At 38.2% G+C, this 101,642-nt stretch overlaps 1 protein-coding gene across 1 annotated transcript; it reads right to left on the bottom strand.

Moving 5' to 3' along the window:
* Positions 1 to 10,815: 10,815 nt before the first annotated feature.
* Positions 10,816 to 97,551, bottom strand: LOC139738958 (uncharacterized). Its single transcript, XM_071649576.1, has 4 exons — positions 97,467 to 97,551; positions 53,135 to 53,303; positions 17,498 to 17,807; positions 10,816 to 14,149 (listed from the first exon to the last, which is right to left on the bottom strand). The coding sequence occupies exons 2-4, from the start codon at positions 53,242 to 53,244 to the stop codon at positions 11,666 to 11,668; spliced, it is 2,904 nt and encodes a 967-aa protein (XP_071505677.1). The 5' UTR covers positions 53,245 to 53,303; positions 97,467 to 97,551; the 3' UTR covers positions 10,816 to 11,665.
* Between the last annotated feature and the right edge of the window lie 4,091 nt (positions 97,552 to 101,642).

Raw genomic sequence — 101,642 nt, 5'->3', positions numbered from 1 at the left:
TGACTAATATTTCTGTTGCCACTTCCGGGTTTCATTTAATTTTTTTTTCTTGTTATTTCTTTTGTTTTTAACGATAAATACAGGGGGGCGTGCACCTCTTGCGCCCCCCTCTGGATCCGCCACTGACTGGTTCACATTAATCTCCTTCGTAAAAGAAGAACAGAATGCATTAGCTTCACTCAACTGCAAAACTTAACTTGTGCGTAGAAGTTGGGAAAATAGTGCAATAGTGGATTGATAGCGCCCTCTTTTGTCGTAAGTTACCAAGCCACGAAGTTAAAATGTCCTTTCTCAATCACAGAGACAAGTGTTAAAAAATCTTAAAAAGAAGAAAAGGAAAAATATATATATATAAAAAATGATCGAGAGACAACGTCTTTGCCGTCTCATATTTCAGCAAACTTGTTTTATCATCGGTTCTGAAATGTATCACGGAGGTCTTTCAGCTCAAAAATTCCATGTGTTTTCTACATCTATACACGGTACACCGAAGCAAAAATGCAGTCCTCCAAAATGTAAAGTAAGTGCTCCTCGCCTTAAATTATATTGTATTCGTATTTTGGAAAAGGGTTCACCCTAATAAACACCTTTAAATAGTTCTTTCCTTGCTGGAATGGCTAACATTCTTTCATATAATTATTTCTCCGATTCATTTACGTATAAAATTATTGTGTGGTATGACAAAAACAATCATTTTATGATGCTCGACGGGCTAGTCCATCCATTTCAGAGGTATAAGGTCTGTAAGTACTTCCATCTGAGCCAAACGTATAAACTGGCGTTAAATAGAAGAAATAGTTCAAGGTGTGAAGTGTCGATCATGCTGTTGGATCAATTTTGTGAAAAAAAAAATTGTTTACACAGTTATGCATCCCAACATAATTTGGTTGCCCACAAGTTCGGGAAACACCTGCCGTAGAACCCCGAATAGCTGTATTTGTAAATTCCACCCCACGAATATCGTAGCATTTTACCTCTATAATTTCATACGACACTACGCGAGAGTAGGGGCCCGATTCTTGTAGAGTTATACGATTGACCTTAAGCTCGATTTATTGAGCGTAACTCAGCGAATCGAGCGTAAGATCAATACTGATTGTAAGTCTGTTTCATAGAGACACTTACACTTGATTTAAAGCATAGATTCAAAAGAAGATCGAGTGCAATCGTAAGATCATTTTCAAGATCAAGCTTTATGAAAAGACCCAAGTAACATCCTTAACTTCGGAAACCCCGACTTCCAATGGAATTTTCGACAGTACACAATGTCCTTTAGAAAGAAAAGTAAAGACCATAAGTATTTTGAGTATTGGCCTATTATGACGCTTGTTTTTGTACTACTGAACACGATCAGGGTTATTATGTAACCAATAATCAATCATTCTAAATAAAAGTGAACCACTTCCCCCCCCCCCCCCCCCCCATACATATACACAGATAGGTATATAAGCAGAGAGAGAGAGAGGGGGGGGGAGGGAAAGAGATGATTGATCAATGAACTCATAAATTCATTTATATACCTATATATTTTCATCCATTACAGTTGTATTGATTTACGACGGTATATAATTACACACAAAACATTTTTTTTTCTTCAAGAGAACAATTCTATGTCTCTTTTATTAGTAACAATCATAGATCTTTAAAGGCAAGATGGCAAAAGTGAACAGAAGACAAAGTTACTCAGTTTTTACCATCATGAATATTTGTACTCCTCCTCTCCACTTCTTCGACGAAGAGAGGAAAGAAGTTCTTGCTTTTAGAGCACCTTTTCAATTCCTGTAATTTCTGTTTGTTTGTCTGTTTGTTTGTTTTTTCATCTGATTCATCTACACCACACAGGCGAAAGTCAATGCTAAAATGTACAAAGAAAATTACACAGAGGAGACAAAAGAAAAAAAACAACATGAATTTTGATCTGTACAAACCTGTGGCTATTTGGTCTTGAAGTAAATCATTCACGTGAATGGATTAACATATCTACATGTTCACCTTCTTTCACCCACACTATCTCACGGATATACATGTCCAATAATTTCGTATGAGTGATGTGCCTGAACTACAAACATCATGATCCAACCCACTGCACAAAGTGCATTAAGACGCCACACGTACGCGCCATTATAGAAGTGCTCATACAGCGTACATATCTGTCACAAACCTCGCGAGTAGTAACAGACTTTCCTAAACGTGCACCACAGTAAAGACAATGTATCAATACTTTAATCCGTTAAACACGCACAAATAATGACAATCCATGTAATATGACGTCACAAAAATGTTTGTAAGCGAGGCTGATGAAAGCGACACAAACAGGGAGGACATTGGCATATCCCTCTATGGGCGACAAAACTTAAATAGTCAATAAATAGAGCAAGCATTTCCTTTTCTGTAATATTTCAGTGTACAGAACACATTTCTCTCCACGATAAATAAACTTATGCATTTATTCTTATTCTTTTTTTTTACTGCGTCACTCTCCTTTTCTCCTTAATACAAAGGTCAATGTCATTTTTTTCATTAGTAACAGCACATACTGGATTCCACACTACAAGTCGGAATAGTTTACTGTGCGTGAGTACGCATAAGGACAAGTTATCTACGTTAGTATTCGTGCTGGAAACTAATTCAGTCCATCTCCAATTATATAATTGTCCACACTTTATCAGTACGCCTCCAATAGCACGATACAGAGGTGAGAAAGAAAATGAATATAACATGAATAAAGATGTCTTGGTGAATGAGAGAGGGCAACAACGGACTGTGATGCTAAGTTGTGTGAGCCTGCAATTAAAAAAAAAGCTAGAAAACACATAACTTAAAAAGAAACAAATCCCTTATCCAGTTTTAGCCGAGAATTACTTGTTGAATCAAAGAATATGGAACTATACTTGGAATTTATTTCCTTCGAATGTCGATAGACATACACGAGTAGTTTATCGTAACACATGCACGTCATTGTGAAGTTGTTAAACAATATAATCTAATTTTATAGACCTGAGATGAGATGGCAGTGTCGATTAAAATATTGAGCACTTTCAGTCTGCATATCTTGGAGGCCGAGCAAAGAAATTTGGAAAGATGTAATATCATTATTCATTCTTATAAACACAGTGACAAAATTCTGGATGCTTTTAACAGTTTGTAAACTAGGAAAATATGGTTCAACGATTTTCATTAATACTGCAATCAAAAGATAGTAAATTCAAACACCACAGTCGCTGAAGTTTTCCTCTTAACTATGAAGTAATATGTAATGACTGATTTTAGAGGCAGAAGCAAGCACCTGTGAGGAGAGGTTTAAACGCATGCTTGACCAAAATAAGTGTAACTGAATAAAATTCTGGTTAAAACAAATGGGGGGAGGGGCACTAAAATAAATGTCAATATGAGGGTCACAAGAACCTGCAACTGATCACTACTTCCTAAATCTGGCTATTGATTGACTAATTCATTTTTTGAGTTTCAGAAACTGCTCATGAAGGATGACAACTTTCACATTCGAGTAGATCACAAGAGAAATAATCTGAAGATCACTGAATATCATTCCTGACACACAAACAGGATTTTAACAATTACATCATGAAAAGATTGCCCAGAAGTAACACAAAATCACCACATGGGGGGGGGGGGGGGGAGGATTTATTTCCAAATAAAAGTAGTGATTATAGTATAAGTTTGCATTTTGCCAGTGACACAACTCACAAATGCTCCTTGTCCGAACTAAAGTCTGAAATATGACACCGACTTCTTCATTTCAATGGGAAGGGTTCATCTGTGTAAGGACAGTGCTGAAAATAACTGGATTTGACAAAAACATTCATCATAACACAAGAATAAAAATTGTGTGACTATTCACTCATCAATGTTGGCAATTGATCCCCCCCCCCCTTTGTTGTTGTTGTTGTTGGGGGGGGGGGGGGGGGGGTGTAGCCCAACTGGCAGTTCCCACAGCTTGTAGTTCACAATAGCAACAACACCAAAATGACAATAAACTAAGTCTTGGGAGTTTGTCGTTTTTCTGTCAAATCTTAGACTGGTTGTTGAATATCATGCCCCATGAGGTTCCTGTAGTTGTGTCTGCTGCCATCTACAGGTGAAAGTGTGACAATTTCATGAGAGTGTGGTGCAGACCAGACATTTTGGGGTACCCACTGCCTGGGGGGAAAACAATATTTCTCCATAAGTCGGGATTATTCTTTCCTCAACTCTCTCTGGTATCCTAGATAAAGCTGAGATACTGGAAATGCAGTTGGTCTCAATGGATATCATGAGATGAAATAATTCAAGCAAGAATATAATTTGCAAGATTCATCATTCCTATGGTACATGGTTTATTTATGTTCAATCCTTTAAGCAAAGAAAGACAATACAAAAGATATGTCTATTCCTAACTTATTTCAAAGGAAGAAAAAAAAACTTAAAGATTGAGCATAGAATTAACAAGGAATTCATCAGGATGGCCTAAATCTTTACAGGCGAGAAGACATGCCATTAAGACTCTTTTAAAAAATCCTAAAAATCAACAACTGGATATGCACAGGGAACATTTGCAGTTAAACAATGAATACACAATAATCCCTCATTGGAACTCTTATACATTCTTTTTCTTCTGTTTGGAAAATGTTGACTTAAGTCTTACACATGTACATGTGTCAACTGCTAACCCCATAGCCTGCAGATACAGCAACATTATTCCTCCAGCCACTGAAAAAAAAGTCCACATATTTACATCTACAGCCTGAATTTCAAACTAATAAAATAATAACATCTATTATCACTGCTTTCCAAGATACATGAACATTCTTCCATATTATGATAGCACTATGGTATATGAAGATAGCACTGTTGTACATTTCAGAAGCAAATAAAAAAAAAAAAAAATTTCCCCCCACTGCATTGAAATGATCGCCATGGTAACCTATCTTCAACTCACATTAAAATGGTTTAGATGTCTATATCTGTCTGTTTCTATATAGCACCAATCATAAATGTTAAATCTGTGACTGGCCAGAAGTTAACTAAATGCCTCAATCAGGGATAAATCCTTTCACATCAAAATTCGGCTTTCGGAGGAGAAATTCACAACCAAACTGCCAGGACATATCATGATTAATAAAGGGGTTATCTCACTGAGCAACTAATGTTTGGGAACGTAGCGAATTCTAGCGAATTCTAGGTTTCATCAGCATTCATAGAAAGTTGAAATCAAATTCGTTAACAGTTGCAATCACATCTTCAAACAGTTTTTCTTGTCATAAAGAAATTTTGAACATGTTAAAAATTTCTTCACGACAAATTGCGACATGGAAAACTGCGACACTGAAAACTGTATGCGAATTTGATTGCAACTCTTTATAAACCCTGACGAAATCTAAAACTCGCTACATTCACAAACATTCATCGCTCAGTGAGATACCCTCTTAAAGTAAACATGGTGTATGAGGTAGCAATGGATGTTAGTTGATGAAAGGGTGTAACACCTTTCAGAGAATTAAATCAACTGTGCTTGCTAATACCGTCTTTCCCATACAATGCCTGCCTAAAGTTAACACAAAAATAAAACTATTATCGAGAACCCAAACCAGTACGTCCCTTTCCCCCAGCAACAACCCCCGCCCCCCACCAGTCCTTCACATTAACATTGGCGTAATCTCAAGTATACACTGATTCTTGCACCCCAAGATCTTTCCTATCCCTTTCTTTTTTTTTTTATATCATGGAGTTTGTTATATCAGTAGCCAAAAAATAGAATATAAAGTATAAAAATGTGTTTTTTTTCTATGCAATAAGATCAAAGAATAAAAAGTAAAGTACATATTTCATCTCAGGCATATCAAGTATTTCATTGCATACAATTTTCCAATACTCGGGTTCCACTTTATCAATTGTCAAAATTCAATTTTCAAGCATCTCCTTAGTGCGTTCTTGTCTTGGCACCCACATGACAGACTAGGAAATTTTAACCCCCCCCCCCCCAATCTTTTCAGAGTTAAAATCTTAAAAAAAAAATGTTTTTTTAATCCATATAAGACAGTTTTGTTATCATATATATATATATTTTAACTCTGGCAAAGGCTTTTCTTGCTTTACTAAATCTTGCAATGTCCCCAAATTCTTCCTTGAAAAATCAGTTTTTTATCTTTTTTTTTGTGCCTTACCCATCTGACCATGTGTGCTATGAATTATTATGACTATAATTACTACTATCACATCCATACATTATCTCTGAGAAAGGGTAATGATAGAAGTGTATTTCATGAATTTTATTCCAGTCAACAAGAAAAAAATACAGCAATATCTTCACGTTTACATTTACATTTAATGCATTACACTGGTTGGGAACTTGCATTTTGTGCTGACAATATTATGATTCAATTCATGCCTAGAACTTTGATTTTGCTCCTGTTCAATGATGCAAATGAAGTAAGAGTGGGAATGACTTCATAACTATTGCGAATTACTTCCAAACAAACAGAATGATTTGAAGCATAATGACAATAAAATTGATTATGCTGATTTCAGACTAAATTTTTGTTTGCATGATCACTCAGCACGGCATATGAAAAATATATCATCATCTGCAATTAGCCTGAACACTCTAAACCTAATCACTTCGTTCAATTTCACCCAATCAAATTTCAACTGCATGCTAAACTTCGTAATCATAAGCGGAAGCTCATATTGAATGCAGTTCTGAAAATGGGCCCCTTTAATAATATGGAACTGGTGGACAGGCCTTAGGATGAGAATAAAACTATGCTAATCACTTAGAGGTCATTGCCCTCTTTGGCAAGCCCTACCAATTTCCTGCGAAAATTTAATGATACCATGCGCAGTCTAAACACCAGAAGTGACATTCCAGCCCTATATAACTTTGCCCATGGCATGAAGAAATGAAGGATTTCATGGAATTTCCCTTAGCTTCTATAAATACACATGAAAGGACTTTTTTTTTCAGTTACACAGCGACAGAGGCATTATCATTTCAAGGTTACACCATGACCTCAGAAAGCAAATGCTGCAATACATCTACTAAAAAAAAAACACACACAAAATTGAAATGGTAAAAAAACCCAAATAAGACGGACACATGCCTTCCAAAACCTTCAGTATAGTTTTGCTTGTGTTTTATTTTCAAATGAGAGTTCCTAATGTACCTTAAAACAAAAAACATAAGTTACTTGAAATCAAGTTAAAGGGACCTAGCACTTTATAACTCTGATACATTCATAGACTTTACAGCCCAGAATTTGCAGAATAAAATGATTTGGTTGCAAAATGAGAAATTTTGTATTTGTTCAGAAATAATAATGATAACAAAAAATTATACTTCGGGGATATTCTGCTTGAAATGTGAAGTGTATGAATGTTTTTGCAATTAAAAATTTAGTAGTGATCATGAAATACATCAAATCAGCAATACAAACTGACTAATAGTGACTACATGCCCTGTGTACGCAACTGCATCAGAACTTAAGGCCCAGTTTCTCGAAAGTGTTGGTCTGGTACAGTACCCGGATTTCTCATGACTTTGGTGGTACATTTTTGGAAAAGAACATGAGACAAAATATTCATAACTACAAGTCAAGAGTCTGGAGAATTTGAGAATGCTACAATAAGTAAGATAAGATATATTTTTTGTCTTGACCTCACCAGGTTTTGTGATAATGCGTTTAAGATTTTGTAAACTGGAGTGTCTGCCTAGCAACATTTGACCCGTAACCGGGTTAGCTAGGATCTTTGTGATGATGTAAAAGTAGGATGCCCACGTGTACATCCCTTGTCACAGAGCCAAAGTGCAATGTGGGTCCAAGAAAAAAAAAAGAAGAAGAAAGATTTAAGATATATCAACATGCATGAAAAATAAATACAATATTTTTTTACAAAGTTATTACATCTCTCTTGTCATAAAACAATTTTGAATTACCCACACAATACAGATAACCTGCATTCTTTACAAGAACATAGAGCCTGAAGGATATCTTTGTTTTCTCTTTTCTTCTGAGGACACGGAAAGCACCTTTTGAAAGTCCAAATCACAAATAATGTACTACATAATACTGCTGTGCAACGTTAAACACACTTATGGTTCATGCTTGACAGGCAACTGCATGGCTTGTAATGAAGGAAATGTGACTGAATATGCTGGAAATGCAACAAACTAACTGTACCCAAATGTGCCAAAACAAGGAATTCTCAACGATTTTCAGTGGACATGGTGGAGGCATCCTCAAATATTTTGCTGCATTCCAGTATCTTGCATACATTGAAACGTTGCGACACCATCGAGCGTTGTCAGGCGTGGATAGGCCTTTCTCACTCTTAACTCAACAGAAGAATAAATATTTCAAGAGAACGAATTCCAGACAGACTACGTGACGTAGTGCACGTGGCAGTTTCCATAAACGACAGTTGGCAACGCGACGATTGCCTCGCCGCGTTGTCCGTGGTTTCTGCCACTAGTAAAGCACCCATGCACTGGCGAGAATGATCGGCGTGAACATCTTATCTTACTACATTTCTGTCCAATTATCTTCAGGTAGTGATGAGCCAACGTCTCAATATAGGCTCAAGAGCACTGTCACTCCTTGTAGTCCTCATTCATTTTTCTTGCAAAGATTGATACAGTAGGTGTTCAGCACCATGTGCCATTAATGCGTACAATGTCCTTCCTTCCACAACTGGCTGGCAAATGCCATTGCGAATAATACTGATGCACTACTATCAAAAACAAAAACAAAAAGAAAAGGATTACCGACATACAAAGCATTAACTCTTGACTAACAAGCAATCCGTGGACAAGATTGAACTCCATTCTCATGGACAACATCAACACTTCTTGATCGCACAACGAAGAAAAGTGACAATACTTAAATCACATGACACTTGCATACAGAATTCTTTGGTATTTCGTAGTGATCCTACAGATACAATCTGTACAACATCTTATTTACATAACAAAAGAGTGACCAAGTCTGATGATGTTTCATCTACTTCTTTAAGGCATTTTTTCCCCCGCTATCTTCAAGCTATTTCTCATTTTACCATAACATGTACATCATAAAGACCATATTTTACAGATGGTCAAGCGATCTGCTTTAAAGTGTATGGCAAGGGGCCAGATTGGGGTTTGCCCTCCAATAATATTATATCGATCAAGTTGCGCAAGTATGACACTGCAATACACATCAATAACCTCATAGGCTATCCAGTTAACGCAAATTCATAGGCAAAGGATACCCAGAACCAATGTACGATTCTAGCGACCAATTTTCTGCAGATGTTGAGGTACTAACTTGCCAGATTACTTGCTGCATGATTGAATACACTAGTAGTGTCATGTGGACAGGCAAAAAGAATTAAACAGAAAATGTGACAAAAATACAACAGTATTGCAAAAATAAGTGCTAGTGACCTTGTGGGGGGGGGGGGGGGGGGGCAAATTATCCCAGCATAAATCATCACATGTGGGACTGCATGATTATCATCATTATTTGTGTGTATTGGATATAACAGGAGGGTCCATGATTGTCAAAGTTATATTCCCGAACTGACAAACCTTATTTGCACTCATGAACACAGTAATACATTTTATTTTCCTATACTCAGGAAAGTAAGGTATTGGGAATACACTGTACCTTACCCTTGATGGTCCAAATGACTACACAATGGCTTAAATTGCCCACACCTTCATCAAAAGATGCCCTAGTATTACCCTTTAAAATATTCATCATTTCTCAGACATCCTCTTATCAAAAGACTGTGACAGAGTGGTAGATGATAAGAAATAAATAATCATGTGGCAGTCATGCATAGTTGTATACCTCTCTCTATCTCTTTCTCTGATGAAATGTGTACAGTGTTCCTGAAGAGTATACAGTGCCAGTTATATAATGTATATCTCATTCATATTGAGTCATATGCTACATATGTTTCATATTGTCACAGAGACAGTATTTCAGATATGTTCAAGTCATGAATATTTCTTCTTAAGAGAACAAAAAGATATACTATGCAGCCATCAATTTCATTGTAAACCAAAAAGTCTTGGTTGTTTGTTTCTTCTTTATATTCATTGCTTGTTTTGGTTGACAGATAAATCAACCAAAAGGTTGTTTTACAATTACATTGCTGTTGTTTTGTTTTGTTTTGTTTTTTCATTTTAAGTGTTCCAAAACTGAGGAGTATTACAACAAAGCTATGAACAGGAATGTAAGAACTCCAGCAGGTGTGAAGAAGTGATGGAGTTCTGGGCACCGTATCATAAAAGTTGTCAGCCCCGACAAGTTGTCAGTCTCTGACAATCACTACAGTAACATCGCAGTTAGTGGCCAGAGCATTTCAACCAATCAAAACCAAGGATTTCATTGAAATTGTCAGAGACTGACAACTTGTCAGGGCTGACAGCTTTCATGAAACGGTGCCCTAGATCCATCTAAGCGACAGAATAGATTATATACGATGTATCATCTGTCATAAGATCGTCATCACAGTCGCTACTGACATCACTGCAGGCTATTGTCATGAAAATCATTACAGATAACACCGTTACTGCGACAGTGTAGTAGTATAAACCCATTGAGGATGAGTCCCGAGTATAATCGGGCAGGTGTCTATGGGAAATGCATGTTGTAGCAAAATCAGTCCGTCCTCAACGGGTTAACTACACCATCTTTGTCTTCCCTATAGATAATGATATGTCAAAAAAATACTTGTTGTGCTGTTGTGCCCCAAATCACCTTTTATTCAGAGCCTAATAAGCAACCACATTATATTTTGCTTTGTACCGTTTTTTTTTTTTTTTTCATCCTATGTCACTGCACAGAGAGCATGCAGAAAATGTATGTTCTAGAAATTGTTTAATATGCACTTTAACTTTCACTCCAACAGGAGGTAAATGTAGAGGATGGATTTTAAATAGGCAAATTTCAGTAACAACATATTTCACTTCCAACCTATACTTTCTGGAGCAAGTTATGTCTGAACATTGCATTCCCATATCTATACATGATCTCTGCTTCAAGTTATTTGTAAAATATATCAGTATTTTATTTGGTGGATTTACGGTTTACAAAATAATGCCCTAAATAGATATCTTAAAATCCCTGGTACTTTGCGGACACAGAATTATATTACACATGATTTCAAATTAAGAAAAAACATACCAAAGACTATGATTACACTCAGTAAACATGATTCATAATTCAGTGTTTTTGCTTTCCCAGGCCACTAGGAAATGGATGAAGTTTGAATCAGACAAACTCATCAGAACAGAATCACTTGAGGAACATACATTGTATGACAGCATGATCTGTTATATCCCATATCACTTGGGTGGATGATACCATAAATATGCTTGAACCTTTTCAACATTATTTCATGATCACTTATCATCAATGATTTCACTTTAACAATTCATTTCATTCTGCTACACACAAAAAAAAAATATTTACATAATACTCAAGCTGGCAGACTCCTGTAGCACATATTGTCGAATTTCCTTGTCTTTTTTTTTTTGTCCATGAGGCGAGGAACGCTTTTCAAAGCCAAAGTATTTTGTCATGTGAGAATGAAGTCATGACAAAGAAAAAAAAATTGTCACATGTCACACAGTACATAAACGCTTGCATGGCCACTAGGGGGCCACTCGATAGCATTCACATCACTGACTTTGAACAGCGCCCTCGCGGCCCCCATCATTTTGCATTAAGGCAAACCTGATGAGAAAGTCTGTTGCCGTGCTGATGGACTTGACGTCCTTTCCTCCTGCTCCCTCCTGCCCTTCTGTCTCCCTGCCACAGGGACCGTTGGAGGGCGGAAGGCTGGCTATTGACCTGCTGACGCCCGGCAATGGGGTGACGATGCGGTGCGGGGCGGATGGATATTTATCACTGCTTGCTGTGCTGTACACTGTGTTGGCTTCGTGCAGAACCATGGGGTGGGCGAGAGGGCGGTTGATCTTGGCGCTACTACAACTGCTGGACCTCATTCGAGATTCTACCGAACTGGCCTCGCTCTTCTGCTCCAGAATCTGCGAGATACTGTGCGAGATGACACTGCACTTAGGGTCTCTGGTTGGTGCGGGGGCAGGTTCCGCCCTATCTCTCTCTGGGCTGCTCCTGTGATCGTCTGGTGGTGTCTGACGCAGGAGTGGTGTTTCTTCGGTTTCCTCGACGACATCCACCTCCACGTCCTCCTCCTCCTCCTCCTCGTCCTCACGGATCTGCTCCACCAGTGATCGCATGGTTCCCATGCCCGTCTTCTCCAGGGACTGGGAGATACTGTGAGCTACGGAGCCTTTCGTCTGCAAGGCCTCGGCGGGCCATTGCGGCGGGTTCTCTTCGCGAGATTCCGGAGACGGGGGTGTTGCCGGCGGCACCGCACATTTTGGCGATTCTTGAGTCTCAAAAACATTATCCTCTTCTTCAACAATGTCTTTCGCACACTCGCTCTTTTCATGATCGCCTCTGGGAAAGTTAGACCTCTCTGGTCCATTGAGCTTGTTGGCCTTGGCAAACATCTTGGCCCATCTCCGCTTTTTCTTCCGACTTCTCCTCTTGGCCTTCTTCTTCTGATCGCTGTCCTTGGTCTCACCATCTTCCGAGTCATAATCAGCGATATCTCTTTCTCTGCCCTGCTTTTCACTCGTGCTCACTTTGTCACTGGATCTCCTGCTAGGTGCGTCGCGACTCCTTGTTGGGCTGGCTGTGTGATCGCTAGAGGTCTTGCTCCCTTCCTCTGGGTCGTCGTCACTCTCCCTCCGTTCGTTGATCTTAGCCATCTTTCGCAGAGTCTCTGCTGCAGATAGGGTAAGGTCGCTATCATCTCCTTTCTCATCTTTGTCCCCGTCATCCGATACCACCATCAGTTCTTCCTCATCCTCGTCATTTGATGAGTGCTTCGTGCTCCTCTCAAACTCCTGGACCACATTGTCACTCCTACTACTCAGTATGTCTTTGATAGTCATTGGCCCTTTTCTCTTTGACTGTCCATTGTTTCTTCTCGGGTCATCCAGATCACCTTCCTGCCCAGCAAGTCTTCTGGCAACCATTTCTTTGATTACTTGCCCGATAGGCTTCGGATTTTCCTTGTGCCAGACGCTTCGGACAAGAGTTGCAATGGCCTCGGAGGCAGCAGCGTTTCTCACATGCTGACTCCCATCAGTACTACAGTTTACAGTCAGTTTAAACTTGTCTCTCTTGCTTTTGCTGACTCTTTCCAGCAGTTTCTTTGCTGCTGTAATCTCCTCTCTCCTTGCCGCACTAAGCTCCGAGGACGTTTTAGGGACCCGCTTCCTCTTGCCTCGCTGCTTCGTCTTGTCGTAGCGGTCACAGCGAGAGATGGTTCGGGCGATGAGATCCTGAAAGGTGACTGCATAGTAGCCACTCTCATCCTCACTGTCCGACCTCGAGGGCGTCTCTGACTTCACTTGGTGAAGTCTTTGAACGATGGACTCTATGCCACCCATGTGCGATGCCGACCGCGGTGGATTCAGGGCAGCCTCTGAGTCATCCTTTCCAACTTCATCCTGCCTGGGGGACTCCTCAGAAGACCTGGCACAGCAGTCAAAGTCGGACCCAGACTCGTCGGAGGACCCCTTCAGGCTGCTAAACTTTCGAGGAGGAGATGTGCATCGTTGACTCCCATCCGATTGATCAGAGCTGTCGTACACATTTCCTGCAAAGCTTGAATTGTGGACAGTCTTTATGGTGGACTGATACTGTTGCTGCTTCTCTCGCTGGCCCACGGCGGTGGTCTTGTTCTGACCGGCAGGGTCCTTCCTCCAGCTGTCCACTTGGCTGAAGGAGTCCTTTGTTGGCCGCACCGACAGATCCATCGCCTCTTCTCCAAAGGCGACGTGGCCGGTCTCCGCAGAGCGGAGGGACAGGCTCTGGGGGGTCACGATGACATCCTGCCGCCTGCCGTTGGATGACTGGGTGTTTGCTCTGTCCAGTGTAGCAGAGGGATTGTTCGCTTCAGGGAGGCTCGTCCCCTGGCCATTGCTTGGTGAGCTTGCTCGTGAGGCGATGGTCGGATTCCGTGGGGATTCCTGTCTGGGTTCTCCTGCACTCTGTCTGACGACGCTGCTTGCTGGCAACTCTTGGTCAGTCTTTGCGATCTTCAGAGATGACTCAGAATTCTCACTCTGCAAAAGAAAGAGGTCATTGCAGAACAGGTGTTAATTTCATCTGACAGTTTCTCCAAAGGTTTCATTAGAAAAATTCTGCGATTTGATAGTTTCCTGCACTACAATACAAGAAAACAAACTGTCACCCATTGACTCAAGTACCTGATATGTCATGTCATGTCAAGGGCAGTAGGTTATATAAGGTGAAACATCAAGAGACACTGTCACTCCTGAAATGACAGGGAAAACTGGGAGTGTGACAGGATTAAAGACGCAGTAACATTGGTATACCATGGAGTGGAAAGGCTGGCCCAGCTCGGATATACTGCAAAACCAGAAATGATCACATGAATTATAATTTTGCGAATTTTGCAAGAACCAAGATTCGAGAAATTAAAATGCGCACAAAAGTTCCAGTCTACGCTATATGCACTGCATGCCAGTGGCAATTTGCGAAAATTTCATGCCGCGAAAAAGGCTGTCGGCTCCAATTCGTGAAAATTTCATGCCTAGAAAATATCTAGCTTTACAGTATTTAGGAATCCCCAAAAACAAATCGTGTACAGCTTTATCACTGATCTCCATGTAAGCACACACACAGCTGAAAATTTTCAACTGGAGTCAACCATTAGCAATGAGGATAAGCTTCAATGCACATATTTGCTGACCGTTTTTGTGGTTTTCGAAGGCATCCCAGGTATGCAGCCCATGAATTGGGCCGCCCATGAATCCTAACACATCTGGGTCCTTAACCCGTTGAGGATGGGCTTATTTTGCTACAGCATGCATTTCTCACAGACCTCTGCCTGAGTATACTCTGTGGACTTGTCCTCAATGGGTTAAAGGGCATGGATGCACAATGATTATGTTCCATAATCACACACTACAGGTACACAAGAAAAAATATATTTATTTAAACTCTGTACTTTTTTACTGTAATTTTTCATCTATTAAAATTATTGTTTGGGGGAGGGAGTTCCATATGACATTACAATTTTGTTTTGCATGAGTTCATTCATTTTCTCGCAAAAAATCACATCCTTATACTCCAGAAGGGGAAGTATTTTGTTAGGGTTGGGTTTGTTTTTGACTAAGCATAGACCTGTCAGTGATGTTCAAAGGCTAGACAGGAAATGAGATTTAGCGCATGAATGTTTGGGTGAGAACAGCTCTGCCTCCGCTACAAGTCACCGAGAGAGCAAACTGCTACTAGCAGTCAGCCACGACGAAGAGGTCAAAAATCCCATTATCTCATTTGCAGTTTAAGTCAGCAATCTGTTAACAAAGCCTATCTAAACCACACCATGCCTTGGTAAAATAATTAGTCAGTAGCAAACAGGTGCGTCAGTGTTGCTTGTTTCCTCTTCCATCTTCCAACCCCCCCCCCCCCCTTCTACTCTTTCAGCTTAATTGGACACGATTCACCATTCTGTCTGTACATCATTGGCTTAAAGATAATAAAAAGTTTTGGTACCTCAAAAGTTTCCCTGAATTGACGTGTTTCAGGTTAAAGTACCTTTCATATAACTAACACTGTGAGACTTACTCGCCCCAAAGTGCTCTCATTTCTTAGTAATCATGCAATCAACTGCGACCAGCAGCCCCATACGCATAGCGTAATGGGGCTTCACATTGTAGCATTCAGGATCATGACAGATTTAGTATCGTGGGTAAATATCAACTTGAAATTTTTGGATTTTAGATTGATATTTACCTGCGATACTAAATCTGTCATGATCCTGTATTAAAGCTACAATGCGAAGCCCCATTTAGCTATGCTTATGGGGCTGCACGCTGCTGGTCGCAGTTATCATGCAATAATGGTTTCGTACAATACGTGTACTACCTCGCCGCTGTACAGCGGCGGCTCTGGTACGAAACCATTATTGCATGATTACTGAGACATGAGAGCACTTTGGGGCGAGTAAGTCTCACAGTGTTAGTTATATGAAAGGTACTCTAACCTTAAACACAAACTAAGACAAGGAAATTCTGGGAAACTTTTGGGGTACCAAAACTTTATATTATCTTTAAAACATCAATACATATAACTTATCAAGCACAGCAAGTATGTTTAATACTTCAAAAGAATCCAGAACAAATCTATGCAAACGCTGCACACTGGCACTGGTCCGATATGGTCCCTGACCTGTAAAAAATTGCTGTCGGACCAGTAACTTTTTCAGGAATGGACCGGTAAAACGTGGAAAAACTGGGTACCTACTGGTTCCACCTGTCTGTCGGACCAGTAGAAAAAATGGGTTAGTGTGCAGCCCTGTCTATGCCTAGAAAGAAACTGAATGAGTCCTCATACATGCACCTGAATCTCAATATCTTTCAGAAAGTAAAATGATATCTTCAGTTCTTGTGTCAAGTTGTTTTCATTGCAACTGATTGTCAATCAGTTGCAAATGATGTCTTGTTGTGATCATATTTACGAAATCAACATGGCTTTTTTTTTTTACAGTAAAGGACTTTTTTGGCATTCCTTGCTGATGGCAAACCATGAAAGACATGTCGTGTAATGGCCAAGTTGAAAATTCCTGACCTATCAATCAACTGTACAGCTCCTGATACTAACATAAAAATTCTATGACACATTGTAGTCTTCTTTTATCAACATTGACGGCAAATGGATTCAAAAGGGTAAACTATGAAACCCAAATGATAAACACGTAGATTGAGTGAATGCAGCCAACATTATTAGTGGACCACACCAGCGAAAGTTTGAGGAAAAATGGAAGAATACGTTCAAAAGTTACAGATTTTTAAAGTCTTGGTGCAGCCATTGCTTGATGAGAAGACTACTAAAGTTTGTCATGTCATCTACGAAGAAACATTCAAAGAAAATACTCTTAAAAATTGAACATATTTTCATTTTTCTAGCATAATGAAAGAGCACTTGACTTACCTCTCTCAGAAAGCAGGGGTATAATCTTATTCTTTTTATGTCAATAACAAGTTGGGGGAATGTGTACTTCTCATCAAATATCACATTTTATTGAGTTTTCTTTATATTTTCTTTATATCATTCTTCACACACGATCTGACAAAGCTGTAGTACAGTACTTAGTCTTCTCATCAAGCAATGGTTGCACCAAGACTTTAAAAAATCATAACTTTTGAATGGGCCGTCTGATTTTTCTCATATTTTCACTGATTTGTTCTACTAACACAGCTGCGTTCACTGAATCCACATGCATACACATATTTGACGTAAGTTCTCCTTTAACCTGCTGTACTTGTGTTTGTGGATATATTCACACAGAATCTGTTGGAAGACACAGAAAGTCCAATCCTAAACAGATGACTGGGCGTACATGCAATCTAGCTGTTGAATCAAATGTCGCAAAGTCAGAAACCTACCGCGGGTTTGCGCTTTCTCCTCTCGAGTTTGTGCTTGTAGTCCACAAAGTCTGGAAACTTGGGAGAGTGTTGCCGTGGCTGCACCGCGGCCGAGTCCTGCTTCTCCATGGCGACGTGTCCCGGGTTGTCACGGGGCGTCGCGGGCAGCGGCTCGCTTTTGGCTCTGCTAGAAGGAGGGCTGGGTATCTGACTACCGGTGGGCGGAGAGGCAGGCTCCGTTCGAGATGATGCTGAGGTGGAGTGAGGAGGCAACTTCTCGTCCGCTGGAGAATCCTTGTGGCCAAACTCCCTCAGCTTGTCGGCGAGGAGCCTAAGGTGACGAAAGAGACAGGGAGAAGTACATCCAAAGGTCAAGCAGGGACAGTGATATCACCAGCAACAAATGTTTTCTCAGTTGGCCTGTCAGTCAGTTCGCGAGTCAAGTACAGTCGTAACTTCATCCCCAAACTACAACACTGGTTCAGGTTCAACAATTACTCCATACATACTACTGACACATAATATAAGAGGAGAAAATTATCACATGCATACATAACATTCACTCATATTGGTACTAGATACTAAGTCAAATCCAGGGTCTATCATTTTGAATTCGAATTGATGACAGCAATGGCATACATACATTTGGTATACTATAGTATACACACCAAGAAAATACTGCACATTGGTATGACGTCTCCAGGCAAAGCTCATTGACTTTTGAACTTACATACTTTACCCCTCCCCACCCCCCCCCAAAAAAAGAGACTAGAGAATGCAAATAAATTAAATAAAATTGGTCAATCCACACCCAAGTGTCACACATGTGAGTATCATGTACATTGTATGACTGAAATTCACTTCCAGACAATACCGCCTTTCAGACCAAAGTTTATCGACCTTTTGTGTGTTTGCTCAAACTGTAATCACATCAGCAGCTTCGGCACACCAGTGTGTCCTCATCCGAGCCAAGTACCATCGTAATGTGTTTAGAAGTCTACAAGATATGGCAAGGCATAAACAATCATAAACTTTTGGAGGCAAAGTTTATTGACCTCCGACTCGCAGCCATATTTTCTTGCATTATAAACCCCAGTCCATAGGCCCGCATGCAGCTCATGGCGTGCACATGGTTGTAGCATGAGTGCAATGTGTAATGCTGGCTTCGGTTCTGCAAGCATCCCCGAAACAAGTTCCTAAGTGTAGGGGCAGATGTGTGAATGCACTGACAGACACCATACTGTAGCACCTCCTATATCACCACTAGGTTGAAATATGGAAAAAGATCTTTTGAGATGCATAATGTCTTCTTGATTTTGATTTGGGATATGTAAAACAGGCAAATACTGCGAAACATTGTCAAATACCTTTACAGTACATTCTCAACTTCACAATGGATTTTTCTACAAAGTTGTAAAATATATGGGACAATCTATAATATTCATAAGAAAGAAACACATTCATAGATTGGGTATAGACATACGGGAATCTCGCACATACACACATACCCATATATAATCATATGCTGCCTTTTCATGCGTATACAGTATACTTGAAATTCACAATGCATATTGTCGCACATCTTAAGGCACAAAAATCCCCAGGAAAAAATACAAAATGCTGAAAGCTATGTGCATTATTACAAAAAAGAAAACAGCACTTTGATATCAGCCAGTTGATGCTTATTCCTCTCTTGTCCTAGTGGCATCTTCAGATTTCTGGTATCAGAGTTTAAAGGGATAGTACAGTATTGGTTGAGGTGGGGATTCATGTTTTTAACATTCCTAAGTGAAATAATGAGAAACCTCTTACAAAATAACGAAGAGCATGTAATTTTAAGAAGGATTCAACGTTTATTTGATGAAAATTGGTTTTCAAATGGCTGAGATATCCAAAAAGTAATAATAATAAAAGGCGACAGGACACACCTTTCATTAGGATCTCTTTATTTCACGTTGTTTTTGGATATCTCAGCCATTTCAAAACCGATTTTCATCAAATAAACTTTTGATACCCCTCAGAATTGCATGCTCTTTGACATCTCATAGAGTGGTTTCTGAATATCTTGCAAAATGTTAAAAGCTAAATCCTCACCTCGACCAGAACTGTACACACCCTTTAACAGTTGTAGTCTAAGCCATGCTTGGAAACTTGTCGCATGGTGTCTGGTTTCCAGTGTGATTGTAAAAAAAAGACCAGGGGAAGATGTTTTCCACAACTCTGGCGATTTCCCCGAAACCTCATCTTCGATCCACTAGGGGGGGGGGGGGGGGGGGGGGGGTGAGAAACTTGATGACCGCAGTCCATCAAAGCCCCTCAGCGAAGAAGGAAGGGGATTGCACAGCGGGGTCTGCGAATTTATACTAGGAGCTAAAGTAGGGCAGAGCCGGGACACCCAGTGCTAATTAGTATACAATGAATGCCAGTAATGAGACATAGAGACTTTGAGCCTTGCTTTATTCTTCTTGTTGATTTTTTCTTTGCCTCCACTGCTGACGCACGCTCCTCTGATTGTGGCCGCAACAAAATCAAACAAATGCGGAATATTTTTCCCTCATTTTTATCGCTGCCATATATCCCTCCCTGCTCCTCCCCCTCTGCGATACGATGGTATCACCCCCGTGCACATGCCCACCAAAGTATGCCTTATCGGGCCATCGCTCGTGGCTGAGACGATGGCACCGATGATTGTGATTTCGTTTTTTTCTCAGTCCGCAAACAAGACACGCAGAAAAGAAGCCTCTCGTATCTCACATCTGCTCTCATTTTTGTGACTAATGCGTGCGCATTCTGGCGTTCCAAGAGTCGTGACCTTCTTTCGTAATGACGACCTGAATGGGAGTGCTAATATTTTGATTTCAAAGGTGACTGCCACTGCCGGCATTCAACCTTAAAAGGAGTATCCTTCGTTATGCGAATGTACAGCACTGCGCTCACTGAACCTTTCAGAAACATCTGGTGTGAAAGACTTATCACTTCATTTTATGTTATCAGTGTGACATTTACTTGATAAAACATACTTTATTTTCAACTGGGGGGGGGGTGTACTGGGACAGTTGATACAAAACAAAAACAAAAACAAAAATAACTAAAGCTTTCAAATTTTGTGATGGGCTACTCTCATGTCAAAGCCAAAATGAAGTTCATGCACCTTCATTTTATTTTGGTTCTCCTGCAATGATCTCAAATGCACTAATTCTTCAGGGGATTATGAAAGTGACCAGTTAAATGATATTTCCTACCAAACCAGGAACTTTCTTGACAGGGAAAACAAATAATGCTTCTTCTATAACCATCACTACTGGACTTTTGTAGCTTCAGTCCAAAGCGTTAACCATACTTTATGAATCAGCACAGGTACAGCAGGGTCACTGTACAGCCCTAGCAGAGAAATCATTAAGAAAAATTGGAAATTGGAGCATTTATACTCATTTCTCCACATTCTAACTTCTCCATATATCAGCACAAAGGCATCTAACATTAATAAGAAATCCTAATTGAGACCAAATGTTTGACAATTGAATACATAAATAGACCCAAGTCCATGACAGAAAATTCAGACGGAAAAAAGTAACATCCTAAATAGTTTTCATATTTCAATTATTGGAATGTTATGTATAATACACAAATTGAAATGAAAAAGGATGGCTCTAAATGCCTATCATTTTTGTTGTTGTTGATAGTTGTTGTGGGGTTTTTTTTTTCATAGTGTTCAAATGTATGATTTGAAGACTTTTCTTTTTCTTTTCTTTTCTTTTTTTCTTTTTTTTTTTTGGTGAGACAGTATCTTCTCACAATGTCAGGTCCAAACAGAAAAAACAAAAACAAAAGAAAGAGGTAAAGAGACAGAGATACACACAGACAGAAAGACAGACAGAGAAATTTAAACAAAATCAAATCAGGGCATATTACACATACACAAGATACAAATAGTCACATGATTATGAGTGTGTCAAATGCTTTTTCCAATGAATTACGAGTGGGGTTTCAGTATTACATGCTTAGTGGCCATGCACTGTTACTTTCAAGTTTCAACATCAAAACGAAAAAGATTCAGTATAAAGACAGAGGACCCAAACACATCTATTGCTATCACGCCAAAACAGAAAGAGAAAAAAAATACATTAGAATTCCTCTTTGGTACCCTAGAGATGAAAAAGACAGTAAAACTCATCATGATATATCTGAGGAATTATTCCAAGGGTAAAATGATTCAATGCCAACACGCAATTTCTGGAAGTCTAATTTTTGGTCTTAGGCATTCTTCTGTATCAAATATATATCTTCAAATTGACAATGATACAATTAACATGGAAAGTTTTCATGAGCTTCTGCTGCATTTGATGGTTTTGACTGCAATCTTACAACTGAGATACCAGACCTCCTCTTCCGATCAAAGAGTTCTCATTTGACTTTATGCCAGAAGGCTAAACTAAATGTGACTACATGATGCTATCACATACAAATGAAAATGGAAATTACTAAAAGAAATTCACTAAAAGTTGCATAGTTAAACAATGTTTACAGCAATGTTTCACACCACAAATAACAGTCAAAATTTAGCCTTTTTTTGTCTTTTAACATTTTCATTTACTCAAAACAATGTATAAGCAACGGGACTTGAAAATAATCTTTAGCACACACCACATTGCTGCCCCTCTCTTTATTTCCAAAACTGGTGTTGAAGTGCTGATGTCATCTTCACAACGCGCAAGAGCTCCCTCAGCAGTCCATTCTGCGCATACAGTGAGACTAGTAACATACAAGGAGCACCTAGTGTATCATGAACGAGCTTCCACTGCAACACAATTATCACAAACCAGTGCTTCTAGTCTGAAAGCTCTCGTACTGAGACGTCCCTATAACATGTGACTTATGCCAACACACAGCACATCTGAAAGCACCAAGGCACTGAAGCCAAGGTACAAGATATATGTGGTAGTATACTGCACGGCTCGATATCTCCACAGATGCATGCATCCGAAATAATATTCAGAGTTTACAGCGATAATTCTCTCATCTGCTATATGAGTAAAATTTCAGAAAAGACACAAACTCCATGAATCACACCAAGTATCACAAATGAAATCTTACTGATCTTTTCAGGATTGGGAATGCATATTTTTCATACAAGTCAATATTTACCTCCACTACTTTTTTTTTTTAAATTACTCGACAGCAGAAATCACCTCATCCCTAGTTTCTTGGTCCCATTATATGCAAACAATTCAATTTCACGGCAAGTACTTCACTGTTAAAAAAGCCACACTGTCTGTCTGAAGACGAGATGACTGAATGCACATGACTGGTGCACATTACCAATAATGTAATAATCTTTTATTGCCATGATCGGGGCTTTGGTGAGGATGGGGGGGGGGGGGAGGGGATAGCGCCAATTTCTTGGAACAATAAACAACATGATCATAAAGGGAATGTTGCAGCCTTACCTAAACAAGAAATCCTGGTAGACTAAACACACATTATGTTTTCTTATTTCAGCCCTGATCACAAGACTATTGTGCATGACTGTGTGGGTAGCCTGTAGGGCAATAACCAACCTTAAATCCTAGGAAGTCAACGTCCTCTACTGAGGCCCCCCACACCCAAGAAACCACCGCAGCCTGTTTTGTGGTTGGCGGAATAGACAGTAGAGAAATGAAGGTACTGGGGCACATAGCCCTCCTTCGCCCCCTCCCCCTCCCCACCAAAGGGAGGGGGTATGGGTGAGGGTCCCCAGCAAGCCAAAGGGGAAGGGGAAGCAGATAGCCCATGGCCAGATGCAATGGGGTGGGGAATGATTGAATGGGGGTGGGGGGGGGGGGGTCAAGGGAAGTGGAGGGGGTAGGACTAGGAGTTGTCAGAGATGGTAGGAGCGTGGGGTATGAAAGTACAATGTACAACATTGTATGTTTAGAAGGCTGTTTGCAGCAGTCATCAAAGGACAAAAATAGAGAAATGAACAGTTTTTTTTTTTTGGTTTTTTTTTTTTTTTTTTTTTTTTTTTTTTTTTTTGTTTGTTTGTTTGTTTTTTTTTTTGGGGGGGGGGCATGCAATGGCTGGCAGAATGAGACAGTTTTGGGACCCCAGAAGCACTTGGGGACACCAAAGAGGGTGATGAAAACACCTCCTTGGTGACATACGTATACTAATAATACATATCCACACCCAAAAAATGGAGTCATGACACAGATAAACATAGGGTCCTAAATGTAAAAGGGTCCTAAATGTAAAAGTTTCCTAATACACGTGTACATATCTACCCCTCATTTCTACCCTCATCCTCCCAAATATACATCCTACTTCACCCACCCCTTGTCTGTTTGTCTGTATAAGTATGTCTGTTCTCTCTCTGTCTCTATGTATGTCCGTCTGTCTCTCTACCTCTCTTTCTGTCTGTCTGTCTATCTCTCTTTCTGTCTATCAGCCTCTCTCTTTCTCTATATGTCTGTCTGTCTGTCTGTCTGTCTGTCTGTCTGTCTGTCTCTTTTTTCTCATTCTTTTCTTTTTATTTCCTGCTGAGCAATTAAGCCTGTTCACAGGAGAACTAATCCAGGGGAGATTAGCTGGCTAGGCAGGCTGTGTGAAACGGCCAGTTAGTCAGCCACAGATCTCATTCGGGTGTGACGTTTTTTTGACATGGGAGTTGTTGTTGTTGTTGTCGTTGTCGTCAGCATCATCGGTGATGGTGGGGGGGGGGGGAGGGATCTTTTTGTTTTGTTTTGTTTCCAGTGCCCTACAGTATAACTTTTCTCCCCGAACACTACACTTTATACATGTTGTTTCCTACAGTAGATTCTCAACCAGGAATTCCCCTTGTATAACATTACCTTTCCCCCTGTCTCTAATCTCGGTGGTTGGATGAAATCACATGACATTCAAACGCGTGCAGGGAGAAAATGCGATGTAAACAGAAATTCTCTTTTCATTTAATAACAGATGATTACTGAAGACATTATACTTAAAGGACAAGTTCACCTTCATAGACATGTGGGTTGAGTGAATGCAGCAATATTGGTGGAACACATCAATGAGAGTTTGAGGAAAATCGGACAATCCGTTCAAAAGTTATGAATTTTTGAAGTTTCTGCTCAGTCATGGCTGGATGAGAAGACTACTATAGTTTGTGATGTCATTTGAGTACAACTATATAAAGAGAATATAAAGAAAATTCAAGATATTCTCACTTTTCTCACATGATAAAAGAACACTCGACTTCTCTCTTTCAGAAGTCAGGGGGAATAATATTACCCCTAACATAAGTCAGTAACAAGTCGAGGAAATGTGCACTTTATTCAAAAAGTCAAGTTTTGTAAAATTCTCTTTTTATTTTCCTTATATCATTGTATGCATGTGACATCATACACTGTAGTAGTCTTCTCCCCCAGCAGTGATTGCACAGATATTTTAAGAATTCATAACTTTTGAACGGATTGTCCAATTTTCCTCAAACTTTCACTGATGTGTTCTGCTAATATTGCTGCATTCTCTCAATCCTTATGTATATGAAGGTGGACTTGTCCTTTAACTATGACTTATTTTATTAATGAAGGACAAACTGTTGCAGAACATGGCACAGGACATATGGGGGGGGGGGGGGGTAGGGGGAGGGGCATTTCATGAAGGGTTTTGTCAGATTTTTTTCTGAGAAACTGTTATAAGCTACCAAAATCTTTGCATCTGATTGGCTGAGAGCAAATTGGTCTGACAAATTTGTCAGACAAAACGCTTCATGAAATATCCCCCTGATGTATAATTTGTTTGTTTCAGAACTACATTGAATTCCTGCTGTCACATGCAGTATGCACTTAATCCCCATGCATACAGCCTATAGGATTACCTTTTTTTCTTCTCGTTTTTTCCCTCTTCTAAATCTAGTATAGTACTTAGTACATACAAGTCACCTCTTCTTCACAGGAGATCTTCCTACATTGTACCTGCTTTTATAGCACTGTGTTACTTTGTCGCAACATTCTTGTATCAATGAATTTCATTACAGTAGGAATGTATTATGTGCATTAACACGTTCCATACTGAAATTTGACATTCCCATAGACTTGATACACAGGCCACCAAGTTCCCATACGGAATGGGTTAATCTGCGTGCAAGCCCAATTCTAACCTATTAAAACCTGTTGAAGACTAGTCCCGTCTATGCTCGGGCAGGTGTCCATGGGAATGCGTGATAGCAATATCAGCTCATCCTCAACAGGTTAATGAAAGTCATAACCATTCATCCTCAGGTAGATATCATAAATGTGTTTCTCCTGTCTCAATCTAACGAGTTCAGCTTCATCTGAGGAAATGCCTTGAAGAAGTCCCCCAAAGGAGAGGGGTAAGGTGGGGAGGGGATGGGGGATGATAGGGGTGAGGAAGTTGGCAATAGATGGGGGAGGGGGAGAGAGTTGATAGGGTGGGGGCAGCAACCACTAGCCAGCCAGCCAGCCAGCTAGCTAGTCATTGTGCAGCGCTGTAGTCTGATGGGGGACTGAAAGGGTGTCGACAGGGCAAGGCAGACCCCCTTAATCAATGATAATTCCATATTGTGGTGACTGACGCGTACCCACTCCACCACACTTCAAACCTAATCCCGGTGCTTTGTGAAATCAGGCACGCACAAAAGGGACCAGGGAGCCGGGGGAAGGAGGAGAACCCTCGCATCTCGCTGAACTTTGCCACACGAAAAACCGAAGATCCCACCAATACCGCAGCAGTTCAGACTCATTAGTGTGTTTTGATAGCTCTTCAATAGAGTGATGTTATTCCAAACAATAAGGATATATGGAATATCCTCTTTTGTTTAAATTCTTCTCTTCTTCATCTTGTTCTTGTTTTTCTTTTCTATGGGGGGGGGGGGGGCAGCAAGTAGATGAGGAGAGGAAGAAGTTACTTTAACCATACTCAAACTTAACTCAGCCAAGAAACTTGAACTGATTTGTTGTGATCCTTACCATCTTGGCTCTGGACAGGGAGCTTAATGTTTGATGACACAAGTCATCAGCATCAACAGCAATTTAGGGAATCTCAACTCTTTGAACTAATGTGACCTTTTTTTTTTAGAACATGCTAGACATGAATTAACATGAATTCATGGAAGACTGTCATATTTCTCTAATTCCATATCAAACTTCTTAAATACCACTGTCATCGACACTGACAAGATTTTTAACCACAAGAGCAATGCTGATCAACACAGAGAAACTGATGCAGGAATAGCTGTAGGTATTGAACACTGCATAAATATGATGTATGCCACAAATCCAAACAAATATTTAAAACCACATTCTTCAATAAATGCCATGTGGTTATAATGCAAAAATCATTTTCAAAGAATTGTTATGACATTTTGTAAAGTATCAAAAGTACATTTTCTTTACCCTATATTGTCCACTCACAGCATGTGAAATGTGTGGATATAAACCTTACTGGAGAAATAAAGCTTGTGATGAAATACTCACTCAGATCTGAGTTCAAACACAAAGAAAATGTAACATCCACAAACACGTAAACCCCCCCCCCCCCCCCCCCCGATACACACACACACACACATACATGTAGGCCTACTTTTTTAGGTAGAAAAGCTAGTCTTCTTTGATTTGTCTTTGCGTTTGTTTCAGAACAAAGCCAGAACTGGATGATCCAAATCAATAACTTCTTGAGGCATTTCCGTCCGATCTTCTTTGTCCCAGGGATATGCCTTGTTATCAAGAATGGGGCAGTGGGGGGGGGGGGGGGGGGGGGGAGAGGTGGGAGGCGATGTCAAATTTGGAGACTAACTGTACAATCACCACAATTACACTTAAATGCTTGCCCTGTTGCCACTACAACTCTCTGGCCAATATTATGATGGAGATAATCGTAATCTTCCTTGAATTCTGCTTTCTGTGATACCACACAAAGGATATGTTGTACAAACCTGTCCTACCATTTATTAGTCCTTACACTCTAAATAAACAATGGTTGCTGAATATAAACACTGCTCTTTGTACAATACCAGGTAGCCACAAGAACAGGGTTGCAGATTTGGAAACTGAAGTAATCCTGAATGGGTTAACAGGTTGGTAGCAATAGACGGGCTTCACATTCCACAAAATGTGAGTAATGCCCTAAACTAGGGAAGACAAAGGGAACGTCATCCCCAAGCAGACACACACACACACACACACACACACACACACACACACAAACACACACATGGAGGGGGGGGGGAGATTTATTATAGAGAGACATTGCTCCTAATTCCTGGAACTATTGATATAACATTCTCCCCCAACGGTCCCTGCCGACACTCACTCACGGCTTTGGGAGAAGGGAAGGAATCCGTCAACCGCAAACTGGTGGCAGTGCGGACACCACTCTGTCCACAGTCAGACAATAATAGGTACATTCATCATGTACATCAATGGCGACTGGATAAGAAGCCAGAATTTGGTGGTTTTCTTTCCGTCTTTCTTTCTTCTATTTTTCAGGGTTTTTTTTTCTTTCCCCTTTCTCTCTTACCCCTTAAGACTTCCTGTCTGGTTCTATGGAGAGCAGCTTAGCAGTGGGGCCCCTTATAAATAGCCTCTCATAATAGCTGACTGCTTTTGATGTGTGCTGGTGACTACGGGGTGGTTCATGGGGGTTAAATGATTTATTATTGACCCAACTCCAGCTTGTTTATGGAAGCCATTCTCTGACCAACTACACTCTTTTTCTTCCCTCTCTCTTTCGCTCTCTTCTCCGCGCGCGGCTCTATTTTGTTACAGTATCACTACAAAATGTGCATATCATTTTCGTCTGCACTCAAATCAGGGGAACATGAAAAAATATCATACAGTCACAAGAGGCGGGGGGGGGGGGGGGAGGGGGAGCCAAAGACTTCACCAACTATGCCAGATTTAACAATTAAGCTTATCACCCCATCTCTAGCAGAAAACAAACACAGAAGAAATTATACATAATGCATTCTTTGTATGTACATAAAAATGTACATGTATAAATGTGTAGGCCTACACTGTATGTATGCAAACAAAACACATTTCCAGATATAACCAAAACAAAATCAAATCGAACTATAAAAATTGAAATATGGGGCCTAATTGTTCATTCTTCTCTTGTGAAAATTGATGTTGTGCTGTACATTATACCGTATCCATATCATAATAACAAAAAATTATTTCAAAATGGCCTACGGGGGAGGGGATAATCTCTTCACTCCAGGCATCTCCTTAAAACATGGACAAACTATTTGCATAGAAAGTATAAACTGTCAGCCACACAAGGTGGTGCCGAGACTGTTTAGACCTGATATAAAAGTAGCTAGACATTTTCCATGGTTCCCTGGACACAAAAGTTATTTGCATGACATGGCTGGTCACAAGGGAGCCATTCATATGTGAACCGGCCACACAGCATCAGCTACATGTATACATACTGTACACTTCGTATGACACAAGCTGTTTTCAGCGTGGGGCAGCCAAGCTAAGCACATCTCCTCGAAAAAAAGAGAGTCTCCATAAGTCTTGATGCATCATACTGGGGCTCGCAAATTTTCGACACGTGCGGAAATTCTGTCCGCTTCCTTCTCGAACCCTGCTAACCCCCATCTCATATCCTTCCAGGGAAAACGATACCTATAGGCTAACCTCAAGTTTATGTGACCACAATGTGGCAAAAGGCAAATGTCTCGTTGAATTTCTCGTCCCCTAGTCATCAATAATAAACTCCTAGGGAAAAAAAGAGAGCTCGCCTTCCCTTTTAATCACCTATCATGTGAGTTCAGAGTCATCAGTTCCAGGGCTGTAACATTGCCTATGAACTCAAAATAAGTTCAAAGCAGAAGCATACACCTGATATAGCTGTATGAATTCAGATGCATTAGATAACAAAAAATAAATAAAGTCCAAAAACACCAGAAGAAGTTAAGAACAAAATAAAAAACTAACCCAAAACCAACAAAGTAAAAGAAAACAAAGCAAAAAAACCCCAACAAAATAAAAGACAGTATAAACAATGATCATGACATAAAATACGATGAAATAATCAACTCCATTTATACAAGTACACAAAACTAAAGACACAATATCTGCACAAACTGTGCATGGTGATAGAAAAACTACAAAAGCAGCTGTCTAAATAAATCAGTCCATGATAAAAGTGTTAAATAAACTCCGTTTTCTTGCTGACTTCAAAGTGACACTTCAACCGGAAACAGAACAGGGAAGTTATCAAATTTGAAGTTTCAAATGTTTCCCAGAGTTTTGATATCGGTCACAAGCCATGAGCATGCGACAAAGCAATGATGAATATTGGTGTCATGACCTCTTGTGTACTTGCACACAAAAATTCGGGAAATTTCTTTTTTTCTTTTTTACATAAATCAAACAACAACAATACATGTCTAGCAACAAAATGACATCCTTCACACAAGATTGATCTAGAGTGGTGACGATTAATAGTAAGGACGATTTTCAAATGGGAAGGGGACTATAATCACAGAATAACAGTAGAAATAATCTTTTGAAATTTCAAGCTCACTCATATGAATTATATGCTATATATTATTTGATTTTCTCTTGTAAAAACGAAAACATTGCACAGTACCTACACAGTTTGATATCCATCATAGAAAATGAAAGTGACTTGTAAAATGGTGATCACGCCCTTAAACGTCTCCCGAGAACGTTCTCCCATCCTACTCAGTACTTGTGTTTGATGTAATATATTCATTTACCAGTTCTGCCACAAGAAGACAGAATGAAAACAAAGTTTTCATTCCAATGAATATCATCATAGAAGAAAACTACAGAGGCATAAAAAAAGAAGAGAGAAACAAATCAGACAGCAGGTAATAAACAAGCATCATGGTAGAGATCGTTGTATTTCACTTTGTGGAGAACTCCTTGAACTTCCTGTTTCCCTCAATGCCTCGTAAATGGGGGCTTCTTTCATATGACGGCAAAATTGTATGGGGGGGGGGGGTGGGGTAGAGGAGGAAAACAGCCAGTCTAGCGGTCTCACCTGACTATCAGTGCCCAGGTAACAGACCCCAATGCCCTGTGGTTTTCTAATTTCATGCATGACTTGATTTCATTGATTGCTGACATAACATCTGAATGCATTTTCTGCTAAATCCTGGAATTGGTGCGTCTGTGCATGCACACGCATTTTACACGTCAGGCCAAACACTACTCTAGAATGTGACTTCAAAGGGGCACATTCACACTGTCCGTGTTGCCGAGTGCGATTGTCAGAGATGATATGTGTATAATTGTATCGGCAGATGAGGAAAGCAGGCGAGACTGGCGTGACGATTAATCAAAGTCGGAGTGGAGGCAGTTACATCGGCCCTGCAGAGTTTGCCCCGAGATGCCGGGCAAACGCTGCATTCGAAAATGATTCGGGGTGAAACCGTGCACTTTGACGGATAATGCTGCCATAATTTCACACCATTTCAGAAATTTACCCACAAGGCTCAACAAACCCAATCACCAGCTTGCTTGGGGGCAAAAGGGCAGAAACAAAAAAGAAAAACCTCACACACAAAACACAAGCAGAGACACTTAAATGTTCTCTTTTTTATTTTGCCCACACAAGCCAGTGGGATGTACCACATTTGTTTTTGTTTTTGTGGGTTTTTCTTTTTTAAGGAACTGGAAAAGGGCACATGAGGTATGTAGATTAATCATCCCATGGCAAAATGGGTCACTTTGCTGATTCAGGCAAGGGAAAAAAAAACGCCAGTACCGTGTGTGTGAAGCAAACATATAAAATGACTCTAAAATAGAGATTACTGTAGGCCTACATGTATATATGCCATACATATTAAGCGAGTCTAATTTTTCACGAATTGGAATTTCCCAATGATTTCGCAAGTGGTCAAATTCATGATCGTAGGGTACAGTATAGTTGCACCTGACTCGCAAATTTCGCAAAAAAAAAATAAAAAACCCTTCCAAAATATTTGGTGTACAAAGTTTTACATTTTTTTTGAGGCACAACCAAAGACATGCACACAAAAGTGAGAACAGAAATGAAAGAGATGAGATAATACTGTACCAAGCACTGTGATCTGTTGTGATTAAACAGGGCGCTACATAAATTGCCTTTACCACTTGCCCAGTCAGGCAAGCAGATTTTTTCAATTGTTGCATTACACTTGCCCAAACATGAATTTTACTTGCCCAAAAAGAAAGTCCAACTTTAGATATATTTGAAAATGATAGAGAAAAATCACTGGTACATATGTAAGTCAAGGGCTTAATGAAATACAAAAAAAATAACCACAAACACAGGGGCTGATAGGGTAGTAAAATGGTACATATGTAGGCCTATATTCATAAAATCAGTGGCTATGATGACATCGTCTCGATGTCATTCGGTAACATGAGCCAACTGCAGGGAATCTACAAACCAAAGAGTCAAGGACTGGTCACTGTCCTGATGATAACATTTGTCTACCTCCTTTTTTTTTCCCTCTCTCTCTCTCTCTCTCTCTCTCTCTCTCTCTCTCTCTCTGACATGATCATCGTACTTCAGATGCTGAGCAGGTGCTGGTACGATATTCAACCAACTCTTCACCTACTAATGCACTATGTAAGACTAGAGGACAGGCAGAGGAATAGAATAAAACGTTGATGATGAATTGCCTGAAATTAAAGGCGTTATTTACCATTTGCAGATGAAATATAAACCCAGCTTTAATACTCCAAAATAGTTCTAAAATGTGAGACTTCACAGATAGAAGCAACTACTGAAAAAAATTTAATCAGTATAATCAATGTATTGCTAAATATATGAAACAAAATGTGAACAAAAGCTATGATAAAATTGTTTCTACAATAAACCGTCTACATTTATGGTGTGTTGAGAAAAATAGTGATATCATATATCTCCTTATACAGTTGTATTAGGCTTTACTGCAAAATTTCCAAATGGTAGGATGTTTCGTGATACAACTGACTTGATATGCATCAAATGTGATAACTCAAACATTTTTTTTTTCAATTACAGCTCCCAACGGTAAATAATACCTTTAACATCCATTGAAACACAATGAAAAAAAAAGTTCACATTTCTTTTAAAAACCTGTAACTAACCTTCTAATGGAAACTGTGAGAAAATGACAGAAAAATCATAAACACTCAATCTCTACAAAATCATGCTCTATGCATATTACTGTATGGTAGAGTGCAAACAGGATGGACATTAATGGGCAAGCGTGGACTGAAAAATGCAGAGTATCCAGAGCTTAAGACCATCACATGGATCATTTAATGCAGAGTTTTCTGCGAGAGAGGGAACGGGAGCGTGGAAAAGTGTGACGAGAACTCTGGAAATTGGGGTGGAAGGTCCCATGTAATGTTCGCTTTCCTCTCTGCGCCTACAGTACAGCCCCATCTATTGACAAAACAACCATGGCGGCGAGCCTCGCGGCGAGCCTCGCGGCCAACACGTGAACATGTCGAAAACCAGATCCTGCAGAAGCATCACCCGCAACTCGAGAGCACTGCAGTTTGTCTGTTGTTGTTTACACTGTGTATAATTCATGAACTGCAGCCACCGCAAATGTGCTATATTCATTAACACAGGATGCACTGGGACTCCATGGTCAGAACTTGTTTTATGTATCTCTTATTTCTATGACTTTCTGTGTTTAATGCATTGCGAGGTGTCGCAAAGGGAAGTGGGTTCATATCCAGGAAAAAAATGATGACTCATTTCACACATAATGCAACAATATTCATAATTGTAATTACAGGGAAAAAAAAGTTCTCAATAAAATGTTGGAGGTTCATGGGAGGGGAAATTGATTTCAAGAAAGTTGACATTTCTCAGTGTTGAAATAAACGTCAGCTTTATGAAGAGCAAATGTCAATTTTTTTGTTTTAATCACAAGCTATCAAAAACCCCTTTTACCAACTTATGGCTACGGGCTTACAAATAAAAATTCTTTTCAGCGAGCAATATAAAAAAAAAAAAAAATCATGACTTGTCACAACTGGGTGCAAGTTGTGTGCACGCAGTATGCTAGTGAACATTATTCATTGTTTGGGCAAGTCAAGTTAAGGACAGTGCATCGATTACACAACAGAATCACTTGACAGCTATTTAAAGGCAGGCACTGTAACATACTTTTCTGCAGAGAGCTGAAATACATTACAGACTGCATTCTCAGTCACTCTATCGCACAGTCACATCAAAAGAAATGGTGCACTGAACTTTTATATCTCGCTCATATCAATCTACTGGAATATTAAACACAGTACATGTAATCCCTTGTTGTTGTAATGTGTTCATTTGTTCATTTGTTTTAAGGTGAGTTAGAGGAGGGAAGAATTAGTTTAAGCATTAAGAATTAAGTTTATTGGGGAAAAAAAGAATGAACTGAATGAAATTGAATTGAATTAACTGTCTATACAAAAGTGTAGTTTTATTGTCCACAAAGACAAAAAAGGAAAAAGGAATAGCTGAATTCTGCAGCACATATGTATATCCACCAGTATGCTATGCAAGGCAATACAAATTGTTTTGTTCACTGAAATGTTTAAATACAATTTGTGCATAATTGATGTATACAACGTGTACTGTATGGTGCTGTATCAAGTGATTTGACACAACATGTTATATTCAGATAGAATATAATTATTTTCACAGCATGTCGAAAAAATCAAATTAATGGTGCAATCGTAGTTCAGTAGCTTGCAATATCGAAATGATTGGCTTCATTACAAAAGTGGAAAATCAAAACATATACAGTACCTTGTCTTACATATTAATATTTACATTCAGTACATGAAAATTTTAAAAAGTTCAATAGAGTACCTCTCATTAAACAAGTGAAAAATTAATCTCAATGGTATTACTTTCTCCCTCATATTCATATTTATGTTAGCTGCTTTAAGCATTGTATATACACAGTCTTTCAATAAGCAACACTCTTTTAGCTTTCACTTCTGGGTGGTCCACAAAGATCCCATGATATAACACGGGATTTCATATTTCCCGTGCAGTTAATCATTGGAAGCAAAAATACATACAGCATTACCAAAACTGCTGAGGCCTTTTCCACGGAAAGTGTCCTGGGGTTGTATAGAAACAGACAAGCGAGGATCACTGAGAGGCCTTTCAGTAATGACTCAAGGATCAAACTCACCAAAACATTTGGCAACGTTTGGTATCATCATGTCCCTAAACCCCTGGATAAAAAATAAAAAATAATAAAAAAAAAAACTTTCACAAAGAACATGAAGGGAATTTGGTGTGCAGAGAATTACATGTATATTTAAAGGAAATTTATGGGCTATATTCATGAATAATTTCGTCAAGTAGCTTATTAGACGTCATTCCACCTGATTGTAAAGAAAGGCAACCCTGACAATGATCAATATGTAACAGCTGGATTTCTGCAGACCCATTCACTTGCAAAGCTTAATTTGGCATCAGGATTGCATTTTTTTTTTTGGTTGTTGTTGTTTTGTTTACTGGCAGGCAAGGTTCCTGTCAGCCATGTAGCATAAGGTCTACAATTTTATGTTTCTTCAAACTGGCAGATACAGAGTTCATCAAGACTACTTTAAGGACAATTTTGCAATACACACATGTTCATTCCAAACCAATGAATGTGAAAGTTCCAGAAGTACACCTGTACCATAAACAAGAAATGGAAGAAAATAACACGAGAATTTTAAAAAGTGTCACTGAATTTTATCCAATATTTTCTGCTAGAAATCATTCATCTATAATTTGTGAGAATTACAAGTGTCTGTACAGAAATTTCTAATTTTTAGAGTAGTTTGTGGTAAAAAGTTCTTAATACTCAAAAGATAACACAAAAGGAAAGAAAAACTGTTCAAAAATATCAAAAACAGCTATTAAACTTTATGAGCAACTGTGAGCAACACTTTGAAAAAAAAAACCTTTCTTCATTTTGGCACATTCAAAGCATTTAGAAGGTGATCTATGGATCATGTGGTAGAAAACTTCATCAAAACTAGTACGGAAGATCTCTTTATAATTATCATAATATTACTATTAAAGAATAATAATGATTGCTCTAATTTATTACAGATGCACTGTGATATTTCCCTACTTTCAGAGCCCACAGCCATTAGAATACAATCCAACATTGAAGAAATAACCAAAGAAACACATCACTCATCTTTTAGTCGATCATTACACTCAGAGCTGAATATAAAAGTATCGTCATTATCACAGTTCAATCAAGACTTTTTAAACAGATCATACTGAAGGTGTCAATAAATATGTCAGCGTTATTAATGAGTCAGCACCAACCAATCAGTCACATTTAGGAAGAGTGGTGGGAATGTGTATGAGAAGACTTGAAAATCATCAACTGAGAGCTTGTTTTGTAGGTAAAAACGACTCGAAATTCAAGACGTCCCAGCCCCTGCAGTAATACAGCCTTCTGCCTGAGAACTCACTTCCCTGGATGATGCTCTTTGTTCTTCCTTGTGCCATCTACTGAGAACCCTCGTCTTTGTTTTATTCTGCTGTTTTAATCCAAAACAATTGTCCTCTTGGGTAATCATCTCTTTTCCAGAGTCTACCACATCAACAGGGGTTCGGTTCATGTTGACTACAGAGACTGAACTTGAACTTTCCAATATCTCTAGGACTTATCAAAGTCGAAAGCAACACATGTGGAAATGTCTGTCCGGTCGTCTGTTCATCTAGGCAACTTGATACCTGATTGAAATGTGATATAGAACAGGCTTTAAAGGTACAGTATGGCCTGCAATACATTAAAGACAGTAGGGCTATTCGCAACGACGGCAAATGATCACGGAATAAGAAAAATTGTGGCATTTTGGTGAAAGTTTCTAGCAGCTGGAGACAAACATCATCAGAAACAAGCTCGATACAAACTCAAGGCTGTGTTTGTCACCTTTCCCATGTTTTAAACATGTTTTAATACCCAAAATCAAAACGTACTCATTTTGAAGGCCTTTCAAATCTTTGAAGGCCTTTCAAATCTAGTTTCTCAAATCTAGTTTCTCAAGTTGTTGCATTTATTCCTTGTCACTGTGCAGCTCCGTTGCGCAGTTTGACCCAAGGAGTGGAGATGTGTAGTTGGCAGTGGTTCGCGTGGGCAGGTCTCAGCTATGGACGCATTTCAGAACGACTTTGCATTTATTATCTCTATGGACATGAGTTTCTGGCTCAAACATGTTTGCAATCACACTTCTTTTTGTGTTTCAGAAAGGCGTTTCTATCCCCATATTTGAAACAGCTTTGTGTTTATCAACTGCTCAAATCTCCCTCAGAGTCGTTTGGAAACATTGATTTTGCGCCAGAAATTAGTTGATAAAACGCACCCAAATTCGCGGAAGTCCGCTTGAAGTTTGCTGTGACAAATTGAAACCAAAAATATTCGCTGCACAAAAAACTTTTTGTGACTTTGTTTGACTTGTCTGGACTTCGCCCAGAGGCCCACACAGCAGACATACAGCTCGCTTGTCAGTCCATTGTTTTAATAGCACAACCAGAGTTGCAGCGGCCCATAGTCCCGTTCACACACACCAAAAAATTAATTGTTTTAATCAATTTTTTAACATGATGTGAGAACCATGAAATCATGTGTGAACACAAAACATTGTTGTGTTGACTCTCACAATACCCATTGTGATGTGAAAATCAGTCTAGCTTGATTTTTGTCTTTTTTACAATTCTCGCGATAATTTGCCCTGCACGGCAAGAATGGCACATGAAGAAACCATCAAATACCAATCCGTATTTCAAGTGATAGTTCGTAATGTGAATGCACATACACCTCAAAATACATCAAAAAATGTCATGGTATGTACGGTGGTAACTCAAACTTTACAGGAAACACACACACAAGATTTGAATGTGAATCATGTCATGAAATACCACTTGTCATATGCTGACCTATGTACATTTCTTACGTGACCTGACGCATTTCCTGTCTTCACCCCATAGGAGATGTGCGCTTGCGCAGTGCTTAAATACCAAAAATAACCCTGGTATTTCTTAAATGAGAATGATACCACATGAATCACCCACAGCATTTATTACAATATTTTGCCAATGAGAATGGTGGAAACAAATTACCCAAAGAAAGTGATATATAATGTCTATCACGGTAAATCAAATGTACAGATGTAAATTTACACCTTGTAATCATCACTTCATTGTATTCCAATCAGTAATTGCCGCAATGTCTCTGATTGGTAAAAAAGCACTCTAAACTTGGATATATATCCCATTTCGATATTTCATATTTCAGGCTCAATTCTGATTGACCAGCTACTATTCTGTCAACTATTTTTGCTCTACTTTGTCAAAACTAACACAAATATGATGAAGAATTACACTTTAAATAGCGCATGACAACAAGGAAAGTGACATTTCTTCTTGGGAAAAAAAAGAAGAGGATATTAAAGTACAAAAAACATGATGGCATTTTGTCAGAGAGAGAGCGAGGGAAGAGTTTTATGCAGGCTCAAAGTCACATGCTCAAGATCTATGGGACATTTGTAACTGTTTTTAAATTCCCACAGGATACTGTGATAAATGACGTATTGACATTCATGTGGTTCTCATTCTCCAGTTTCTGCCATTTTGTGCCAAATTTTTATTGGCCTGCTGCTTTTTCTGAACTATTTCCCCATGACAATTACTGTAATTATATAAGATGGCATTCGAATAAAACAAAAAGCAGTACATTTCTGTAGTCTTCATATTGGAAACATCACAAGGGTTGGGAAACAAAAATCATTCATTGTAATATAGGCCTGTACTTAATAAGCAATCCACACCAAAAATATGAACATTTTAATAAAATGTTCACACATAAGAAACAATGTATTTGCTTTGACTATTAATGAAGCACTCTGATCACAAGACTGTGATGAAAAAAAAGGGGGATTACTACATATAAAGAGTTTGATGGCAAAATAATTAAATCTGTGTGCCGCTTGTGCATCATTGTATCATTGGTACAGAAAGGGTTATTAATGGTATGGTACAGTTTTGGTTGAGATGGGGGATTCAGATGCTAATTTTTTTGCGAGATAATTAAAATGTACTTACGAAACATTAAAGAACATGAATTCTAAGAGGAATTCACAGTTTATTTGATGAAAAATATATTGTTTTTAAATGGCTGAGATATCCCCCCCCCCCAAAAAAAAAAAGTAAAACAAAGTGGTCCTAATATATGGTGGGTCCCATCTTAATATTGGACCTTCTTTTGGGGGGGATATCTCAGCCATTTCAAAACTAATTTTCATCAAATAAACTTATAATTCCCTTAAGAATTGTATGCTCTCTCATATTTCATAAAAGGTTTCTTATTATCTCTCAAAAAAGTTGGAAAAGTGAAGTCCCATCTCAACTAACACTGAACCATTCCTTTAAGTCCCATTTTAAAACAATTTAAAGTAAGGCTTTCATCAGATAAAACAAAATAAAATGTATCTAGTGATACCTCACTTGCTACATACCAAGGAATATTCTTGAGGTTATAGATTTAAATAAAAGCCTCATATCTCTTAATTTCCATTTTCTTCTTAATGGCAAAGATCTCAAATTAACAATATGGAGTTAACTCCTTTTGCAATCAAACTCTCCAAAATATTGATCCCAATTCCTCCTTTATAGACTAGGAGTGAGTCTGATTCAAAATTTATATTTAGATATTGAAATGCACAGATGAATAAAACTTAGTTTCATTCCAGCAGAGCGAAGAGGTTTCATACACACTGTACTTCTGTATTACCATCTCTGCTCAAAGGCTGTCGGTTTCAAAAGAGTGACATGAATGAATATGAAGCCTGAACATTTCAGTTTTCAAACTTGTCCCACTGATGCATACGTAGTGTAGCTAACACTTTAAAGGTATTGTTTACCAATGGGAGCAGTGATTTAAAAAACATTTGAGTTATCACATTTGTATGTATGTGTGGATCCAAAACATCCTACCAAATACAAATTTTGCGATAAAGCCTAAAATATACGGAGTTGGCACTATTTTTCTCAATTCATAGCGGTATAGATTGTTTATTCTAGGAACAATTTTATTATAACTAATGTTCACATTTTATATATTTAACAATGCTTAACATCGATTATACTGATTAACATTTTTTCATTGGCTGTTTCTATTCCTAACTCACATTTTAGAACTATTTTGAAGCACTTCAGCTGGGTTTTTGTTTCATCTGGATGTGGTAAAGAACTTGGGTCGACATGAGTTCACTCCCTTGGAAAAAAAAAAATGTTGTGTGGGGTATGAATGTTGGGAGACTAGAGAGGTATGGTAGTGTCTTATCTGCCGGGGCTCGACACACATGTGAACAAACAGGATCACTTTCTCCAGTGCCAGCAAGGCATGCCGACAGAGCCCGGTGGGAGGTTTGTAGCTGCGGGTACTTTGGCCCTATCGTGTGGCTCTCTGGCGGCCCGCACCGCGGTCTTCAGCCCTGTTTTCCCCTATCCACACGATCTCTACTGTTTTCCTTTCCCTCCCAACTCAAACATATTTCATATTATTCTTCTTCTACTTCTTCGTCTCGTCCCCCCCCCCCCCCCCCTCCTCACAATTTAACACCAACAGACATTAGATAGGAATCAATGAATTATTGGGATCCAAAAAATAACAGTATGATTTTGCCCCAACATCACGTTTTCAATTTTGGGGGGCATGGGCTCGCCGGTTTTGTTTTTTTCCAAAGGCCCCCATGACACGCCCTGCCTTGCCTGGAAGTATGATCGAATTCCTGCGGCACCCAGCACCACGTCAGCTTCCTTCTCGTAGAAAAAAAAAATTTGTAGGGTTTGTCGACTTCCAATGATTCTATGAAACTCTTAAATACAAAAAATCACAAAGACCATGCCAGACGCAATTTCGAATGAAATTTCATTAGACCGCAATGAAAGCAAACATAAAATAATACACAACTTCAGGGAAACAAGAAATTGATTGTGAACGATAACTGAACAGATATTACATTTCCATCATATTATATTTCCTGGCCTGCTCCCATCAAGACAATTATAGGTTTTTATTGGAACCCCGTGATAATCATGATCATATCATGACTTGAAACCGTAATAATTGTTGGTTTTCATGTGAAAAAAAAAATTGAAAGAAAATGAATTAAATGAAATGGATCATCAATCTTTGTATGGAAAAGTTTTATGAAAAATCTAGTAGCCTGAACCAAGCACTTACGATATTGCTTATATTTCTATGTTGTTCTCCTACCTTCTGAACAAAGTCAAAACTACATGTAGAAAAGCACTCTGAGAGCGCAGACATCCGCCAAGCACCTACTTTCCAACGATGATCTTGCTATTCCATAGAGATCAGTGATTTCCACCTATATATATGCGTGCTGAAAAATTGTCCAATTTCCCAATATAGAAGCCTTTGTTCATCATAAACTCTCAGCTGTACGGTGCACCTCGCCCTAGCAGAAACTAGAGCACGCACTTTAGTGCGCGTATTAAAACCTCCAAAATGCGCAGCTTGAACTGCCAAGTCTACTGACCCTTCCTGCCAAAATATCGAAAATCCTTCTTAAAATTCATAAAAATTTCCGGATCACTACCAAAATTTAATCATTTGTTCCTTGTGTCATTTTCAACCTTTCCTGCAAGTTTCATCCAATTCCGTGCACAACTTTTTGAGTTATTTTGCACACGGACAAACGAACAAACTAACAAACTAACAAACTAACAAACTAACAAACTAACTAAAAAACAAACCAACGGTAACGAAAACATAACCTCCTCCCATGGCGGAGGTAATAAAAAATAAAAAATCATTCCTAATATTACAGGCATAATTTACCATTTGCAGAGGAAACAAAAACCCAGCATTTATAGTGCTTCAAAATAGTGCTAAAATGTGAGTAAGAGATAGAAACAACCAATGTAAAAATTTGAACCAGCATAATCGATGTTAAGTATTGTTAAATATACAAAATGTGAACAATACTAAATAGTAAAATGGTTTACAAAAGCTTTAATGTGAATTCAACATCAAGCGAAATTGGAGGAGAACTCTCTGAACCAAAACTGGCCAAACATGATATTTAAAATTTTTTTTTTTTTAAGTTCTTCTGAGGGACATTATCAAAGATCACTTTCAGGGCTCCGTTTCATAAAACTTGTTATCAATAACAAGTTACAATAATTGTTTATACAAGCTATTGAAATCCTTGCATCTGATTGGCTGAGAGCAAATTTGTCACAGAAAGTTGGCAGTTGTAACTGATAACAAGTTTTATGAACTGGGACCCAGATTAAAAGAAAAAACAAAAACAAACCTATACTAGAATCTTGTCTAGCTGTCAAGTTCTTCTTCTATACTATTTCAGTCTGAAGTCACTCCTGGATTACTCCAGGCATACAAGTAGCAAATCAAGATTTATAGAAGCTTCCATACTCCAGAGGTTCAAATCTATTCATTAACCGTCCAGGAATCCAACGTGATGAGGCAGCACTCCAGTGGACAAATTTATGGCATTGGGCAGGAAACGAAATTCCCAGGAAATTTTGAGTTTCCTCAAGAGTTGAGAGGTCTTGTACAGCACTGTCAGACAGACCTAGGGAAAAGGTATTGAATGCCCAAACGTACAATGTGCAAATGTGTCCTTTGAATGAAGGAATGGAAAAAGGTTGATGTATGTGCCAGCAGTTCAGTGATCTTACTTGGTGTTTTCTTGTTTTATTTGTCAGTATATAGTTATCCATGACCACACACCCTTTACAGACATATGTTCAAAACCACAACAGCTTATTAAAGAAAAAATTAAACCCATTCCTCAAATAGCCTCAGTGAAGTCTGATTCAGGATATTAAAGATAAACTATCTGGATTAAACAACAATAACAACAACAGCAAAGTCTTTATTAGCTGATGTTACTAAAAATTTTGATTATGACTGGAAGTCTCAAATAGCAAATAAAGTTTGCAGAGAAAAAAAAAATGCAAAATAGGCCTATTATATCCCTCCCCTCTCCCCAGCATTAGGGGCTCACTTTTATTATTAAATAGTAAAGATGCTTGCTGTCTTACAAATCAAAACTGCTTTCTGTAAACCACACCGATAAACTTCTAAATTATATTCAAGTTTGTTTGTTTTTTTTATTAAAAACTGTGCATATACCAACTGGCATTAAATAATAATTGCCTAGCCTATCTGGAAAATACAATGTATCTTGTCATCAACAGTTTGGCCCGAATTCACGAAGGTGGTAAAAAGGAAACCATGGTTTATTAAAAGCATGGACAAAAACCATGGAGCGCCAAGTGTCCCATGAAATATTTTGTTACTACATTGGTCATTTCGTCGACGAAATGACCGTTTCGTTAACGAAATTATCATTTCGTGGACGAATTGTTCATTTAGTTACAAAATGTTGTCATTTCGTTACAAAACAATCATTTCATCGACGAAATGACTGATTTCGTAATGAAATATTCCATGTGACACTTGGCGCTCCATGTTTTTTAGTCCATGGTTTAAACCATGGTTTCATTTGTACCACCTTCATGAATTCGGGCCTTTGTGTCTTGTGAAGCTCCTTTTGTTGGCACACTCTGTCAATTATTCCTCCATCATCTTCCACAAGTAGATTTCACACACATTAGTACATGTCATAGGTGTGTTTACAGCATACTACTTTATCAAAGTTGATAGATATTTCAATGACTTCCTTAATGGATTGAAAGATATGACAATGCACACTCAGTAGTCTTTTTTTTTTCTGCCTGAAATAATGTGTGGTACAGATTTAACATACCTTAAAAAAAAAAAAAAAAATTATTAATTCTTTCAAAATGTCTCTATCTTTTCTTTTCAAAATGATACAGAAAATATATAAAGATAATTCAGCACACATTATTTTCATTTTTCTGGCATAATGAAAGAGCATTCGGCTTCCTTCTTTCAGGCAGCTTGGGGAATTACATTGTATACTACCCCCAACATACAGTGTATGTCAGTACCAGGTGGAAGGAATGCATATTTTTCATTAAAAATTTTGAATTCTTTTCATATTTTCTTTCAATGCATCATTGTCCTAATGTGACTTCACAAACTGTTGTTGTCCTCTCATTCAGTGATGGTGGCGGCAAAGCTTTATAACCTTCATGTTTGAATGGAATGTCTGATTATCCTGAAACTCCCCTGATGCATCAAATATGTCTGCATTCCCTCAATCCACATTCATATTTGAGTTTCTTTCCAACTAACACATCCCAACTAAGTTTATCTGACCACATATTTCGTCGTCTTCTGGTTTGACCCTTACAGGTCACGAAGACTATTGGCTTTCAAGATGCTGCCTTGAGGCTGTCATATCATTTCTACTAAATGCATTTCCACACTAAAATCATGAATTAAAAGATAAAAACCCTTTCCCCCCCCCCCCCCCCGAATCCCCCTTCCTCCCCCCCCCAAAAAAAAAATAAAATAAAAAATCATCCTGACATATTAAACTCAATTAGCTCTTCATCAGGAAAACAATATTTGAAGCTCTAGCTGATGTTTATTTTTGTTATTGTTGTTGTTGTTTGGAGTATCTAGTATTATGTGAAAATTTAAGACTTCATTATAAAAAGATTGAGTTAAGATCAGGAAGAGAATTTCACTGAAAGCATTGCGGCTTCTCACACTTCAAGGTCACATTTCTGTAATATTTTGGTCAAGATTCAAAAGATGCTTTACCATGTGATGCTCTGACCTTTAGCAAGAAGTTATATCAAATTCCGAGTCTCTTTCCATACAATCCCCTCCCAATTCCCCCTCCCCCCCCCCCAGCTGAAAGTTGCCACCAAACCGTGGCCCATGGCCTTTTCTCGAGGCAGTTGCCCGTGACTAGTCGGCGCGCTTCGTGAAGCCAACTGTGTGTGAGTCAGCCTCCCCGAACTGGGTACATGGAGGCGAGAGATGCGAGAACATGTCAGCAAATGCACCACCAACCAATGAATCACCGCAAGGCTAGAGGGAGGAGGAGGAGGAGGATGAAGAGGGGGGGGGGGGAGATGGGAGATGGGGGGGGGGGGGCAGAGATAGGCTCCCGCTCAGATGATGCACGTTCTTAAATGGATGAAGTCCACAATCATACATCTCCCTATCCACGACGTCCCTCCCCCATTTATATTGGGGGGGGGGGGGGGCAAAAGAACAAAACCAGGTCTGTTGTTTGAAAGGTTATGCAATATCTCAAAAACATACACTGCACGTACAAATAAACAAGCTCCTGTAATATCAGATTCTCATTGTTAAAAGAAAATAGAACCACATGAGCACTACGGTTTGTACGTTGCTCATAATGGTCTCTAACTTCGGTACAAAATATGAGATATTTTAGAATGCAAGCATAAATGTACAATAATTTCATACTTTTGAATTCAGTCAAGTAGTCAGTTGATTTCTTTTTTCAATCGCCAAGTGATATGCTACTAAAATTTGACAGAAGTGAAGAGTATATTGTTTACAGCAATTTCCTAGTCTTTACTCTGAGAAGAATGCACCCATTCTAAAAGAGTAATTTTCAAAACAGTGCTAATAGAAAAGTTGAAAATTGCATTAAAAAATTGAAATGGATTGACTACATACAAACAACACTGGATTGAAGTGGATAATGCGATCGGTGAGTTTTATAAAGTTCATTGACATTGCAAAAACTGAATTTCAACAGAAGCAAACAGTTGTACAATACGATGACCAAAAAGTTAAAAAAATAAAATGAAAAAAAAAATTGGCGAAAGACTATGTTTTTTAAAGGCACTTAGCAGATGATTTTTTCTATTTTTGTTTTGTTTTGGGTTCTTTCATATCTGTGTGGGGTTTTTTTTTCTGTGTTTTGAGGAAGCAAGGAGTTTCAATATCACAGCTCTATGATAACTCCTCACAGATCCATGATAACTTCTTGGCAGAAGGAGCCACCCAGACAACTTCAACTGATACACGTGTATGTCTGGAATGTGAGAAAAGCCTGAATTCTGGCTAACAACAAGTTGTATACAATGTTACCCCCCCCCCCCCCCCCAAGATGACACAGTCTCAGTAATTAAGGAACACACAAGACATGTCTTCACCAGACCGAAGTTCAAACTGCTGGGTTATTTTGCGGTTTAAGAAAACAGCCCGATATTACAAATGTGCGTCTTTATCAGCTCCAAAAACAGCCAGCTTAATAGGAAATTAGCTGTAAAGTTGATGCATGTGTACTTTGCATTTTCGGCTCGCGCAGAAAAAACAACTCCATGGCCACAGAACTCTGCATAGAATTATGTGATCTGAGCGCACGGTACAAATGATAGGATCAAGAAAATGTTGAGATGACGGAGATGCAACCCAAATAGCGCATTTTAAACTTAAAATGGGTGCGCTATACTTTGCGAACTAGACCAAGATTATGGAGGAAATTTTCCTAATCAAATAGCGCGCTACCTGCATCTTCATTGCACAAGTAGCGGTTTAATTTGACACTGGGCTAATTTCCTAACGGCAAAATAGCACGCTATTTTGAAACTTTGGTCCGATGAAGACAGGCCTACAGACACTTTCTCATTTGTGATACCAACAACATTCATGACAAAGAACGCAAACCAATGATGCAGTACAAAAAAATCTAATAAAAACAAATCAGATACTTCCTGTTTTTATCTTTCTAATGTCTTCATACAAATGCTCATTGGAGACGCTCAGTCTCTAAAATTTCAAGAACAACTGAAGTTTATCAACAACAACAAAAAACAGTTCTTTACTAGATTTGTGCTCTACTATCAAAACTGTAAAAGTTTTGTGTGGTAGCATGAAAAAAACGTAACAGTCATCAACTTTAAAGCACAAATATGATATTCCACAGAATTCATAATAAAAATTATTAATCAAATATATTCATTACTAATTAGAAAAAAAGAAGAATCAATTTTCAAATTCTTTGGCCGACACATATACACTATCCAAACAACTTTGTCATTAACATAAAAAAGATACTACTTCTATTTCCCAATGTTTACTCCAGTTTCTTCTCATCCTAAACATGCTTCCCCCCCCCCCCCCCCCCACAGTAACACCCCATTTGGAGGAGCTCTCGTACTTTTCTCGAAATTGCATCAGCGGCAGACGACAAATGGCTTGAGACATGCCTTGAACTTTCTGTACGGTAGCTGAGAACTAGTTTATCTAACCAGTAATAATGTCTTCTGTGGAATATCCCCTCATTCTCTTACAGTGCTAAAGAGTAATCATAGCCTCTTTCTTTAACAGTCACCTTCAAAGGAAGATATAAGATATTCTCCTCAACTCTGCCCCATGACACAGAAAACCTAAACGATGAATGAGTCAGTGATCTTTTATTGTCTCCATAATCAATCTGGATTCCCATTCAGAATGGTACTACAACTTCTATCATGAGAGAAACAGGACACAACGATCAAGTTTTTTAACACCAATATAAAGGAAGAGACACAAAAACACTGCACAGTTTTTGAAAAAAGTACCACGTAATTTTTAGTGCCACAAGTATAAAGTGTTCAAACAAGCATCCCTAATACCACCTGTTGACAATGTATCACACATAGCCAACACACCTGGGGATGACTGACCTGAAAACGCAACACGCGCTAAAAAAGGCGCATTGCGGATTTGTTGTGACGAGCAAAGTCACGGGTGGAATTCGCCCGTGCGAAAAATCAACGTGAGGACATGATAAGCAGGTAGTGCAAAGTCACGGCAACCCAAGTGCAAAAAAAAAAATAAATACATAAAAATTAAAAGGAGGAAAAAAAAAAGGGGGAAAAAGTGAGGTGGAAGCCCTAAAATATATTCCTCGAGTGGCAATGCGAAATTTTGCGAACATAGAAGATAATATTCCTGGACAGGTGTACAGTGGGTGGTCTCCACACGTTGTCGGAAGAAAGGGGAACCCTGGGAGCAGTCCTAATCTGTTTCCACCAATTTTACTCACAAGACCTGATTTTTGGATTTTCTCTTTTAATCTAATCTCCTTTCTTTCTCTTCTAATTTTTTTTTTTGGGGAATATATATGTAATTGTTTTGCCAACAATTACTTTCAACATTTTAATTTGTGTCTTGCCGTTAACACATTTTGAGGAAGTGAGCACTGGAGACTGAGCGTCATGACTAGGGCGGGTACATGATTTTGTGCTTAAATTTCGGTGGCACACTTGATCTAGCCGGAGTGCATGGAAATAACTTTATTGGCCCACTGCACTGGCTTTTACAGAGGTACATGCCCCAAACCTGACAAATGCTGCAATAATATTGCTAGACAAGATAATTTTATTGTCTAAAATTATTTCTAAAGCATTATTACGCTGCAGTTTTGTGTGCAGATTTGCCGTTCTAGTGATGAGTTGCCCCACATGTGACTACAAATATATCTATATATGCTTCAATGGATTTTTACAAAAACCTGATGTTCTGTGTAGGAATGACATTTAATTTTCAAGCAGTAATAATTCCTAACTTCAAATGAAAATTTCTTGCTGCTTCTTAAAGAAGAATTCCACAAAAATTCTTTTTTTTATTGAAAATTACACATTCCCTCAACTTGTTACTAACTTTATATTAAGGGTACTATCACTGATTCCCCCTGCTTTCTGACAGAGGAAAGTCAAGTGCTCTTTCATTAAGGTAGAAAAGTTAAATTATATTGAATTTTCTTTATATTTTCTTTATATTGTTGTCCACACATGATGTCATAAACTGAAGTACTCTCCCTATCCAGTCATTACAACACCAAAAATTTCAAAAACCATAAATTTTGTATTAAATAGTCCGATTTTCCTCAAAAACTTTCAATGATGTGTTCTAATAATGTTGTTACTTTCACTCAATCCACATTGCTCTTTGGGTTTTGGTTTCCTTTAACCTTTTCTCCTCTAGCTCTTGCTTCATCCAGGTTCTACCAAACGTACAGGGTATGCAAGGTGCTACATAGGCACTTGCCGGATTGCCTGGCGCAAGTGAAAATCAAAGTCAGGCAAGTATTTTGGAACAATGAGAAAAAAAATGCTTGCCCGAATTGGGCAAGCAAAAAGTTTTGAAGCCAACATGTTCTCACCTCCCCCCCCCCCCCCCCCACACACAAAACACAAAGTCGACCATACAGAAGCCCAAAGATAATGACTGTTTAGCGCTGGTTAATGCAACACACTTCAGCAACTCTCCAACGCTTTAAAAGTACTTGAAGAAGCCCTAATGCAATGCAACACTAACACTTGATAGAACCAAGTTTGTTACTCCAATGTGTTTATTCAAGCATGGGAATGAACACGTGCTGTAAATTCAAATGAATGTATTTCATTATGCACTGACTTTACAAGCTATTTTCTAAATCAGTTTCCCATATTTTTGGACTTTCTTCTTGGGCAAGTAAAATTAATGTTCGGGCAAGTGTTTTCCAACAAATTGAAAATCTGCTTGTCCGACCAGAATTCTGAAATGCCCACAGACTTAATACGCAGGCCACCAGGTTCCCGTAAGGTACGGGATAAAAAAAGTTATGTAGCACCCTGTATACGTTATTTATAGACAGATTGGTCTCTCCTAATCTCGCACCCTCCCTTTTACTCTCTGTCGCCCTACCTTAATCAAGGAGGTACTAGGCGAGTACCTCCTTGCCTTAATACTGCTCACACCCAAACTGTTTCCAGCCCCAGTAACTTGCCCTGTACTCTTTCCTCCGTATAATTGTCCCTGTCCCTTCTCAGTCTGGCAGTATGTACCCCCCAACTCATGACTCAATTCTGGAAAAGAAACACACTTCCCATTCATGTCTTTTCACCCACCGCCATTGGACAGGAAAACGAAGAAGGAAGAAGAAGAAGAAGGAAAAAAAAGAAGAAAGAGTTGGATTGCCAATATCTCAGGATTTGGCTACCAGGCATGGCTCGATATTGCTTCCCCCATCTCCGCCACACTTCGGTCAGAACTCTACCGTAATGAGAAGTGTCTGAGACCTCCGGCTAAAGAAAATTCTTCCTGCAAAAAAAGGAGAGTTCAGGAAAAATATCGGTAATAACAACAACACTCGCCATCTCTGTATGTTCCTCTCTCTCTTTCTCTCTCTCTCCCCCCCCCCCCCCCCCCATCTCTCTTTGCTCTCTTTCTGGACCTTTGATAAATGCATGTCAATTTAGTCCTCATTCCCACTTCAATATCATCATCCCCTAAAGTTCTCAGGACCACCACGTGGTATAACCTGGCAAATCAAAAACACGCACAGACGCAAGCATTCTACGAGAGAACCTTTAGTACATAAAAATGCATAAGACTTGTCTGACAAAACCAGATGCACAATGCATTGTGTATGATAAAAAGAACATGTGACCACTGAGCTCAAAACCCAGAAAAAGCAGGCCGAAATGAATTTCCACTTTTCAACATATTTTGTAGTTTTAAATTTTAAAAAGTAAACACTAAGCTTTAAAAATGCTAACTTGTTAAAATTTGACCATCCAGTTACACCAATTCAAAAAGTGATTAAAATAAGAAAGAGTTAAAAGGGAAGTGTGCTTTCAAAGAAGAGGAAGAAAAGAGGATTTAGAGATTGGGGTCACTAAGGCATGCTGTGCAGAAGTATCAATGAAAACATGTTATATTTCCCAGTGAAAGCAGTTCCTGTCCGAAAAAATATGGTGCAGAAAAATTGCTATAATATCTCAATTTTGGTTTTGTTTTAAGCTGCCAAATTTTGACAGTTGATCGAGAAAATATCAATATTACTCTCCCTAAGGTATAAGGCAAACTTTAAAAATTTGAGTCAGTCGACCCAAATGGCACATTTTGGTCCATTAGAGAGAATTCATAATCTGCGACATATTGTAGGTTTTGAGCTGGATGGTCACATATATGTCCACTAGACTTAGGGGGGAGGGGGAGGGGGGATGGCAAATGTTGTACTGCTGTACATGCCATGCGTTGCCGGGCCCCACAGCGACGTGCGCTATTTTCTTTGGCTACAATCTATTCACACAGGAGTCATGGTCTGGCTCTAGCTCTAGTGTCACTGACGACACCGGAGTCCATTCATAGAAAACAGTGCACCTACATGTATGGCTGCCGCATTACACTGATCAACTCGCTATTAAACCCTACAAGCTGCACACTCATCCTACAGCGTTATACGACCCATGCGACTCTGTGCTGGCACACAGTTTGGATCTCACTGATAACTGTATCCAAGAGCCACAGTATAATTCAGACTATTATTAAAAGGGTGGTACAGTATTGGTGGAGATGAGAATTAGGCTTTAACTTTTTGCGAAATACCAAGAAAACACTCATGATATAGTACAGAGCAATACCATTTTAAGAGGAATTCAAAGTCTATTTGATGAAAATCGGGTTTGGAATGACTCAAACATCCAAAAACAAAGTAAAACAAAGTGATCGTAATAAAGTGTGGGTCCCACACTTTATTAGAATCGCTCTTTTTTGGATATCTCAGCCATTTCAAAAACAATTTTCATCAAATAAACGTTGAATTCCTCATAGAATTACATGCTCTTTCATATTTCATAAGAGGTTTATCATTATTTCACAAAAAAATGTTAGAAACCTGAAATTAGGTCTCAACCAAAACTGTACGATCCCTTTAACTTTTTGGGTAGTGGGGTAGTTTGCTGCAGCATTGTCATTATGTCCTTTAACCAAATTGGCAACAGGGAACATTACTGCATATCATGCAATGTATAGGAGAAAGATTAGATAGCAGTGTGACTAAAAGTCATTAAATATGCACAGATTCAGGAAAAACAACACAATTTGCAAATTTGTGACAAAAACGTTGACTCTATTCATCTTTAATATGCTTGATATTTAATATTTTGAGACAAAAGTACACACTGTACTTGTGGAGCCATTATATCGTATATATCCAATAATGTTTGATTTGTCTAAGATTTATTATGTTCTGATTTAATATCACTATTGTCTGGAGCAAATCATGTTTAATACTGTCTCATTTTTAGCTCAGTCTTTCTCTTTTTATTTAAAACAACATCATCAAATAGAGCTAACGATGTGCACCAGCACCGCGTTGTGGACTCATTATCACGGAAATTAAATAGCACTGCTACCATCTGAATTTTTATAGTTATATGGGTAATTCCGTGAAGTTGGGGCACAAAGTGTTACATTTTAGCATAACTCAATACTAATTATGCTATACAACTGTACATATAGGCTTTACATTTGTATTGAGACCATACATTTTCCTGGAAATTTTGTGCCATTCAGACTCAATTTTGATGAAGTTATTTTTAAAAAATGTAACGGTGTCCTGTAGCATCGTGACGTGTCCATGTAGCATCGTGATAGTTAAAATCTGGTCCTAAAAGACAAATTAATGCAATTAGCTTGACCAAAATTTGATATATAATATGCATAATTACTAGATTAGTCAGATAGCTAAATATCTTAACTCTATTTTCCACAGTTTTACTTTTACAAGAAGATTACACAATGTGTCACTATGCTACGCGGTGTCCACCAAATGTAACAAAAAAGGACACCGCGTAGCATCGTGATACATTTTGTAATTTTCTTTTAAAATTAAAACTGTGTACAGGAAATTTGAGATATTTAGCTATCTGACTAATCTAGTAAATATGCATATTGCATCAAATTTTGGTCAAGCTAATTACCATAATTTGTCTCTTAGGACCAAATGTTAAAATTTCACGATGCTACATGGACACGTCACGATGCTACAGGACATCGTTACGTATTGTTTAATAACTTCATCAAGATTGAGTCTGAATGGCACAAAATTTCCAGGAAAATGTGTGGCCTCAATGCAAATGTAAAGCCTACAAACAATAAATGTATAGCATAATCAATATCGAGTTATGCTGAAATGTATTTTTTAAATATCACGATGCTACATGGACACTGCCCCAACTTCATGGAATTACCCATATGTGATCGCAAGAATTCCTACTTTCATTTATCTTGTACTGTAAATGTGGACATTTTCACGCGACTAATTTTTCACACTTGGCCGGGTAAGAAGGGTTTCTCGGGTTTATAATTCCGCGGAATCAATACATCACGCACAGGAACATAAGGCAAGCAAAAACATTCGCGAGCTTTTATTTTCGCGGTACTTTCTGGTTGCGCGAAATGCGCGAAAATTTCAACACCGCGAAAATGTCCACTTTTACAGTAGTAGACAGTGTTGATCTCATTTAATAGCACTGTGACTGACTTGGCAAATTTTTTGACAGTTTTCAAATCTGACACAGCATCCATGGCCATCACAGCCGATCACATTTGCCCATCCTGTGCCAACGCGTTGTCTCATGTCCATCCCATTTTCGTCCACGATGGCCTGAAACGTGATTGCTGTGGCTGCCGGGAACATACATGTAGTGTAAAAATATGTAGCATTTTTAACTACTGACTGAGCTAGCCCCTTGCTGGGACTTCTTACAACCACTGGCAGGCCGGATTGATGTCAACCATCTGAAGACTAGTCCAGAGTATATTCCGGCAGGAGTCTATTTGAAATGCATGTTAACGCAAAATCAGCTCATCCGCAATGGGTTAAACAGGCCCCCTCCCTCCACGCACCTGCTGCATGCCCAACTTGTGCAGCTCATTCCCGTTCCCGTTCCCGTTCCCGTTCCCGTTCCCCTTCTTACCTGTTCAGGAGAAAGTCGGCCATATCAGAGTCGGACGACATGGCGAGTGCAGACATGCAGTTCTTCCATCGTGTGTAGACGTCTTCGGCAAGCTGAATGTACTTCCCCATTGGTACTTGGGTTTTGGCTGTCAACGTCACTCCCAGGTTTACGAGACAGGACCCTGACCCTGAGAGCATGACCAAAGAGAGAAAGTAAAGAAATAAAACAAACGGCTGATTAGTATACCAAAGAACGGTTGCCAAAAACACTCCAATGGTTACAAATCGCGGAAATGCAAATATTGTACACTTCATATCACAATGCAAAGTCATTAATGCATCAATGGCTTGTTACACAGTCACATTGTCACAGTGCTGCAGATAAACAGAAATTCCAACTAAAAATTAAAACAAAACTACCCCAAAGCAGACATGAAAAAACAGCATTGTCATACAGAAAAACCAACATAAATTTGTGAAGCGCAAGGAACAATCGGTGCTGGAAGAATCCTTAGAATCATTACGGGAGGAAGAATGGTGGCACAAGTCAAAATTCACAGTATTAGAAGGAAAAATATAAAGTCATTGCACACATAATATCCAATTCTAGCCATTCCATGCTAAGTAGCAATCTTCTGATTGGGCAGAATTCAAGCACTCACTTCCTTGCAGAGCCAACAAAAGGAGTAGGAGGTAACATTCTACAAGTAGGCCTACATAATCAGTCTTTAAAGAGGGGGAGGGAAGATACAAACTAATAATAACCACAAATAAAATCATGTGACAATTAAAAAGAGTACTAGTATTACTAGTATATTGCCACATTATGCACTGTAGCTTCAGATACAATAGGCTGTAGGATTCAGTATTGATTGCAACGGTGCAGTGTATTTTATGGCAAAACCCATATGGTACGTGCTCATCACGCACAGAAATAAAAAGGGAACCAAAGTGATTTGAGAACACAGACCACGAGGGAATGTGAGAAGATTTTCAAATCATCTCCATCCCTTGAATAGGAAATCCACCTCAAAAATGAATAAACTTCAAAAGAAAGAGAAAAATATTCCCTACGGTATGACACAAAAAATGACAAAAAATCTGATAAGAAATAAGGAAGAAATGACATTTTGAAATGTCACAATTTTTCCGGAAAACATTTCTTGACCAGTCCTTATGAATATTCAAATGAGTGAGTTGATGATGTCATACCCTCACAATTTTTCATGCATGAAATTTGAACAAATGTCTTGTTATTTTTGGCCAATAAACAAGTAAAAGCATGTTCCCACAACAAGATATCAGAGTTAATATCTGTTCTTTTTATTTTGGGTGATTTTAAGACAAGTTTTATATCTATATAGCTGAAATATAAGGTGTTTATCATTTCTGCATACGAAATGAATATGAAATTGTGAGAGCATGACATTGACAACTTGCTGACTTGAATATTCATGAGGACTGGTCAAGAAATGTTTTCTGAAAAAAAAAGTGAAATTTTGAAATAATATATCTTCCTTATTTCTTAACCGATTTTGAGCATTTTTGTTTTGTTCTGTAGGGAAGATTTTTCTCTTTCTTTTGAAGTTTATTCATTTTGGGGGTGGATTTCCTCTTTAAATCCAAAGTTACCACTAAAACAGTGTACTAGGGTACTGAACATTGTACCACTGTCAAGAATAAATCTAACTGTAAATTCGTTGTTTTTTTTCTGACAGTAGTTTCACACATTTGCAAATTTCACAAGTTGATTGAAATTCACGAATCAACAAGGCACAGGGTATTGCCCCTGGAATTACCAGGAGAAATGCAATGTTATATCATCAAAGCAATTAAATGATTAATAGACAGAGCCTCATTCATGAATGCCAATTGCTGTGGTTCTCACTTGCAAAATCACTTTGTCTGTACAGTTCTTATTCACACAGACACATGCACACACACAAGATTTCAAAATATATGATGAATATGCCCACAAAGTATGGACTGCATACAATTATACAAAAAGGAAAGAGGTTTTTAATAATACCTTAAAAATAGAATTGACAAAGAAAATAAAAAAACTAACAACTGACCCTCCTAAAAGCAAATTTATGCATCCATTATTTAAAGCAAATTTGCAGAACATATTGCATCAGTCATAGGACAATGCAGAGGGGTTTGGATAAATTTCTGATAAGTAATAAACATTTATATGGTGCATTTTACAATCTATCAACCTTAAATAAATGTTGCAGATCTATTTCAAGTGGCAACAGAAAGAGAGAGAAAGATACATTATATATTAATGGCTTTGTCCCTCATGATACATCAAAGGGGTGTGAGCAACCTCTGTAGCTAGCTGCAGGCACAGAGCTCACCAAATGAGTTAAAACACAGTGAAAGAGAATGCCACCATCGCATGCCAATGCCGATTACCAAGTTCTGCACATGTATCCAAAGACAAAATACTCCTCACAGAATAGTATTAGAACAATGCTGATGAAAATGATGATAATGATGATGATGATGTGAATTTATACCACATTATGGATACAGTATTAATGGTAATAACAATCTAGACAATAATGACTGTGGGCAAATATGACATTTCAATTCAAAAAGTACAAAATTATTGCAAATATTGAACATGCTAGTAAAATCACATTAAAAAACTGTAAGAGGATTCTTTTTTTTTTTTTTGAAATACATAGTTTTTGTATCAGATGACTAAAACCACAATATATACATTGTACTATTTGACAGCTCCGCTGTAAGGCAAAGTTCACTGAAAGAAGACTTGTGATAGCCATTAGTTTAATAGCTATAATGTCATCACCCCTACAATTCTTTCTTGATTTGTCGAACACTGGCATATATACACAGCTACATCAAGAAAGTAAACACAGAGACAGCAGATTATTAGTAAAACATCAGTGGGAAAAAAAAATAGAATAAAAACCAAATACATGAAAAAGACTTGTATTTCTTTTAATGAAAGCAACCTCACTCTGCTCAGGCACTGCAGGATTTTCTTTTTCCCATTTTCATTTCAAACACGAACCAGTTATACCTATGATCGACTTTGATTGGGAAATTTAATGCTGTAACAACTGCCATCCATCTCATATAGCCATAGAAGTTTGCACAAACATACCAACATGCAACAGGGATGAGAGATTCTGTCGTAAAGAGTTAAACAACAAGCAGCAGAAAGTCAAATCATTTGAGAGATCTATCTATCCCAGCGTCCTGGGTGACAAGGCAAAGGAGAAGAGCACACTGCTGTGTCGGATCGATTACGATGCAGATTTTATGCAGGGTGCCCATAGATATAGGCTGATTGCCAGTCAGGTCACAGGGCTACTGTAACACAGGTTTCTGACCTCATACGAGGTCAGACTTCAAACAGCAAATTCAGGATAGCCATCATCTATGGTTTCGGATGTGTTCACACTGTACATAGACTGCATGCATAGATTTGTGAATTTTTAGAGATCTATCTTGAATATATCTATATTATATTGGATGGCTATGAATGGGAAACCAGGGAATATTGCACGAGCTAGGGCCAATATTGCACGAATCGAAGATGAGTGTAATATTGACGCTAACGAGTGCAATATTCCCTGGTATTCCATGAATGAATGCCATCCAATATGATTATCATCATCTACAATCAAGTAGAGCAAGTATAAACTGCACAAAAATACCGGGTTTCTACTCGTCTTTGAAGTTGACTCGGCGGTCATATCCCAGTGCTGAAAAGGGGAAACCCAGGCTACAAAACTGCATATGAAACAAACAACTAGCAAGATGTTTGCACGCTTGTGAATTGTATAAAAATGACGCAGCAAGCGTTTGCGCACTCAGCAAGCGCTCGCACAGCAGACGAGACAGAACACGGTGTGATCTTGAACGGCCAGTAACAACGGTCGCCTATTGGGATGTAATACGTTGGTCTACAGCTTGTATGTGTTTCGTTCAATATGTTCTGATATTGAAGGTTAAAAATTGAGTGGGCAACAATACGCGTTTTTGATGCGCCGCTAAAATGTCCTATATAGATGATAATTCAATATATTTGATGTATACTATCTGTCCATAAAATGCTTCTTTTTTTTTTTTTTTCTTTGATGCTCTTCAGCCCACTAGCTGAACTGGCTCTACTCTGCAAAACCAATATGTCACAAATTTTGACCACACATCCAAATCAGATAATAGACTCTTTACTGTATTACTAGTTTGGGTTGCAACCTGTAAAACCTACTCTACGAGGCTCACAAATAGTCTCATTACAGGGGCAGATTCAGGAATTCTGTAAAGAAGGGGCACCTTTACAAAATGAAAGGGGGTGCACGCACCCCTCCCCATTTTTTTCTTTTTATTCCTTGTGTTTTAACAAAAAATAAAAGGGGGGATGGCACGCCTGGTGCGCTCCCCCCTGGATCCGCCACTGCATTATTTTCCTGCTCAACGAACTCTCAATCTAGATAATGGCGCTAATGTTCATGAGCGTGAACTCACTGCCCTGTATGACTTTTTATTCATGCTCGACTATGTGACTGGAACATACAAGTTGTAGTCTATTGAGACAACATAATGTCAATACAGGTGGGGGGGGGGGGGGGGGGAGCTGCCAAAATATCTTGATACAAATTGATTGATGATGTCTGATCATGGCATAATACATGTATGCCATTGAAGGTTATTTCCTCCAGCTCTTTACACTACCAGGACAAATAATTTGTACTACTCTGCTTTACAGATAAGAACACATCAATCTCCTCCATCAGTAAAACATGATACCTTATCACTGTATTAAATACCCTGACATAAATTTTGTGTCAATCACTGTCAGGTACAATGGTTGACTTCTAGACAGGAAGAGGGTGCAAGAAAGAGAAAGGGAGAGGGAGAATAAAAAAGACTGTTGATAAACAGGCATACAGCAGGGAGGTGGAAAGGCACCACGATTCTCTTTCTACCTCCCTGCATACCGCGTAAAAAGACTTGTACAATGTAATAAAAACAGTTTCCACTAAATAGCTAGATGAATAAAAACAAAAACTGAGAACCATGAAGTGATAAACTGCACATTAATTTCCCTCGCATTATTATTCCCACTCAATATCGCAAAGAAAAAAGAGATACCAACAACTTTAACAGTGAGCTGATGAATGGTGCCAGACAAAGGTATTTTTGTCAGCAGCCAATAAAATGGCATATGGCCATCCATTGATAATAACTTGTTAGCTGAGATAAGGGGGAGAGCACAAAAATGCTGTTCCCTGCTGCATAAAACTAAAAAAAAGGTTTTCACCCAGTTTTAAGTCTCAAATAAAACGCCTTCCTGCTGAACAGCAATGTATGGTGTGTGGTGAAGAAATTCATGTTCTCAAACACCAACCCTTCAGCGTGCTTGCATTACTGCCCTTCTGCCTCTCAAAGTATCAGTGAGCATTATTTCTGTCATTGACCATTTCATCAAAACCTGGGGAAATCTAGCGGCAGAAATGATCATCTTTAAATCCTACATACAAAATTGGCAACTCTAAATTTCACTGCATAACATATAGTGGAATAAAATCAGATGGAACTGATTAAATTCATTGAAACTGAACAAAACCAGTACAAAATCTATGAACATTAACCAATTCAATTTGAAAAAGGGTCACAGATTTTGATCTTCTAAAATTTGTTGTCAAGTCATTCAAATCAGTTTATTACAATATTGAAATTTAAAGCCACATTAGAAAATTTGGCAACCAAAACAAACTATTTTACACAACAATGGCTCAAATGAAAATATTTTTTTTTACCCTACCTTATCACTATTTTAAACACAGAATGGCACCAAAAAAAAAAATTATGATAACCCTGAAATGCAGTTTCTACGGTTATAAATAGAATACAATGCCTCCTAAAGTTTAATGGTATCACAGTACAATGTGACTCCATGATAATCAGTGTCTTTTATACATTCTGCATAGAGTCAAATAAAAACATAATGGTTGAAGTTAATAAATTTGGACATAAAATGATAAAGTTACACGAATGTTAACTTTCACAGGTTTTCATAAAAATTATTTTGCCGGCAACCATAAATGTCATCATAAATCTCTTCCACTGGTTTGAACAGAACTGAGGCTTAGCCTACTTGCTTTCAAGCAGCAAATATATGATGCTCGAAGTCACATTTCTGCCCTTACTGTGCTTGACCGCTCATGTGGGGGGGGGGGGGGGGGAGGGCTTTGTGGCCACTATGTCCTACACAAGACCACACACAGAGGTCTTGCTGAACACATGATTAATCAAATCACTCATTCACAGCCTATCCAGTTTCTATTCTTGAAGTACCAAAATGGTTTTGGCTGAAACTTGTACATATTGTATGTCCATGCAGAAATGTTGCCATGACAGCAAATATCAGAAGACATGTTTTCTTTTATTTTTTCGTTTTTTTTTTCTCACTATAATACACACATTCCACATCCAAGACCTCATCCACAGCTTGACGATGATAAACATTCCATATTACAAATGTGTGATGTAGGCCCTATATTATATGAACTCTACTCTATGAATAAACCTTATATAGATAGTACCCAATACAAGAAGTACCACATCACGGTCATCTTGTTGGTACCTGATAAATGCTTTAATTCAAGTCAGTCACGTGCAGTTAAAATGCTTTTTACTTGCACCAGGTAGGTAGGACCCCTCCCTACTTGTACTCTACAATCTTGATGGATGGTTTGTCTACAATATTTTTTTTAATGTGCAAAGTACAGGCAAGGTAATTATGCTTGACCCCACACAGGCATCAAAGTATTGTTTGACTGGTTCTGTGTGCTCTACATTTGAACATGTACATTAAGTCTTGTAGATTTGGTCCCAGTTTATAGCACCTTGATATTCAAAAAAAGACAGAAAATAAACCTTGCTATTAAAAAAGAAAATAATAATAACATAATTCTTTTTAATGCAGACATTCTACTACTGATAGCTTGAGATTGCTGATGCAGTCAATATGAATAGCAGGTCTGCAAAAATGCAGTGGGTTATTAAACTGGAGTACTTTGTTCTGCTTTATTCTAAGAAATACACTTATAGCTATGAATCAGTCAGTCCTCTTGTGACCGAGGGAGTTTCCTTGGAAGCAGCTAGTCATGACGACTAGGCATTCATTGTCTCTGAAGAAATGTTGGAAATGCAATATATTCCTGGAAGAAAGGAATTAGCTCTTGTGGTTTTTCTCTTGATCAGCGTATCCTACTTTGCTATGTTCCTTTGAAAAACATGAGCACAGCCGAAAACAAGTACGGTAATCATGCGTCCTTGATGTATATTAGAGATCATAAGTTCTCAACGTTTATAAATCAAGAGTCATGTGACTGTTATTCAGACCAGAGACGCACATGAATCAAAATCTACATGTACCTGGTCATACACTTTTTTGTTGTGTGTGTGTGTGTCTAACTCCTGAAAAACATTACAGTAACTGCTTTTAACTGTCTTTCAACACACATAAACAGACAAAGAAAGTACGGGAAAAACTTACCGATGTTATGCCGTCTCAAATAATCAATTGTTGAACTTCTACATTATTTGCAATATACAGCATCTATACTAGACCCAAATCCCTAACTTGACAAAGGTACTTTTCAGCAAAATATGCATATCAACCATTGTTATGATTTTCCTTTGAATGTTTAAAACTGCCATGATCAATATGAAGAAATTTGTCAAAGTGCACTTTGTCACTGGTGTTTGGATGGCTTTCTCTCAAAATAAATTTAAGTCACTCAGGCAAGTTGTCAGTCTTCAAATTTAGTGCTCTTTGTAATCAACAAAGTGAAATGTGTTTTCACAAAAATAAAGCAATATTCAATCTCCCTAAACAAAAAAAAAAAGTGATGTCATTCTAAAATTTGCTATTAAATCATCATGCTGCATTTACTTACAATTTCCATAAAATTATAAAAAAGAATGACAAAGACTCTTTTAGATGATAAAGCTGGGAGGTGATGACATCATATTCTCACAAATTTGTGCAGTCTTTATCATGGTAATATTTTCTTCTTTGTGCATTTTTATGGATTCCTGACTTGGATCGGGGGAGGGTATTTCATCAAGCATTTTGTCAATTCTTTTTTTCTGACAAACTGTTATAAGCTACTGAAGTCTTTGCATCTGATTGGCTGAGAACAAATTTGTCAGAAAAAAAAAACAAACAATACATGTACCTGACAAAATGCTTCATGAAATGCCCCCTTTGTCTTTACTACCCTGACTGAATACATTTTACTGTACTACAACATTTATTTCACTCTTTCCATGCAATTATTAGGCCCTATACTTAGGATGGAAAATGGTCAGGGCTTAGAATTTTGGTTAAATCATTCCATTCTTATGTCTGCTACAACCTACAATACAGATTACAGGTGATCCCATTATAACGAAGTCCTTTGCACCGGCAGTTTTATTACCTTATATCGAAATTTTGTTTTATATAGCCAAACAATTATCTATGTGAAGATATAAATGATAATTTTGGGACCTAAACTTTTACTTTGTTGTAAAGATTTTTGTTAGAGCTGAGTTTGTTTATAATGGGAGTACACTGTATCATAAAGAGCTATAGTACAGTATACATATTGTATGTAAGTATCTAACCAAAATATGTGAAATGTTCAAACAAATATATTCAATAATCTAAATAATTTATGAGTGCATGGAACTATTAAAACTCACACCAAAGCAGAAAATCTACACCCATGTACACAAGGAGACACTAAACATATAGACACTAGGCATAAGTTGTGTATGTTTCAACACCTATAATATATTGCCCTTTCCAAAGTCCAAGCAATGCAGGCTGTTAAACATTTCTGTCATAGGCTGATCAGGGAGGCCACCTCCGTGGGTTGATGGAACAAGAACACCTAGAATGAGAGGGTACGAGTTTGTCCGGTCTGCGGAGAAAAACAATGTTGCATGTTCTCCACTTCCCCGCCAATGTTATTCACAATGTGCAGACTAATTACATGCTTCAAACTCATATCCGCCCTCCCCCCCCCCCCTCTTCCAACCACGCCACAAAGATAGATAAGTGATCAGTCGCGGGGACAGAGAGAGAGTAAGAACACGTCAGCCCGTGCGTGATCTGGTTGGTTTGCTGCCAACTCCAGTAGAGGTGACTGAACTGGCAGCGTTTGATCTCTTTGCTTCTTTATGCCTTTTCCTGTTTGTCTCCCCGCCACGACGAAAAAGGAATACACGGTATCGAGGAAGACGAGGCAGTGTTGCTGGTACACCAGCAACGGAAAATCAAGGCATTTGATATCATGTGATATGGGACACTTCATTCCAACTGTTGTCCTCTTTCCTTTTTCCTCGTCGCCTTGGTATCACTTTCCGTGCCTCATTTCGTCTCAACGAGCAAATGCACTTTCGAGTTTCAAACGGCTTAAAACCGATACGGCCCTTGTCATTGAACCGCTATAACATCATGCAAAACTTCTTGAGCTTTTAAACAGAACCTTGCATTTACAAAGCACTGACCACATCTTTCGATTTTCGGTTTTGAAAATATGAAGGGAAAACGATGCGTGATTGGACTATCTTGAGAGCAAAAAAAGTAATTGCCACTTTTAATTGTGGATGACGCTCAATTAAGATATCTTTCCCTTGCTCTTTACAGCTACTTCAATTAGTGGACTGTCATTAAGAGTGCAGTGACCTGGTCTGAGGCGGAAGGTGATTAGTTTTAAAGCAAAAGTCAGTCCTTATTACTAAGTATTATCAAGTATCATTAGTATCATTAATATCAAGTATTATCTTGCTTTGTAAGAAAGCAGAGAAATCAAATCTGTAGATTAGTGACAATTTCAGGAAAAAAATCAGACACACATAAAAATTTATGAACTGATAAAATTTAGAAAGTTAGGACAAATTGGCAACTATGCAAAACTAAGTGACATGTATGTGTATTGTATTGAGCAGCTCTCCTTTGTTTGTATACATAAAATTTCACTAATTTTAATTTTCCTCAAATACTGTATTCTGGTAAAGGCAGAACCTATCAGCTGAGAAGGACAGAACTCTTACCATTTACCAAGAGCAGATCTGAAGAAATTTTTTCTCCTGAGAAACTGTAAATAAAAATTTGTGGCTTTTATGTATGAACAGAACAAATTAATTAAGAGTTGCTAGACATCACACAGAGTTGCCAAATTGTCTTGCTCTCCTAACACTAACAGTTCATAACTTTTTTTCGTGTTTTTTTTTTCCCCAAATGTTCAGTGATCTAATCTTGTGATTTTTCTGTTTTCATACAAAGCAACATAATATCAGAATAGTATTCCCCTTCTAAGGAAAAGAAAACAAAAAATTATGTGAGCCAATCTCTGTCTACAGTGTACATGTACGTACAACTGCAATGAGAAGTTTTTTTTTCACATACGCTGTAATACAATGTAGATTAAACCTACAAGCATAATTTCACAACGAAGTTCTTCTAAAGTAGGCTTTTAAATACAATATTCTTACATCAGTTAAGAATTAAAGTACAAGCTGTATAATTGTGCTACAAGCAAAACATTTTACATCGAGCCATCTTCCATATTGGTGTTGAAACCTCATGATGTTCTTTTGGTTTTATTCTCTACAAAGCTTTGATAGTTATAAATCAAAAGCCCCCATGCATAGAATTTCATAGGTTGGAAATCACATAGGTACAAGTATCTTTAAATCTAGTTCATGGATTTACATAGAATTTCAACAAAAATTACTGCATTTGTGCATGAGACATATTGCATATTGTATACAACAGTCATCAAATGGTGAACACATGCTGACATGGGTACTGTGCATTGAGCCTGTTTTGATTTAACCTGTGGATCTTAAATTATCTACTAGTTATCAACAGTTGTACCTTTGTGAATTGGGGACAATGCGGCTGTAATGTAGGCGTGAGGTCTTTGTAATGGGCTACAAGGCAGCTTTCTAAGAACAGACCGCAAACGCCTCCAACACAGGTTTATCATCCATGGCAACACTGCATCACAACCCTTATTCGACTGATGTGAGTAATAATGGGGGTCCACAAGGGATTTTAAATATTGCAGAGCCACATTTAATTTTTTTCTGCCAGACTTCCCACGAAATGTTTAAATGCATCATGCCAAGAATTAACAACCTGTTGACGCTATTTAAAGAAACTGGTACAATACACAGTGAAGTCAAAAGTGTCTGCAAAGGTTGAAAAATATCAAGCTAAAGATGTTATTCTTTGATTGGAGCTGATTTTTTGAGGGTCAAATGTTCAAAAACAGGGCTATTTATAGTATCACAGAGCATCTAGAAGAGCCTTGAACTTCCCAGGCCATGGAGCAGGGCCCCTAGTCTCTTTCTGTACACATGCATTCAGGCATTCACTTTTCTAAATATCCAGATTTTTTTTTTTCCCCCGTGGAACAACTGAAATTCTAAAATTTTGGAGACCAACAGAAGGCTATAAAACCAGAATTTTCACATGCATATTTTATTTCACAAGTTTCACAAGAGCCAAGATTCTCAAAAAATAAAATGCTCATGTTATATCATGAAAGTTCTTGTCCACACTATATGCATTGAATGCCAGTAGCAATCTGCAAAAGTTTCATGCCACGAAAAAGGCTGTCAGCTCCAATTAAAAAAAAAAAAAAATCATGCCGCAAAAATCTACATGGAACGTTCCTGCACTTGAGGAAACCTTTTTACCAAACAGGCTTTGATGAGAAGCACCACAGAAGTAGTAAAGATGAGAATATGACTGGCAATGGACTTGGAAGACTTTAAATACTGGTACTATGTCAGAAGTGAGTTGATAAATGCACCCTGCATCAGAGAATACCACCCACTGTACCGCAGTGTACGAGTGTATTTCTCATGCTACCCGACACACTTTCAGTCTTATCTCCCTGTATAAAAGAGATATCGTACGCCATTATGCACAGTGCTTATACCTCAAAGAAGTAGACTTTCAGGCCAGAAGTACCATGATATTTTGCAAAATGAGAACAGTACCACTCAAATCCCATGGTATTTTAATACCCATGGTATTTACATCGGTATAGTATTACCATCACATTTCAACAATGAGATCAATGGCAACAAATTACCATGGTGTCTAGTTTAATACCATAGTAACTCTAAAATATGTGAATGCACGTGTACTTTGCAGTGTTCAAAATGCTTTCAAGCGGGTAAACAGGCCAGTTACTGGAATCACATGTTTCCTTGAAGTGTGATAACCTCTGCAACCTCTCGTATGTTTCAAACAGAAAGCAAATTTTGTATTGTACCAAGACAAAAAAAGTGCTTTGCCTGTCTTGCGAGAAATTCAAAGACTTAAAAAACACGCCAACATGACTCCACTCCGGACATTATCAAACTGAAAAAGAAAGAAAGAAAGATGTAACAAATACCCTGGATTTTTGCTTTCCTTCCTTTTGTGTGTGTGTGTGTGTGTGTGTGTGTGTGTGTGTGTGCGGTAAACTCACACATAGTGTAGGTCAATGACACAACACGGCATTCACTGTTATTTCACACCAGTGATCTGAGCGAGAAACATATTGCCGTCATACATCGGTATGAATGTACAATATTCTGTCAGGACTGTACACCCACCCCTGCCACAGCCCCCAGCTGCCACGGGGTGAGGGGGGGGGGGGGGGGGGGTTGTACAACAAACTGTGTGCTCATACTGATCAGCTACTGTATAAAGCCACATTCCCAGTATGATCACAGAATTCATCAATATCATATGTCCATTACAGCCTAGATGTAATTGTCAGCCCAGTCATCAAAGAAAAAAGGTTCGAGAAACTGTCTTCAAATACCACATTGTTGTAGGAACACATCTTGCATAATATAATAGCCATTCTCAAACCTTTCATTAAAAGTAAAAAAAACAAAACAAAAAAATTCCCAACACACTTGCTACATTTCTACACACATAATTGATGTCAATAGGCACTCTTTTATTCACCACAATGAGTTTGTGGTGCCATTTTTGAGGAACATTCCTGCTCAATTAGAATCACAGAAACATACAAAATCATTGGAGCATTGCTCATTTGGAATCAAACAGGTGCACTCAATGCTAATCCAAAACCCGAGTTTACAGGCAGTACGACAAGAATGCCCAGATAATTACTGTCGTTTTTATATCATATCGCCAAGTATTGCATGGCGATCTTTGATGTGAAGTGTGCTATTGATTCACGCAGTCATTAGTATTCCAAATTTTGCTCGCCACATTTGCCTTCCGTCGATGAAAATCGACTGTGTAGCTCCGAGTATGACAATTTTGGACATCATCGTTGCAGACTTTTAATAACTTTTCTGCTTTTTCCCTTCAATCATTCATTTTGTATTCACGCGTGAACATCTCGGCATGAGGCTCAATTAGATTCTTTCCGTTCTGAATCACAACTTTCCCCCCGTGCCAAGTAGCAACATCAGGAAACATTATTGCGCATCAAAGAGCTAGCCAGAATCAATACATTGGAATTACACGACAGAGAGAGAGAGAGAGAGAGAGAAGGGGGAAAGCAAACAAGCCACATAATAAATGTTGCCTTCTTCCTTGGACACACACACACGTGAGAAACTTAATACTTGAATGAGGAGGTGAACGCCCGGTGGGACAGGGGCTAGAGCCTTTTGTCTGCCGCTGGGTCACATGATCCGGGAATCTTGGGTACCAGGAAGTCATCAGACCTGGACGGACCCAGCGAGATCACTGGAGGTGAACCTGGGTTAGGAGCCAATGATCTGGAAGTCATGTTTAAATACCGGGGTCAGGTGGAGTGTGGTGTGTCAAGACTTTCGATAGTTCATGTCTATAACCACCAGCCAAGTTTGATACAAAGCCTAAACCCACCAGCCTATTAAAATTTAAAGGACTTGCTAGTGTTTGTTCTATCAATTGAATTATTATGCACAGCCACATCTGTGACTGATTACTGCAATTCTTTACTTTCTTTTTTTTTTTTTTACTTTTTGAAGACTAATTCCAAAAGATGTTGGCCTAGACCATAAAACAAACAACACAGACAAGGCTATTTGATACAGGGAACAAGTAAATCAACGTATTACTGAAACATGTAACTCAGGAATAAAGTAACAAAAATTATTTGAAACATACTTGAAGTGTTTTGTCAAACATTGATGAAAAAAAGAAGACTGGGAAACCTACATGTAAGCACCTTCTTCAGCTAAGACATGCCAGTCTAAAAAGAGTTAACTAAATATTCGGTCAAATGGTGCTTTTCATGGATTCTTCATGTGGCACATAAATTAAGACTTGGTCTTAGGATTACCCTCTTGAGATCAATAATCATCCCTTGAGGTACAATTCTGAAAACTTCCCTTCACATTTATAAATAGACACTGACCTGGTTACACTCTTTGAACATAAAATCAAACTTTTCAGGAGAAACTACATTAATTTTTATGTACTTCCACATTAAACCTATACACATGATATGGTTACCTCATTGCCGGCATTAATGTTTGCAAGGTTGTAAATTGACTTCATGTGATCACTAAAGAATAAAAGTGAAGCATGTGTGTGTTCATTTATATTTTTAAGCTATCTTTAGATATTGAGCTCATGCTTCAAGTTCAGATCTATTATCAAATCAATTTCCTTTCTAGTATTTGGTATTGACCTCTACTATGTATTTGCAAGAGGAAATAATAAGATCACAGGTATGCAACTATCTCTTCCAGTAACTCTCTGGTGAGGGCCAGGTCTGAGCTACTAGTAAGTCGTAAAATTTTTTATAGTTAATAGAAATTATGAATGGTGTGGGCCAAAGTAGCCCGCGCCAGGTACGGGCTAATTTGGCACTGCTGTTATCACCACCAGGTTTGTACATGTAGCGTCAGGCCAGTGCCAGGTGCCGACCAAAGGGTCTATGAACGGTAACAACACCAGGCTCCGGTCGAAATTCCTTGCACGGTCCAAGGTCTCAATTCCCTAGCTGTGCCTGGAACAGAGCGCAAGTCCAGTAACCATGGCAGTTATCCATTATGTGGCCAAGTTCGTGAATGGGACATTATAAAAGTACAGTGTAGCGCGGCTCTGCTGTAGTTATTAAACACATTTTTTACTGTTTGGCACAGTCTATTTTAGCTCGGCCCAGGAGCGGGCCAAAAATGCAACTATGAGTTACTGAAAAGGGTATTCGTCATTTTTGCTTCAATGTAATATGGTGACTCTTGACTGGACTAGTATTTCTGGTCCTTTTTTTCCCCCTTTATTTGCAGATTGATTTAACTTTCAAACGTCCCATGTATTCAGTCAGGCACTGACACAGTGAGCTATTCAAAGATTTTCCTACTCAAAATTATTCATAAAAAACGCATCGTCTGTAAGACTCTCCCTAGCCTAGACTTTATTGTCATGATATTACACTTTATCATTATTACCATTAAATAAAGATCTTTTCAGTAATATTTTTGTTATTACTGTTATCAGATCTTTATCATTAGCAGCACATTATCATAACTATAATCTTACTCTCATTATCATAATTACAAAATTGTCCTTTCAGGGCCATTTGATTTCTGTCTCTGACTAATTGTATTGCATTTCAAGGCAATTCATAATCACGCAGTTTTTGTCATTTTCTATCATGACTCTCTCTGCCTCTTTATAATACTCTGGATGTACATTTGTACTGCTCATCACATTGCATCACCAGAAAATATTTTTTATAATTTTAAGGAGCATGAGGAACAATTTCCTTTCAGTAATTACAAAATCAAATGATTGCAACATCACAAAGTGTTTTTTTATCTGTTTTCAAAATGATTTGTCGCTTTTTTGAGGTCATAATGATGCATACAATACATTCTGTGTTTTGAGACCATCTGAAAGATAACCTACATTACGAACAATCTGACATTAAATCTCATCCAATAAGCATGTCCTTTGTCCATTAGGGTTTGCAGCAGTTTTTGGTCTGATGCCTTTGAAATGATTTTTCAAGATAAAATCAACCTTACTTGTACATTGTACATGGGAGGAATATCATTTACAGCGTAGTGGGGTTTGCTTTGGGCACATTGGGTGCAAATATGGATTAAATATGGAGAAATGGAAATAGATTAAAATTTGGTGGGTCACTGAATTTTGATGGACTGGTTATCAGGCATAAGATCACAGGAATATGGTACAATATATACACGTGTACTCCCCATGTATACATGGCAGGGTAAGTTTTATCAAGACAAATCACAGGGAGATTCATTCTAACACTTCATATCTGTTTTGGGACTGGCTTTCTGTTCAGTCTTGTTTGGGTTTTTTTGTCAAAGACTACAAAGCTTTTTGGCACTGCTTTGTACAATTTGCTATGAACAGAACCTGTCCTCAACTATTTGTAAGATTGTGGATCACCACTGTATTATGTTTACAACAGATCCACCTTCAGTATAATCAAAGACTTTTCCCCAAGATCTGAGCACCCTCAGGTTCCTAAAATTCAAGTTCTTGCTAGCCATGGCTCACAATAAATAAATTGTGTATCTGATAATGCGACACATCACATATTCACATATCAGAATAGTAGTTTGCAAAGGTTTTTGTTTTTCATTCTTCTTCTTCTCCTTTCTGCCATTAAAGTGCAGCTTCATGCTTAAAGATTCAACTATTTCTCATATTAGACCTTAATATTAGACAAAATTCTATGGATGCAAAAAATTCATGCAAGGAACAAATTCGCATCTGATGTTCAAAGTGAACACTTTTATAGATTACAAAGAAAGCTGTTATATATCTGGGTATTTGTTGCAATTTTATATTAAACAATGCAAAATTTAATGAGCAACATTCACATAGTTTCAATTTTTAAAAATTAAGATTCAAGACGATGATCAAATACATACAGTAATATGTGGCAATATAGTTGTGCTTCGACAGGTACATTATGTACATTTTTTTTTTAATTCATGAACTCCCAAACTAATCATAATGTTAAGAGGGAAGCTGAATGATGATGGTATGATAAAGATGATTTTTGTCATCTAACACATATTGTAATTTTTAATAAACTATTTCAGGGATAACTACCACACATCGGTAGTGATTTCATTTTTGGAGAAATGTAAGTTCTCTTGGACAATGAGCCATGGAATCTTACATGTGGATTAAAATCCAAAATTTGCATTAATGAACAAAGAATATTGAGGTATGTACTTTACTTTTTAGACACTGACAATTGTCTGATTCCATGAATCACCAGTACTCTGCTGAAAGTAGGGCCTACACATGTTGTAATAAATACCAACTTTAAAATGGGTTCATTAAATGACATGGGAATACTACAACTTAAATTGACTATAAAACATAGATCTTCAAAAGGTAAACAATAAAATTAAAAGTAGAGCCGAAACTAGCTATCCATGACTTTCTAGTCATGTTCCTTTAAATGTTCAAAGATAACTTGTCAAATGAGGAATTAACGAAGGCACTGGCAAGCCTACACATGCATGCCTGAAACACAGTGAAAGCCCACCTTTTCTGGGCCAATCAAAGCTGGAAAAAAAAAAGAAAGAAAGGAAGGGAAAAATCAAACCTCTGAGTGTGTGATTGTATGCTCCTTTGCCCTGATCAATATCCCATCCAATCATCTGACCCATTTAGGACTGTGCCATTGGAGCCTCTAAACAATCACAGCCTACGCCTCAACGCAAACCAGGACACTGCCTTACTATGCAAAACTTCAATACTTCTGAGGTGGGGAGGAGTTTTAAAAAGAGCTACAACTTCAGCCTTGAAGCTGCGGAGCGGGCAGCCTCGCTTGTGAAATTGAACCAAATCACTCCGCGACCGAGGACGCTTGAAGAGGCAAAGATATACTGTAGGAAGAGAAGTGACACATCGGTTGGGAGTTCCTGCGTATATCGCACTTGCAATAAAAAGTTGCCTACACAGTGCTGTGAAAGAGCCTATAAACTTGCTAGCTTCAGCTGGATAACACTGCACACAAACCAAACGGTACTTACTGAGTAATTCTTCATAGTGTCAAATGTCAGGACAATGGGGAAACGGAGGGGGAAAATCAAGAATGGTGTGCCTCGGAAATGCAGACAATTTTGGTTCTTTTTCTCTTCCTCCTTTCAGGGAAAGTTTCTGTTCCTGCAAGAAGGGGGGGGGGAACGACTTGCGCCAATCGAACGATGAACCTGCTCGTTTCTTGCGGTGGCTATCCCATCGAGAGAGACAGCAAAATACACAATCGATGGCAGGAGAGCTGCGCAGTTGGAAAACAATGGCTTGAAGTTACACTGGCATTGACTCCACAGTCGCAGCGTATTAGATTACGAAAGGAGAACTTGGTCACACTCACACTTGGAGAGAGCTAATCCGTCTAGACCCATATCAACGTCAAATTAGACTATGAGAGCAGAGCGCCATGCCTCACTTCACTAGGGTCGAAAGAAGGGGAGAGAAAGGGGGGGGGGGGGAGGGAGGCACACTCTCATGTCCAGCAAGCACAAAGCGAGAGATCCTGCACCAACACCGACACACAACACACACACACACACACAAACGTACACAGTTTAGCATGAGCCTGGATTATGGTCGTACTGTTGGCTCAGATACTCAAGATGCTAGATGCGACCTCATTACTTGCTCGGCTAAGACCACTTACGCTGCACGGCAGCCCTCACCCCGCGTCCTACTGCCACGGTGAACCATCCGCAAGCTTTGCCCCTCTCCTTTAGCATCCTTTTCCCCGTCACTCCCTCTCTCTCCCAGCATTACATCGCAATTTCACGCTATGTCCAACTGTGATGCCGTAAATAGGGCCATATCAAACAAATATATAATGGTTGAGGTTTCATCGAAATTGGGCTTGAAATAAAGTTATAATTTCATAAAGTTTCATAGCATTTTCTTGAAACAGTAGTGTTTGGGCATTGCATGCACCTCACACCACCAGTGTTTTGGCTTCACAAGTCTCCGTAATCTTAAAATCTTAAAAATCTTATAAATAAAGAGGGAGTGCGCACTGGATCCACCACTGCAAAAAATATACCATTTGTATCTCTGATTTATTCATTATCAAAACATTGTCTATTAGATTGTTTCAGAACAGGAGTTTTATTGCTTGAATAGCAAATATTCCAGCAGAGAGTGCATGTACAAACATTGTACACCATTGTACTTTGTAGTATCAAATACAAGAATTTGTCCATCAATGCATGTTCCAACAGAACTGCTGATCATTGTCTACATCTTCGAAAACTTGCATCAGAAATTGAGATTAAATATGATTTGTAGATTTCCAGACATGAAAAAAAAATGAAACAATGTAAAAAAGGTACTGTAGAATAATGCCATATATTTTGCAAGTTGGGTACTATTCGCATATTTAACAGCAAATAAAAGTTAAACTCTGATACCCGACCATGATGCAATGTGCACACATCTGAAATACACCATGAAATTCAACAGTTCTCTATCGCGAAAAGAACCCTTAAAAAGTTGTTGGGAAGTTCCAATTCGCAAAAAATGGACTTGCTATATAATACAGCTTTACACAGTATCATGACCTCGTATTAAAGTTCTTATCCCAGTTTGGTATGATCTCATTGTAGATTTAAGCACCAATTACATAACGGACTACATGATTGTGCTTTAGAAAGTCTGCACGAATACAAACATATCAGTTGCACCTCCTTATCTAACAGCATGAACACGCTGCACATGTACTGTGTACACACAAGTCTGTATCACACAAAACCTCCCATTGTGAACTGGATTTGCTCACTTCAGACAGCTATTGTGATTTCGGGCTAAGCCCACAGGAAATGTATTTAGTTGTTGAATGCTTGGATGTTAATGACCCATGTACAGTCATAATGTGCACAATATCCCTGAAGTCTGCAATGAGGATGTTGCTTTTACGCTCCAACAAGCCATGCGTTCCTTCCGAATGAAATATCAAAATGAGTAGTGAGCTCACAATTCCAAGGAAATGCCACAATCAGAATGGTACAATGCCTGTCATGGAGATTCTTCCGCACTAGGGTCTGAATTGAGAAGACTAGCTTCAGAGGTTTGCTGGCAAAGATGGGGAGCAGTGAGAACAAGGTTCACGGGGTCGCGGGGGTCAATATCCTGTCACCTTAGCGATATTGCAGTGACCTCATCGGAGTGAGGTCGCCCAGTTCAGGAGGCTCGCAGCATAAGGGCAATGCATCTATACTAGGTGCCTCAAGCCCAGGGCTGACTACAACGTGGTTTCCTGCCAATACCGCCAGACAGCACAGAATGGCCACAGCACCAAGAATTGACCGCGTGGTAAGGTTTGGTGAAACAGATGAGAACACAACAACACAAACATCTATAATTCAAACACACACAGTACATGCACGTTATACATAATGTATAAATACATACACATGTGTACCACTAGCTGGTAGATATAATAGTAGACAGAAAGACACAATATAGGCATGCACATGGATACATCTATGGTTCAATCTATTCATAAGGCCAAAATACTCATCCATACATTACTTCTTTGTAAACATATCAGCTTGATAAAATACGAGCACAGATACAATGTATCAGTTTTTGGTATAACATAAATTTGCATGCATCTGATTCTCACAAGATCTGTGGTATGAGTGTACATTTCATTCTTTCACATAAAATTCATATTTTGCACTCTGTTTTAAAATACCAGCATAATCTATGAAAAGATAGGCACATAAAAAGATTTCTATCACTTAATAATCAAAGAACACAATTTTGCATGAGAAGTACGATGTAAGGAATGGCCAGTCGCTAGAATAAGAATACATACTTTAATAGTATGTGACTTTGTCTAACATAAGCTGGCTGGAAAATGTAACTGTGTGAACACTTCTACTTCTACAGGTCTATTTTATATTCAGTATACAAGCGCATACTACAATTTCTCAATGGTTAATGTGGTGAGAGATTGTGAATCACAAATCTGAGTGTCATTAGCAATCTCGACATTTTGCAAATATTTGCATCACATCACAAACATTCTATGTCTATAATAAAAGGCAATAGGCGTCGAGCTGCCGAAATTCATGATCATCTCTCTAAACAATGCATCTTGTGAATGCTACACACACGCAGTGCAATGGCTGCGAATATTTGCAATTTGGGCATAAATATTTGTAACTCTTTGCAAATATTTACACTGACTGTTGTGAATATTGCCCAGTGTATCAATGAATATACCCAGCGCTCGCTGATTCATGGTTCATAATTCATGATGAACCTGAACAGCAAAATAAATTTGCCAACACATTGGAAATAATTTCCCTACTGCATGCAGTACTTGGATTCGGATAAAAAAAAAAAGAAGAAATGTACATGTACAAATGTACATAGATTTTGGACACATTGTCATAAAATGAATAGAAAAATATGATCAGAATGTTTGCCTCCTGCATGAATATATACACATGTCCTTTGCTTTCTGCATTCAAGAAATTTAAGAAGTTGCACCATATTTTCTTTAAAACTGATGCTGTGGATTCTAGCAAACAAAAAAACAACAAAAACAAAATGCTCTTCTTAAAAAAAAGTAACATGCAGAATCAATTAAAGGAAAGTAAAAGACCAACAAAAAATGTAATTTTTTAATGAAACCTGGCTACACCATATGAGGCAATATTGGACAATATTTCCTTTATGGTGAAATTGAGCTCTCCTTTTTAAATACCAGATTTTACATATTGTGTTATATGGAGGTAGAGTAAAAGATAAAATATCAAAAGCATCCTACATCAGGCAGTATAAGGAGTTTGGAATAAGAAAGAGCAATAGGCCTACACATTAGATTTGATAAGAAATAAAAACCCAACCTCCCACATTTTCGGAGGGGGGGGGGGAGGATTTCACACTCATCGACATAAGAGAATAATATCAGATTTTTTATTCAACGATTCAAAACAAATTTAGCTACTCTGTCTCAAACTGATCCTTGCATGCCCTGCACATTCTAAAACAAAGATATTGGTGGAAAAAGATGCAAGAAAGATAAGCCTATATTCAAAATAACAACTACAGCTCTATTTGAAAGTTTTGTGCGCTTGTTGTTCACAATTTTTTTCTTCTCCCAAATACCCTGCCATCGGAAGGACTCTGATTTATATTTCCGTACCAGTTTTGAACCGAAAGAGAAGCGGAGACGGCGGCCAACTGGAAAGCTTCGCGCAACAATCTGTGCCGCGTTTCGCTCGGCGTGACTGCGGCTCGGGCTCAGACGGAATATATAGACGAAGAAGGGGTAGGGGGAGAAAAAAAAACTGAGAGCAAAAACAAAAATGGGGCCACGGGCAGTAGGTACTCTCACCCTCGCACAGCACGCTATCCCACTCTCATTACAGACTAGGTTAAAGTGCAGGACGGGCACGCTCAGCCCCTCTATTATAGGGTGTGCATGCACAAACACACACACACACACACACACACAGACAGACACACACACAGAGGCATGAACACACAATGCCTAACCTCAACTTGAACCGTGCTAGGAAGAAACAATACCTGGACGCTCATTTGCTGGCACAGGCCCCACATGTGTCCCGCTAAAAATATTTCTTTTCCTTTCTTTCTTTTTTTTTCTTCTTTTTTTTTTCACAATAGTCCAAGTGCTCAAAGCATGGAAATACATGTAGATGGTTTGATACTGCTTAGAGTTCAATGATTTGGGGATTGCAAGGCAGGAATTGAAAGTTCTAAAGCACACACATACTAGTATGCAAAATGCTATCCCTACTGAAAATTTGGCACCAAAAGGCATCTGATTGTACCCATGCAGTTCATATGACACATAGAAAGTGTTTAACAAAACTCTTGAGCATCTACTTATATCAGGATTTGCTTCATAAAGACCTGATTACATGGTCACTACAAAGCTCAAGACAATATTGGATTTGGTATACAGAAACCAAATTATCCTGTCATAGGTCATGTGATCAAAAAAGTTAAAAGTACCGAAATGAGTTAAAAGACAATATGATAGTTAAGTATGCTTGTTTACCCCCCCCCCCCCCCCCTCAAAAAAAAAAGAGACAAACATCCCCTGAAAAACTTACCACGTATGTTCTGGATAACGACCTCAAAGTAATCTTTTTGTGTATGGGACATCCTCCACTTGTTTAAGACCTTGATTTCTTTTTAAAGTAGATACTTTGCAATGAAATTGCATGTGTGGTCCATTACCATGATACATTATTCATAAACTTTATACTGAGATATTCTCTTTAGTAAAAGTACTGAAATAAAAGTAACAACACAGCCATATTTTGCATATTTATTTGCCCTTTCCTCTACTTGTAATCTTCATACCTTGTAGCTGTTGATTCTTAATCAAGCCATACAAGCCATACAACACTTTATTCCAATCATATGCCGCTGCGCAAAAACACCAAAAAAAAAATAATTCTGTTCAGTTCTTTAATAACTTCTAGTTACTTACAATCAGTCGGTCTTGACTTCATTTTTTTTTTAATAAGAGAGCATCCAAAACTGAGTAAAAAATAAATCACTTAATGATATTTCATCAAACTAAAATAAAATTGACTCTAATTCAATAAGAGCAAATTTTGAAATGAAATTAGACACTAACAATATGACATATCAATATGTGGGAAAATCAAAAGTTTATCTAAACTATATCCAAGAGCCACAACAGCTTTTAGATATGCTGAAGTTTGCTCTCAAAATAATTTGTCTGTGCTTTGTGCAGTTTCGCTTTGTTTTGAATGTGGATGATAAATTATGGACTGGAGTCGGACATGATAAGATGGGCATCTCTGATGGACTGTTATTACGAACATCCTTCCTTATCTAGACTGCCATCACCGATGTCTTACCGACAGAAGGCTGCTAACGCTAGCCTAGACCCAAACCGAATGCGCACGTCAATTCTTTCATGTTTATGCACGAGAAGATTTTTAAGAGCTGGAAGTGGGGATGGAAGAACCGATAAAACATGATATCACTAACCTCTGGCACACTCACCCCTGAGACCAGAAAAATTACCCCGATTCTTTCTTTTCTTTTTTCAATTTCTCTCCCTCAATCTCTCTTTCTGCTTCACTCATTTACCACCACCCCCCCCCCTTTTTCTCTTTTCACATTTTCACCTTAAAACCTTGTGTGCAGTCCACATAGCACAAATTAACATGTCCACAAGAGGCGAGTCATCAATTTCATTGAGAGTTATCCATTAATTTCTCTTTGACTGACACGATGATACTTTATACTGCTGAACACGTGCCCATACCCCCCTCAAGCTAGTCTTTTCCAAAGACTTTTGCAAACTGCAGTTTAACCAATTAAACAAAAAAAAGTTCTACACCTCGATCTTCTATGATGGTGCAAGTTCTAAACTAGCACTATGTAATCAAGAGTCAAGCTCGGACTTAATTATGGGGGTAGCGTCATTATTTTGGCTTGTTTTAGATTTGTTTTCTTGGCCTTTCTGTTTATTTTAAGAGAGGAAGGTCAGTCTCTAGGGTTTTATAATGATATGTTACTTTCCTGTGTGGAATATAATTCAGTAAAGCCTAATCAAGGACAACTATCACAGTTTACAGGTTATTCGTTTTTATATTCCACGTCCAAACTGACAGATGACTTGACACCAATTATGCAACTATTAAACTGACAAACCTATTCAGGATGATTTCATTTTCTGTAAATAGCTATTGAAACATGCCTTAAACAAGTCAAACTGGGTGAATTTCCTCTCCTAAAATCAGTTGACCTCCTTTTAAAACACCCTCCCCCCAAAAAAACAAACAAAAAACACCAATATTAATGAATATATACCCCCAAGAATCAACATACCTGATACTGTCCTTAACTACATTTACTTTACAACAGAAACCAAAACTATTACAAATTGACGAATAGAATTTCACGTTACAGGCCCAGGCATAATATACTTTGATAAGGTGCTCTGCTAGAATTTTGCATGGTATGGAGGCTCTGAATGATATCAGACACCAAACTGGTAATGTAATTGAACATTGTGAGCACTGCACCTGCTTCTGTGTGCCTCACAACATTTCTCCTCCTGACAATTCCCTCCATAAAGAGTCAAAAGTTTCACATTCGACCAAATTTGAATCTCATGTTGGGGGGGGGGGGGGGGAGGGGAGGGGTGTTTTGTGTTTTTGGTGCTATGTTCTATTACATGCTCTACAGGTCACCACTGCCCTTCGCTCTCAATCCCCTTCCTTCCCCCCCCCCCCTAAAAAAAAGAAGAAAAAAAAAAGAAGTCCCAATTTTGCAAAATACACATTTATGTTCCTTCCAGCATACCTTGCTTCATGATATAAGATTCTACAAGTAAAACCTGAACTAAGAAATAGAATAGCTTTAAATCTCACCAAAAAAAAAAAATTCGTTCATTTTGTGTGTGTGTGTGTGTGTGTGTGTGTGTGTGTGTGTGTGTGTGTCTCAGGGTAGGTAAGGAGGGATATAGGCCTACTTGTAGCTATTACTCTGTGTACAGATACATAAAGTGGCATTGATTCTAAATTTAGGCATTATTCAGAGTATAATGTGAATTCCCATCTCTGAAAGCTGTAATCATGCCTCAACTATCATACATTTTACACAAAATATGTTCCTTCTAAACATCTGCCACTAAACCTTCCCTATATAATTCCCTTCTTCCAAAAGCTGAGAACTCCTGATCCTCACATGAAACTGGTGAGAAACAAAGAGCATCTGGGAGAAATATGAAAAGGAGGGCAGGAGGAGAGGTTGGGGGGGGGGGGGGGGGGGTATGCGCAGTTTGACAAAACAGGGTGAGGTCTTCAATCACATTCAACGTATGCTAAGAACTCTCACGAATATCACTGCACACTTACAAACAAAGGGGCGTAAGGCACACGCCACATAATCTCAGATGGAAAACAAAGTCTTTGTGTCTCTTTCATCAGAGCAGTGTATGCAAAGTTCGCGCTACCGAGCTGCCCTAGTGTGAATCCATCCATAAACATCAAAATGCACAGGGCCCGCAGACCATAAATTTTCCCCGACTGCTGTGGAATACTCGGCGGGCGCTGCTTGGATACCCTCCCGAACATTCAGCGGCGTACGATTCGCGAGCATGCATAATGCAGGCTAGGCGCTGGCTGGCACCCCGTATGTTTGAATCACTCCTAGCATACATTCACAAAATTGTCACTTTTTCATATTATACGACAGCTTTCGACTCTCCTGGGCACACATCACACGGCAACTTGGAATAATGTGAATGAGAAGAGCTTTCTCCTGCCTACACAATCATGACTTTGATATTCATGTAGTACAGCGCAGCGCAATATCACACACACATATATTTACAGGTCTGCTCATATGACGGCATCATCCAGCAGACTCATATCACTTCTTCAGCTTTTAATAGGTTTTCTTCAGTAGTGAGAAATGTCTATTTATCTTGTGGCAAATGAAATTAATCTTATGATAAATTGACAGCGCAATTGCACTGTTTGGGTTCAGGTCAAGTGTAATAAATGGCACACTTCAAAAAGTAAAACTCCACTCTATGCTGGTATCAAACTTCACAGACAGAGAAAAATTATGCAACCTTTTAAAAAAAAAAAATTGTCATTATCTGATGCAAAATTAACTAAGTTATAGAATTTCAAACTTGTACAGAAATTCACTCTTGACTTCCAGTTTGAGGTGATCTCATTCCAATTTGTTTCAATAACATGAAATGCTATGCAGATAATTATCTGCCACAAAAAAAAAAAAAAAAATAGATTTAAATGTTTTCCCTATCAAACTTAATACAAGCAGGGTCAACACAGGCCCACATGCCCTTCGCATGATGTAGCCCAAATGTACTCCTGGGCAAATTAGATTGCAACTCTGCACCATAAAAAAGAATGAAATCAAGCAAATATGATTAGGCAAAGGGTTGATCATCATCATCATCATAGACAATATAAACCTGCACATACTGGACGAAAGTTAATGGAATTGCCAAATAAATTGTTCTTTTTAATGAAACAAATATCTATCACCACCTGATGGAGAATGATACAATAATGACAAAAATCTGATATGAAATAAGGAAGATATGATATTTTGGACCAGCACTGAGTTTGATGATGACAAGATCACATACTTGTATATGAAATTCTTTGTAAAATACAGCATGAAAAGATATGATTTTTTTTTCTTTATTTTGGGTGGTTTTATGACATTTCTGTGATATGAAATATGAATAATAAGAAATAAGAAATTGTGAGAGCATGACATCATCAACTTGCTGACTTGAATATTCATAAGGACTGGTCAAGAAATGTTTTCCAAAAAAAAAAATGTGAAATTTCAAAAGGTCATATCTTTCTTATTTCTAATCCAATTTGTGTCATTTTTATTTCGTTCTGTTGAGAATATTTTTCTTTCTTATGGAGTTTATTTATATTTAGGGTGGATTTCCTCTTTAAACCTGCCCAACCTATTTCACTCTAATGCATTCTGTTTTCAATAGGAGCAAGACTGAAACCACTGATATCCTTCTCATTATCTTATTACCGCACTACTGTAATCACCAAGCATGGATGACATTCTCAACGAGAAATGATGCATAAATTCTAGTGAAATATTTTTTTTTTTTTAAAGAATTTAAGAATGTATTAATTCGTAAAATGTGCTCTCTGTCAACCAGTGCATCTTCTATATGATTAATGGGTCACAATATCTGACTGATGGATGCTACAATGTTCATAATTTTACTACTTTACAACCACAGGTCAAGTATCAATGGAACTGATGTGATGTGCGTTTTCTGTTGAGCTAGGGGTGATGATGGATCACAAATAACGGACACGATACCATTATGTCAAAATTATCCAGCGATCAACGACAATGCCACTTTAATGTCCCAATTGCCATGAATCAAGTTTGGACTCCGTATGCATTCTCCTCATTCTTGGGCGCAAACAAAAGTACGGAATGGAATAAATTTTGAAAATGGCTCCAATTCAGAAAAAAAAAATGTGTAGAGAATAGATTGATAGAAAATAATTAATATGAATTGGGGGAAAGTTCCATCGTTGAGTGTTGCCCTCCTTGCTTGATATTTGATCTCTAGTCAGGGCATGACAAAAGATGCTCTTCTCAAACTTGCCTAATTTTGAACAGGCAAACTCCATTGTATTTTGCACTTCCCTGCCACAATGTTTGACTTGCCCCTTGCAAACAGGCAAGTTGGTTTGTAATATCCTGATTATATATTTTTTTTTAAATGCAACTATACTCTCATATGATAAAAAAATAACAGGTCTTTAATAACCAACCTTTAAAAAATAGTCTAAAAAAAATAGCCAGTAGTTTTTATGCCCTATTTAGTTGCCAAAACTGGCAAAAATCAAAACAAAAAGAAATTAAAGTTTTTCAATTCCAGTTTTTCACTCACATACCTGCAATTGCCTAGTAACTTCAAATGAAAAACTGGAATGTGCACAAAGATCTTTCAGTGTTAGTGTATAAAATGCTTCTATAGTCACAGGCACTTTGAAAAACAACTTTTTTTAAAGCTCATTACAAAGCATTCGTCTAATTAAAACATTAAAAAAATGTATCCTTTGCATATTAATTGAGAGCTAAAAACTTGCGGCATTACTGACACTAATAATTCAGACTTTGGAAGGCACTTTCCTGTGGCTGAGCCTTTCTTGAACAAATTTAAAATCCACCAAAAAAAAATATTTAAAATAAAAAATCAATTCTGGTGTCCTGTGCCTGGATGTTAAGGGGGGAGGGGTAAAACTGACTGGCTTAATGTTTGCTGAGCAAACAGATGATATTGATATGTGTGTAATTACTGCAAGTATCTAACTTTCCATTTGTTATCATAACAGTGCCAATGTTTCTATTGAGCTCATTAATCATGTTCACACTGCATGTTGCTGATTATAAGAGATGTTTGCACAAAAATATATTCTTCTGAATATTGTGTTTGGACAACACAGATGGTTGCTAATAACTGTAAAATGAAATAGAAGAGAAAATAATTTGAATGTCTGAGAGGACATTTGTCTGCAAGATGAAAACTTTTACAGTCTGGCATATATCTATTCTATGCCTATTTTTTTCTCTTCTGAGATTGACTCAGTTGCATACTGTAAAGCAAGCATTTTCGCGGCATGAAATTTTTTTCCGAATTGTAGCCAATGGCCTTTTTTGTGGCATGAAGTTTATGCAAGTTACCGCTGGCATTCAATGCACACAGTATACACAAGAACTTTTGCATGCATTTTGATTTTGCAAATCTTGGCTCTCGCGAAACTTGCAAAATTAAAATGGAAATGAACACTTCTGGATTTACAGTACAAGTGTATAGTTTGTATCAAATGAAATATATAAAATCAAATCTTGTGGAAATACGACACTAACAGTTGAAAGATGTGTTTTAAAACTTTTTTTTTCCAGAAGACCCCAGAACTACTGCACGGAGCACCAATTCCTGTGTTTTTTTGCCCAACTGATGGAATTCATGCAGTCATTGAGCAACGCACACTGATCTGCCTGCACTCGACGCAAAGGAGGATGCACGAGTGCTATCATTGCATTATGCCTCGCTGAATACAAGTACAACATTATCCAAACACAAATGTAGTCCATTTGAAATTAACACACATTTGGAAAGTACACAACTGTAACTACATGTGTATTCGGCCTGAGAAATCAATTTTGCTTCCCTGCCTAAAGAGGACAGAGTCCATATTGGTCTGGAAAGTGACAAAACAGTGGCAGCACGCGAGGGGTTAAGGAGGGAGCAAGTTGCATTGTCACACATTGCCGGTAACGTTTCATTAGCCGTGGGGTTACTGGGAGGAGGGGTCATGAGCCAACCTGACATAAATTATACTCGTTTGGATTACTTCCTGAAGAAAACAAGCCGCCCAGTTCGACCACTTCCTCCGCCATGTAATTTGCAATCAGAAAGTTGTTTGGACTGCTAAAATATACTGTGACACAAAGTCCTCTCCTGTTGTTGCTCTTTTTTTTTTTCCTGTTTCACATAATCATTGGTACTGGCAGAGCAAAAAACAAAAAATAGGTCTGAGTCAAATTTACGACAGACGGATATACTCCAACTGGTGTGTGTGTGTGTGTGTGTATGTGTGTGTGTGTGTGTGTGTGTGCTCCTCTTTGTTACTATATCTATAGAGATATTCACATGTACACTAGCTTGCATATTAGCATTATTTCTGACCTGAAATGTTAGATCATGTCCCGATCACGAAAGCACTACTGTGTGTCACCTTTGACAATGCTTTGAAGTTAATAAATGTTCAATGGATCTTTTATTATCATGTCATGCACTGTCAATCAGGGCATTGAAAATATTGTACATGCTAGTGTACAACTTGAATATTTTGACAATGCTTCATGCTGTTGTTTTGGGGGCCTTTTTTGATTGCAGTAAAAAGGCATTCTGTTCGTGCTACACAATACAAATGTCTCCTTTGTTATTGAATTATCCATATAAATAGAGATTATTAATTTTGTTCTGATACTATACAATGGGGGCCTGTTCAAAATATCAAAATTTTTGTTCTCAAAAAAAAAAAAGAATATCACTTTCACTTTTTGAAATAACTTCACTTGAGCTCTAAAATGTTACTGTTAATGGATACCCCATGCAGTTGATTCTCTTTCTATTTAAATCAAACTATTCAAAAATTTCTCAAAAGTTGTTTGTATACTGTTAGTTTTTCCATTCCAGACTATCATTGCATGAACTTGCTTTTCTAAAATTTTAAAATTTGAAATTTTAGTCTAATACACAAATGTAACAGGTAATACAAAATGTAAGTCATCATACTTCCATGTATGCATTGTCAGATGTGTAGGCACTCCGTATAAAATATCCTCTGACAGATTCTGACAGACACCTTTAACAGAAAGAGAGCGAGAGAGGGGAAAAAAAGATCTGGTCGGCAGCTCTGCAGAATCTCCAAGTCATTCTCACTATCTTCTGGACATAAATTATTTATGTCAGCTCTGTGGGCTCACTTGGATCAACCACACAGATGAAAGGGGGGTGTGTTTCAGACTTGCAAGAAAACATGTTTGTATAATCATGGTTCTAAAACACAAAAGTTTACATCAAAACCAGTTTTGATGTAAGAGAGTCTGATGTAAGCCTCCTTGCACACTGCTATACTATAAGCAATGTTCCACGTTACATCTAAAAATAGAGCCATGTCACAAAACTTCATGGCCTTTCAATCAAACAGGCTGCCCTCAGTTGTCAAGCATGCAAGAGTACATGATATGGACAAGGAGTAGTATCGTTGCAGGTGTACACACACGCACCGCACACTGAAGTGAAAGTTGCACACTGAAGTGAAAGTCACACAGTGCACAGTCTGCCTGCAAAAGTGAATGATCATTGCCCTCGGCTCGGACTTCTCGATAACTTTTTACAGATCAAACCTAGAATGCAGGCTACTAATCCGTAGATAAAATTTTAAAAATACAAAAGCACAAACACACACACACACACACACACACACACACACACCTTGACTGGAAGACAACACAGATTTCAAAATCATATTCTGGAGGAAATAAGAACGTTTTCTTTCAGACTTACCCCATATAAAAGTAACTTGCTCTAATAGCACGAAACATGTTTTTCTAACTGTGATTTCGTAACGAACGAGTCATTTTGCAAGTCTGAAATAGTTTACAGCCACGGAAGAAAGTAGGAAAGGCTAAAAAGGAGGAAGAGAAATGAGCAAGACTGAAGTCTTAAGAGAGAGAGAGAAAGATACTCGTAGTTAAATCATGGAAAATATTCCCACACACCACATCCATGCATTTTTAACACACTTATCAATCTTATGGTTGCAAATATGGTAATGTAAAGATTTCCGGCACTTTTTTTTTTCATCTCTTCACTAGCCATTTCTCAGGGACCCTCTCCTCACAAATCCCAGGAGTTACAAATAGGGAGGAAAAAAAAACAAGGCAATACAAAAACAAAAATCTAACGAGTCCCCAGGTACAAATCAGTCTAATTTCACACAACTGAATGATTGTTGGTGTTTTCTCTTGAGAAATAAAGAGTTTGCATCCTGTTTGTGCATGTACAAGTATGTGCACTGTATATCTGGAAAGTCTCTCATCAGAAAATGAGATATAATGGATGATTTTTTTCTTTATATTACCACTTTTTTTTCTCGTTTCTTCTTCACAGAAGAGTCCTAGCTTCACCATGAGATCCATCATGGGCACAATCCCAACAAATTTCTGTTTTCTGCAATTGTTTGGAAAACATTTTTTCCCTTTCAAACTAGAATGTACTTTTAGTACACATTGGTTCTTCATGATCTCTTTTTGCTATCTGTACCTTTTTTCTTCTTTTTTTTGCGCCTAATGGATCAAACCTTCTCAGAGTCCTGGATGTCATTTTGTACACTAAATATCAACAAGAAAGCCCCCACCAACACACACACACACACACCTGTCATTTGTTTTTGTTTTTTATATATTTTTATTTCTTTGGCGAGAGTCAAATGTCAGTAAAATACTACAAACTATGGTAAAATTATAGTTTCATGCCAAAAGTTAAGCACTGGATTTGAAGTTTGGGGGAGAAGTGGGGAGGGGGGGGGGGATCAATGAAGCACTGTCTGTCTTTATTACGGTTTGAATAAACCAGAAAATTATAATAACATGCACACATCATTTCAGAGATGAAAGGTAAAGATTTCTTTCCAAGCAAGATAAGTCGTAAGGTCAAGTGGAAATTTGAAGGGGGAAAAAATAAATATACAGCAGAGTCTTGATTAACAGCTACAGTGCATGATGAATTTTCAACCCTTGCCACTTGTGGTCTTCCATGCCTTTGACAATATTGTCACCCCCTTTCAACTCCCTCTGGGCTGGCGAAAACTTTCATGCCTTCGTCTTTTTTTTCGCTGCCAACTTCTCGTTCTCTACTTTCGCCACTCATGCTCTTCCCCGTCTCTCCTTCTCTCCCTCTCTCTCCGCGTCTCCGCCCGATTTCTCTCCCCCTCCACACGTTCTTTGAGAATTTCACAGCTAACCATATGTGTGAGGGGACGGGACAGATATATACTCTACACTCGGTCTTGTGTCCGCAATCTGATGAGGACTTCAGGGCACATTTGAAAATCTAGGGCATCCCAAACTAGTGCTCCCCTTTAATATATAAATGCCTTATCATCAAAGTGAGAGAAAGAAATCTGCCTTCGTTTTATCAGTGAGCGAAGTGCGCAGCATGGCCGCGCACAGATGCATGACTCCGTTTTAGAGCCAGTTTAGTCACAGTAAGACAGAAAGGCACAAGTTTCTGCACTGCAACACCTCTTGCACATCGTAGTCTCACTTCCAGGCTAAAGAGCAATTTAACAATGTTGTTTCTGCATCATTTTCCATTTAATAAAAGTTTGTGGATAGAATAAAAACTGCATAGATAGTGTACACTCATGTAAAAAGCTAGATAAAAACTATTACCTGCTTTGTCAGTTCGCGGAAGCAAAAGATGCCAATTATCGTCAAGTTGTGATTTGTAGCAGATTCTTCTTGATAAATATCATTGCCGGGGAATACATTAATCATTGTTGACAGGGGTTGGATGGTTTTGCTAGAAGTCTCATCGTGACATTGGGTTATGGCACAACACAAGGTGTGTATGTCAGATCATGGTGTATCTGGTCCAACCTGTGTAGTTTCAATGCATATCCACTTCTTGTTTTAGATGGACAGGGAAGGGAGGTGGCAGCTTGGGTTAACATTTTTCACATATATTCTTTGCCCCCCCCCCCTTTTTCTTGGTTTTTGTTTGTGTTTTTTATCTTTCCTTTTCACTGCTATCAATACCGCTTATGATCATGCTGCCTTCGTAAATCAAATTTGCTGTGTACATGTAGAAGACCCTGAAGTGTTGCTGACAGAATTGCTACTCCTATCATGAAATCTGTGCTTCGAGCAGCTATGGCGAAAGTTTAACATCTTTTTTTTTTTTTTCTGCAGCACACCCAATAGAGCTTGTTTGGGCAATATCCACAAAAAAGGAAAAAAAAATCATCCTATAATTTGATAGTTACCTACTTCAACAAAAACATTTTTGTTTTTCTTTTGTCTTGTGTCCGGTGATGTTGGGGAATTTCCAAAGATTAAGAACTTCTCCAAAAGCGTGGTCAGACGGGCAAAATATCGAGAAGTTTAACCCATTGAGGACGGACTGATTTTGCTACAACACACATTTCCCATAGACATTTGCCCGAGTATACTCGGGACTCGTTCTCAATGGGTTGAGATTGCAATCTTGAAGATCTCAAAGTTTTGCCAGTGTGAACGCAAACTTCCTGCGAAATGTCCCATGAAACTTCTTGCAAAACTTCCCACTCCAACTGTGGATATTTCCCCAACCCCCGACAAACTTCTCTATCTCTTGCCAATGTGACTGCTAAAAAAAAACTGAAACTTCACGATCTTTGTCACGTGACCCGTCTACCACCTGTTTGCGAACAGTGCCTCCGAAGCGCACGGCTATTGTGTTATACAGGTGCTCATTGTTACATCACGATCACTAGCCATCAGAGGGCGCGCTCTTTCTTCTTCCTTGAGCAAGCGCATTTATGACCCAAACTTTTAATCCAAAGATCAAGAAGTTTGGCAGCCAGTTTGACTAGACTACAAACGATTGTGAAGACTGCATGATCTTAAACTTCTTGATCTTTTGCCAGTGTGACCGCGGCTCAAGTTTATGATAAAAAGTATGGCATCTTACGCATTGCAACTTCAAACGCCAAACGAATAGCACATCTGTCGCAATACCATCGGCATTTATACACAGACAACATTCTCCTACAATTCTCTGTGGAATTTGCTCTTGCTTCGGTGTGCTGTTGGATGCAATTGCACGCACCAAGTTGAAAATCACCAAATCCAATCAATATCACACAATCATAGACTTCAACAACTGTAAAATAAAAAAGCAAAACTAATCATACATATCTTTTCTTTGCACTACATTGTAGACTGATTCTGGTGGGCAACAGCAGTACCCTTCGGTAATCTTGAAACCAACAACGGAAAGTTGGCTCAGAACCACCCTACAATGTACACATGTACATTTGGTGGGGTTTTTTCATTGCTGTTGTTCTTGTGTTTTCTCCTTTTCTTCCCCTCTCCCTTTCTGAAGTTGCTCAGTCCTATAAACCTGCCCCGAAAACTGTGAAAACCGATCATGATCGATGAACATCGGCCACTTTTGTTTGTTTACACATGGGTGCTGCCATCTACCGCACCCCACAACTTCGATCAAATCGCATCCTCGTGCCTGCCTGGATAGTTCCCATCACTAACCCTCTTTTGAATGATGTCAATTCATCAAAGCACAGGCAAATGGCCTACATTGTAGCCTTGTTCAAGGCAATGCCTAAAATCAAGGAAAGAGCTAAAAACTGGAAAAAAAACACAAAGAAAAGAAATAGATGAACAAGAAACAATTGGAAAATCTTGCCCTTCTGAAAGCTGGACTCATGATACTGAGGATGTACAGTTTTGCTTTTGGTGCAGTGCACTGAGTCACAAGGTTATAATACAAAGATTTAGAGTATCTTTTGAGTCAGTGAAATCTTATCATTACTTGTCAATTGAGTGTAAAGTGCAACAGTTGGAGCACCATTTCAATAACTAAAAGTGACTGTACAGTAATATCAAGGTTATAAAAACTTTTAAAAAGATTTTCTGTTTACAGTCAGGATATTAGATAATTTGATGAAATTTGTGCTTCAAAAAACAACTAGAAGAAAATTTATCATATTTTGATTACTATATGTTGATGCTGTAGTCTTTACAGGCTACACCTGTTTAATCTCACCTCTTCATTTTTCATTTCTCTTCCTATTATTTCCCACATTCAACACTTCCGAGTTAAAATTGTTTCATGAACCTAGCAGGATATTCATGATTCACAACAAATTTTGCCAAGAATGGTGATGACAAAAAAAAATCTGATCTGAAATAATTAGGGATAGACTCAAAAGAACAAGCATCACTGTCAGTAGTCCAAGAGCACATTTTTTTTTAAAGTGTCTATTTTACCTTAAGTGTGCTTTGTTGACCGATTGGCATGTTCCCTGGGGGGTGTTTCATAAAGCTGTTTGTAAAGTTACAAACAACTTACGAGCGACTGGTGATCAGTTCTTGTGCTGAATTATGGAAATTCTGATAAGTATAGCACATCTGGGGGTGTTTCACGAAGCTGTTCCTAAAGTTAAGAAGGACTTAAGTGCGACTGGTGATCAGTTCTTGTGCTGAATTATTGAGATTCTGATAAGTATAGCACATAAGAACTGATCACCAGTCGCACTTAAGTCCTTCTTAACTTTAAGAACAGCTTCGTGAAACACCCCCCAGAACTGATCACCAGTCGCTCGTAAATTGTTTGTAACTTTACAAACAGCTTTATGACACGGGGCCCTGGAGTGCTTTCTTTGCCAGTCGTCACAAATGTTTGGAAACTAAATTGTCACTAAAAAATAGAGATTACCTAATCTCCCTAAACAACCTCACTGTGTTACCATGGCTTTCCTGTTGTATTGAGGCACATTGCTGTACACCTGAGTGCAAAGCCAGAGACTCCAACTCTCCCGCTTTCGACGGGAGATCTCCCGCCGAAAGCCCATTTTTGCAAAATCTCCCATTCTCCCGCTTGAGATTTAATTTCTCCCGCCCTGGCTCTATGTCTCCCGCTTGAAATGATTTCTTACTTTATAGTGTCATCGTATGTTGAAATATAAGCCTCAGATAGCACAAGAAAGCATCTAGAACCCTACAGCTTCCTGGACCCCGGCCGCAAGGAACTTCGCACTTTGCGCACATCAAATTGGAGTCTAACTTTTGCTAGGGGTTTCAGGCGGGAGAATCTCCAGATGAGAAAGAAGGTGCTTGGGGTTGGAGTCTCTGCAATGAGCTTGTGAACTCTACAACTATGTCAAGTTTAGATGGATTTCTGAATGCTGATGAACATGCTTGGCAAGTAACGCTATTTTAAAGTACATGTACATGGGCACATAAAAAGCTCAGCCCAGCCAACAATTATCTTGACCAACAATTAAATGCTCACAAATCTTCTTCATCTCTCGACATCGGGTATATTTGGTACCTTTTAATCTGTTGCACCACTTTCGACATGCATAAATGGAATTGGGTATAGTTGATACCTTAATCTGTTGCACCACTTTCGACATACATATTGAAAAATGGAATTGGGTAAATTTTGTACCTTAATCTGTTGCACGTGTACATTTGACATGCATAAATGCGATTGATTTCATATTAATGCAGAACATGCATCATCTGCCGATATTGACATGTTTACATTGTATTAATGTACCAACTGAGTCATTGTTTGATTTTATGAAATGATTTGGATAGATTTTTGTTTTTAAAATTGTCTCCATCCTCATATCATTTCTTCTTCTTCCACCAAGAGTACAGATCATGCGAATTCTAGCTAAGACACCAAAAAAGCAGAATTCCTCAGATAACTCGAAACCAGTTTCAAACTTTCACGCCTTGTATGCGCAAATGTGCATGGCATAATGCAAAGTAATACAACTGAGACCACACTGCCATTTGAATCTCACGCGAGCAAGTGACAGAGCTTTATGGCGCAGGGCCAATCACCAGATTCACACCAGTGTACAAAACTGGTCTGACCAGACCAGTTTTAGACAGGCTGTAATGGGACTCCTCAGGTCTGTGGGAAGCTATTCTGGATCTACACACCAGTCTGTTCTGGTGGTTGGTATCTGCCATCACCGACTGTGATGGTTTCCGGTTTCTGTCTATCAGAATATATATCACAAATGTGATCTGTAGTGATGACTCGATGAGGAGTATCGAGGATTGCAAAGCGATACAATAGGTAGGGCGAGTGCCAGTCAACTAATCATTCAACAAATATTTTGATATCGAGCTGGGACAAAATATGACATCGCTATGTAGACTAGTGTGAAGAGTACCAGGTACCCACCAACAAGTTCCTAAACTACATTATGGAGCTGCTTGCTTGTGCGATACATCCTATGACGCACATTAAAAGTGAAAGTTTTGATGCACAAGGGTAATCTGCTATGATTCAACACAGTCCTCACTACACAGGTAACACTCGCTCTACCTGTAATACAAACCCTAGGTTTCATGCATTTAAATAGAGGCACGATGAAACCCTTCACTTACCTTGGCTGATAAATTGCTTTCCTGTGAGAGCAAATTGTGTAGCAAACAAACTTGTGTTTTATGTGCCTTGTGCATCGATATGAGTGTATAACATGCTATCATCTCTTCAAAGTTTGACAAGTTGTGGGGTACGTCAGCAAAAGTTTGTAGGCCACACTTCAAAGCCTTTTTTCTCTATTTTTTTTTCCTGCATTTTTATCAACAAGGTTTTATCAAGCTTATGCACAGTTTCACAGTACATAATTACTATTATTATTATTCATTTTTTTTTTTTTTTACAAGACTCAACAGTTTCTCAATCTTGGTTGCTGCTGTCCACTCCTGCCTAGATCTTTACCACACCCATGATGCCTAATAATATACCATACAATTGTACATGATGATTATCTTAGTAAAATCAGACAACTTGCAGTCTTGCAAAGTTCTGCTCTGATACAGGTCAATATTCACATGCAACCATGACAGAAGACTCTCCATGAGACACTTCAAAGGGATAGTACAGTATTGGTTGAAATGAGGATTGAGCTTTAGAACTTTTTTGCGAGATACTATAGAAACCACTTTTGAAATGTTACAGAGCATACGATTCTAAGAGGAATTCAAAGTTTATTTGATGAAAATTGTTTTTGAAATGGCCGAGATATTCGAAAAAAAGAAAAAGAGTAAAACAAAGGGTTCCTACAGAAAGGTGGGTCCCACCCTTTACTAGGATCCCCTTGTTTTGAATACCTGAGCCATTTCAAAACCACTTTCCATTAATGAGACTTTGAATCTCCTTTCGTAGAATTACATGCTCTTTCATATTTCATAAGATGTTCCTCATTATCTCACAAAAATAGTTGGAGACCGGAAGCCCCATCTCAACCAAAACTATGTGACTTCCCATCACTGAGCCAAAAGTAACCTAAAATATAAAAAGCAAGAATAAAGTGAAATCCAAGGAATGCTTTAGACTCAAAGGCCCGAATTCACGAAGGTGGTACATGTTGTACAAACGAAACCATGGTTTAAACAATGGACAAAAACCATGGAGCGCCAAGTGTCACATGGAATACATGTATTTCGTTACAAAATCAGTCATTTCGTCGATGAAATGATTATTTTGTAACGAAATGACAACATTTTGTAAATAAATGAACATTTAGTCTACGAAACGGTCATTTTGTCGACGAAATGACCAATTTCGTAACCAAAATATTCCATGCGAAACTTGGCGCTCCATGGTTTTTGTCCATGGTTTAAACCATGGTTTCATTTGTACCACCTTCGTGAATTCGGGCCATAGTGCTAAACCACTGGGTACACCTTCTTGGAATAAAAAAAAAAATGAATAAATATACACCATGTAATACAGAATATTCTTATCATTGCTGCAACAATCGCTGAGATAATTCAACAGTAATTACACATGGCTAGATTAGGTTTATCACACCAGGAAGGTTACAATAATGTACGGGGAAAAAAAAAAAAGATCCATCCGAACATACACTGTATGAAAACAACAACAAAAACATCTCACCTGTACCATTGATTAATGTGTCATGCTATGGCCCTATTAAGATGCCAAAATACAATACGCTGTACATATCAAAACTGAAACATGCACCACACAACCACAACATGAGATTAGATAGACAGAGTAGTTGTTTTTGTTTTGCTTTTTCATTTCTTCTGGAGCACACAGTATGGTTCAACGACACGAAGGGCACTTCCTGCTACGTGTGCCTTAAACCGATATATTGCCTCTTCTTCGGTGGCCTCTTGTTTTACTGTACGGTCAGTAATGGTCAGCCCCTCACAACAAACAGATATCTTTCATTCACATGCAGACTATGTGACCTACACTGTACATTAGTGCACACGCAAGTTCAGTGATTTGAACGCGACTGCTACGTCTTGTAGGCGAGCAGAGTTCAAAGGCCATTTTACCAAATAAAGCACGCAAAATGGTTTATAAAGAGGAAAAAATCATGAAATTGGTGAGCTTCACTCATTCCTTGGTATTTACAATGTGTAGTCGAGTTTGGTGATCACTTGTAATGAAAAAAAAGGGGAATTCTACCCAGTTTCCTACTTGCTATCGTCGCGTAAGTCCACACAGCAGAATGAATGGAAGATATACCAAGGTAGGTCTCCCTGTTGTGAGGGGCTGACCATATTACTGACAGTAGTTAGTAAAAGAGGCCACTGAACAAGAGGCAGTTTTATCCGTCTACTGTACCTACGTACAATGTAGTACATCTGTGTACACAAATCAATGGGACACACCATGTACAGGTGTAACTTTTCAATGGCTGTTCAGTATACAAATATAGCAATGCCCCTTAATACTACTTTACGATACGACAGTTGCAAGAAATCAACTTTGGAACGAATATTTGGAATAATACATTGGTAGGCCCTACCCATACATGTGGTTTGCAAAAATTTTCATGCATTGAGTTGGAGAATGTTGGGGTCACATTTCACAAGTGGGTCTTAACAGTACATTTAGCCATCATTTTCTTATTCTTTTTTCAAACAAGTACTTAGCCATTTTCATTCACAGATGATTTTTCAATTATTTTTTTTTTCAGAAATCAAATTTGATATAAAAATATAGCATGAAGTCTTTCATCTAAATGCTTTCTAAATCTTTTCATTGGAAGGCAATTCATACATAATGATAGATAACGAATGGTGTTAAGCCCCTACACATATGACACGGTATAGTTTGTGCATGTTGTATACAATGTAAATCATAGTATAAGTTTAATATCAAATGAAAGTGCTAGTTGCACATCTTTACATCATTAGTGTCTGCAATTAAAAAAATAAATGCAATTCCCTAAATCCTTTTTTCTTCATCATTCAAAATTTGTTGACCAATCCAATTCTAATTTTGTAGTACAGTTGTACATTCATAGCCTACAAACTTTCCATCTTCTTGTTGTTGCATTTACAGTAGCAGTGTGTTTGACAGTAAAAGTGCTGCATGATACAGCAATTGTACACACCATTTGCATGCATTCCTGTCTTGGTATTAGTTTGTTACCTCCGCCAAGGAAGGAGGAGGTCATGTGATCATCGGCATTGGTTTCGTCTGTTTGCAAAATAATGCATAAAGTTGAGAATGGATTTGAATGAAACTTGCAGGAAAGTTGATAATGACAAAAGGAACAAATAATTTGATTTTGATAGTGATCCAGGAATTTTTATGGATTTCTGAACAATTTTTAAAAAAACTTTTCAGCAGATGGGGTCAATGAACATGGGAGTTCAAGCTGCGTGTATTTGAGGTTTGCATGTTACGCACTCCAAAGCGCGTACTCTGCTCCAGCGAGGCGCCACGCAGCTGGAAGCTGATAACGTAAACAAAAGGCTTCTATATTGGGAAATTAGGCAATTTTCAGCAGGTGTGTATAATGGGTGGAAATGAGCTGCTTGGCAGAGGTCTGCACTCTATGAGTGCTTTTCTAGTATGTTCGTGTTTTCATTCTTTTTCGAGGGAGAATAAGAAACCAATGGACAATGGCCAAATGATAGCAGGCAACTGGTGCACTCTTAGCATGAGACTTTGAAACCTCCTGATGACCTCATTTTGCACTTTGCACTTTTGATATACAAAAAAAAAAATGAATAACATTGATATGATGTGGCAACATATCAATCTGCTGACTGTGCACAGAAGAAAATAAATCAGTGCTTTGTAAATTGTATTTTCAATCTACAGCTAAAGAAACAAATATTCTACTTCATTTGACAAGTAGAGTTTGAAATGAAAGCTGCATGTAAAACACTGTGCTTCTCTGCTTCATTTGGCAAAACAAAACTACCTTCTGAGATAGAGAATGAAACAGATCATCATACAATGTACATCATCATATGATAAGCACACACCTCCTCGCATGCGGTGTTACATCTGTATGAGTTTAAAGCAACTTTGGCCCAAATATACGCTTTGCAGTGAATCACCTCTTACTAAATTACAGACTACCATTATTATTATTTTTTTTTTTTTGCTTGATGAAAATTCTATGCATATTAGGAAACTTTGGAATAGTTAAAACAAAAAAATCTAGTAGATGCACCCACTGTCTACATGTACAGTTTTGAAATTGGTTTGGAAAACTTTGCAGGAAGAACTCATCAAGTTTAAGTTTGACGCCATTCCATCTGGCCATGGCCCAGCCAACTTTAAAAGCATCAACAAAATCTGGACCTGAGATGTGGAAATCACAGGGGAAGCATTTCTTGTTTTCTGATACCCATTCCGACTATTTGAAAATCGTAAAAGGGCAATGCACTGCACACACAGCGAATTTCTAACCAGGGTCACAGCACACTCTATTGAATGATCGCAGTGATTGTACGTGTTCGGATTCTATGTGTGCATGCTGTCCCACTGCTCAAGTAAGTGATCATCTGGAGGCGAAGGATGGACTGCATTGCACTGCACAAGTTGTGCACATGTCCGTGTACAATTTGTATAGTTAAACCAATTGCACAGCCAACTTCTGGTCACAATTTGCTGGAATACTGTCTGGACCCTCAGCCTCGTTTTTCAATGTTAGGAGATTCTATATTGTACGTACTATTGTAGATGCTCTACATATTTTATTCCACTGGGAACTTTGATGCAAGTATTTTAAAGTTTAAAAAAATCTGGTACAACTCAGCAAAGTAAAATGTTTTGTTGACGAACATCAGGCACCCACAACAGACTGCATTTTATATGGGATTCAGGAATTCCATAAAGGGGGGGGGGGGGCACCTTTACAGAATGAAAGGGGGCACACACACCCCCTTCTTTCTTTTTCTTTTCTTTTCTTTGTTTAACAAAAAATAAAGGGGGTGCGCATGCGCCCAGTGTGCTCCCCCCTGGATAGACCACTGTTGAATTAATGCAGCGTTGACAAGCTGATGAAGTGACACTGTGCTATTGCTGATCTGTAAACCCTTTTAGCTCTTTCACAGGTGTCACATTCAACTTGCACACAATCAGTACTAGAGTCTCTGATGGTGTCTACAGACATCACAAGGCATACAGAAAGCAATGAGAAATAAAATGTCAAATTTGAATAAACAACAAAATACAATAAAGCAAGCCGCCCAAAATTTGACCGCCAGCTACATGAAAAACCTACACACAAACACTGACATGTCACTGTATTATGCTTTTGCACGTTGTTGCGCATTGCATGCGGTCAAATCTTGGCACGGGAGGTCGAACCTTGGTGTGGCCATTTTGTCTATTCAATGTTTATTCATCTCGTTCCCAGTCTAAAAATATATCTTCTATACAGCAGAAAAATCTGTCTATCCAAAGGAGTTTTTTCTCATTTTTTTACTTTTACGGCTCTCCTCCTGAGGGGATTCCATGAAGCCAGACACAGTCTCTGTGGAACATATCCCCAACAAGATACAGACCGATCTTTTGGTCAAGATCTTCTGTGTACCATAGAGCTCTATTTAAAGTCTAGATCTTACTGCAAGGCATGATTCATGTTATGATGAAGGAAGATTAAATATACGTACAATTTAGATCTAAATTTATCTAGACACGTAGACTAGTACCGGTAATCGTGGTACCTAATATATGCCGAGTAACGGTAGCCCCAACGTTAAATCTAGGGGCCTACTCTAAAATTCAAATACGGCGAAAGTGTTTATTTGCACTTACTTTGACTCGGATCTCTAACGTTACAATCCAGACACGAGACACACTCTGTACAGACTTCCATGGTTAGTGGCATCACTGATTTAGTGTCAAAGCAATCATCATTCCATCTAGTGTGATTTGCTACTGAACAACAAAAACCACAACTCCAAAGGTCGTGAATGGGACTACAACACAGTACAGGTATAGATGTCTAGGCCTACTGCAATGTTTATAAATCATTGTCATCCGTGAGGAGTCTAGAATAGGTCAAAGGAATCAAAGTTAGTTGTATTATCGTCGACATGATACGTCGTATTCATGTCAAGCTTTTTACAAGCACAGATACCTTTTGAAACACTGAATGCCAGAAACCAATCCAGTACAATGACACATGAATCAACTTACCGGATTTAGTGCGAAATTACGGCCTTTTGTTTCCCCCGAACCATTCGTCGTGCCAAGTTTGGTTTCGTTCGTATGTGTGTGTACGTGTGTAGTGCATGGAGTGCCGATATGCCTGATGTTTGTTACATACAAAATCTACGTTCCATTATGGGGATCACGGTCTAAATCATCAACTTCTTGTTTTCTTGCTTACTGCCATCTACGATAAGATTCAGGCAGCCCATCTGCAGCCAGCTAGTTTATCCACGAGAAAAAAGAAGAAGAAAGAATTAAAATCTAAGAAAATAAACAAATAGCCACCACTAGAGGGGGTTATTCATATTTCATCCTACATCACAGAAAATTTCGTCTTTCAGAAAAAATTCTACGAGATATTTTCACAAGATAAAATATGTATTTACTTCATGGGGGGGGGGGGGTAGTAAGGAAATTTACAAAGAGATTAAATTTGAAAAGTACATTTAATTTTAATGAATATGTATTCTCCAAGAGATAGCAAGAATTATTGTTGTTTCGAGTGTAAGATGGAAGGTCAAGGGTGTCTATGACTTGAAGAAGTGCAAGCAAGAGAGAGAGAGAAAAAAAAAGAAGAAAAACAAATCAGGTACAGCACACTTCTGTTATGACGAACACAGTTATAACGAAATTTCAGTTACAACAAATTTAAAATTCAGGCCCAAACATTATCCGCTCTATACTTTTTTATTATTGTTTATTTGTTCTGCTATAATGACATTTTTGATGTGACGAAAGAAAATTGCCTGTCCCGAGGACTTCTATAAATGAGAGTCCACTGTAATTTATTATTAACCTGGGTCAAGCATTTGGTCAACATTAATCATAAGACTGCATGTAATGTACAGAACTGGAAATAATTTATCTGTGTAATAATAGTAATCCTCAATCTGATAATGCCAATTTCAGATGCTCCTGTTGATAGAATAAATATATAGTCATGTGTTGAATATTATGATTATGATAAGTTTGAATGCAAAATAATACAGATAAATGCCATTTTCAAAGTTTTTAAAGTTATGTAATTCTAAAAAAGAAATGAGAAAAATCATTTTTCCCAATGATGTTGCACTTTAAAATACATAGAGGAAATGAAGAGTAGAATATTGCAAAATGAGCTTGGTGCCATTTTTAAACATTTCAGGCAAGTCCATCATCAGAGCAAAACAAAACCTCTCCAGTTATACCTCACTTGTAATGTCATAATAAGGAATATTTCAGAAGTTATGATTAAAAATATCCCATAATTCCTTTTTTTCTCATTTTTAGCAGCTTTAATCTGAAATTAATAAAAATAGATTATCTTTTCCCCCTTTTTTGTTTTTGTTGTTGTTCAAACTGTTCATATGAAAATGTGACAAAAACATTAATTGCAAGACTGTTTAAGCCTTGGGAAATGTGTCATATACTGTATATATATATATATAATATATATATGAAGAGTTTGTTTGCAAAAACCGATAAGTCCATATTTGCCAAATGGAGATATTTGTGATTAAAGGTCAAGAAAAATAAAGAGAATAATAAGAAAATGTTTGCTTCTTTTGACCATAACTTCAAAAATATACCTTTATATGTAGTGACCAATATATCATTTAAAAGGTATTATTTTGTACTTTATGACAGAGGCCGTACTTCAAAATCTTCAAAAATGGACTTATCGGTTTTGCAAACAAACTCTTCATATGCATATATATATATATATATATATATATATGTAATATGTATATAATCATTACTAAATATTTTGAAGTGGTATACCTTTTCTATGCTTTTTTCAGAATCACACAGCGACTTAAAGGCTTGTTCAAGATTACCTTTAGGCCAGCCCTGTCCCACATACAGTAGCAATATTTCATACACAAATACCTGGAAAGTGTGTTTTTTAGCAGTTTATCTCGAACATTTTTTTTTTTGCAGAATAGTGTGATTAAGTGTTTCTTTACAGTCCCTTTTTCATTTCTTAAAAACCTTGTACACACTTTTCACTTTCAACTCATATAACTTTTGAAAGGATGATGCTACTACTTTGAAAGTTGGCATTAATTAAGGACAAAATGTGTTAATAAGGCATGCTTAATCTAAGTTTAAAGGGATTGTATAGTTTTGGTTGAGACTTAACTTCAGGTTTTTATCATTTTTTGGTGAGATAGTGAGAAACCTCTTATGAAATATGAGCATGTAATTCCATGAGGATTTCAACGTTTATTTGATGAAAATTGATTTTGAAATGGCTGAGATATCCAAAACAGAGTGATCCTTCTAAAGTGTGGGACCCACACTTTATTACGATCGTTTTGTTTTACTTTGTTTTTGGATGTTTCAGCTATTCTAAACCCGATTTTCATCAAACAAACTTTGAATTCCTCTCAAAATGGTATGCTCTGTACCATTTGATAAGTGTTTTCTTGGTATCTCGCAAAAGAGTTAAAGCCCAATTTTCATCTCCACCAATACTGTACTACCCCTTTAATCTAATAATCCCTTCATTGTTGTTACTCCAGTGATTTACATCCTGTTTTTTGTCCCATTCATCGCACAACCAGCACGGCTTGATAAAGATTATGCTTGAATAGACACTGCACATCAGAGCCTCTTTTCTCAGTTCACGCTTTTCCAGAGTGTGTGTTTTCTTTCCAATATTTAGATAGGCTAGGAGAGTCCATTTGATTTGAGTAATACATCATCTTAAAGCTTAAAGTCTGCTCTTTCAGGATATACTCTTAACTAAAAATTCATGTTTTGCAACTTTTTGTGTGTTTTGTGGTGCAGGGTCACATATAAAAGGTTCGTAATTCCAAAGGTTCATTAGTATGCACCCTCTTTTCATTTTCTTATTGATGAACTAATTTTCATTTTTGGACTGATGAACCTTTGAAATAATGCCACAAATGTTTGAATTAACAAACTTCATTTCATTTTCATTCTCATAACAAACATCTAGGTGTAGGGACTTTGTGTATTTTGGAATAATGATCCTTCAGAATAACGAACCCCATTCCATTTCCCGATTATTGGACCTTCTGAATAATGAACATCAACCAAAATTCGAACCATTCATATTTGAAGAGTTTGTTCGTAAAAACCGATAAGTCCATATTTGCCAAATGGAGATATTTGCGATTAAAGGTCAAGAAGAATAAAGAAATAAGAAATCTTTGCTTCTTTTGACCATAACTTCAAAAATTTACTTTTACTTGTAGTGACCAATATATCATCTAAAAGGTATTAATTTGTACTTTATGACAGAGACCGTACTTCAAAATCTTCAAAAATGGACTTATCGGTTTTTGCAAACAAACTCTTCATTTTGTTCATCAGACTGCTTTCTGCCATTTGACTACACAGCAGTAAACATCACTTTCAATTTGATTCCATTTTCATTTGAAATAGCTCATTGTCATGGGCGTCACCAGGGGGGGTGCGTTGGGTGCGAACGCACCCCCCTTCAGATCCTTAAAGAAAGAAAAAAAAAACAGTCTGCGAGCGACCTCAACGCCGGACGTTAAATAATTATTCTTTTCTATTTTTTTTTTTTTATATTTTGCACCAGGCCAAAAAAGAAAAAAAAGAAAAAAAAAATCGTCGGCAAAAACAATTCGCACCCCTGGTTCTGGCAGCACTGATTTTATACATATCTACTAGTATTCTACAGTGTTTACTATTTATCGACCGTATACTGTACATCCGTACGATACGGAGCACTTATACACGTTTGCATGTACGTGTGCTTCTTACAAGTATGTAGGGTCTATGTACGTTACTTCTGACCAATCCATATTGCCAGCCCAAGAGCGAGCCTTAGCCTCATAAAAAAAAAATGGAGGGGCAAGCATATCATTTTGCCCACCCCCCCCCTCCATAATTCCAGAGACGAGAAGATTTTCTTATCTTTTTTTTGACAGAAAAACAAAAAGTTATCCCCATAAAAATATTGGAGGGGCAAGCATATTTTAATTTTGCCCCCCCCCCCCCATAATTAAATGAGAAGATTTTCTTGCTTTTGAAAGAAAACAAAAATGTTGCCCCCATAAAAATATTGGAAGGCAAGCTCACCATTTACCCCACCCCACATAATCATAATTCCCGCGATGAAAAGATTTTATGCTTTTTTTGTTAGAATTCAAGAAATCTGTCCAATCATTTCACCCAAAAGCAGTG

The sequence above is a fragment of the Diadema antillarum genome, unplaced genomic scaffold, assembly GCF_040938485.1.
Source record: "Diadema antillarum isolate AM-2024a unplaced genomic scaffold, OU_Dant_1.0 seq00000776_RagTag, whole genome shotgun sequence".
In the NCBI taxonomy this organism is placed as follows: Eukaryota; Metazoa; Echinodermata; class Echinoidea; order Diadematoida; family Diadematidae; genus Diadema; species Diadema antillarum.
The sequence above is the reverse complement of the archived record's forward strand: the minus strand, read 5'-3'. Positions and strand labels throughout refer to the sequence as shown.

What these genes read in the sequence shown, in the direction of transcription:
- LOC139738958 (XM_071649576.1), bottom strand. Translation starts at nt 53,244, where the DNA reads ATGGGGAAGTACATTCAGCTTGCCGAAGACGTCTACACACGATGGAAG. An exon ending in GCCGACTTTCTCCTGAACAG is followed by an intron (nt 17,808 to 53,134) that starts GTAAGAAGGGGA and finishes TCGTCACCTTAG; the next exon opens with GCTCCTCGCCGACAAGCTGA. An exon ending in GGAGAAAGCGCAAACCCGCG is followed by an intron (nt 14,150 to 17,497) that starts GTAGGTTTCTGA and finishes TTTCTTTTGCAG; the next exon opens with AGTGAGAATTCTGAGTCATC.